Source organism: Phalangium opilio, unplaced genomic scaffold, assembly GCF_054372755.1.
Source record: "Phalangium opilio isolate 3A_F unplaced genomic scaffold, DU_Popi_V2 ptg000390l_1, whole genome shotgun sequence".
In the NCBI taxonomy this organism is placed as follows: Eukaryota; Metazoa; Arthropoda; class Arachnida; order Opiliones; family Phalangiidae; genus Phalangium; species Phalangium opilio.
This window is the reverse complement of record NW_028324234.1, coordinates 5,925,387-6,069,565: the sequence shown is the minus strand read 5'-3', so window position 1 is coordinate 6,069,565 and position 144,179 is coordinate 5,925,387. Positions and strand designations below refer to the sequence as shown.

The 144,179-nt window shown below is 37.8% G+C and overlaps 12 non-coding genes across 12 annotated transcripts; 3 read left to right on the top strand and 9 right to left on the bottom strand.

Annotated features, from left to right (window-relative positions):
• Positions 1-48,297: 48,297 nt before the first annotated feature.
• TRNAT-GGU (transfer RNA threonine (anticodon GGU)) lies at positions 48,298-48,370 on the bottom strand. Its single transcript has one exon. It is a non-coding gene; the product is annotated as a tRNA-Thr (tRNA).
• A 2,867-nt stretch (positions 48,371-51,237) lies between these two features.
• TRNAT-GGU (transfer RNA threonine (anticodon GGU)) lies at positions 51,238-51,310 on the bottom strand. The gene has a single exon. It is a non-coding gene; the product is annotated as a tRNA-Thr (tRNA).
• A 10,063-nt stretch (positions 51,311-61,373) lies between these two features.
• On the bottom strand, positions 61,374-61,446 carry TRNAI-GAU (transfer RNA isoleucine (anticodon GAU)). Its single transcript has one exon. It is a non-coding gene; the product is annotated as a tRNA-Ile (tRNA).
• Positions 61,447-64,459: 3,013 nt separating this feature from the next.
• Positions 64,460-64,532, bottom strand: TRNAD-GUC (transfer RNA aspartic acid (anticodon GUC)). Its single transcript has one exon. It is a non-coding gene; the product is annotated as a tRNA-Asp (tRNA).
• A 2,278-nt stretch (positions 64,533-66,810) lies between these two features.
• TRNAN-AUU (transfer RNA asparagine (anticodon AUU)) lies at positions 66,811-66,883 on the bottom strand. Its single transcript has one exon. It is a non-coding gene; the product is annotated as a tRNA-Asn (tRNA).
• Positions 66,884-66,957: 74 nt separating this feature from the next.
• TRNAI-GAU (transfer RNA isoleucine (anticodon GAU)) lies at positions 66,958-67,030 on the bottom strand. Its single transcript has one exon. It is a non-coding gene; the product is annotated as a tRNA-Ile (tRNA).
• A 2,369-nt stretch (positions 67,031-69,399) lies between these two features.
• TRNAN-AUU (transfer RNA asparagine (anticodon AUU)) lies at positions 69,400-69,472 on the bottom strand. The gene has a single exon. It is a non-coding gene; the product is annotated as a tRNA-Asn (tRNA).
• A 74-nt stretch (positions 69,473-69,546) lies between these two features.
• TRNAI-GAU (transfer RNA isoleucine (anticodon GAU)) lies at positions 69,547-69,619 on the bottom strand. The gene has a single exon. It is a non-coding gene; the product is annotated as a tRNA-Ile (tRNA).
• Positions 69,620-70,761: 1,142 nt separating this feature from the next.
• On the bottom strand, positions 70,762-70,834 carry TRNAH-AUG (transfer RNA histidin (anticodon AUG)). Its single transcript has one exon. It is a non-coding gene; the product is annotated as a tRNA-His (tRNA).
• Positions 70,835-85,832: 14,998 nt separating this feature from the next.
• On the top strand, positions 85,833-85,905 carry TRNAD-GUC (transfer RNA aspartic acid (anticodon GUC)). The gene has a single exon. It is a non-coding gene; the product is annotated as a tRNA-Asp (tRNA).
• A 1,103-nt stretch (positions 85,906-87,008) lies between these two features.
• On the top strand, positions 87,009-87,081 carry TRNAD-GUC (transfer RNA aspartic acid (anticodon GUC)). The gene has a single exon. It is a non-coding gene; the product is annotated as a tRNA-Asp (tRNA).
• A 6,958-nt stretch (positions 87,082-94,039) lies between these two features.
• On the top strand, positions 94,040-94,112 carry TRNAD-GUC (transfer RNA aspartic acid (anticodon GUC)). Its single transcript has one exon. It is a non-coding gene; the product is annotated as a tRNA-Asp (tRNA).
• The last annotated feature ends 50,067 nt before the right edge of the window (positions 94,113-144,179 follow it).

Genomic DNA, 144,179 nt, shown 5'->3' with positions numbered 1-144,179 from the left:
AAGAAACAAACCCCCTCCATAGGAAATGAGTTAGACTATACTTTGCAGGCTCGTAACTCTGTTTCTACTGGAGATACGGGGATGTCCTTTGAGTATTTTATAGTCCAATTTGTCCCCCATCTTACCGTACTAAAAACATTGAGCTACGACAAACAGGGGCCGAGTAATTAAGCTAAACGTAAACAAACAACCCGTCCATAGGAAATGCATTAGACTATACTTTGCAGGCCCATAACTCTGTGTCTACAAGAGATACGGGGATGTCCTTAGGATATGATATAGTCCAAATTGTCCTCCATCTAACCATACTAAAAACATTGAGCTACGACAAACAGGGGCCGAGAAATTAAGCAAAATGTTCGTCAACTTTGGTATCGTCTCACTTATTTTTATTATGTTACTTATGATTTTTGCACTAAACTTTGGAGGCTCATAACTCTTGTTCTACAAGAGATACTGGGATCTCCTTTGGATATGTTATAGTACTCTTTGCTCCCCATACAAGGATACTTTAAACTTGAGGCTACCTCAATATCGTCGTCAACTTACTTTTTGTCTCACTTATTGTTCGAAGGTTACTTTTGATTTTTGAAAATATACTTTGCAGGCTCGTAACTCTGTTTCTACTGGAGATACGGGGATGTCCTTTGAGTATGTTATAGTCCAATTTGTCCCCCATCTAACCATACTAAAAACTTTGGGCTACGACAAACAGTAGTCGAGTAATTAAGCTAATCGTAAACAAACAAACCCCTCCATAGGAAATGCATTAGACTATACTTTGCAGGCCCATAACTCTGTGTCTACTAGAGATACGGGGATGTCCTTAGGATATGTTATAGTCCAAATTGTCCCCCATCTAACCATACTAAAAACTTTGGGCTACGACAAACAGGGGCCGAGTACTTAAGCAAAACGTAACGAAACAAACCCCCTTCATAGGAAATGCATTAGACTATACTTTGGAGGCTCGTAACTCTGTTTCTACTGGAGATACGGGGATGTCCTTTGAGTATGTTATAGTCCAATTTGTCCTCCATCTAACCATACTAAAAACATTGAGCTACGACAAACAAGGGCCGAGATATTAAGCAAAATGTTCGTCAACTTTGGTATCGTCTCACTTATTTTTATTATGTTACTTATGATTTTTGCACTAAACTTTGGAGGCTCATAACTCTTGTTCTACAAGAGATACTGGGATCTCCTTTGGATATGTTATAGTACTCTTTGCTCCCCATACAAGGATACTTTAAACTTGAGGCTACCTCAATATCGTCGTCAACTTATTTTTTGTCTCACTTATTGTTAGAAGGTTACTTTTGATTTTTGAAAATAAACTTTGCAGGCTCGTAACTCTGTTTCTACTGGAGATACCGGGATGTCCTTAGGATATGTTATAGTCCAATTTGTCCTTCATCTAACCATACTAAAAACTTTGGGCTACGACAAACAGGGGCCGAGTACTTAAGCAAAACGTAAAGAAACAAACCCCCTCCATAGGAAATGAGTTAGACTATACTTTGCAGGCTCGTAACTCTGTTTCTACTGTAGATACGGGGATGTCCTTTGAGTATGTTATAGTCCAATTTGTCCCCCATCTAACCATACTAAAAACATTGAGCTACGACAAACAGTAGTCGAGTAATTAAGCTAATCGTAAACAAACAAACCCCTCCATAGGAAATCCATTAGACTAAATTCTGGAGGCTCGTAACTCTGGTTCTACCAGAGATACGGGGATGTAAATAATGTGACCTTGACACAAATGTTCGGATAATTATAAAAAAAACTTCGCGGTTTCGAACCTGTGGCCATCCGGGAGTGAGGCGGATGCGATAACCGCTACACTAAAGATATGTTATTGTTTTTAATCGAAAGAACAGGGTCAAGTAATTAAGCAATACGTGAACAAACAAACCCCTCCATAGAAAATGCATTAGACTATACTTTGCAGGCTCGTAACGCTGTTTCTACTGGAGATACGGGGATGTCCTTTGAGTATGTTATAGTCCAATTTGTCCCCCATCTAACCATACTAAAAACATTGAGCTACGACAAACAAGGGCTGAGATATTAAGCAAAATGTTCGTCAACTTTGGTATCGTCTCACTTATTTTTATTATGTTACTTATGATTTTTGCACTAAACTTTGGAGGCTCATAACTCTTGTTCTACAAGAGATACTGGGATCTCCTTTGGATATGTTATAGTACTCTTTGCTCCCCATACAAGGATACTTTAAACTTGAGGCTACCTCAATATCGTCGTCAACTTATTTTTTGTCTCACTTATTGTTAGAAGGTTACTTTTGATTTTTGAAAATAAACTTTGCAGGCTCGTAACTCTGTTTCTACTGGAGATACCGGGATGTCCTTAGGATATGTTATAGTCCAATTTGTCCTTCATCTAAACATACTAAAAACTTTGGGCTCCGACAAACAGGGGCCGAGTACTTAAGCAAAACGTAAAGAAACAAACCCCCTCCATAGGAAATGAGTTAGACTATACTTTGCAGGCTCGTAACTCTGTTTCTACTGGAGATACGGGGATGTCCTTTGAGTATTTTATAGTCCAATTTGTCCCCCATCTAACCATACTAAAAACATTGAGCTACGACAAACAGTAGTCGAGTAATTAAGCTAATCGTAAACAAACAAACCCCTCCATAGGAAATCCATTAGACTAAATTCTGGAGGCTCGTAACTCTGGTTCTACCAGAGATACGGGGATGTAAATAATGTGACCTTGACACAAATGTTCGGATAATTATAAAAAAAAACTTCGCGGTTTCGAACCTGTGGCCATCCGGGAGTGAGGCGGATGCGATAACCGCTACACTAAAGATATGTTATTGTTTTTAATCGAAAGAACAGGGTCAAGTAATTAAGCAATACGTGAACAAACAAACCCCTCCATAGAAAATGCATTAGACTATACTTTGCAGGCTCGTAACGCTGTTTCTACTGGAGATACGGGGATGTCCTTTGAGTATGTTATAGTCCAATTTGTCCCCCATCTAACCATACTAAAAACATTGAGCTACGACAAACAAGGGCTGAGATATTAAGCAAAATGTTCGTCAACTTTGGTATCGTCTCACTTATTTTTATTATGTTACTTATGATTTTTGCACTAAACTTTGGAGGCTCATAACTCTTGTTCTACAAGAGATACTGGGATCTCCTTTGGATATGTTATAGTACTCTTTGCTCCCCATACAAGGATACTTTAAACTTGAGGCTACCTCAATATCGTCGTCAACTTATTTTTTGTCTCACTTATTGTTAGAAGGTTACTTTTGATTTTTGAAAATAAACTTTGCAGGCTCGTAACTCTGTTTCTACTGGAGATACCGGGATGTCCTTAGGATATGTTATAGTCCAATTTGTCCTTCATCTAAACATACTAAAAACTTTGGGCTCCGACAAACAGGGGCCGAGTACTTAAGCAAAACGTAAAGAAACAAACCCCCTCCATAGGAAATGAGTTAGACTATACTTTGCAGGCTCGTAACTCTGTTTCTACTGGAGATACGGATATGTCCTTTGAGTATTTTATAGTCCAATTTGTCCCCCATCTAACCATACTAAAAACATTGAGCTACGACAAACAGTAGTCGAGTAATTAAGCTAATCGTAAACAAACAAACCCCTCCATAGGAAATCCATTAGACTAAATTCTGGAGGCTCGTAACTCTGGTTCTACCAGAGATACGGGGATGTAAATAATGTGACCTTGACACAAATGTTCGGATAATTATAAAAAAAAACTTCGCGGTTTCGAACCTGTGGCCATCCGGGAGTGAGGCGGATGCGATAACCGCTACACTAAAGATATGTTATTGTTTTTAATCGAAAGAACAGGGTCAAGTAATTAAGCAATACGTGAACAAACAAACCCCTCCATAGAAAATGCATTAGACTATACTTTGCAGGCTCGTAACGCTGTTTCTACTGGAGATACGGGGATGTCCTTTGAGTATGTTATAGTCCAATTTGTCCCCCATCTAACCATACTAAAAACATTGAGCTACGACAAACAAGGGCTGAGATATTAAGCACAATGTTCGTCAACTTTGGTATCGTCTCACTTATTTTTATTATGTTACTTATGATTTTTGCACTAAACTTTGGAGGCTCATAACTCTTGTTCTACAAGAGATACTGGGATCTCCTTTGGATATGTTATAGTACTCTTTGCTCCCCATACAAGGATACTTTAAACTTGAGGCTACCTCAATATCGTCGTCAACTTATTTTTTGTCTCACTTATTGTTAGAAGGTTACTTTTGATTTTTGAAAATAAACTTTGCAGGCTCGTAACTCTGTTTCTACTGGAGATACCGGGATGTCCTTAGGATATGTTATAGTCCAATTTGTCCTTCATCTAAACATACTAAAAACTTTGGGCTCCGACAAACAGGGGCCGAGTACTTAAGCAAAACGTAAAGAAACAAACCCCCTCCATAGGAAATGAGTTAGACTATACTTTGCAGGCTCGTAACTCTGTTTCTACTGGAGATACGGGGATGTCCTTTGAGTATTTTATAGTCCAATTTGTCCCCCATCTAACCATACTAAAAACATTGAGCTACGACAAACAGGGGCCGAGTAATTAAGCTAAACGTAAACAAACAACCCGTCCATAGGAAATGCATTAGACTATACTTTGCAGGCCCATAACTCTGTGTCTACAAGAGATACGGGAATGTCCTTAGGATATGATATAGTCCAAATAGTCCCCCATCTATCCATACTAAAAACATTGAGCTACGACAGACAAGGGCCGAGATATTAAGCAAAATGTTCGTCAACTTTGGTATCGTCTCACTTATTTTTATTATGTTACTTATGATTTTTGCACTAAACTTTGGAGGCTCATAACTCTTGTTCTACAAGAGATACTGGGATCTCCTTTGGATATGTTATAGTACTCTTTGCTCCCCATACAAGGATACTTTAAACTTTGGGCTACCTCAATATCGTCGTCAACTTATTTTTTGTCTCACTTATTGTTAGAAGGTTACTTTTGATTTTTGAAAATAAACTTTGCAGGCTCGTAACTCTGTTTCTACTGGAGATACGGGGATGCCCTTAGGATAAGATATAGTCCAAATTGTCCCCCATCTAACCATACTAAAAACATTGAGCTACGACAAACAGGGGCCGAGAAATTAAGCAAAATGTTCGTCAACTTTGGTATCGTCTCACTTATTTTTATTATGTTACTTATGATTTTTGCACTAAACTTTGGAGGCTCATAACTCTTGTTCTACAAGAGATACTGGGATCTCCTTTGGATATGTTATAGTACTCTTTGCTCCCCATACAAGGATACTTTAAACTTGAGGCTACCTCAATATCGTCGTCAACTTACTTTTTGTCTCACTTATTGTTAGAAGGTTACTTTTGATTTTTGAAAATATACTTTGCAGGCTCGTAACTCTGTTTCTACTGGAGATACGGGGATGTCCTTTGAGTATGTTATAGTCCAATTTGTCCCCCATCTAACCATACTAAAAACTTTGGGCTACGACAAACAGTAGTCGAGTAATTAAGCTAATCGTAAACAAACAAACCCCTCCATAGGAAATGCATTAGACTATACTTTGCAGGCCCATAACTCTGTGTCTACTAGAGATACGGGGATGTCCTTAGGATATGTTATAGTCCAAATTGTCCCCCATCTAACCATACTAAAAACTTTGGGCTACGACAAACAGGGGCCGAGTAATTAAGCTAAACGTAAACAAACAACCCGTCCATAGGAAATGCATTAGACTATACTTTGCAGGCCCATAACTCTGTGTCTACAAGAGATACGGGAATGTCCTTAGGATATGATATAGTCCAAATAGTCCCCCATCTATCCATACTAAAAACATTGAGCTACGACAGACAAGGGCCGAGATATTAAGCAAAATGTTCGTCAACTTTGGTATCGTCTCACTTATTTTTATTATGTTACTTATGATTTTTGCACTAAACTTTGGAGGCTCATAACTCTTGTTCTACAAGAGATACTGGGATCTCCTTTGGATATGTTATAGTACTCTTTGCTCCCCATACAAGGATACTTTAAACTTTGGGCTACCTCAATATCGTCGTCAACTTATTTTTTGTCTCACTTATTGTTAGAAGGTTACTTTTGATTTTTGAAAATAAACTTTGCAGGCTCGTAACTCTGTTTCTACTGGAGATACGGGGATGCCCTTAGGATAAGATATAGTCCAAATTGTCCCCCATCTAACCATACTAAAAACATTGAGCTACGACAAACAGGGGCCGAGAAATTAAGCAAAATGTTCGTCAACTTTGGTATCGTCTCACTTATTTTTATTATGTTACTTATGATTTTTGCACTAAACTTTGGAGGCTCATAACTCTTGTTCTACAAGAGATACTGGGATCTCCTTTGGATATGTTATAGTACTCTTTGCTCCCCATACAAGGATACTTTAAACTTGAGGCTACCTCAATATCGTCGTCAACTTATTTTTTGTCTCACTTATTGTTAGAAGGTTACTTTTGATTTTTGAAAATAAACTTTGCAGGCTCGTAACTCTGTTTCTACTGGAGATACCGCGATGTCCTTAGGATATGTTATAGTCCAATTTGTCCTTCATCTAACCATACTAAAAACTTTGGGCTACGACAAACAGGGGCCGAGTACTTAAGCAAAACGTAAAGAAACAAACCCCCTCCATAGGAAATGAGTTAGACTATACTTTGCAGGCTCGTAACTCTGTTTCTACTGTAGATACGGGGATGTCCTTTGAGTATGTTATAGTCCAATTTGTCCCCCATCTAACCATACTAAAAACATTGAGCTACGACAAACAGTAGTCGAGTAATTAAGCTAATCGTAAACAAACAAACCCCTCCATAGGAAATCCATTAGACTAAATTCTGGAGGCTCGTAACTCTGGTTCTACCAGAGATACGGGGATGTAAATAATGTGACCTTGACACAAATGTTCGGATAATTATAAAAAAAAACTTCGCGGTTTCGAACCTGTGGCCATCCGGGAGTGAGGCGGATGCGATAACCGCTACACTAAAGATATGTTATTGTTTTTAATCGAAAGAACAGGGTCAAGTAATTAAGCAATACGTGAACAAACAAACCCCTCCATAGAAAATGCATTAGACTATACTTTGCAGGCTCGTAACGCTGTTTCTACTGGAGATACGGGGATGTCCTTTGAGTATGTTATAGTCCAATTTGTCCCCCATCTAACCATACTAAAAACATTGAGCTACGACAAACAAGGGCCGAGATATTAAGCAAAATGTTCGTCAACTTTGGTATCGTCTCACTTATTTTTATTATGTTACTTATGATTTTTGCACTAAACTTTGGAGGCTCATAACTCTTGTTCTACAAGAGATACTGGGATCTCCTTTGGATATGTTATAGTACTCTTTGCTCCCCATACAAGGATACTTTAAACTTGAGGCTACCTCAATATCGTCGTCAACTTATTTTTTGTCTCACTTATTGTCAGAAGGTTACTTTTGATTTTTGAAAATAAACTTTGCAGGCTCGTAACTCTGTTTCTACTGGAGATACCGGGATGTCCTTAGGATATGTTATAGTCCAATTTGTCCTTCATCTAACCATACTAAAAACTTTGGGCTCCGACAAGCAGGGGCCGAGTACTTAAGCAAAACGTAAAGAAACAAACCCCCTCCATAGGAAATGAGTTAGACTATACTTTGCAGGCTCGTAACTCTGTTTCTACTGGAGATACGGGGATGTCCTTTGAGTATTTTATAGTCCAATTTGTCCCCCATCTAACCATACTAAAAACATTGAGCTACGACAAACAGGGGCCGAGTAATTAAGCTAAACGTAAACAAACAATCCGTCCATAGGAAATGCATTAGACTATACTTTGCAGGCCCATAACTCTGTGTCTACAAGAGATACGGGGATGTCCTTAGGATATGATATAGTCCAAATAGTCCGCCATCTAACCATACTAAAAACATTGAGCTACGACAGACAAGGGCCGAGATATTAAGCAAAATGTTCGTCAACTTTGGTATCGTCTCACTTATTTTTATTATGTTACTTATGATTTTTGCACTAAACTTTGGAGGCTCATAACTCTTGTTCTACAAGAGATACTGGGATCTCCTTTGGATATGTTATAGTACTCTTTGCTCCCCATACAAGGATACTTTAAACTTTGGGCTACCTCAATATCGTCGTCAACTTATTTTTTGTCTCACTTATTGTTAGAAGGTTACTTTTGATTTTTGAAAATAAACTTTGCAGGCTCGTAACTCTGTTTCTACTGGAGATACCGGGATGTCCTTAGGATATGTTATAGTCCAATTTGTCCTTCATCTAACCATACTAAAAACTTTGGGCTACGACAAACAGGGGCCGAGTACTTAAGCAAAACGTAAAGAAACAAACCCCCTCCATAGGAAATGAGTTAGACTATACTTTGCAGGCTCAGAACTCTGTTTCTACTGTAGATACGGGGATGTCCTTTGAGTATGTTATAGTCCAATTTGTCCCCCATCTAACCATACTAAAAACATTGAGCTACGACAAACAGTAGTCGAGTAATTAAGCTAATCGTAAACAAACAAACCCCTCCATAGGAAATCCATTAGACTAAATTCTGGAGGCTCGTAACTCTGGTTCTACCAGAGATACGGGGATGTAAATAATGTGACCTTGACACAAATGTTCGGATAATTATAAAAAAAAACTTCGCGGTTTCGAACCTGTGGCCTTCCGGGAGTGAGGCGGATGCGATAACCGCTACACTAAAGATATGTTATTGTTTTTAATCGAAAGAACAGGGTCAAGTAATTAAGCAAAACGTAACGAAACAAACCCCCTTCATAGGAAATGCATTAGACTATACTTTGGAGGCTCGTAACTCTGTTTCTACTGGAGATACGGGGATGTCCTTTGAGTATGTTATAGTCCAATTTGTCCCCCATCTAACCATACTAAAAACATTGAGCTACGACAAACAAGGGCCGAGATATTAAGCAAAATGTTCGTCAACTTTGGTATCGTCTCACTTATTTTTATTATGTTACTTATGATTTTTGCACTAAACTTTGGAGGCTCATAACTCTTGTTCTACAAGAGATACTGGGATCTCCTTTGGATATGTTATAGTACTCTTTGCTCCCCATACAAGGATACTTTAAACTTGAGGCTACCTCAATATCGTCGTCAACTTATTTTTTGTCTCACTTATTGTTAGAAGGTTACTTTTGATTTTTGAAAATAAACTTTGCAGGCTCGTAACTCTGTTTCTACTGGAGATACCGCGATGTCCTTAGGATATGTTATAGTCCAATTTGTCCTTCATCTAACCATACTAAAAACTTTGGGCTACGACAAACAGGGACCGAGTACTTAAGCAAAACGTAAAGAAACAAACCCCCTCCATAGGAAATGAGTTAGACTATACTTTGCAGGCTCGTAACTCTGTTTCTACTGTAGATACGGGGATGTCCTTTGAGTATGTTATAGTCCAATTTGTCCCCCATCTAACCATACAAAAAACATTGAGCTACGACAAACAGTAGTCGAGTAATTAAGCTAATCGTAAACAAACAAACCCCTCCATAGGAAATCCATTAGACTAAATTCTGGAGGCTCGTAACTCTGGTTCTACCAGAGATACGGGGATGTAAATAATGTGACCTTGACACAAATGTTCGGATAATTATAAAAAAAAACTTCGCGGTTTCGAACCTGTGGCCATCCGGGAGTGAGGCGGATGCGATAACCGCTACACTAAAGATATGTTATTGTTTTTAATCGAAAGAACAGGGTCAAGTAATTAAGCAATACGTGAACAAACAAACCCCTCCATAGAAAATGCATTAGACTATACTTTGCAGGCTCGTAACGCTGTTTCTACTGGAGATACGGGGATGTCCTTTGAGTATGTTATAGTCCAATTTGTCCCCCATCTAACCATACTAAAAACATTGAGCTACGACAAACAAGGGCCGAGATATTAAGCAAAATGTTCGTCAACTTTGGTATCGTCTCACTTATTTTTATTATGTTACTTATGATTTTTGCACTAAACTTTGGAGGCTCATAACTCTTGTTCTACAAGAGATACTGGGATCTCCTTTGGATATGTTATAGTACTCTTTGCTCCCCATACAAGGATACTTTAAACTTGAGGCTACCTCAATATCGTCGTCAACTTATTTTTTGTCTCACTTATTGTCAGAAGGTTACTTTTGATTTTTGAAAATAAACTTTGCAGGCTCGTAACTCTGTTTCTACTGGAGATACCGGGATGTCCTTAGGATATGCTATAGTCCAATTTGTCCTTCATCTAACCATACTAAAAACTTTGGGCTCCGACAAACAGGGGCCGAGTACTTAAGCAAAACGTAAAGAAACAAACCCCCTCCATAGGAAATGAGTTAGACTATACTTTGCAGGCTCGTAACTCTGTTTCTACTGGAGATACGGGGATGTCCTTTGAGTATTTTATAGTCCAATTTGTCCCCCATCTAACCATACTAAAAACATTGAGCTACGACAAACAGGGGCCGAGTAATTAAGCTAAACGTAAACAAACAACCCGTCCATAGGAAATGCATTAGACTATACTTTGCAGGCCCATAACTCTGTGTCTACAAGAGATACGGGGATGTCCTTAGGATATGATATAGTCCAAATAGTCCGCCATCTAACCATACTAAAAACATTGAGCTACGACAGACAAGGGCCGAGATATTAAGCAAAATGTTCGTCAACTTTGGTATCGTCTCACTTATTTTTATTATGTTACTTATGATTTTTGCACTAAACTTTGGAGGCTCATAACTCTTGTTCTACAAGAGATACTGGGATCTCCTTTGGATATGTTATAGTACTCTTTGCTCCCCATACAAGGATACTTTAAACTTTGGGCTACCTCAATATCGTCGTCAACTTATTTTTTGTCTCACTTATTGTTAGAAGGTTACTTTTGATTTTTGAAAATAAACTTTGCAGGCTCGTAACTCTGTTTCTACTGGAGATACCGGGATGTCCTTAGGATATGTTATAGTCCAATTTGTCCTTCATCTAACCATACTAAAAACTTTGGGCTACGACAAACAGGGGCCGAGTACTTAAGCAAAACGTAAAGAAACAAACCCCCTCCATAGGAAATGAGTTAGACTATACTTTGCAGGCTCAGAACTCTGTTTCTACTGTAGATACGGGGATGTCCTTTGAGTATGTTATAGTCCAATTTGTCCCCCATCTAACCATACTAAAAACATTGAGCTACGACAAACAGTAGTCGAGTAATTAAGCTAATCGTAAACAAACAAACCCCTCCATAGGAAATCCATTAGACTAAATTCTGGAGGCTCGTAACTCTGGTTCTACCAGAGATACGGGGATGTAAATAATGTGACCTTGACACAAATGTTCGGATAATTATAAAAAAAAACTTCGCGGTTTCGAACCTGTGGCCTTCCGGGAGTGAGGCGGATGCGATAACCGCTACACTAAAGATATGTTATTGTTTTTAATCGAAAGAACAGGGTCAAGTAATTAAGCAATAAGTGAACAAACAAACCCCTCCATAGAAAATGCATTAGACTATACTTTGCAGGCTCGTAACTCTGTTTCTACTGGAGATACGGGGATGTCCTTTGAGTATGTTATAGTCCAATTTGTCCCCCATCTAACCATACTAAAAACATTGAGCTACGACAAACAAGGGCCGAGATATTAAGCAAAATGTTCGTCAACTTTGGTATCGTCTCACTTATTTTTATTATGTTACTTATGATTTTTGCACTAAACTTTGGAGGCTCATAACTCTTGTTCTACAAGAGATACTGGGATCTCCTTTGGATATGTTATAGTACTCTTTGCTCCCCATACAAGGATACTTTAAACTTGAGGCTACCTCAATATCGTCGTCAACTTACTTTTTGTCTCACTTATTGTTAGAAGGTTACTTTTGATTTTTGAAAATATACTTTGCAGGCTCGTAACTCTGTTTCTACTGGAGATACGGGGATGTCCTTTGAGTATGTTATAGACCAATTTGTCCCCCATCTAGCCATACTAAGAATTAGGGCTACGACAAACAGTAGTCGAGTAATTAAGCTAATCGTATACAAACAAACCCCTCCATAGGAAATACATTAGACTAAATTCTGGAGGCTCGTAACTCTGGTTCTACCAGAGATACGGGGATGTAAATAATGTGACCTTGACACAAATGTTCGGATAATTATAAAGGTCTTTGCATGTTCCAAGCAAAAAAAAAAACTTCGTGGTTTCGAACCTGTGGCCTTCCGAGAGTGAGGCGGATGCGATAACCGCTACACTAAAGATATGTTATTATTTTTAATAGAAAGAACAGGGTCAAGTAATTAAGCAATACGTGAACAAACAAACCCCTCCATAGAAAATGCATTAGACTATACTTTGCAGGCTTGTAACTCTGTTTCTACTGGAGATACGAGGATGTCCTTTGAGTATGTTATAGTCCAATTTGTCCCCCATCTAACCATACTAAAAACATTGAGCTACGACAAACAAGGGCCGAGATATTAAGCAAAATGTTCGTCAACTTTGGTATCGTCTCACTTATTTTTATTATGTTACTTATGATTTTTGCACTAAACTTTGGAGGCTCATAACTCTTGTTCTACAAGAGATACTGGGATCTCCTACACTAAAGATATGTTATTATTTTTAATCGAAAGAACAGGGTCAAGTAATTAAGCAATACGTGAACAAACAAACCCCTCCATAGAAAATGCATTAGACTATACTTTGCAGGCTCGTAACTCTGTTTCTACTGGAGATACGGGGATGTCCTTTGAGTATGTTATAGTCCAATTTGTCCCCCATCTAACCATACTAAAAACATTGAGCTACGACAAACAAGGGCCGAGATATTAAGCAAAATGTTCGTCAACTTTGGTATCGTCTCACTTATTTTTATTATGTTACTTATGATTTTTGCACTAAACTTTGGAGGCTCATAACTCTTGTTCTACAAGAGATACTGGGATCTCCTACACTAAAGATATGTTATTATTTTTAATCGAAAGAACAGGGTCAAGTAATTAAGCAATACGTGAACAAACAAACCCCTCCATAGAAAATGCATTAGACTATACTTTGCAGGCTCGTAACTCTGTTTCTACTGGAGATACGGGGATGTCCTTTGAGTATGTTATAGTCCAATTTGTCCCCCATCTAACCATACTAAAAACATTGAGCTACGACAAACAAGGGCCGAGATATTAAGCAAAATGTTCGTCAACTTTGGTATCGTCTCACTTATTTTTATTATGTTACTTATGATTTTTGCACTAAACTTTGGAGGCTCATAACTCTTGTTCTACAAGAGATACTGGGATCTCCTTTGGATATGTTATAGTACTCTTTGCTCCCCATACAAGGATACTTTAAACTTGAGGCTACCTCAATATCGTCGTCAACTTACTTTTTGTCTCACTTATTGTTAGAAGGTTACTTTTGATTTTTGAAAATATACTTTGCAGGCTCGTAACTCTGTTTCTACTGGAGATACGGGGATGTCCTTTGAGTATGTTATAGACCAATTTGTCCCCCATCTAGCCATACTAAGAATTAGGGCTACGACAAACAGTAGTCGAGTAATTAAGCTAATCGTATACAAACAAACCCCTCCATAGGAAATACATTAGACTAAATTCTGGAGGCTCGTAACTCTGGTTCTACCAGAGATACGGGGATGTAAATAATGTGACCTTGACACAAATGTTCGGATAATTATAAAGGTCTTTGCATGTTCCAAGCAAAAAAAAAAACTTCGTGGTTTCGAACCTGTGGCCTTCCGAGAGTGAGGCGGATGCGATAACCGCTACACTAAAGATATGTTATTATTTTTAATAGAAAGAACAGGGTCAAGTAATTAAGCAATACGTGAACAAACAAACCCCTCCATAGAAAATGCATTAGACTATACTTTGCAGGCTTGTAACTCTGTTTCTACTGGAGATACGAGGATGTCCTTTGAGTATGTTATAGTCCAATTTGTCCCCCATCTAACCATACTAAAAACATTTAGCTACGACAAACAAGGGCCGAGATATTAAGCAAAATGTTCGTCAACTTTGGTATCGTCTCACTTATTTTTATTATGTTACTTATGATTTTTGCACTAAACTTTGGAGGCTCATAACTCTTGTTCTACAAGAGATACTGGGATCTCCTACACTAAAGATATGTTATTATTTTTAATCGAAAGAACAGGGTCAAGTAATTAAGCAATACGTGAACAAACAAACCCCTCCATAGAAAATGCATTAGACTATACTTTGCAGGCTCGTAACTCTGTTTCTACTGGAGATACGGGGATGTCCTTTGAGTATGTTATAGTCCAATTTGTCCCCCATCTAACCATACTAAAAACATTGAGCTACGACAAACAGTAGTCGAGTAATTAAGCTAATCGTAAACAAACAAACCGCTCCATAGGAAATGCATTAGACTATACTTTGCAGGCCCATAACTCTGTGTCTACTAGAGTTACGAGGATGTCCTTAGGATATGTTATAGTCCAAATTGTCCCCCATCTAACTATACTAAAAACTTTGGGCTACGACAAACAGGGGCCGAGTACTTAAGCAAAACGTAACGAAACAAACCCCCTTCTTAAGAAATGCATTGGACTATACTTTGGAGGCTCATAACTCTGTTTCTACTGGAGATACGGGGATGTCCTTTGAGTATGTTATAGTCCAATTTGTCCCCCATCTAACCATACTAAAAACATTGAGCTACGACAAACAAGGGCCGAGATATTAAGCAAAATGTTCGTCAACTTTGGTATCGTCTCACTTATTTTTATTATGTTACTTATGATTTTTGCACTAAACTTTGGAGGCTCATAACTCTTGTTCTACAAGAGATACTGGGATCTCCTACACTAAAGATATGTTATTATTTTTAATCGAAAGAACAGGGTCAAGTAATTAAGCAATACGTGAACAAACAAACCCCTCCATAGAAAATGCATTAGACTATACTTTGCAGGCTCGTAACTCTGTTTCTACTGGAGATACGGGGATGTCCTTTGAGTATGTTATAGTCCAATTTGTCCCCCATCTAACCATACTAAAAACATTGAGCTACGACAAACAAGGGCCGAGATATTAAGCAAAATGTTCGTCAACTTTGGTATCGTCTCACTTATTTTTATTATGTTACTTATGATTTTTGCACTAAACTTTGGAGGCTCATAACTCTTGTTCTACAAGAGATACTGGGATCTCCTTTGGATATGTTATAGTACTCTTTGCTCCCCATACAAGGATACTTTAAACTTGAGGCTACCTCAATATCGTCGTCAACTTACTTTTTGTCTCACTTATTGTTAGAAGGTTACTTTTGATTTTTGAAAATATACTTTGCAGGCTCGTAACTCTGTTTCTACTGGAGATACGGGGATGTCCTTTGAGTATGTTATAGACCAATTTGTCCCCCATCTAGCCATACTAAGAATTAGGGCTACGACAAACAGTAGTCGAGTAATTAAGCTAATCGTATACAAACAAACCCCTCCATAGGAAATACATTAGACTAAATTCTGGAGGCTCGTAACTCTGGTTCTACCAGAGATACGGGGATGTAAATAATGTGACCTTGACACAAATGTTCGGATAATTATAAAGGTCTTTGCATGTTCCAAGCAAAAAAAAAAACTTCGTGGTTTCGAACCTGTGGCCTTCCGAGAGTGAGGCGGATGCGATAACCGCTACACTAAAGATATGTTATTATTTTTAATAGAAAGAACAGGGTCAAGTAATTAAGCAATACGTGAACAAACAAACCCCTCCATAGAAAATGCATTAGACTATACTTTGCAGGCTTGTAACTCTGTTTCTACTGGAGATACGAGGATGTCCTTTGAGTATGTTATAGTCCAATTTGTCCCCCATCTAACCATACTAAAAACATTGAGCTACGACAAACAAGGGCCGAGATATTAAGCAAAATGTTCGTCAACTTTGGTATCGTCTCACTTATTTTTATTATGTTACTTATGATTTTTGCACTAAACTTTGGAGGCTCATAACTCTTGTTCTACAAGAGATACTGGGATCTCCTACACTAAAGATATGTTATTATTTTTAATCGAAAGAACAGGGTCAAGTAATTAAGCAATACGTGAACAAACAAACCCCTCCATAGAAAATGCATTAGACTATACTTTGCAGGCTCGTAACTCTGTTTCTACTGGAGATACGGGGATGTCCTTTGAGTATGTTATAGTCCAATTTGTCCCCCATCTAACCATACTAAAAACATTGAGCTACGACAAACAAGGGCCGAGATATTAAGCAAAATGTTCGTCAACTTTGGTATCGTCTCACTTATTTTTATTATGTTACTTATGATTTTTGCACTAAACTTTGGAGGCTCATAACTCTTGTTCTACAAGAGATACTGGGATCTCCTTTGGATATGTTATAGTACTCTTTGCTCCCCATACAAGGATACTTTAAACTTGAGGCTACCTCAATATCGTCGTCAACTTACTTTTTGTCTCACTTATTGTTAGAAGGTTACTTTTGATTTTTGAAAATATACTTTGCAGGCTCGTAACTCTGTTTCTACTGGAGATACGGGGATGTCCTTTGAGTATGTTATAGACCAATTTGTCCCCCATCTAGCCATACTAAGAATTAGGGCTACGACAAACAGTAGTCGAGTAATTAAGCTAATCGTATACAAACAAACCCCTCCATAGGAAATACATTAGACTAAATTCTGGAGGCTCGTAACTCTGGTTCTACCAGAGATACGGGGATGTAAATAATGTGACCTTGACACAAATGTTCGGATAATTATAAAGGTCTTTGCATGTTCCAAGCAAAAAAAAAACTTCGTGGTTTCGAACCTGTGGCCTTCCGAGAGTGAGGCGGATGCGATAACCGCTACACTAAAGATATGTTATTATTTTTAATAGAAAGAACAGGGTCAAGTAATTAAGCAATACGTGAACAAACAAACCCCTCCATAGAAAATGCATTAGACAATACTTTGCAGGCTCGTAACTCTGTTTCTACTGGAGATACGGGGATGTCCTTTGAGTATGTTATAGTCCAATTTGTCCCCCATCTAACCATACTAAAAACATTGAGCTACGACAAACAGTAGTCGAGTAATTAAGCTAATCGTAAACAAACAAACCCCTCCATAGGAAATGCATTAGACTATACTTTGCAGGCCCATAACTCTGTGTCTACTAGAGATACGGGGATGTCCTTAGGATATGTTATAGTCCAAATTGTCCCCCATCTAACCATACTAAAAACTTTGGGCTACGACAAACAGGGGCCGAGTACTTAAGCAAAACGTAACGAAACAAACCCCCTTCATAGGAAATGCATTAGACTATACTTTGGAGGCTCGTAACTCTGTTTCTACTGGAGATACGGGGATGTCCTTTGAGTATGTTATAGTCCAATTTGTCCCCCATCTAACCATACTAAAAACATTGAGCTACGACAAACAAGGGCCGAGATATTAAGCAAAATGTTCGTCAACTTTGGTATCGTCTCACTTATTTTTATTATGTTACTTATGATTTTTGCACTAAACTTTGGAGGCTCATAACTCTTGTTCTACAAGAGATACTGGGATCTCCTTTGGATATGTTATAGTACTCTTTGCTCCCCATACAAGGATACTTTAAACTTGAGGCTACCTCAATATCGTCGTCAACTTATTTTTTGTCTCACTTATTGTTAGAAGGTTACTTTTGATTTTTGAAAATAAATTTTGCAGGCTCGTAACTCTGTTTCTACTGGAGATACCGGGATGTCCTTAGGATATGTTATAGTCCAATTTGTCCTTCATCTAACCATACTAAAGACTTTGGGCTACGACAAACAGGGGCCGAGTACTTAAGCAAAACGTAAAGAAACAAACCCCCTCCATAGGAAATGAGTTAGACTATACTTTGCAGGCTCGTAACTCTGTTTCTACTGTAGATACGGGGATGTCCTTTGAGTATGTTATAGTCCAATTTGTCCCCCATCTAACCATACTAAAAACATTGAGCTACGACATACAGTAGTCGAGTAATTAAGCTAATCGTAAACAAACAAACCCCTCCATAGGAAATCCATTAGACTAAATTCTGGAGGCTCGTAACTCTGGTTCTACCAGAGATACGGGGATGTAAATAATGTGACCTTGACACAAATGTTCGGATAATTATAAAAAAAAACTTCGCGGTTTCGAACCTGTGGCCTTCCGGGAGTGAGGCGGATGCGATAACCGCTACACTAAAGATATGTTATTATTTTTAATCGAAAGAACAGGGTCAAGTAATTAAGCAATACGTGAACAAACAAACCCCTCCATAGAAAATGCATTAGACTATACTTTGCAGGCTCGTAACTCTGTTTCTACTGGAGATACGGGGATGTCCTTTGAGTATGTTATAGTCCAATTTGTCCCCCATCTAACCATACTAAAAACATTGAGCTACGACAAACAAGGGCCGAGATATTAAGCAAAATGTTCGTCAACTTTGGTATCGTCTCACTTATTTTTATTATGTTACTTATGATTTTTGCACTAAACTTTGGAGGCTCATAACTCTTGTTCTACAAGAGATACTGGGATCTCCTGTGGATATGTTATAGTACTCTTTGCTCCCCATACAAGGATACTTTAAACTTGAGGCTACCTCAATATCGTCGTCAACTTATTTTTTGTCTCACTTATTGTTAGAAGGTTACTTTTGATTTTTGAAAATAAACTTTGCAGGCTCGTAACTCTGTTTCTACTGGAGATACCGGGATGTCCTTAGGATATGTTATAGTCCAATTTGTCCCCCATCTAACCATACTAAAAACATTGAGCTACGACAAACAGGGGCCGAGTAATTAAGCTAAACGTAAACAAACAACCCGTCCATAGGAAATGCATTAGACTATACTTTGCAGGCCCATAACTATGTGTCTACAAGAGATACGGGGATGTCCTTAGGATATGATATAGTCCCCATCTAACCATACTAAAAACACTGAGCTACGACAAACAGGGGCCGAGATATTAAGCAAAATGTTCGTCAACTTTGGTATCGTCTCACTTATTTTTATTATGTTACTTATGATTTTTGCACTAAACTTTGGAGGCTCATAACTCTTGTTCTACAAGAGATACTGGGATCTCTTTTGGATATGTTATAGTACTCTTTGCTCCCCATACAAGGATACTTTAAACTTGAGGCTACCTCAATATCGTCGTCAACTTACTTTTTGTCTCACTTATTGTTAGAAGGTTACTTTTGATTTTTGAAAATATACTTTGCAGGCTCGTAACTCTGTTTCTACTGGAGATACGGGGATGTCCTTTGAGTATGTTATAGACCAATTTGTCCCCCATCTAGCCATACTAAGAATTAGGGCTACGACAAACAGTAGTCGAGTAATTAAGCTAATCGTATACAAACAAACCCCTCCATAGGAAATGCATTAGACTATATTTTGCAGGCCCATAACTCTGTGTCTACTAGAGATACGGGGATGTCCTTAGGATATTTTATAGTCTAAATTGTCCCCCATCTAACCATACTAAAAACTTTGGGCTACGACAAACAGGGGCCGAGTACTTAAGCAAAACGTAAAGAAACAAACCCCCTCCATAGGAAATGCATTAGACTATACTTTGGAGGCTCTTAACTCTGTTTCTACTGGAGATACGGGGAAGTCCTTTGAGTATGTTATAGTCCAATTTGTCCCCCATCTAACCATACTAAAAATTTTGAGCTACGACAAACATTGGCCGAGTAATTAAGCTAAACGTAAACAAACAACCCGTCCATAGGAAATGCATTAGACTATATTTTGCAGGCCCATAACTCTGTGTCTACTAAAGATACGGGGATGTCCTTAGGATATGCTATAGTCCAAATTGTCCCCCATCTAACCATACTAAAAACATTGAGCTACGACAAACAAGGGCCGAGATATTAAGCAAAATGTTCGTCAACTTTGGTATCGTCTCACTTATTTTTATTATGTTACTTATGATTTTTGCACTAAACTTTGGAGGCTCATAACTCTTGTTCTACAAGAGATACTGGGATCTCCTTTGGATATGTTATAGTACTCTTTGCTCCCCATACAAGGATACTTTAAACTTGAGGCTACCTCAATATCGTCGTCAACTTATTTTTTGTTTCACTTATTGTTAGAAGGTTACTTTTGATTTTTGAAAATAAACTTTGCAGGCTCGTAACTCTGGTTCTACCAGAGATACGGGGATGTAAATAATGTGACCTTGACACAAATGTTCGGATAATTATAAAGGTCTTTGCATGTTCCAAGCAATAAAAAAACTTCGCGGTTTCGAACCTGTGGCCTTCCGGGAGTGAGGCGGATGCGATAACCGCTACACTAAAGATATGTTAATATTTTTAATCGAAAGAACAGGGTCAAGTAATTAAGCAATACGTGAACAAACAAACGCCTCCATAGGAAATGCATTAGACTATGCTTTGCAGGCCCATAACTCTGTGTCTACTAGAGATACCGGGATGTCCTTAGGATATGTTATAGTCCAATTTGTCCTTCATCTAACCATACTAAAAACATTGAGCTAGGACAAAAAGGGGCCGAGATATTAAGCAAAATGTTCGTCAACTTTGGTATCGTCTCACTTATTTTTATTATGTTACTTATGATTTTTGCACTAAACTTTGGAGGCTCATAACTCTTGTTCTACAAGAGATACTGGGATCTCCTTTGCATATGTTATAGTACTCTTTGCTCCCCATACAAGGATACTTTAAACTTGAGGCTACCTCAATATCGTCGTCAACTTACTTTTTGTCTCACTTATTGTTAGAAGGTTACTTTTGATTTTTGAAAATATACTTTGCAGGCTCGTAACTCTGTTTCTACTGGAGATACGGGGATGTCCTTTGAGTATGTTATAGACCAATTTGTCCCCCATCTAGCCATACTAAGAATTAGGGCTACGACAAACAGTAGTCGAGTAATTAAGCTAATCGTATACAAACAAACCCCTCCATAGGAAATACATTAGACTAAATTCTGGAGGCTCGTAACTCTGGTTCTACCAGAGATACGGGGATGTAAATAATGTGACCTTGACACAAATGTTCGGATAATTATAAAGGTCTTTGCATGTTCCAAGCAATAAAAAAACTTCGCGGTTTCGAACCTGTGGCCTTCCGGGAGTGAGGCGGATGCGATAACCGCTACACTAAAGATATGTTATTATTTTTAATCGAAAGAACAGGGTCAAGTAATTAAGCAATACGTGAACAAACAAACGCCTCCATAGTAAATGCATTAGACTATGCTTTGCAGGCCCATAACTCTGTGTCTACTAGAGATACCGGGATGTCCTTAGGATATGTTATAGTCCAATTTGTCCTTCATCTAACCATACTAAAAACATTGAGCTAGGACAAAAAGGGGCCGAGATATTAAGCAAAATGTTCGTCAACTTTGGTATCGTCTCACTTATTTTTATTATGTTACTTATGATTTTTGCACTAAACTTTGGAGGCTCATAACTCTTGTTCTACAAGAGATACTGGGATCTCCTTTGCATATGTTATAGTACTCTTTGTTCCTCATACAAGGATACTTTAAACTTGAGGCTACCTCAATATCGTCGTCAACTTACTTTTTGTCTCACTTATTGTTAGAAGGTTACTTTTGATTTTTGAAAATATACTTTGCAGGCTCGTAACTCTGTTTCTACTGGAGATACGGGGATGTCCTTTGAGTATGTTATAGACCAATTTGTCCCCCATCTAGCCATACTAAGAATTAGGGCTACGACAAACAGTAGTCGAGTAATTAAGCTAATCGTATACAAACAAACCCCTCCATAGGAAATACATTAGACTAAAATCTGGAGGCTCGTAACTCTGGTTCTACCAGAGATACGGGGATGTAAATAATGTGACATTGACACAAATGTTCGGATAATTATAAAGGTCTTTGCATGTTCCAAGCAAAAAAAAAAAAACTTCGCGGTTTCGAACCTGTGGCCTTCCGAGAGTGAGGCGGATGCGATAACCGCTACACTAAAGATATGTTATTATTTTTAATAGAAAGAACAGGGTCAAGTAATTAAGCAATACGTGAACAAACAAACGCCTCCATAGGAAATGCATTAGACTATGCTTTGCAGGCCCATAACTCTGTGTCTACTAGAGATACCGGGATGTCCTTAGGATATGTTATAGTCCAATTTGTCCTTCATCTAACCATACTAAAAACATTGAGCTAGGACAAAAAGGGGCCGAGATATTAAGCAAAATGTTCGTCAACTTTGGTATCGTCTCACTTATTTTTATTATGTTACTTATGATTTTTGCACTAAACTTTGGAGGCTCATAACTCTTGTTCTACAAGAGATACTGGGATCTCCTTTGCATATGTTATAGTACTCTTTGCTCCTCATACAAGGATACTTTAAACTTGAGGCTACCTCAATATCGTCGTCAACTTACTTTTTGTCTCACTTATTGTTAGAAGGTTACTTTTGATTTTTGAAAATATACTTTGCAGGCTCGTAACTCTGTTTCTACTGGAGATACGGGGATGTCCTTTGAGTATGTTATAGTCCAATTTGTCCCCCATCTAACCATACTAAAAACATTGAGCTACGACAAACAGTAGTCGAGTAATTAAGCTAATCGTAAACAAACAAACCCCTCCATAGGAAATGCATTAGACTATACTTTGCAGGCCCATAACTCTGTGTCTACTAGAGATACGGGGATGTCCTTAGGGTATGTTATAGTCCAAATTGTCCCCCATCTAACCATACTAAAAACATTGAGCTACGACAAACAAGGGCCGAGATATTAAGCAAAATGTTCGTCAACTTTGGTATCTTCTCACTTATTTTTATTATGTTACTTATGATTTTTGCACTAAACTTTGGAGGCTCATAACTCTTGTTCTACAAGAGATACTGGGATCTCCTTTGGATATGTTATAGTACTCTTTGCTCCCCATACAAGGATACTTTAAACTTGAGGCTACCTCAATATCGTCGTCAACTTATTTTTTGTCTCACTTATTGTTAGAAGGTTACTTTTGATTTTTGAAAATAAACTTTGCAGGCTCGTAACTCTGTTTCTACTGGAGATACGGGGATGTCCTTTGAGTATGTTTTAGTCCAATTTGTCCCCCATCTAACCATACTAAAAACATTGAGCTACGACAACAGTTATGAGCCGCCAAAGTTTAGTGCAAAAATCATAAGTAACATAATAAAAATAAGTGAGACGATACCAAATTTGACGAACATTTTGCTTAATATCTCGGCCCCTGTTTGTCGTAGCTCAATGTTTTTAGTATGGTTAGACAAATTGGACTAAAACATACTCAAAGGACATCCCCGTATCTCCAGTAGAAACAGAGTTACGAGCCTGCAAAGTATAGTCTAATGCATTTCCTATGGAGGGGTCGTTTGTTTACGTTTAGCTTAATTACTCGGCCCCTGTTTGTCGTAGCCCAAAGTTTTTAGTATGGTTAGATGGGGGACAATTTGGACTATATCATATCCTAAGGACATCCCCGTATCTCTAGTAGACACAGAGTTATGGGCCTGCAAAGTATAGTCTAATGGATTTCCTATGGACGGGTTGTTTGTTTACGTTTAGCTTAATTACTCGGCCCCTGTTTGTCGTAGCTCAATGTTTTTAGTATGGTTAGATGGGGGACAAATTGGACTGTAACATACTCAAAGGACATACCCGTATCTACAGTAGAAACAGAGTTACGAGCCTGCAAAGTATAGAATAATGCATTTTCTATGGAGGGGTTTGTTTGTTCACTTATTGCTTAATTACTTGACCTTGTTCTTTCGATTAAAAATAATAACATATCTTTAGTGTAGCGGTTATCGCATCCGCTTCACTCCCGGAAGGCCACAGGTTCGAAACCGCGAAGTTTTTTTTTATAATTATCCGAACATTTGTGTCAAGGTCACATTATTTACATCCCCGTATCTCTGGTAGAACCAGAGTTACCAGCCTCCAGAATTTAGTCTAATGTATTTCCTATGGAGGGGTTTGTTTGTTTACGATTAGCTTAATTACTCGACTACTGTTTGTCGAAGCCCTAATTTTTAGTATGGCTAGATGGGGGACAAATTGGTCTATAACATACTCAAAGGACATCCTTGAATCTCCAGTAGAAACAGAGTTACGAGCCTGCAAAGTTTATTTTCAAAATCAAAAGTAACCTTCTAACAATAAGTGAGACAAAAAATAAGTTGACGACGATATTGAGGTAGCCTCAAGTTTAAAGTATCCTTGTATGGGGAGCAAAGAGTACTATAACATATCCAAAGGAGATCCCAGTATCTCTTGTAGAACAAGAGTTATGAGCCTCCAAAGTTTAGTGCAAAAATCATAAGTAACATAATAAAAATAAGTGAGACGATACCAAAATTGACGAACATTTTGCTTAATATCTCGGCCCCTGTTTGTCGTAGCTTAATGTTTTTAATATGGTTAGATGGGGGACAATTTGGACTATAACATATCCTAAAGACATCCCCGTATCTCTAGTAGACACAGAGTTATGGGCCTGCAAAATATAGTCTAATGCATTTCCTATGGACGGGTTGTTTGTTTACGTTTAGCTTAAATACTCGGCCCCTGTTTGTCGTAGCTCAATGTTTTTAGTATGGTTAGATGGGGGACAATTTGGACTATAACATATCCTAAGGACATCCCCGTATCTCTAGTAAACACAGAGTTATGGGCCTGCAAAGCATAGTCTAATGCATTTCCTTTGGACGGGTTGTTTGTTTACTTTTAGCTTAATTACTCGGCCCCTGTTTTTCGTAGCTCAATGTTTTTAGTATGGTTAGATGGGGGACAAATTGGACTATAACATACTCAAAGGACATCCCCGTATCTCCAGTAGAAACAGAGTTACGAGCCTGCAAAATATAGTCTAATGCATTTTCTATGGAGGGGTGTGTTTTTTCACGTATTTCTTAATTACTTGACCCTGTTCTTTCGATTACAAATAATAACATATCTTTAGTGTAGCGGTTATCGCATCCGCCTCACTCCCGGAAGTCCACAGGTTCGAAACCACGAAGTTTTTTTTTATAATTATCCGAACATTTGTGTCAAGGTCACATTATTTACATCCCCGTATCTCTGGTAGAACCAGAGTTACGAGCCTCCAGAATTTAGTCTAATGGATTTCCTATGGAGGGGTTTGTTTGTTTACGATTAGCTTAATTACTCGACTACTGTTTGTCGTAGATCAATGTTTTTAGTATGGTTAGATGGGGGACAAATTGGACTATAACATATCCTAAAGACATCCCCGTATCTCTAGTAAACACAGAGTTATGGGCCTGCAAAGCATAGTCTAATGCATTTCCTTTGGACGGGTTGTTTGTTTACGTTTAGCTTAATTACTCGGCCCCTGTTTTTCGTAGCTCAATGTTTTTAGTATGGTTAGATGGGGGACAAATTGGAATATAACATACTCAAAGGACATCGCCGTATCTACAGTAGAAACAGAGTTACGAGCCTGCAAAGTATACACTAATGCATTTTCTATGGAGGGGTTTGTTTGTTCATGTATTGCTTAATTTCTTGACCCTGTTCTTTCGATTGAAAATAATAACATATCTTTAGTGTAGCGGTTATCGCATCCGCCTCACTCCCGGAAGGCCACAGGTTCGAAACCGCGAAGTTTTTTTTTATAATTATCCGAACATTTGTGCCAAGGTCACATTATTTACATCCCCGTATCTCTGGTAGAACCAGAGTTACGAGCCTCCAGAATTTAGTCTAATGGATTTCCTATGGAGGGGTTTGTTTGTTTACGATTAGCTTAATTACTCGACTACTGTTTGTCGTAGCTCAATGTTTTTAGTATGGTTAGATGGGGGACAAATTGGACTATATCATACTCAAAGGACATCCCCGTATCTACAGTAGAAACAGAGTTACGAGCCTGCAAAGTATAGAATAATGCATTTTCTATGGAGGGGTTTGTTTGTTCACGTATTGCTTAATTACTTGACCTTGTTCTTTCGATTAAAAATAATAACATATCTTTAGTGTAGCGGTTATCGCATCCGCTTCACTCCCGGAAGGCCACAGGTTCGAAACCGCGAAGTTTTTTTTATAATTATCCGAACATTTGTGTCAAGGTCACATTATTTACATCCCCGTATCTCTGGTAGAACCAGAGTTACGAGCCTCCAGAATTTAGTCTAATGGATTTCCTATGGAGGGGTTTGTTTGTTTACGATTAGCTTAATTACTCGACTACTGTTTGTCGTAGCTCAATGTTTTTAGTATGGTTAGATGGGGGACAATTTGGACTATAACATATCCTAAAGACATCCCCGTATCTCTAGTAGACACAGAGTTATGGGCCTGCAAAATATAGTCTAATGCATTTCCTATGGACGGGTTGTTTGTTTACGTTTAGCTTAAATACTCGGCCCCTGTTTGTCGTAGCTCAATGTTTTTAGTATAATTAGATGGGGGACAATTTGGACTATAACATATCCTAAGGACATCCCCGTATCTCTAGTAAACACAGAGTTATGGGCCTGCAAAGCATAGTCTAATGCATTTCCTTTGGACGGGTTGTTTGTTTACGTTTAGCTTAATTACTCGGCCCCTGTTTTTCGTAGCTCAATGTTTTTAGTATGGTTAGATGGGGGACAAATTGGAATATAACATACTCAAAGGACATCGCCGTATCTACAGTAGAAACAGAGTTACGAGCCTGCAAAGTATACACTAATGCATTTTCTATGGAGGGGTTTGTTTGTTCATGTATTGCTTAATTTCTTGACCCTGTTCTTTCGATTGAAAATAATAACATATCTTTAGTGTAGCGGTTATCGCATCCGCCTCACTCCCGGAAGGCCACAGGTTCGAAACCGCGAAGTTTTTTTTTATAATTATCCGAACATTTGTGTCAAGGTCACATTATTTACATCCCCGTATCTCTGGTAGAACCAGAGTTACGAGCCTCCAGAATTTAGTCTAATGGATTTCCTATGGAGGGGTTTGTTTGTTTACGATTAGCTTAATTACTCGACTACTGTTTGTCGTAGCTCAATGTTTTTAGTATGGTTAGATGGGGGACAAATTGGACTATATCATACTCAAAGGACATCCCCGTATCTACAGTAGAAACAGAGTTACGAGCCTGCAAAGTATAGAATAATGCATTTTCTATGGAGGGGTTTGTTTGTTCACGTATTGCTTAATTACTTGACCCTGTTCTTTCGATTAAAAATAATAAAATATCTTTAGTGTAGCGGTTATCGCATCCGCCTCACTCTCGTAAGGCCACAGGTTCGAAACCGCGAAGTTTTTTTTTTTGCTTGGAACATGCAAAGACCTTTATAATTATCCGAACATTTGTGTCAAGGTCACATTATTTACATCCCTGTATCTCTGGTAGAACCAGAGTTACGAGCCTGCAAAGTTTATTTTCAAAAATCAAAAGTAACCTTCTAACAATAAGTGAGACAAAAAATAAGTTGACGACGATATTGAGGTAGCCTCAAGTTTAAAGTATCCTTGTATGGGGAGCAAAGAGTACTATAACATATCCAAAGGAGATCCCAGTATCTCTTGTAGAACAAGAGTTATGAGCCTCCAAAGTTTAGTGCAAAAATCATAAGTAACATAATAAAAATAAGTGAGACGATACCAAAGTTGACGAACATTTTGCTTAATATCTCGGCCAATGTTTGTCGTAGCTCAATGTTTTTAGTATGGTTAGATGGGGGACAATTTGGACTATAACATATCCTAAGGACATCCCCGTATCTCTAGTAGACACAGAGTTATGGGCCTGCAAAATATAGTCTACTGCATTTCCTATGGACGGGTTGTTTGTTTACGTTTAGCTTAATTACTCGGCCCCTGTTGGTCGTAGCTCAATATTTTTAGTATGGTTAGATGGGGGACAAATTGGACTATAACATACTCAAAGGACATCCCCGTATCTCCAGTAGAAACAGAGTTAGGAGCCTGCAAAGTATAGTCTAATGCATTTTCTATGGAGGGGTTTGTTTTTTCACGTATTGCTTAATTACTTGACCCTGTTCTTTCGATTAAAAATAATAACATATCTTTAGTGTAGCGGTTATCGCATCTGCCTCACTCCCGGAAGGCCACAGGTTCGAAACCGCGAAGTTTTTTTTTATAATTATCCGAACATTTGTGTCAAGGTCACATTATTTACATCCCCGTATCTCTGGTAGAACCAGAGTTACGAGCCTCCAGAATTTAGTCTAATGTATTTCCTATGGAGGGGGTTTGTTTGTTTACGATTAGCTTAATTACTCGACTACTGTTTGTCGTAGCCCTAATTCTTGGTATGGCTAGATGAAGGACAAATTGGTCTATAACATACTCAAAGGACATCCCCGTATCTCCAGTAGAAACAGTTACGAGCCTGCAAAATTTATTTTCAAAAATCAAAAGTAACCTTCTAACAATAAGTGAGACAAAAAATAAGTTGACGACGATATTGCGGTAGCCTCAAGTTTAAAGTATCCTTGTATGGGGAGCAAAGAGTACTATAACATATCCAAAGGAGATCCCAGTATCTCTTGTAGAACAAGAGTTATAATTATAAAGGTCTTTGCATGTTCCAAGCAAAAAAAAAAACTTCGTGGTTTCGAATCTGTGGCCTTCCGAGAGTGAGGCGGATGCAATAACCGCTACACTAAAGATATGTTATTATTTTTAATCGAAAGAACAGGGTCAAGTAATTAAGCAATACGTGAACAAACAAACCCCTCCATAGAAAATGCATTAGACTATACTTTGCAGGCTCGTAAGTCTGTTTCTACTGGAGATACGGGGATGTCCCTAGGATATGTTATAGTCCAAATTGTCCCCCATCTAACCATAGTTAAAACGTTGGGCTACGACAAACAGGGGCCGAGTAATTAAGTTAAACGTAAAAAAACAACCCCTCCATAGTAAATGCATTAGACTATACTTTGCAGGCTCGTAACTCTGTTTCTACTGGAGATACGGGGATGTCCTTTGAGTATGTTTTAGTCCAATTTGTCTGTCATCTAACCATACTAAAAACATTGAGCTACGACAAACAGGGGCCGAGATATTAAGCAAAATGTTCGTCAACTTTGGTATCGTCTCACTTATTTTTATTATGTTACTTATGATTTTTGCACTAAACTTTGGAGGCTCATAACTCTTGTTCTACAAGAGATACTGGGATCTCCTTTGGATATGTTATAGTACTCTTTGCTCCCCATACAAGGATACTTTAAACTTGAGGCTACCTCAATATCGTCGTCAACTTATTTTTGGTCTCACTTATTGTTAGAAGGTTACTTTTGATTTTTGAAAATAAACTTTGCTGGCTCGTAACTCTGTTTCTACTGGAGATACGGGGATGTCCTTTGAGTATGTTATAGACCAATTTGTCCCCCATCTAGCCATACTAAGAATTAGGGCTACGACAAACAGTAGTCGAGTAATTAAGCTAATCGTAAACAAACAAACCCCTTCATAGGAAATACATTAGACTATACTTTGCAGGCCCATAACTCTGTGTCTACTAGAGATACCGGGATGTCCTTAAGATATGTTATAGTCCAATTTGTCCTTCATCTAACCATTTTAAAAACTTTGGGGTACGACAAACAGGGGCCGAGTACTTAAGCAAAACGTAATGAAACAAACCCCCTCCATAGGAAATGAGTTAGACTATAATTTGCAGGCTCATAACTCTGTTTCTACTAGAGATACGGGGATGTCCTTTGAGTATGTTATAGTCCAATTTGTCTTCCATCGAACCATACTAAAAACATTGAGCTACAACAAACAGGGGCCGAGTAATTAAGCTAAACGTAAACAAACAACCCCTCCATAGGAAATGCATTAGACTATACTTTTCCGGCTCGTAACTCTGTTTCTACTGGAGATACGGGGATGTCCTTTAAGTATGGTATTGTCCAATTTGTCCCCCATCTAACCATACTAAAATATTTGGGTTACGACAAACAGGGGCCGAGTACTTAAGCAAAACGTAAAGAAACAAACCCCCTCCATAGGAAATGAGTTAGACTATACTTTGCAGGCTCGTAACTCTGTTTCTACTGGAGATACGAGGATGTCCTTAGGATATGTTATAGTCCAAATTGTCCCCCATCTAACCATACTAAAAACGTTGGGCTCCGACAAACAGGGGCCGAGTAATTAAGTTAAACGTGAACAAACAAACCCCTCCATAGAAAATGCATTAGACTATACTTTGCAGGCTCGTAACTCTGTTTATACTGGAGATACGGGGATGTCCTTTGAGTATGTTATAGTCCAATTTGTCCCCCATCTAACCATACTAAAAATATTGAGCTACGACAAACAAGGGCCGAGATATTAAGCAAAATGTTCGTCAACTTTGGTATCGTCTCACTTATTTTTATTATGTTACTTATGATTTTTGCACTAAACTTTGGAGGCTCATAACTCTTGTTCTACAAGAGATACTGGGATCTCCTTTGGATATGTTATAGTACTCTTTGCTCCCCATACAAGGATACTTTAAACTTGAGGCTACCTCAATATCGTCGTCAACTTATTTTTTGTCTCACTTATTGTTAGAAGGTTACTTTTGATTTTTGAAAATAAACTTTGCAGGCTCGTAACTCTGGTTCTACCAGAGATACGGGGATGTAAATAATGTGACCTTGACACAAATGTTCGGATAATTATAAAGGTCTTTGCATGTTCCAAGCAAAAAAAAAAAAAAACTTCGCGGTTTCGAACCTGTGGCCTTCCGGGAGTGAGGCGGATGCGATAACCGCTACACTAAAGATATGTTATTATTTTTAATCGAAAGAACAGGGTCAAGTAATTAAGCAATACGTGAACAAACAAACCCCTCCATAGGAAATGCATTAGACTATGCTTTGCAGGCCCATAACTCTGTGTCTACTAAAGATACCAAGATGTCCTTAGGATATGTTATAGTCCAATTTGTCCTTCATCTAACCATACTAAAAACATTGAGCTACGACAAACAGGGGCCGAGATATTAAGCAAAATGTTCGTCAACTTTGGTATCGTCTCACTTATTTTTATTATGTTACTTATGATTTTTGCACTAAACTTTGGCGGCTCATAACTCTTGTTCTACAAGCGATACTGGGATCTCCATTGCATATGTTATAGTACTCTTTGCTCCCCATACAAGGATACTTTAAACTTGAGGCTACCTCAATATCGTCGTCAACTTACTTTTTGTCTCACTTATTGTTAGAAGGTTACTTTTGATTTTTGAAAATAAACTTTGCAGGCTCGTAACTCTGTTTCTACTGGAGATACGGGGATGTCCTTTGAGTATGTTATAGACCAATTTGTCCCCCATCTAGCCATACTAAGAATTAGGGCTACGACAAACAGTAGTCGAGTAATTAAGCTAATCGTAAACAAACAAACCCCTCCATAGGAAATACATTAGACTAAATTCTGGAGGCTCGTAACTCTGGTTCTACCAGAGATACGGGGATGTAAATAATGTGACCTTGACACAAATGTTCGGATAATTATAAAGGTCTTTGCATGTTCCAAGCAAAAAAAAAAAACCTCGCGGTTTCGAACCTGTGGCCTTCCGGGAGTGAGGCGGATGCGATAACCGCTACACTAAAGATATGTTATTATTTTTAATCGAAAGAACAGGGTCAAGTAATTAAGCAATACGTGAACAAACAAACCCCTCCGTAGAAAATGCATTAGACTATATTTTGCAGGCTCGTAAATCTGTTTCTACTGTAGATACGGGGATGTCCTTTGAGTATGTTATAGTCCAATTTGTCCCCCATCTAACCATACTAAAAACATTAAGCTACGAAAAACAGGGGCCGAGATATTAAGCAAAATGTTCGTCAATTTTGGTATCGTCTCACTTATTTTTATTATGTTACTTATGATTTTTGCACTAAACTTTGGAGGCTCATAACTCTTGTTCTACAAGAGATACTGGGATCTCCTTTGGATATGTTATAGTACTCTTTGCTCCCCATACTAGGATACTTTAAACTTGAGGCTACCTCAATATCGTCGTCAACTTACTTTTTGTCTCACTTATTGTTAGAAGGTTACTTTTGATTTTTGAAAATAAACTTTGCAGGCTCGTAACTCTGTTTCTACTGGAGATACGGGGATGTCCTTTGAGAATGTTATAGACCAATTTGTCCCCCATCTAGCCATACTAAGAATTAGGGCTACGACAAACAGTAGTCGAGTAATTAAGCTAATCGTAAACAAACAAACCCCTCCATAGGAAATACATTAGACTAAATTCTGGAGGCTCGTAACTCTGGTTCTACCAGAGATACGGGGATGTAAATAATGTGACCTTGACACTAATGTTCGGATAATTATAAAGGTCTTTGCATGTTCCAAGCAAAAAAAAAAAAAACTTCGCGGTTTCGAACCTGTGGCCTTCCGGGAGTGAGGCGGATGCGATAACCGCTACACTAAAGATATGTTATTATTTTTAATCGAAAGAACAGGGTCAAGTAATTAAGCAATACGTGAACAAACAAACCCCTCCATAGAAAATGCATTAGACTATATTTTGCAGGCTCGTACATCTGTTTCTACTGTAGATACGGGGATGTCCTTTGAGTATGTTATAGTCCAATTTGTCCCCCATCTAACCATACTAAAAACATTGAGCTACGACAAACAGTAGTCGAGTAATTAAGCTAATCGTAAACAAACAAACCCCTCCATAGGAAATCCATTAGACTAAATTTTGGAGGCTCGTAACTCTGGTTCTACCAGAGATACGGGGATGTAAATAATGTGACCTTGACACAAATGTTCGGATAATTATAAAAAAAAATTTCGCGGTTTCGAACCTGTGGCCTTCCGGGAGTGAGGCGGATGCGATAACCGCTACGCTAAATATATGTTATTATTTTTAATCGAAAGAACAGGGTCAAGTAATTAAGCAATACATGAACAAACAAACCCCTCCATAGAAAATGCATTAGACTATACTTTGCAGGCTCGTAACTCTGTTTCTACTGTAGATACGGCGATGTCCTTTGAGTATGTTATATTCCATTTTGTCCCCCATCTAACCATACTAAAATCATTGAGCTACGACAAACAGTAGTCGAGTAATTAAGCTAATCGTAAACAAACAAACCCCTCCATAGGAAATGCATTAGACTATACTTTGCAGGCCCATAACTCTGTGTCTACTAGAGATACGGGGATGTCCTTAGGATATGTTATAGTCCAAATTGTCCCCCTTCTCACCATACTAAAAACTTTGGGCTACGACAAACAGGGGCCGAGTACTTAAGCAAAACGTAACGAAACAAACCACCTCCATAGGAAATGCATTAGACTATACTTTGCAGGCTCGTAACTCTGTTTCTACTGGAGATACGGGGATGTCCTTTGAATATGTTATAGTCCAATTTGTCCCCCATCTAACCATACTAAAAACACTGAGCTACGACAAACTGGGGCCGAGTAATTAAGCTAAACGTAAACAAACAACCCGTCCATAGGAAATGCATTAGACTATAATTTGCAGGCCCATAACTCTGTGTCTACTAGAGATACCGGGATGTCCTTAGGTTATGTTATAGTCCAATTTGTCCTTCATCTAACCATACTAAAAACTTTGGGCTACGACAAACAGGGGCCGAGTAATTAAGCTAAACGTAAACAAACAACCCCTCCATAGGAAATGCATTAGACTATACTTTGCAGGCTCGTAACTCTGTTTCTACTGGAGATACGGGGATGTCCTTTGAATATGTTTTAGTCCAATTTGTCCCCCATCTAACCATACGAAAAACATTGAGCTACGACAAGAGTTATGAGCCGCCAAAGTTTAGTGCAAAAATCATAAGTTACATAATAAAAATAAGTGAGACGTTACCAAAAATGACGAACATTTTGCTTAATATCTCGGCCCCTGTTTGTCGTAGCTCAATGTTTTTGTATGGTTAGATGGGGGACAAATTGGACTAAAACATACTCAAAGGACATACCCGTATTTCCAGTAGAAACAGAGTTACGAGCCTGCAAAGTTTATTTTCAAAAATCAAAAGTAACCTTCTAACAATAAGTGAGACAAAAAATAAGTTGACGACGATATTGAGGTAGCCTCAAGTTTAAAGTATCCTTGTATGGGGAGCAAAGAGTACTATAACATATCCAAAGGAGATCCCAGTATCTCTTGTAGAACAAGAGTTATGAGCCTCCAAAGTTTAGTGCAAAAATCATAAGTAACATAATAAAAATAAGTGAGACGATACCAAAAATGACGAACATTTTGCTTAATATCTCGGCCCTTGTTTGTCGTACCTCAATGTTTTTAGTATGGTTAGATGGGGGACAATTTGGACTATAACATATCCTAAGTACATCCCCGTATCTCTAGTAGACACAGAGTTATGGGCCTGCAAAGTATAGTCTAATGCATTTCCTAAGGACGAGTTGTTTGTTTACGTTTGGCTTAATTACTCGGCCCCTGTTTCTCGTGGCTCAATGTTTTTAGTATGGTTAGATGGGGGACAAATTGGACTATAACATACTCAAAGGACATCCCCGTATCTCCAGTGGAAACAGAGTTACGAGCCTGCAAAGTATAGTCTAACTCATTTCCTATGGAGGGGGTTTGTTTCTTTACGTTTTGCTTAAGTACTCGGCCCCTGTTTGTCGTAGCCCAAAGTTTTTAGTATGGTTAGATGAAGGACAAATTGGACCATAACATATCCAAAGGACATCCCGGTATCTCTAGTAGACACAGAGTTATGGGCCTTGCAATGTATAGTCTAATGCATTTCCTATGGAGGCGTTTGTTTGTTCACGTATTGCTTAATTACTTGACCCTGTTCTTTCGATTAAAAATAATAACATATCTTTAGTGTAGCGGTTATCGCATCCGCCTCACTCCCGGAAGGCCACAGGTTCGAAACCGCGAAGTTTTTTTTTTTGCTTGGAACATGCAAAGACCTTTATAATTATCCGAACATTTGTGTCAAGGTCACATTATTTACATCCCCGTATCTCTGGTAGAACCAGAGTTACGAGCCTGCAAAGTTTATTTTCAAAAATCAAAAGTAACCTTCTAACAATAAGTGAGACAAAAAATAAGTTGACGACGATATTGAGGTAGCCTCAAGTTTAAAGTATCCTTGTATGGGGAGCAAAGAGTACTATAACATATTCTAGGAGAGCGGTCGCTCTCTTAGATAAGACTTGATACTGCCTCTAATGCTAAAGGAGGGTTCTTTGATTGGCCGTAACTTTTTTCGTATTGTGTTTGCTGCTTTAAAATTTTGCCAGTGAACTAAAATTTGGGCCCTAATTATGTGGTTAAAATTTCAAAGAGATCCAACTAATAGTTAATTCTATAATGAAAAAAGTTGTTAAGGGTGGTTTTAGAATCCATATAATTAATCAGACATTTGGTGAAAAATACTATATTGTTCCATAGAGATAACATGGGATTTTTTTGAAAAATTACCTTAATTGGGATCGTGTATAAAGAAAACTAATCATTCGTTACGTTTGAGAACCATCTTAAATGAAAGATAGCAGTCCATAGATGTGCCTTTTCTTAGTTTCATTAAGATCAATTAAGTTTAAGTATTGATTTTTATCATTATTAACACATACTCTGACTTACGTTATTTTGGGTATAGAAATTACGGCGTTTTACCACTGTTAGAGACACGCATTTTAGCCCTAATTTTTTATATTGGACTTACGGCGTTTTTGTCGTGATTCACTCCGTTAGAGGGATATTAAGCAAGAAAAACATGGCGTTTGAGCTCTTGTAGGTGCTTTGCCCGGGTGCTTGTGCGTGCTTGTGGATACTTGTAGGTGCTTGTAGGTGCTTGCGGGTACTTGTGGGCTCTTTTAGGTGCTTGTGGGTACTTGTAGGTGATTGTAGGTACTTGTGGGTACTGGTGGGTGCTTGTAGGTACTTGTGGGTGCTTGTAGGTACTTGTGGGTGCTTGTAGGTACTTGTGGGTTCTTGTGGGTGCTTGTCGGTACTTGTGGGTACTGGTGGGTGCTTGTAGGTACTTGTGGGTGCTTGTAGGTACTTGTGGGTGCTTGTAGGTACTTGTGGGTTCTTGTGGGTACTTGTGGGTTTTTGTGGGTACTTGTGGGTGCTTGTGGGTACTTGTGGGTTTTTGTGGGTACTTGTGGGTGCTTGTGGGTACTTGTGGGTGCTTGTGGGTACTTGTGGGTGCTTGAAGGTACTTGTGGGTACTTGTGGGTGCTTGAAGGTACTTGTGGGTGCTTGTAGGTACTTGTGGTTGCTTGTAGGTACTTGTGGGTGATTGTAGGTACTTGTGGGTGCTTGTAGGTAGTTGTAGGTGCTTGAAGGTACTTGTGGGTGCTTGAAGGTACTTGTGGGTGCTTGTAGGTACTTGTGGGTGCTTGTAGGTACTTGTGGGTGATTGTAGGTACTTGTGGGTGCTTGTAGGTACTTGTGGGTGCTTGTAGGTACTTGTGGGTACTTGAAGGTACTTGTGGGTGCTTGTAGGTACTTGTGGGTGCTTGTAGGTACTTGTGGGTGCTTGTAGGTACTTGTGGGTGCTTGTAGGTACTTGTGGGTGCTTGTAGGTACTTGTGGGTGCTTGTAGGTGCTTGTGGGTGCTTGTAGGTGCTTGTGGGTGCTTGTAGGTGCTTGTGGGTGCTTGTGGGTGCTTGTGGGTTCTTGTGGGTACTTGTGGGTGCTTGTGGGTGCTTGTGGGTGCTTGTGGGTTCTTGTGGGTACTTGTGGGTGCTTGTGGGTACTTGTGGGTGCTTGTGGGTACTTGTGGGTACTTGTGGGTGCTTGTGGGTACTTGTGGGTGATTGTAGGTACTTGTGGGTGATTGTAGGTACTTGTGGGTGATTGTAGGTACTTGTGGGTGATTGTAGGTACTTGTGGGTACTTGTACGTACTTGTGGGTGCTTGTGGGTAATTGTGGGTGCTTGTAGGTACTTGTGGGTACTTGTGGGTGATTGTAGGTACTTGTGGGTGCTTGTAGGTACTTGTGGGTACTTGTGGGTAATTGTGGGTACTTGTGGGTGCTTGTGGGTACTTGTAGGTACTTGTAGGTACTTGTAGGTACTTGTAGGTACTTGTAGGTGCTTGTGGGTACTTGTAGGTACTTGTAGGTACTTGTGGGTGCTTGTGGGTACTTGTAGGTACTTGTGGGTACTTGTGGATACTTGTGGGTACTTGTAGGTACCTGTGGGTACTTGTAGGCAATTGTGGGTACTTGTAGGTACTTGTGCCTGCATGTGGGTAATTGTGCGTGCTTGTGGGTACTTGTGGGTGCTTGTGGGTACTTGTGGGTGCTTGTGCCTGCTTGTGGGTACTTGTGCGTGCTTGTGGGTACTTGTGGGTGCTTGTGGGTACTTGTGGGTGCTTGTAGGTACTTGTTGCCTCCTCCATAGGATTAACATTATATTAAATTTTGGAAGCTCGTCACACTGGTTTTATTAGAGATACGGGGATATCTTTGATTGTGTAATAGTCCTATTTGCCCCTTCCCTCCTTTGTTAACATTTGCTCCATGGGATACTCCATATACGGGAAAAACCTGGAAAACTCAGGGAAGTATATGGGGAAAAGCCTGGAAATCTCAGGGAAATTTGTTTTCCAAAAGTTGTATGAAGCTTGTTATGGAACATATGTTATAAACTCATGGTTTTATTTATATAAAGTTTTACCAAGAAGCGATATCTAGTTTACTAGGGAGAAGGTATTAGATGCCTAAGTATTCGCGCGCCATAGTCCCAGTCCCACTTTCAAAATACAAGGGGGGGACGTAAAAGGAGGCCGGGCTATTTCGCCTCTCGGCAGTCGGAAAATACGTAGTTTTCGTCATTCGCGTCGCATTTACGTGAGTTTTCTGGTCCGTGACCAAATAAGCATTTTTTAAACTGGACTTTAGGCCAGTGACTTTCCTGACTTGGAATAAATAAACTGGTCCGTTACCATTGACCAGAGCACGTCGTCTGCTAAACTAAAGAAGTGGATAATTAAAATATTAGAATTTTAATGTGTGGAGTCTGATTACCCTTGAACTTTCTTAGTAGTCTCGTGGACTACAATTTTTGAACTGGACCAGTGAATTTTTAAACTGGTCATTTGCCCTGTGTCACCGCCTTATTTCCCACGCTGGCGCGAGTTGCTTTGCGTTGTCGAGTGCGTGATGGAGTTGGCTATGCCTGGAGTCCCAACCTTGAAGGAGAGAGGAATGGAGTAGAAACCCTCATATCCATAGCGTTGCCTCTGTACCCCCACCTACGGCAACACAGTCCTCTCAGCATCCTCAGCGGTTAGGTAGGGTCGTACTGGACGAAATTGTAAAGGGTGCTCCCTCTATCTTCAAAATAGAAGCTAGTTCTCATACAAATAAAATGGCGCTCCGCGGCAGCACTTAGCAATCGCCTACCGAAGGGTAGGGGCGTGCGCGAGGTACATAGGGAGAGATACGGTGCCGCAGGTCGCCCATCATCCTTTCCAATCCATCTCAACTCCCTTATCACTGTCCCAACCTACGGGACTTCCAACCACTAGCATAGCCCACTCGATCACGCTCTCTTTTCCCCGGCTACATATTTTGAAGATGGCACTTTTTACGCGTATTAACAATCTTGGATCATCTTTGTGAACTTTTAGGGTAGCCCTGACTATATTTTGTTTAAGGTTTTAAGCTTAATATCAAACAGACGTTAGTTTATGCTACAAAAAAAAGTGTGAAATTGAAAATCTCGGATCGTCTTTATGAAGTTTTAAGCATATCGGAATTTCATATTGGGCGTATGACAATTTTGAGCTAAATGATAAACGGACATAAATCAGCATTTTTAAAAATTTTGTAAAATTGTCAATTTGGTCCTATTTCTGGAATTTTTAGGGGGGCGCCTCGCGTTTCAATAAATGATTGTAAAAAATTGTATTATGTTAATTACAATAAGAATACAAACTTTTATTGATTTACGTTTTTTTGAAGTATCATTATAAATAAATGTCTGATTGAGCTAAAGTTATGGTCCCCTTTATCTATGTTTCTGCTTAGTGCAGATTTTGAAAATGTAAAACAGTTTCTTAACATTCTTAATTAAAATGAAGACTGAAGGAACAGATATTAATCAAAAATGTCTTGATTAGAATCAAGACCTAAAAAGTATCGATAAGACTGAGGTTATCACTTGTCTGAAGGATCAGATATTAATTTTTCTTTTTAATTGAAACTTAAATGTATGCTTAAGAAAAAACAACGTTCCATTACCGTTTTCCGTTGAAATAAATTATTTTACTGGTAATCAATTTCAAAAATTTACTTATGTCGGCTTTTCGACCACAATTCCATTCCCCGAAAACATTTTCTCATTACAGTAATTACTTTTGGGAGATAACGTGTCAAAATAACCTATAAAACAATAAAAAACTGTAATAGCGGTCTGTTAAGCCATGACAACAACCTTTTAAAAGTTACAAGGACTATATAACCCATTCGAGACTAACAGGACCTGAGCAAACTATAGCTTAACCTGCTACTAGTACGAAGAGGGAGAATTGATGTAAACTGGAGTTGAAATTTCATCATGTGCGACCTGCGGCCCAGAAACTCTCCCACAGTCCCAGTGTGTGTAGAACCTAATGTTTTTCGCTGTTATCTGTCAAAATCAATCTTTCTAGGTAGTGCCGCCTCCTCAATTGAATATTTCATGATATATTAAGGTTTGAACGAACAAAATTCTAGATTACTATTTTCACTACCATGTCCCTCTGCTACCTTGAAGCAAAATTTCCTCTCTTTTTGCTGCTCATTACCGGTGCCATTCCCTTGACTTTCTGTTCGTTATAACTACTATCATGAGTTATTTATTTCAAACCAAAATATAAAAAAATGGATTCTTTTTCCTTTTGTGCTACTTAGAATATAACGTTGTGCCGCGCCTTATCAAATAGTCTCTAACCATTGTTAGAAACTAGAGAGAGAAATCTGGCAGTAACACTGATCATGCCCTGAACTATGAGAAAGAACAATACGACGGTTCACTAAAGTACACTAGATATTACATCATTTTGCAAAACCGCGAGTAAAAATGTTACTGTCCCTATTGAATTTGGCGCCATTGGTTTTAGAATAATTAAAATGTTCCACTGCGAAGCGTGCTGGTCACGAATGGGGATGTAACGTCTTTAGGAACCTTTTAAAACGCAAAAACCATACACGTACTCTCCCAAAAGTAATTAATGTAATGATAAAATGTTTTCGGGGAATGGAATTGTGGTCGAAAAGCCGAGATAAGTAAATTTTTGAAATTGATTACCAGAAAAATAATTTATTTCAACGGAAAACGGTAATGGAACGTTGTTTTTTCTTAAGCATACATTTAAGTTTCAATTAAAAAGAAAAATTAATATCTGATCCTTCAGACAAGTGATAACCTCAGTCTTATCGATACTTTTTAGGTCTTGATTCTAATCAAGACATTTTTGATTAATCCAAAGGAGATCCCAGTATCTCTTGTAGAACAAGAGTTATGAGCCTCCAAAGTTTAGTGCAAAAATTATAAGTAACATAATAAAAATAAGTGAGACGATACCAAAGTTGACGAACATTTTGCTTAATATCTCGGCCCCTGTTTGTCGTAGCTCAATGTTTTTAGTATGGTTAGATGGGGGACAATTTGGACTATAACATATCCTAAGGACATCCCCGTATCTCTAGTAGACACAGAGTTATGGGCCTGCAAAATATAGTCTAATGCATTTCCTATGGACGGGTTGTTTGTTTACGTTTAGCTTAATTACTCGGCCCTTGTTTGTCGTAGCTCATTATTTGTAGTATGGTTAGATGGGGGACAAATTGGACTATAACATACTCAAAGGACATCCCCGTATCTCTAGTAGAAACAGATTTACGAGCCTGCAAAGTATAGTCTAATACATTTCCTATGGAGGGGGTTTGTTTCGTTACGTTTTGCTTAAGTACTCGGCCCCTGTTTGTCGTAGCCAAAAGTGTTTAGTATGGTTAGATGGGGGAAAATTTGGACTATAACATATCCTAAGGACATCCCCGTATCTCTAGTAGACACAGAGTTATGGGCCTGCAAAGTATAGTCTAATGCATTTCCTATGGAGGGGTTTGTTTGTTTACGATTAGCTTAATTACTCGACTGCTGTTTGTCGTAGCTCAATGTTTTTAGTATGGTTAGATGGGGGACAAATTGGACTATAACATACTCAAAGGACATCCCCGTATCTCCAGTAGAAACAGAGTTACGAGCCTGCAAAGTATAGTCTAATGCATTTTCTATGGAGGGGTTTGTTTGTTCACGTATTGCTTAATTACTTGACCCTGTTCTTTCGATTAATAATAATAACATATCTTTAGTGTAGCGGTTATCGCATCCGCCTCACTCTCGGAAGGCCACAGGTTCGAAACCGCGAAGTTTTTTTTTGCTTGGAACATGCAAAGACCTTTATAATTATCCGAACATTTGTGTCAAGGTCACATTATTTACATCCCCGTATCTCTGGTAGAACCAGAGTTACGAACCTGCAAAGTTTATTTTCAAAAATCAAAAGTAACCTTCTAACAATAAGTGAGACAAAAAATAAGTTGACGACGATATTGAGGTAGCCTCAAGTTTAAAGTATCCTTGTATGGGGAGCAAAGAGTACTATAACATATCCAAAAGAGATCCCAGTATCTCTTGTAGAACAAGAGTTAAGAGCCTCCAAAGTTTAGTGCAAAAATCATAAGTAACATAATAAAAATAAGTGAGACGATACCAAAGTTGACGAACATTTTGCTTAATATCTCGGCCAATGTTTGTCGTAGCTCAATGTTTTTAGTATGGTTATATGGGGGACAATTTGGACTATAACATATCCTAAGGACATCCCCGTATCTCTAGTAGACACAGAGTTATGGGCCTGCAAAATATAGTCTACTGCATTTCCTATGGACGGGTTGTTTGTTTACGTTTAGCTTAATTACTCGGCCCCTGTTGGTCGTAGCTCAATATTTTTAGTATGGTTAGAAGGGGGACAAATTGGACTATAACATACTCAAAGGACATCCCCGTATCTCCAGTAGAAACAGAGTTAGGAGCCTGCAAAGTATAGTCTAATGCATTTTCTATGGAGGGGTTTGTTTTTTCACGTATTGCTTAATTACTTGACCCTGTTCTTTCGATTAAAAATAATAACATATCTTTAGTGTAGCGGTTATCGCAGCCGCCTCACTCCCGGAAGGCCACAGGTTCGAAACCGCGAAGTTTTTTTTTATAATTATCCGAACATTTGTGTCAAGGTCACATTATTTACATCCCCGTATCTCTGGTAGAACCAGAGTTACGAGCCTCCAGAATTTAGTCTAATGTATTTCCTATGGAGGGGGTTTGTTTGTTTACGATTAGCTTAATTACTCGACTACTGTTTGTCGTAGCCCTAATTCTTGGTATGGCTAGATGAAGGACAAATTGGTCTATAACATACTCAAAAGACATCCCCGTATCTCCAGTAGAAACAGAGTTACGAGCCTGCAAAATTTATTTTCAAAAATCAAAAGTAACCTTCTAACAATAAGTGAGACAAAAAATAAGTTGACGACGATATTGCGGTAGCCTCAAGTTTAAAGTATCCTTGTATGGGGAGCAAAGAGTACTATAACATATCCAAAGGAGATCCCAGTATCTCTTGTAGAACAAGAGTTATGAGCCTCCAAAGTTTAGTGCAAAAATCATAAGTAACATAATAAAAATAAGTGAGACGATACAAAAGTTGACGAACATTTTGCTTAATATCTCGGACCCTGTTTGTCCTAGCTCAATGTTTTTAGTATGGTTAGATGGGGGCAATTTGGACTATAACATATCCTAAGGACATCCCCGTATCTCTAGTAGACACAGAGTTATGGGCCTGCAAAGTATAGTCTAATGCATTTGCTATGGACGGGTTGTTTGTTTATTTTTAGCTTAATTACTCGGCCCCTGTTTGTCGTAGCTCAATGTTTTTAGTATGGTTAGATGGGGGACAAATTGGACTATAACATACTCAAAGGACATCCCCGTATCTCCAGTAGAAACAGAGTTACGAGCCTGCAAAGTATAGTCTAATGCATTTTCTATGGAGGGGTTTGTTTTTTCACGTATTGCTTAATTACTTGACCCTGTTCTTTCGATTATAAATGATACCATATCTTTAGTGTAGCGGTTATCGCATCCGCCTCACTCTCGGAAGGCCACAGGTTCGAAACCACGAAGTTTTTTTTTTTGTTTGGAACAAAGACCTTTATAATTATCCGAACATTTGTGTCAAGGTCACATTATTTACATCCCCGTATCTCTGGTAGAACCAGAGTTACGAGCCTCCAGAATTTAGTCTAATGTATTTCCTATGGAGGGGTTTGTTTGTATACGATTAGCTTAATTACTCGACTACTGTTTGTCGTAGCCCTAATTCTTAGTATGGCTAGATGGGGGACAAATTGGTCTATAACATACTCAAAGGACATCCCCGTATCTCCAGTAGAAACAGAGTTACGAGCCTGCAAAGTATATTTTCAAAAAACAAAAGTAACCTTCTAACAATAAGTGAGACAAAAAGTAAGTTGACGACGATATTGAGGTAGCCTCAAGTTTAAAGTATCCTTGTATGGGGAGCAAAGAGTACTATAACATATCCAAAGGAGATCCCAGTATCTCTTGTAGAACAAGAGTTATGAGCCTCCAAAGTTTAGTGCAAAAATCATAAGTAACATAATAAAAATAAGTGAGACGATACCAAAGTTGACGAACATTTTGCTTAATATCTCGGCTCTACGACAAACAGGGGCCGAACCACCAACCTATTGGTTAACAGCCGAACGCGCTAACCATTGCGCCACGGAAGCCCAAAAATTAAATGCTCGTCAGGTATTGTGTAAAAACCTTGACTTTTTACGTCACATCTGAGACCTCACAACACCGTTCCCGGATGGGCTCGAACCACTAACCTATTGGTTAACAGCCGAACGCGCTAACCATTGAGCCACGGAAGCTCAGAAATTAAATGGTTGTCACGTATTGTGGAAAAGTTATGACCTTTTACGCTACATCTGAGACCCCACAACACCTCTCCCGGGTGGGCTCGTACCACCAACCTTTCGATTAACAGCTGATCGCGCTAACCATTGCGCCACGGAAGCCCAAAAATTCAATGTTCGACAGGTATTGTGGAAAAACTCTGACATTTTATGTTACATTTGAGACGTCATAACACCGCTCCCGGGAGGGCTCAAACCACCAGTCTTTTGAATAGCAGCTGAACGCGCTAACCATTGCGCCACGGAAGCCCAAAAATTAAACGGTCGTCAGGTATTTTGGAAAAACCTTGACTTTTAACGTCACATCTGAGACGTCACAATACCGCTCCCGGATGGGCTCGAACCACCAACCTATTGGTTAACAGCCGAACGCGCTAACCATTGAGCCACGGAAGCTCAGAAATTAAACGGTTGTCACGTATTGTGGAAAAGTTTTGACTTTTTACGCTACATCTGAGACCCCACAACACCTCTCCCGGGTGGGCTCGAACCTTCAACCTTTCGATTAACAGCTGAACGCGCTAATCATTGCGTCACGGAAACCCAAAAATTAAATGTTCGTCAGGTATTGTGGAAAAACTCTGACATTTTACGTTACATCTGAGACCTCACAACACCGCTCCCGGATGGGCTCGAACCACCAACCTATTGGTTAACAGCCGAACGCGCTAACCATTGAGCCACGGAAGCCCAAAGTTAAATGCTCGTCAGGTATTGTGTAAAAACCTTGACTTTTTACGTCACATCTGAGACCTCACAACACCGCTCCCGGATGGGCTCGAACCACCAACCTATTGGTTAACAGCCGAACGCGCTAACCATTGAGCCACGGAAGCTCAGAAATTAAATGGTTGTCACGTATTGTGGAAAAGTTTTGACTTTTTACGCTACATCTGAGACCCCACAACACCTCTCCCGGGTGGGCTCGAACCTTCAACCTTTCGATTAACAGCTGAACGCGCTAATCATTGCGCCACGGAAGCCCAAAAATAAAATGTTCGTCAGGTATTGTGGAAAAACTCTGACATTTTACGTTACATCTGAGACCTCACAACACCGCTCCCGGATGGGCTCGAACCACCAACCTTTCGGTTAACAGCCGAACGCGCTAACCATTCGCCACGGACGCCCAAAAATTAAATGGTCGTCAGGTATTGTGGAAAAACTTTGGCTATTTACGTTACAATTGAGATCCAAAAACACCGCTCCCGGGTGGGCATGAACCACCAACCTATTGGTTAACAGCCGAACGCGCTAACCATTGAGCCAAGGAAGATCAGAAATTAAATGGTTGTCACGTATTGTGGAAAAGTTTTGACTTTTAACGCAACATCTGAGACCCCACAACACCTCTTCCGGGTGGGCTCGAACCACCAACCTTTCGATTAAGAGCTGGACGCGCTAATTACTGCGCCACGGAAGCCCAAAAATTAAATGTTCGTCAGGTATTGTGGAAAAGTTACGACTTTTCTCGCTACATCTGAGACCCCACAAATCCTCTCTCGTTTGGGCTCGAACCACCAGGCTTTTGAATAGCAGCTGAACGCGCTAACCATTGCGCCACGGAAGCCCAAAAATTAAATGGTCGTCCGGTATTGTGGAAAAACTTTGACTTTTTACGTAACATCTGAGACCTCATAGCACCGCTCCCGGGTGTGCTCGAACCACCAACCTTTCTGTTAACAGCCGAACGCGCTAACGATTGCGCCACGGAAGCCCAAAATTTAAATGGTCGTCCGGTATTGTGGAAAAACCTTGACTTTTTACGTCACATCTGAGACGTCACAACACCGCTCACGGATGGGCTCGAACCACCAACCTATTGGTTAACAGCCGAACGCGCTAACCATTGAGCCACGGAAGCTCTGAAATTAAATGGTTGTCACGTATTGTGGAAAAGTTTTGACTTTTTACGCTACATCTGAGACCCCACAACACCTTACCCGGGTGGGCTCGAACCTTCAACCTTTCGATTAACAGCTGAACGCGCTAGTCATTGCGGCACGGAAGCCCAAAAATTAAATGTTCGTCAGGTATTGTGGAAAAACTCTGACATTTTACGTTACATCTGAGACCTCACTACACCGCTCCCGGATGGGCTCGAACCACCAACCTATTGGTTAAAAGCCGAACGCGCTAACCATTGCGCCACGGAAGCCCAAAAATTAAATGGTCGTCAGGTGTTGTGGAAAAAACCTTGGCTTTTTACGTCACATCTGAGACGTCACAACACCTATTGCGGTTGGGCTCGAACCACCAACCTTTCGGTTAACAGCCGAACGCGCTAACCATTGCGCCAAGGAAGCCCAAAAATTTAATGGTCGTCAGGTATTGTGGCAAAACTTTGGCTTTCTACGTTACATTTGAGATCCCACACCATCGCTCCCGGGTGGGCTCGAACCACCAACCTATTGGTTAACAGCCGAACGCGCTAACCATTCAGCCACGGAAGCTCAGAAATTAAATGGTTGTCACGTATTGTGGATAAGTTATGACTCATAACTTTACATCTGAGACCCTACAACACCTCTCTCGGTTGGGCTCGAACCACCAACCTTTCGGTTAACAGCCGAACGCGCTAACCATTGCGCCAAGGAAGCCCAAAAAATAAATGGTCGTCAGGTATTGTGGAAAAACTTTGGCTTTCTACGTTACATTTGAGATCCCACAACACCGCTCCCGGGTGGGCTCGAACCACCAACCTATTGGCTAACAGCCGAACGCGCTAAGCATTGAGCCACGGAAGCTCAGAAATTAAATGGTTGTTACGTATTGTGGAAAAGTTTTGACATTTTACGCTACATCTGAGACCCCACAAAACCTCTCCCGGGTGGGCTCGAACCACCAACCTTTCGATTAACAGCTGAACGCGCTAATTATTGCGCCACGGAAGCCCAAAAATTAAATGTTCGTCAGGTATTGTGGAAAAACTCTGACATTTTACGTTACATTCGAGACGTCACAACACCGCTCCCGGGAGGGCTCAAACCACCAGTCTTTTGAATAGCAGCTGAACGCGCTAACCATTGCGCCACGGAAGCCTAAATATTAAATGGTCGTCATGTATTGTGGAAAAACTCTGACTTTTTACGTTACATCTGAGACCTCACAAAACGCTCCCGGATGGGCTCGAAAAACCAAAATTTCGGTTAAAAGCCGAAAGCGCTAGCCATTGAGCCACGGAAGCTCTGAAATTAAATGGTCGTCCGGTATTGTGGAAAAACTTTGACTTTTTACGTAACATCTGAGACCTCATAGCACCGCTCCCGGGTGTGCTCGAACCACCAACCTTTCTGTTAACAGCCAAACGCGCTAACCATTGCGCCAAGGAAGCCCAAATATTAAATATTCGTCAGGTATTGTGGAAAAACTCTGACATTTTACGTCACATCTGAGAACTCACAACACCGCTCCCGGGTGGGCCCGAACCACCAACCTATTGGGTAACAGCCGAACACGCTAAACATTGAGCCACGGAAGCTCAGAAATTAAATCGTTGTCACGTATTGTGGAAAAGTTTTGACTTTTTACGCTACATCTGAGACCCCACAACACCTCTCCCGGGTGGGCTCGAACCACCAACCTTTCGATTAACAGAAGAACGCGCTAACCATTGCGCCACGGAAGCTCAAAAATTAAATGGTCGTCAGGTATTGTGGAAAAACCTTGACTTTTTACGTCACATCTGAGACCTCACAACACCGCTCCCGGATGGGCTCGAACTACCAAACTATTGGTTAACAGCCGAACGCGCTAACCATTGAGCCACGGAAGCTCAGAAATTAAATGGTCGTCAGGTATTGTGGAAAAACTTTGGCTTTCTACGTTACAATTGAGATCCCACAACACCGCTCCCGGGTTTGCTCGAACCACCAACCTTTTGGCTAACAGCCGAACGCGCTAAACATTGAGCCACGGAAGCTCAGAAATTAAATCGTTGTCACGTATTGTGGAAAAGTTTTGACTTTTTACGCTACATCTGAGACCCCACAACACCTCTCTCGGGTGGGCTCGAACCACCAACCTTTCGATTAACAGCTGAATGCGCTAATTATTGCGCCACGGAAGCCCAAAAATTAAATGGTCGTCAGGTATTCTGGAAAAACTTTGGCTTTCTACGTTACATTCGTGATCCCACAACACCGCTCCCGGGTGGGCTTGAACCACCAACCTTTCGGTTACCAGCCGAACGCGCTAACCATTGCGCCACGGAAGCCCAAAAATTAAATGGTCGTCAGGTATTGTGGAAAAACTTTGGCTTTCTACGTTACGTTTGAGATCCCACAACGCCGCTCCCGGGTGGGCTCGAACCACTAAATTATTTGTTAACTGCTGAACGCGCTAACCATTGCGCCACGGAAGCTCAGAAATTAAATGGTTGTCACGTATTGTGGAAAAGTTTTGACTTTTTACGCTACATCTGAGACCCCTCAACACCTCTCCCGGGTGGGCTCGAACCTTCAACCTTTCGATTAACAGCTGAACGCGCTAATCATTGCGCCACGTAAGCCCAAAAATTAAATGGTCGTCAGGTATTGTGGAAAAACTTTGGCTTTTTACGTTACGTTTGAGATCCCACAACACCGCGCCCGGGTGGGCTCGAACCACCAACCTATTGGTTAACAGCCGAACGCGCTAACCATTGCGCCACGGAAGCCCAAAAATTAAATGGTCGTCAGGTATTGTGGAAAAATTTTGGCTTTCTACGTTACATTTGAGATCACACAACACCGCTCCCGGGTGGGCTCGAACCACCAACCTATTGGTTAACAGCCGAACGCGCTAACCATTGCGCCAAGGAAGCCCAAAATTTAAATGCTCGTCAGGTATTGTGTAAAAACCTTGACTTTTTACGTCACATCTGAGACCTCACAACACCGCTCCCGGATGGGGTCGAACCACCAACCTATTGCTTAACAGCCGAACGCGCTAACCATTGCGCCACGGAAGCCCAAAACCTAAATGCTCGTCAGGTATTGTGCAAAAAACTTGACTTTTTACGTCACATCTGAGACCTCACAACACCGCTCCCGGATGGGCTCGAACCACCAACCTATTGGTTAAAAGCCGAACGCGCTAACCATTGCGCCACGGAAGCCCAAAAATTAAATGGTCGTCAGGTGTTGTGGAAAAAACCTTGGCTTTTTACGTCACATCTGAGACGTCACAACACCTATTGCGGTTGGGCTCGAACCACCAACCTTTCGGTTAACAGCCGAACGCGCTAACCATTGCGCCAAGGAAGCCCAAAAATTTAATGGTCGTCAGGTATTGTGGCAAAACTTTGGCTTTCTACGTTACATTTGAGATCCCACACCATCGCTCCCGGGTGGGCTCGAACCACCAACCTATTGGTTAACAGCCGAACGCGCTAACCACTCAGCCACGGAAGCTCAGAAATTAAATGGTTGTCACGTATTGTGGATAAGTTATGACTCATAACTTTACATCTGAGACCCTACAACACCTCTCTCGGTTGGGCTCGAACCACCAACCTTTCGGTTAACAGCCGAACGCGCTAACCATTGCGCCAAGGAAGCCCAAAAAATAAATGGTCGTCAGGTATTGTGGAAAAACTTTGGCTTTCTACGTTACATTTGAGATCCCACAACACCGCTCCCGGGTGGGCTCGAACCACCAACCTATTGGCTAACAGCCGAACGCGCTAAGCATTGAGCCACGGAAGCTCAGAAATTAAATGGTTGTTACGTATTGTGGAAAAGTTTTGACATTTTACGCTACATCTGAGACCCCACAAAACCTCTCCCGGGTGGGCTCGAACCACCAACCTTTCGATTAACAGCTGAACGCGCTAATTATTGCGCCACGGAAGCCCAAAAATTAAATGTTCGTCAGGTATTGTGGAAAAACTCTGACATTTTACGTTACATTCGAGACGTCACAACACCGCTCCCGGGAGGGCTCAAACCACCAGTCTTTTGAATAGCAGCTGAACGCGCTAACCATTGCGCCACGGAAGCCTAAATATTAAATGGTCGTCATGTATTGTGGAAAAACTCTGACTTTTTACGTTACATCTGAGACCTCACAAAACGCTCCCGGATGGGCTCGAAAAACCAAAATTTCGGTTAAAAGCCGAAAGCGCTAGCCATTGAGCCACGGAAGCTCTGAAATTAAATGGTCGTCCGGTATTGTGGAAAAACTTTGACTTTTTACGTAACATCTGAGACCTCATAGCACCGCTCCCGGGTGTGCTCGAACCACCAACCTTTCTGTTAACAGCCAAACGCGCTAACCATTGCGCCAAGGAAGCCCAAATATTAAATATTCGTCAGGTATTGTGGAAAAACTCTGACATTTTACGTCACATCTGAGAACTCACAACACCGCTCCCGGGTGGGCCCGAACCACCAACCTATTGGGTAACAGCCGAACACGCTAAACATTGAGCCACGGAAGCTCAGAAATTAAATCGTTGTCACGTATTGTGGAAAAGTTTTGACTTTTTACGCTACATCTGAGACCCCACAACACCTCTCCCGGGTGGGCTCGAACCACCAACCTTTCGATTAACAGAAGAACGCGCTAACCATTGCGCCACGGAAGCTCAAAAATTAAATGGTCGTCAGGTATTGTGGAAAAACCTTGACTTTTTACGTCACATCTGAGACCTCACAACACCGCTCCCGGATGGGCTCGAACTACCAAACTATTGGTTAACAGCCGAACGCGCTAACCATTGAGCCACGGAAGCTCAGAAATTAAATGGTCGTCAGGTATTGTGGAAAAACTTTGGCTTTCTACGTTACAATTGAGATCCCACAACACCGCTCCCGGGTTTGCTCGAACCACCAACCTTTTGGCTAACAGCCGAACGCGCTAAACATTGAGCCACGGAAGCTCAGAAATTAAATCGTTTTCACGTATTGTGGAAAAGTTTTGACTTTTTACGCTACATCTGAGACCCCACAACACCTCTCTCGGGTGGGCTCGAACCACCAACCTTTCGATTAACAGCTGAATGCGCTAATTATTGCGCCACGGAAGCCCAAAAATTAAATGGTCGTCAGGTATTCTGGAAAAACTTTGGCTTTCTACGTTACATTCGTGATCCCACAACACCGCTCCCGGGTGGGCTTGAACCACCAACCTTTCGGTTACCAGCCGAACGCGCTAACCATTGCGCCACGGAAGCCCAAAAATTAAATGGTCGTCAGGTATTGTGGAAAAACTTTGGCTTTCTACGTTACGTTTGAGATCCCACAACGCCGCTCCCGGGTGGGCTCGAACCACTAAATTATTTGTTAACTGCTGAACGCGCTAACCATTGCGCCACGGAAGCTCAGAAATTAAATGGTTGTCACGTATTGTGGAAAAGTTTTGACTTTTTACGCTACATCTGAGACCCCTCAACACCTCTCCCGGGTGGGCTCGAACCTTCAACCTTTCGATTAACAGCTGAACGCGCTAATCATTGCGCCACGTAAGCCCAAAAATTAAATGGTCGTCAGGTATTGTGGAAAAACTTTGGCTTTTTACGTTACGTTTGAGATCCCACAACACCGCGCCCGGGTGGGCTCGAACCACCAACCTATTGGTTAACAGCCGAACGCGCTAACCATTGCGCCACGGAAGCCCAAAAATTAAATGGTCGTCAGGTATTGTGGAAAAATTTTGGCTTTCTACGTTACATTTGAGATCACACAACACCGCTCCCGGGTGGGCTCGAACCACCAACCTATTGGTTAACAGCCGAACGCGCTAACCATTGCGCCAAGGAAGCCCAAAATTTAAATGCTCGTCAGGTATTGTGTAAAAACCTTGACTTTTTACGTCACATCTGAGACCTCACAACACCGCTCCCGGATGGGGTCGAACCACCAACCTATTGCTTAACAGCCGAACGCGCTAACCATTGCGCCACGGAAGCCCAAAACCTAAATGCTCGTCAGGTATTGTGCAAAAAACTTGACTTTTTACGTCACATCTGAGACCTCACAACACCGCTCCCGGATGGGCTCGAACCACCAACCTATTGGTTAACAGCCGAACGCGCTAACCATTGCGCCACGGAAGCCCAAAAGTTCAATATTCGTCAGGTATTGTGGAAAAACTCTGACATTTTATGTTACATCTGAGACGTCACAACACCGCTCCCGGAAGGGCTCAAACCACCAGTCTTTTGAATAGCAGCTGAACGCGCTAACCATTGCGCCACGGAAGCCCAAAAATTAAATGGTCGTCCGGTATTGTGGAAAAACCTGGACTTTTTACGTAACATTTGAGACCTCATAGCACCGCTCCCGGGTGTGCTCGAACCACCAACCTTTCTGTTAACAGCCGAACGCGCTAACGATTGCGCCACGGAAGCCCCAAAATTAAATGGTCGTCCGGTATTGTGGAAAAACCTGGACTTTTTACGTCACATCTGAGACGTCACAACACCGCTCCCGGATGGGCTCGAACCACCAACCTATTGGTTAACAGCCGAACGCGCTAACCATTGAGCCACGGAAGCTCAGAAATTAAATGGTTTTCACGTATTGCGGAAACGTTTTGACTTTTTACGCTACATCTGAGACCCCACAACACCTCTCTCGGGTGGGCTCGAACCTTCAACCTTTCGATTAACAGCTGAACGCGTTAATCATTGCGCCACGGAAGCCCAAAAATTAAATGGTCGTCAGGTATTGTGGAAAAACATTGGCTTTCTACGTTACGTTTGAGATCCCACAACACCGCGCCCGGGTGGGCTCGAACCACCAACCTATTGGTTAACAGCCGAACGCCCTAACCATTGCGCCACGGAAGCCCAAAAATTAAATGATCGTCAGGTATTGTGGAAAAACTTTGGCTTTCTACGTTACATTTGAGATCCCACAACGCCGCTCCCGGGTGGGCTCGAACCACTAACCTATTGGTTAACAGCCGAACGCGCTAACCATTGAGCCACGGAGGCTCAGAAATTAAATGGTTTTCACGTATTGTGGAAACGTTTTGACTTTTAACGCTACATCTGAGACCCCACAACACCTCTCCCGGGTGGGCTCGAACCACCAACCTTTCGGTTAACAGCCGAACGCGCTAACCATTGCGCCATGGAAGCCCAAAAATTAAATGTTCGTCAGGTATTGTGGAAAAACCTTGACTTTTTACGTCACATCTGAGACCTCACAACACCGCTCCTGGATGGGCTCGAACCACCAACCTATTGGTTAACAGCCGAACGCGCTAACCATTGAGCCACGGAAGCTCAGAAATTAAATGGTCGTCACGTATTGTGGAAAAACTTTGGCTTTCTACGTTACATTTGAGATCCCACAACACCGCTCCCGGGTGGGCTCGAACCACCAACCTATTGGTTAACAGCCGAACGCGTTAACCATTGCGCCACGGAAGCCCAAAAATTAAATGGTCGTCAGGTATTTTGGAAAAACTTTGGCTTTCTACGTTACGTTTGAGATCCCACAACGCCGCTCCCGGGTGGGCTCGAACCACTAACCAATTTGTTAATAGCCGAACGCGCTAACCATTGAGCCACGGAAGCCCAAAAATTAAATGGTCGTCAGGTATTTTGGAAAAACTTTGGCTTTCTACGTCACATCTGAGACCTCACAACACCGCTCCCGGATGAGCTCGAACCACCAACCTATTGGTTAACAGCCGAACGCGCTAACCATTGAGCCACGGAAGCTCAGAAATTAAATGATTGTCACGTATTGTGGATAAGTTTTGACTTTTTACGCTACATATGAGACCCCACAACACCTCTCCCGGGTGGGCTCGTACCACCAACCTCTCGATTAACAGCTGAACGAGCTAACCATTGCGCCACGGAAGCCCAAAAATTCAATGTTCGACAGGTATTGTGGAAAAACTTTGGCTTTCTACGTTACATTTCAGATCCCACAACACCTCTCCCGGGTGGGCTCGAACCTTCAACCTTTCGATTAACAGCTGAACGCGCTAATCATTGCGCCACGGAAGCCCAAAAATTAAATGTTCGTCAGGTATTGTAAAAAACTCTGACATTTTACGTTACATCTGAGACCTCACAACACCGCATCCCGGATGGGCTCGAACCACCAACCTATTGGTTAACAGCCGAACGCGCTAACCATTGAGCCACGGAAGCTCAGAAATTAAATGGTTTTCACGTATTGCGGAAACGTTTTGACTTTTTACGCTACATCTGAGACCCCACAACACCTCTCTCGGGTGGGCTCGAACCTTCAACCTTTCGATTAACAGCTGAACGCGCTAATCATTGCGCCACGGAAGCCCAAAAATTAAATGGTCGTCAGGTATTGTGGAAAAACATTGGCTTTCTACGTTACGTTTGAGATCCCACAACACCGCTTCCGGGTGGGCTCGAACCACCAACCTATTGGTTAACAGCCGAACGCCCTAACCATTGCGCCACGGAAGCCCAAAAATTAAATGATCGTCAGGTATTGTGGAAAAACTTTGGCTTTCTACGTTACATTTGAGATCCCACAACGCCGCTCCCGGGTGGGCTCGAACCACTAACCTATTGGTTAACAGCCGAACGCGCTAACCATTGAGCCACGGAGGCTCAGAAATTAAATGGTTTTCACGTATTGTGGAAACGTTTTGACTTTTAACGCTACATCTGAGACCCCACAACACCTCTCCCGGGTGGGCTCGAACCACCAACCTTTCGGTTAACAGCCGAACGCGCTAACCATTGCGCCATGGAAGCCCAAAAATTAAATGTTCGTCAGGTATTGTGGAAAAACCTTGACTTTTTACGTCACATCTGAGACCTCACAACACCGCTCCTGGATGGGCTCGAACCACCAACCTATTGGTTAACAGCCGAACGCGCTAACCATTGAGCCACGGAAGCTCAGAAATTAAATGGTCGTCACGTATTGTGGAAAAACTTTGGCTTTCTACGTTACATTTGAGATCCCACAACACCGCTCCCGGGTGGGCTCGAACCACCAACCTATTGGTTAACAGCCGAACGCGTTAACCATTGCGCCACGGAAGCCCAAAAATTAAATGGTCGTCAGGTATTTTGGAAAAACTTTGGCTTTCTACGTTACGTTTGAGATCCCACAACGCCGCTCCCGGGTGTGCTCGAACCACTAACCAATTTGTTAATAGCCGAACGCGCTAACCATTGAGCCACGGAAGCCCAAAAATTAAATGGTCGTCAGGTATTTTGGAAAAACTTTGGCTTTCTACGTCACATCTGAGACCTCACAACACCGCTCCCGGATGAGCTCGAACCACCAACCTATTGGTTAACAGCCGAACGCGCTAACCATTGAGCCACGGAAGCTCAGAAATTAAATGATTGTCACGTATTGTGGATAAGTTTTGACTTTTTACGCTACATATGAGACCCCACAACACCTCTCCCGGGTGGGCTCGTACCACCAACCTCTCGATTAACAGCTGAACGAGCTAACCATTGCGCCACGGAAGCCCAAAAATTCAATGTTCGACAGGTATTGTGGAAAAACTTTGGCTTTCTACGTTACATTTCAGATCCCACAACACCTCTCCCGGGTGGGCTCGAACCTTCAACCTTTCGATTAACAGCTGAACGCGCTAATCATTGCGCCACGGAAGCCCAAAAATTAAATGTTCGTCAGGTATTGTAAAAAACTCTGACATTTTACGTTACATCTGAGACCTCACAACACCGCATCCCGGATGGGCTCGAACCACAAACCTATTGGTTAACAGCCGAACGCGCTAATCATTGAGCCACGGAAGCCCAGAAATTAAATGGTTGTCACGTATTGTGGAAAAGTTTTGACTTTTTACGCTACATCTGAGACCCCACAACACCTCTCCCGGGTGGGCTCGTACCACCAACCTCTCGATTAACAGCTGAACGAGCTAACCATTGCGCCACGGAAGCCCAAAAATTCAATGTTCGACAGGTATTGTGGAAAAACTTTGGCTTTCTACGTTACATTTCAGATCCCACAACACCGCTCCCGGGTGGGCTCGAACCACCAACCTATTGGTTAACAGCCGAACGCGCTAACCATTGAGCCACGGAAGCTCAGAAATTAAATGGTTGTCAGGTATTGTGGAAAACCTTGACTCTTTACGTCACATCTGAGACCTCACAACACCGCTCCCGGATGGGGTCGAACCACCAACCTATTGGTTAACAGCCGAACGCGCTAACCATTGCGCCACGGAAGCCCAAAAATTAAATGGTCGTCATTTATTGTGCAAAAACTTTGGCTTTCTACGTTACATTTCAGATCCCACAACACCGCTCCCGGGTGGGCTCGAACCACCAACCTATTGGTTAACAGCCGAACGCGCTAACCATTGAGCCACGGAAGCCCAGAAATTAAATGGTTGTCACGTATTGTGGAAAACCTTGACTCTTTACGTCACATCTGAGACCTCACAACACCGCTCCCGGATGGGCTCGAACCACCAACCTATTGGTTAACAGCCGAACGCGCTAAACATTGCGCCACGGAAGCCCAAAAGTTAAATGCTCGTCAGGTATTGTGTAAAAACCTTGACTTTTTACGTCACATCTGAGACCTCACAACACCGCTCCCGGATGGGCTCGAACCACCAACCTATTGGTTAACAGCCGAACGCGCTAAACATTGCGCCACGGAAGCCCAAATGTTAAATGCTCGTCAGGTATTGTGTAAAAACCTTGACTTTTTACGTCACATCTGAGACCTCACAACACCGCTCCCGGATGGGCTCGAACCACCAACCTATTGGTTAACACCCGAACGCGCTAACCATTGAGCCACGGAAGCTCAGAAATTAAACGGTTGTCAGGTATTGTCGAAAACCTTGACTTTTTACGTCACATCTGAGACCTCACAACACCGCTCCCGGATGGGCTCGAACCACCAACTTATTGCTTAACAGCCGAACGCGCTAACCATTGCGCCACGGAAGCCCAAAACCTAAATGCTCGTCAGGTATTGTGCAAAAAACTTGACTTTTTACGTCACATCTGAGACCTCACAACACCGCTCCCGGATGGGCTCGAACCACCAACCTATTGGTTAACACCCGAACGCGCTAACCATTGAGCCACGGAAGCTCAGAAATTAAACGGTTGTCAGGTATTGTCGAAAACCTTGACTTTTTACGTCACATCTGAGACCTCACAACACCGCTCCCGGATGGGCTCGAACCACCAACCTATTGGTTAACAGCCGAACGTGCTAACCATTGCGCCACGGAAGCCCAAAAATTAAATGGTCGTCAGGTATTGTGGAAAAATTTTGGCTTTCTACGTTACATTTGAGATCACACAACACCGCTCCCGGGTGGGCTCGAACCACCAACCTATTGGTTAACAGCCGAACGCGCTAACCATTGCGCCAAGGAAGCCCAAAATTTAAATGCTCGTCAGGTATTGTGTAAAAACCTTGACTTTTTACGTCACATCTGAGACCTCACAACACCGCTCCCGGATGGGCTCGAACCACCAACTTATTGCTTAACAGCCGAACGCGCTAACCATTGCGCCACGGAAGCCCAAAACCTAAATGCTCGTCAGGTATTGTGCAAAAAACTTGACTTTTTACGTCACATCTGAGACCTCACAACACCGCTCCCGGATGGGCTCGAACCACCAACCTATTGGTTAACAGCCGAACGCGCTAACCATTGCGCCACGGAAGCCCAAAAGTTAAATGCTCGTCAGGTATTGTGTAAAAACCTTGACTTTTTACGTCACATCTGAGACCTCACAACACCGCTCCCGGATGGGCTCGAACCACCAACCTATTGGTTAACAGCCGAACGCGCTAACCATTGAGCCACGGAAGCTCAGAAATTAAATGGTTGTCAGGTGTTGTGGAAAAACTTTGGCTTTCTACGTTACATTTGAGACCCCACAACACCTCTCCCGGGTGGGCTCGAACCACCAACCTTTCGATTAACAGCTGAACGCGCTAACCATTGCGCCACGGAATCCCAAAAATTAAATGCTCGTCAGGTATTGTGTAAAAACCTTGACTTTTTACGTCACATCTGAGACCTCACAACACCGCTCCCGGATGGGCTCGAACCACCAACCTATTGGTTAACAGCCGAACGCGCTAAACATTGCGCCACGGAAGCCCAAAAGTTAAATGCTCGTCAGGTATTGTGTAAAAACCTTGACTTTTTACGTCACATCTGAGACCTCACAACACCGCTCCCGGATGGGCTCGAACCACCAACCTATTGGTTAACAGCCGAACGCGCTAAACATTGCGCCACGGAAGCCCAAATGTTAAATGCTCGTCAGGTATTGTGTAAAAACCTTGACTTTTTACGTCACATCTGAGACCTCACAACACCGCTCCCGGATGGGCTCGAACCACCAACCTATTGGTTAACAGCCGAACGCGCTAACCATTGCGCCACGGAAGCCCAAAAGTTTAATGCTCGTCAGGTATTGTGTAAAAAACTTGACTTTTTACGTCACATCTGAGACCTCACAACACCGCTCCCGGATGGGCTCGAACCACCAACCTATTGGTTAACAGCCGAACGCGCTAACCATTGCGCCACGGAAGCCCAAAAGTTAAATGCTCGACAGGTATTGTGTAAAAACCTTGACTTTTTACGTCACATCTGAGACCTCACAACACCGCTCCCGGATGGGCTCGAACCACCAACCTATTGCTTAACAGCCGAACGCGCTAACCATTGAGCCACGGAAGCTCAGAAATTAAATGGTTGTCAGGTATTGTGGAAAACCTTGACTTTTTACGTCACATCTGAGACCTCACAACACCGCTCCCGGATGGGCTCGAACCACCAACCTATTGGTTAACAGCCGAACGTGCTAACCATTGCGCCACGGAAGCCCAAAAATTAAATGGTCGTCAGGTATTGTGGAAAAATTTTGGCTTTCTACGTTACATTTGAGATCACACAACACCGCTCCCGGGTGGGCTCGAACCACCAACCTATTGGTTAACAGCCGAACGCGCTAACCATTGCGCCAAGGAAGCCCAAAATTTAAATGCTCGTCAGGTATTGTGTAAAAACCTTGACTTTTTACGTCACATCTGAGACCTCACAACACCGCTCCCGGATGGGCTCGAACCACCAACCTATTGGTTAACAGCCGAACGCGCTAATCATTGAGCCACGGAAGCTCAGAAATTAAATGGTTGTCAGGTGTTGTGGAAAAACTTTGGCTTTCTACGTTACATTTGAGACCCCACAACACCTCTCCCGGGTGGGCTCGAACCACCAACCTTTCGATTAACAGCTGAACGCGCTAACCATTGCGCCACGGAATCCCAAAAATTAAATGCTCGTCAGGTATTGTGTAAAAACCTTGACTTTTTACGTCACATCTGAGACCTCACAACACCGCTCCCGGATGGGCTCGAACCACCAACCTATTGGTTAACAGCCGAACGCGCTAAACATTGCGCCACGGAAGCCCAAAAGTTAAATGCTCGTCAGGTATTGTGTAAAAACCTTGACTTTTTACGTCACATCTGAGACCTCACAACACCGCTCCCGGATGGGCTCGAACCACCAACCTATTGGTTAACAGCCGAACGCGCTAAACATTGCGCCACGGAAGCCCAAATGTTAAATGCTCGTCAGGTATTGTGTAAAAACCTTGACTTTTTACGTCACATCTGAGACCTCACAACACCGCTCCCGGATGGGCTCGAACCACCAACCTATTGGTTAACAGCCGAACGCGCTAACCATTGCGCCACGGAAGCCCAAAAGTTTAATGCTCGTCAGGTATTGTGTAAAAAACTTGACTTTTTACGTCACATCTGAGACCTCACAACACCGCTCCCGGATGGGCTCGAACCACCAACCTATTGGTTAACAGCCGAACGCGCTAACCATTGCGCCACGGAAGCCCAAAAGTTAAATGCTCGACAGGTATTGTGTAAAAACCTTGACTTTTTACGTCACATCTGAGACCTCACAACACCGCTCCCGGATGGGCTCGAACCACCAACCTATTGCTTAACAGCCGAACGCGCTAACCATTGAGCCACGGAAGCTCAGAAATTAAATGGTTGTCAGGTATTGTGGAAAACCTTGACTTTTTACGTCACATCTGAGACCTCACAACACCGCTCCCGGATGGGCTCGAACCACCAACCTATTGGTTAACAGCCGAACGTGCTAACCATTGCGCCACGGAAGCCCAAAAATTAAATGGTCGTCAGGTATTGTGGAAAAATTTTGGCTTTCTACGTTACATTTGAGATCACACAACACCGCTCCCGGGTGGGCTCGAACCACCAACCTATTGGTTAACAGCCGAACGCGCTAACCATTGCGCCAAGGAAGCCCAAAATTTAAATGCTCGTCAGGTATTGTGTAAAAACCTTGACTTTTTACGTCACATCTGAGACCTCACAACACCGCTCCCGGATGGGCTCGAACCACCAACCTATTGGTTAACAGCCGAACGCGCTAACCATTGCGCCACGGAAGCCCGAAAGTTAAATGCTCGTCAGGTATTGTGTAAAAACCTTGACTTTTTACGTCACATCTGAGACCTCACAACACCGCTCCCGGATGGGCTCGAAACACCAACCTATTGGTTTACAGCCGAACGCGCTAACCATTGAGCCACGGAAGCTCAGAAATTAAATGGTTGTCAGGTGTTGTGGAAAAACTTTGGCTTTCTACGTTACATTTGAGACCCCACAACACCTCTCCCGGGTGGGCTCGAACCACCAACCTTTCGATTAACAGCTGAACGCGCTAACCATTCGCCACGGACGCCCAAAAATTAAATGGTCGTCAGGTATTGTGGAAAAACTTTGGCTATTTACGTTACATTTGAGATCCAAAAACAAGGCTCCCGGGTGGGCTCGAACCACCAACCTATTGGTTAACAGCCGAACGCGCTAACCATTGAGCCACGGAAGATCAGAAATTAAATGGTTGTCACGTATTGTGGAAAAGTTTTGACTTTTAACGCTACATCTGAGACCCCACAACACCTCTTCCGGGTGGGCTCAAACCACCAACCTTTCGATTAAGAGCTGGACGCGCTAATTACTGCGCCACGGAAGCCCAAAAATTAAATGTTCGTCAGGTATTGTGGAAAAACTCTGACATTTTACGTAACATCTGAGACGTCACAACACCGCTCCCGGATGGGCTCGAACCACCAACCTTTCGGTTAACAGCCGAACGCGCTAGCCATTGCGCCACGGACGCCCAAAAATTAAATGGTTGTCAGGTATTGTTGAAAAGTTACGACTTTTCACGCTAAATCTGAGACCTCACAACACCTCTCCCGGGTGGGCTCGAACCACCAACCTTTCGATTATCAGCTGAACGCGCTAACCATTGCGCCACGGAAGCCCAAAAATTAAATGCCCGTCAGGTATTGTGGAAAAACTCTGACATTTTACGTTATATCTGAGACGTCACAACACCGCTCCCGGGAGGGCTCGAACCACCAACCTTTCGGTTAACAGCTGAACGCGCTGACCATTGCGCCACTGAAGCCCAAAAATTAAATTTTCGTCAGGTATTGAGGTAAAACTTTGACTTTTTACTTCACATCCTAGACCTCACAACACCGCTCCCGGATGGGCTCCAACCACCAACCTTTCGATTGACAGCCGAGCGCGCTAACCATTGAGCCACGGAAGCTCAGAAATAAAATGGTTGTCACGTATTGTGGAAAAGTTTTGACTTTTTACGCTACATCTGAGACCCTACAACACCTCTTCCGGGTGGGCTCGAACCACCAACCTTTCGATTAACAGCTGAACGCGCTAACCATTGCGCCACGGAAGCCCAAAAATTAAATGTTCGACAGGTATTGTGGAAAAACTCTGACATTTTACGTTACATCTGAGACATCACAACACCGCTCCCGGATGGGCTAGAACCACCAACCTATTGGTTAACAACCGAACGCGCTAACCATTGAGCCACGGAATCTCAGAAATTAAATGGTTGTCAGGTATTGTTGAAAAGTTACGACTTTTCACGCTACATCTCAGACCCCACAAAACCTCTCTCGTTTGGGCTCGAACCACCAACCTTTCGGTTAACAGCTGAACGCGCTGACCATTGCGCCACTGAAGCCCAAAAATTAAATGTTCGTCAGGTATTGTGGAAAAATTCTGACATTTTACGTTACATCTGAGACGTCACAACACTTCTCCCGGATGGGCTCGAACCACCAACCTATTGGTTAATAGCCGAACGCGCTAACCATTGCGCCACTGAAGCCCAAAAATTAAATTTTCGTCAGGTATTGAGGTAAAACTTTGACTTTTTACTTCACATCTGAGGCCTCACAACACCGCTCCCGGATGGGCTCGAACCACCAACCTTTCGGTTAACAGCCGAATGCGCTAACCATTCGCCACGGACGCCCAAAAATTAAATGGTCGTCAGGTATTGTGGAAAAACTTTGGCTATTTACGTTACATTTGAGATCCAAAAACACCGCTCCCGGGTGGGCTCGAACCACCAACCTATTGGTTAACAGCCGAACGCGCTAACCATTGAGCCACGAAAGCTCAGAAAATAAATGGTTGTCACGTATTGTGGAAAGGTTTTGACTTTTTACGCTACATATGAGACCCAACAACACCTCTCCCGGGGGGGCTCGAACCACCAACCTTTCGATTAACAGCTGAACGCGCTAACCATTGCGCCACGCAAGCCCAAAAATTAAATGTTCGTCAGGTATTGTGGAAAAACTCTGACATTTTACGTTACATCTGAGACGTCACAACACTTCTCCCGGATAGGCTCGAACCACCAACCAATTGGTTAACAGCCGAACGCGCTAACCATTGAGCCACAGAAGCTCAGAAATTAAATGGTTGTTAGGTTTTGTGGATAAGTTATGACTTTTTACGTTACATCTGAGACCCTACAACACCTCTCCCAGGTGGGCTCGAACCACCATCCTTTCGGTTAACAGCCGAACGCGCTAACCATTGCGCCAAGGAAGCCCAAAAATTAAATGGTTGTCACGTATTGTGGAAAAGTTTTGTTTTTTAACGCTACATCTGAGACCCCACAACACCTCTTCCGGGTGGGCTCGAACCACCAACCTTTCGATTAAGAGCTGGACGCGCTAATTACTGCGCCACGGAAGCCCAAAAATTAAATGTTCGTCAGGTATTGTGGAAAAACTCTGACATTTTACGTAACATCTGAGACGTCACAACACCGCTCCCGGATGGGCTCGAACCACCAACCTTTCGGTTAACAGCCGAACGCGCTAGCCATTGTGCCACGGACGCCCAAAAATTAAATGGTTGTCAGGTATTGTTGAAAAGTTACGACTTTTCACGCTACATCTGAGACCCCACAAATCCTCTCTCGTTTGGGCTCGAACCACCAATCTTTCGGTTAACAGCTGAACGCTCTAACCATTGCGCCACGGAAGCCCAAAAATTAAATGGTCGTCAGGTATTGTAGAAAAACTTTGGCTATTTACGTTACATTTGAGATCCAAAAACACCGCTCCCGGGTGGGCTCGAACCACCAACCTATTGGTTAACAGCCGAACGCGCTAACCATTGAGCCAAGAAAGCTCAGAAAATAAATGGTTGTCACGTATTGTGGAAAAGTTTTGACTTTTTACGCTACATATGAGACCCAACAACACCTCTCCCGGGTGGGCTCGAACCACCAACCTTTCGATTAACAGCTGAACGCGCTAACCATTGCGCCACGCAAGCCCAAAAATTAAATGTTCGTCAGGTATTGTGGAAAAACTCTGACATTTTACGTTACATCTGAGACGTCACAACACTTCTCCCGGATAGGCTCGAACCACCAACCAATTGGTTAACAGCCGAACGCGCTAACCATTGAGCCACAGAAGCTCAGAAATTAAATGGTTGTTAGGTTTTGTGGATAAGTTATGACTTTTTACGTTACATCTGAGACCCTACAACACCTCTCCCAGGTGGGCTCGAACCACCATCCTTTCGGTTAACAGCCGAACGCGCTAACCATTGCGCCAAGGAAGCCCAAAAATTAAATGGTTGTCACGTATTGTGGAAAAATTTTGACTTTTAACGCTACATCTGAGACTCCACAACACCTCTTCCGGGTGGGCTCGAACCACCAACCTTTCGATTAACAGCTGAACGCGCTAACCATTGCGCCACGGAAGCCCAAAAATTAAATGTTCGTCAGGTATTGTGGAAAAACTCTCACATTTTACGTTACATCTGAGACGTCACAACACCGCTCCCGGGAGGGCTCGAACAACCAACCTTTCGGTTAACAGCTGAACGCGCTGACCATTGCGCCACTGAAGCCCAAAAATTAAATTTTCGTCAGGTATTGAGGTAAAACTTTGACTTTTTACTTCACATCCGAGACCTCACAACACCGCTCCCGGATGGGATCGAACCACCAACCTTTCGATTGACAGCCGAACGCGCTAACCATTGAGCCACGGAAGCTCAGTAATTAAATGGTTGTCACGTATTGTGGAAAAGTTTTGACTTTTTACGCTACATCTGAGACCCCACAACACCTCTTCCGGGTGGGCTCGAACCACCAACCTTTCGATTAACAGCTGAACGCGCTAACCATTGCGCCACGGAAGCCCAAAAATTAAATGTTCGTCAGGTATTGTGGAAAAACTCTGACATTTTACGTTACATCTGAGACATCACAACACCGCTCCCGGATGGGCTAGAACCTCCAACCTATAGGTTAACAGCCGAACGCGCTAACCATTGAGCCACGGAAGCTCAGAAATTAAATGGTTGTCAGGTATTGTTGAAAAGTTACGACTTTTCAAGCTACATCTGAGACCCCACAAAACCTCTCTCGTTTGGGCTCGAACCACCAACCTTTCGGTTAACAGCTGAACGCGCTGACCATTGCGCCACTGAAGCCCAAAAATTAAATGGTCGTCAGGTATTGTAGAAAAACTTTGGCTATTTACGTTACATTTGAGATCCAAAAACACCGCTCCCGGATGGGCTCGAACCACCAAGCTATTGGTTAACAGCCTAACGCGCTAACCATTGCGCCACTGAAGCCCAAAAATTAAATTTTCGTCAGGTATTGAGGTAAAACCTTGACATTTTACTTCTCATCTGAGACCTCACAACACCGCTCCCGGATGGGCTCGAACCACCAACCTTTCGGTTAACAGCTGAACGCGCTGACCATTGCGCCACTGAAGCCCAAAAATTAAATTTTCGTCAGGTATTGAGGTAAAACCTTGACATTTTACTTCTCATCTGAGACCTCACAACACCGCTCCCGGATGGGCTCGAACCACCAACCTTTCGGTTAACAGCCGAACGCGCTAACCATTCGCCACGGACGCCCAAAAATTAAATGGTCGTCAGGTATTGTGGAAAAACTTTGGCTATTTACGTTACATTTGAGATCCAAAAACACCGCTCCCGGGTGGGCTCGAACCACCAACCTATTGGTTAACAGCCGAACGCGCTAACCATTGAGCCACGGAAGATCAGAAATTAAATGGTTGTCACGTATTGTGGAAAAGTTTTGACTTTTAACGCTACATCTGAGATCCCACAACACCTCTTCCGGGTGGGCTCAAACCACCAACCTTTCGATTAAGAGCTGGACGCGCTAATTACTGCGCCACGGAAGCCCAAAAATTAAATGTTCGTCAGGTATTGTGGAAAAACTCTGACATTTTACGTAACATCTGAGACGTCACAACACCGCTCCCGGATGGGCTCGAACCACCAACCTTTCGGTTAACAGCCGAACGCGGTAGCCATTGCGCCACGGACGCCCAAAAATTAAATGGTTGTCAGGTATTGTTGAAAAGATACGACTTTTCACGCTACATCTGAGACCCCACAAATCCTCTCTCGTTTGGGCTCGAACCACCAACCTTTCGGTTAACAGCTGAACGCACTAACCATTGCGCCACGGAAGCCCAAAAATTAAATGGTCGTCAGGTATTGTAGAAAAACTTTGGCTATTTACGTTACATTTGAGATCCAAAAACACCGCTCCCGGGTGGGCTCGAACCACCAAGCTATTGGTTAACAGCCGAACGCGCTAACCATTGAGCCACGAAAGATCAGAAAATAAATGGTTATCACGTATTATGGAAAAAGTTTGACTTTTCACGCTACATCTGAGACCTCACAGCACCTCTCCCGGGTGGGCTCGAACCACCAACCTTTCGATTAACAGCTGAACGCGCTAACCATTGCGCCACGGAAGCCCAAAAATTAAATGCTCGTCAGGTATTGTGGAAAAACTCTCACATTTTACGTTACATCTGAGACGTCACAACACCGCTCCCGGGAGGGCTCGAACCACCAACCTTTCGGTTAACAGCTGAACGCGCTGACCATTGCGCCACTGAAGCCCAAAAATTAAATTTTCGTCAGGTATTGAGGTAAAACTTTGACTTTTTACTTCACATCCGAGACATCACAACACCGCTCCCGGATGGGCTAGAACCTCCAACCTATAGGTTAACAGCCGAACGCGCTAACCATTGAGCCACGGAAGCTCAGAAATTAAATGGTTGTCAGGTATTGTTGAAAAGTTACGACTTTTCAAGCTACATCTGAGACCCCACAAAACCTCTCTCGTTTGGGCTCGAACCACCAACCTTTCGGTTAACAGCTGAACGCGCTGACCATTGCGCCACTGAAGCCCAAAAATTAAATGTTCGTCAGGTATTGTGGAAAAACTCCGACATTTTACGTTACATCTGAGACGTCACAACACTTCTCCCGGATGGGCTCGAACCACCAACCTATTGGTTAATAGCCGAACGCGCTAACCATTGCGCCACGGAAGCCCAAAATTTAAATGGTCGTCAGGTGCTGTGGAAAAACTATGACATTTTACGTTACATCTGAGACCTCACAACACCGCTCCCGGATGGGCTCGAACCACCAACCTATTGGTTATCAGCCGAACGCGCTAACCATTGAGCCACGGAAGCTCAGTAATTAATTGGTTGTCAGGTATTGTGGAGAAACTCAGACTTTTTACATTATATCTGAGACCCCACAAAACGCTCCCGGAGGGGCTCGAACCACCAACCTTTTGAATAACAGCTGAGCGCACTAACCATTGCGCCACGGAAGCCCAAAAATTAAATGTTCGTCAGGTATTGTGGAAAAACTCTGACTTTTCACGTTACATCTGAGACACCACAAAACGCTCCCGGATGGGCTCGAACCACCAAACTTTCGGTTCGTCAGTTATTGTGGAAAACGTTTGACTTTTTACGTTACATCTGAGACCTCACAACACCGCTCCCAGATGGGCTCGAACCACCAACCTATTGGTTATCAGCCGAACGCGCTAACCATTGAGCCACGGAAGCTCAGTAATTAATTGGTTGTCAGGTATTGTGGAGAAACTCTGACTTTTTACATTATATCTGAGACCCCACAAAACGCTCCCGGAGGGGCTCGAACCACCAACCTTTTGAATAACAGCTGAGCGCACTAACCATTGCGCCAAGGAAGCCCAAAAATTAAATGTTCGTCAGGTATTGTGGAAAAACTCTGACTTTTCACGTTACATCTGAGACACCACAAAACGCTCCCGGATGGGCTCGAACCACCAAGCTATTGGTTAACAGCCTAACGCGCTAACCATTGCGCCACTGAAGCCCAAAAATTAAATTTTCGTCAGGTATTGAGGTAAAACCTTGACATTTTACTTCTCATCTGAGACCTCACAACACCGCTCCCGGATGGGCTCGAACCACCAACCTTTCGGTTAACAGCTGAACGCGCTGACCATTGCGCCACTGAAGCCCAAAAATTAAATTTTCGTCAGGTATTGAGGTAAAACCTTGACATTTTACTTCTCATCTGAGACCTCACAACACCGCTCCCGGATGGGCTCGAACCACCAACCTTTCGGTTAACAGCCGAACGCGCTAACCATTCGCCACGGACGCCCAAAAATTAAATGGTCGTCAGGTATTGTGGAAAAACTTTGGCTATTTACGTTACATTTGAGATCCAAAAACACCGCTCCCGGGTGGGCTCGAACCACCAACCTATTGGTTAACAGCCGAACGCGCTAACCATTGAGCCACGGAAGATCAGAAATTAAATGGTTGTCACGTATTGTGGAAAAGTTTTGACTTTTAACGCTACATCTGAGATCCCACAACACCTCTTCCGGGTGGGCTCAAACCACCAACCTTTCGATTAAGAGCTGGACGCGCTAATTACTGCGCCACGGAAGCCCAAAAATTAAATGTTCGTCAGGTATTGTGGAAAAACTCTGACATTTTACGTAACATCTGAGACGTCACAACACCGCTCCCGGATGGGCTCGAACCACCAACCTTTCGGTTAACAGCCGAACGCGCTAGCCATTGCGCCACGGACGCCCAAAAATTAAATGGTTGTCAGGTATTGTTGAAAAGATACGACTTTTCACGCTACATCTGAGACCCCACAAATCCTCTCTCGTTTGGGCTCGAACCACCAACCTTTCGGTTAACAGCTGAACGCACTAACCATTGCGCCACGGAAGCCCAAAAATTAAATGGTCGTCAGGTATTGTAGAAAAACTTTGGCTATTTACGTTACATTTGAGATCCAAAAACACCGCTCCCGGGTGGGCTCGAACCACCAAGCTATTGGTTAACAGCCGAACGCGCTAACCATTGAGCCACGAAAGATCAGAAAATAAATGGTTATCACGTATTATGGAAAAAGTTTGACTTTTCACGCTACATCTGAGACCTCACAGCACCTCTCCCGGGTGGGCTCGAACCACCAACCTTTCGATTAACAGCTGAACGCGCTAACCATTGCGCCACGGAAGCCCAAAAATTAAATGCTCGTCAGGTATTGTGGAAAAACTCTCACATTTTACGTTACATCTGAGACGTCACAACACCGCTCCCGGGAGGGCTCGAACCACCAACCTTTCGGTTAACAGCTGAACGCGCTGACCATTGCGCCACTGAAGCCCAAAAATTAAATTTTCGTCAGGTATTGAGGTAAAACTTTGACTTTTTACTTCACATCCGAGACATCACAACACCGCTCCCGGATGGGCTAGAACCTCCAACCTATAGGTTAACAGCCGAACGCGCTAACCATTGAGCCACGGAAGCTCAGAAATTAAATGGTTGTCAGGTATTGTTGAAAAGTTACGACTTTTCAAGCTACATCTGAGACCCCACAAAACCTCTCTCGTTTTGGCTCGAACCACCAACCTTTCGGTTAACAGCTGAACGCGCTGACCATTGCGCCACTGAAGCCCAAAAATTAAATGTTCGTCAGGTATTGTGGAAAAACTCCGACATTTTACGTTACATCTGAGACGTCACAACACTTCTCCCGGATGGGCTCGAACCACCAACCTATTGGTTAATAGCCGAACGCGCTAACCATTGCGCCACGGAAGCCCAAAATTTAAATGGTCGTCAGGTGCTGTGGAAAAACTATGACATTTTACGTTACATCTGAGACCTCACAACACCGCTCCCGGATGGGCTCGAACCACCAACCTATTGGTTATCAGCCGAACGCGCTAACCATTGAGCCACGGAAGCTCAGTAATTAATTGGTTGTCAGGTATTGTGGAGAAACTCAGACTTTTTACATTATATCTGAGACCCCACAAAACGCTCCCGGAGGGGCTCGAACCACCAACCTTTTGAATAACAGCTGAGCGCACTAACCATTGCGCCACGGAAGCCCAAAAATTAAATGTTCGTCAGGTATTGTGGAAAAACTCTGACTTTTCACGTTACATCTGAGACACCACAAAACGCTCCCGGATGGGCTCGAACCACCAAACTTTCGGTTCGTCAGTTATTGTGGAAAACGTTTGACTTTTTACGTTACATCTGAGACCTCACAACACCGCTCCCAGATGGGCTCGAACCACCAACCTATTGGTTATCAGCCGAACGCGCTAACCATTGAGCCACGGAAGCTCAGTAATTAATTGGTTGTCAGGTATTGTGGAGAAACTCTGACTTTTTACATTATATCTGAGACCCCACAAAACGCTCCCGGAGGGGCTCGAACCACCAACCTTTTGAATAACAGCTGAGCGCACTAACCATTGCGCCAAGGAAGCCCAAAAATTAAATGTTCGTCAGGTATTGTGGAAAAACTCTGACTTTTCACGTTACATCTGAGACACCACAAAACGCTCCCGGATGGGCTCGAACCACCAAACTTTCGGTTCGTCAGTTATTGTGGAAAACGTTTGACTTTTAACGTTACAACTGAGACCTCACAACACCGCTCCCAGATGGGCTCGAACCACCAACCTATTGGTTAACAGCCGAACGCGCTAACCATTGAGCCACGGAAGTTCAGAAATTAAATGTTTTTCCCGTATTGTGAAAAAGTTTTGACTTTTTACGCTACATCTGAGACCCCAAAACACCTCTCCTGGTTGGGCTCGAAACACCAACCTTTCGGTTAACTGCTGAACGCGCTAACCATTGCGCCACGGAAGCCCAAATATTAAATGGTCGTCAGGTATTGTGGAAAACCCTCGACTTTTTACGTCACATCTGAGACATCACAACACCGCTCCCGGGTACGCTCGAACCACCAACCTTTTGAATAACAGTTGAGCACGCTAACCATTGCGCCACGGAAGCCCAAAAATTAAATGTTCGTCAGGTATTGTGGAAAAACTCTGACTTTTTACGTCACATCTGAGACCTCACAACACCGCTCCCGGATGGGCACGAACCACCAACCTTTCGGTTCATAGCCGAACGCGCTAACCAATGCGCCACGGAAACCCAAAAATTCAATCGTCGTCAGGTATTGTGGAAAAACTTTGGTTTTTACGTTACATTACAGATCCCACAACACCGCTCCCGGGTGGGCTCGAACCACCAACCTTTCGATTAACAGCTGGACGCGCTAATTATTGCGCCACGGAAGCCCAAAAATGAAATGTTCGTCAGGTATTGTGGAAAAACTCTGACATTTTACGTAACATCTGAGACGTCACAACACCGCTCCCGGATGGGCTCGAACCACCAACCTCTCGGTTAACAGCCGAACGCGCTAACCATTGCGCCACGGACGCCCAAAAATGAAATGTTCGTCAGGTATTGAGGTAAAACTTAGGCTATTTACGTTACATTTGAGATCCCAAAACACCGCTCCCGGGTGGGCTCGAACCACCAACCTATTGGTTAAAAGCCGAACGCGCTAACAATTGAGCCACGGAAGCTCAGAAAATAAATGGTTATCACGTATTATGGAAAAAGTTTGACTTTTCACGCTACATCTGAGACCTCACAACACCGCTCCCGGATGGGCTCGAACCACCAACCTTTCGATTAACAGCCGAACGCGCTAACCATTCGCCACGGACGCCCAAAAATTAAATGGTCGTCAGGTATTGTGGAAAAACTCTGACATTTTACGTTACATCTGAGACGTCACAACACCTCTCCCGGATGAGCTCGAACCACCAACCTATTGGTTAACAGCCGAACGCGCTAACCATTTTGCCACTGAAGCCCAAAAATTAAATTTTCGTCAGGTATTGAGGTAAAACTTTGACTTTTTACTTCACATCTGAGACCTCACAACACCGCTCCCGGATGGGCTCGAACCACCAACCTTTCGATTAACAGCTGAACGCGCTAACCATTGCGCCACTGAAGCCCAAAAATTAAATGCTCGTCAAGTATTGTGGAAAAACTCTGACATTTTACGTTACATCTGAGACGTCACAACACCGCTCCCGGGAGGGCTCGAACCAGTGATGGGCGCTCTCATCTCCTATTCATAATTTTGAGTAATTTATGAGTATAGGAGAGGGCTTTTTTGAGCTTGTGATATTAGCAGGAGAGGAGAGGTACTAAAATTTGAAATTGGAAGTGAGTTTGAGATGAGAGGTGGTTTTTCAACCTCCACGAGTAACTTTTGTGGTGAGATATTTTATTTTCAAAACTCGAAGAGATAACCTAGTGTTGAGAGCAATTTTTTTGGATCATGAGGAGAGTAGTTGGATGTGAGATATGATTTTTCGGTAGTCCATGAGTGGAGTGATAGGTGAGAGGCTGTTAAAAGGGCAATTTTTTTCTTGAAGTGAGTGTATGATATAAGTTTTTGGTTTTCCATGGAATGAGTGGTTGATATGAAATAGGTTTTTTAATGTGCTATGAAATGAGTGGTTGATGAGAAGTTCTTATACTCGATGAAAGGAGTGGTTGACGAGATGTCGTTATACTTGATGATAGAAGTGCTTGGTGAGATACTGGATGAAAGTAGTGGTTGATGGGAGACTTATTTTGGGCAGTAGGTAAAAAATACTACAACTGATAAATAGAAAAGAGAAACTTTGCACCGCCTGAAATTTAAATGAGTTACTTTCAAAGGCAAAACCCTACTATCTCAACCATAATAAAGATTTATTTAATTATGTTGTGGCTGTCAGTTTTTCAGCTAAACGGAAATTACGCGATAACGTGTTTTGAGTTTGTACTTTTGATAAATTTTGACATTATCTTTGAAGCGACTTATGTTATTTATAGGGGTTCAAAGAATTTAAAACACGCGTTAATAAGATAAGCCTTAGTATTCTAAGAGAGCGGTAGATTACCGACTACTGGTATTGAAGCTAGATTACCGTTGGACGCGCAACGCCCTAATACGTTTTCTTTCCAATGATTCTAAACAATTTTAAATAATATTAAGACTGAATTAGAAGATATTAATAAAAACTGCCTTTGTAGACAAAAAAGGGAAAGTGTAAAAGATAAGTATAGAAAATTAATTGCCTGAAGTACAGATATTCAAATTTTCCTTTTCGAGGAAATGATTATAAATCATCAATTATCTGAAAAAATTCTTATTATAGTTTTTTCACCTAAAATTTCATTTGCCCAAAAAATTTAAGCACAGTATTTTTCTAGTAGTTCTAGAAAATAAGTCACCTTCAAGAATTGTTTAAGGGATGCAATGTTATACATTATACTTTGCTTATAGAAGATTCAAATACTCAGATATCTGAAAAAAATGTAGCTTGATCAGATTAAAGTTTTATATTATAAAATTGGAAATATTGATACGGTATATATATCAGTTTAAATTTTAAAATTGGAAATATTACTAAGCGGAAAATAACATAGGCATTTTCATTGTGATTTCACTATTAGTGTCTAAAAAATCTGTAGATTGATCGTGATATCTTGAGAGCTACACAACACGTAAATTTTTAAAACTTCGAAAACTTTACAATAAACGAAAAGTTTTTCTGTCCATTTTATTCTCCTTATAGGGCCGAATTCTCAACCTAATTGTAAATGTTTGAGAGAAAATAAAATGCAAATTATGCATATCTTCCATGTTAAATTATATTTACCGAAGTAAATTTGGTGAACTAAATTAAGATAAGAATTTTATCAAATAATTGATGTTTTATAATCATGTTTTCAAAATGGAAAATTTGAATATCTGTTACTTCAGGCAATTAATTTTCTACACTTATCTTTTACACTTTCCCGTCTTTGACAAAAATGACATTTTTTATTAGTAATGTTTGACTTCACCTCTTTTAATTCTGCCTTTCATTATTTTTTTATCTGATTAGCTTTGATTAAACTCTATTAGAGGCTCAGTGAGAACAAGCACTTTGTGCCTTATTTTATAGCATAAGTGCATAAACGAAAAACAAAAAGTATACTTCATTGAAGCTTGCTCGAGCCATGTAATATAATAAAACACCCTTTTACAATAAGATAAGTGCTAATTTAAAAATGAGATGAGCGCTAAAAATAAAATGAAGTGAGAATAAAGAAATAGTTTTGAGTTCAAAACTAAGACTTCATGAGTGTTTAAATGAGATGAGTGAAAAATACCAGATGACATTGCAGGTGCTTAAAATGAGATGATAGGCAAAACGCAGGATAAACTCACCGAGAGATATATCTACTAGAAAGAAAACTGAAAGGAGAGGAGGAGAGGAGAGCCGAACTAAGGCTCTGATTTGAGGGCTGCCATGAAATGAGAGAAAATGTATATTACGGAAAGGAGAGGACCCAAAAATGAGTTTCAATAACACTGACGAACAGTAGTGCGCTTGATATTTGGTTCCAATTTATAAAATAAAAGAGGTGAGCCATAGAGGAGAGGTTTCTATAGAAAAGCGCCATTTTGATCACGTGAGATGAGATGGAATTGTATTTGAATTTGATAAAATAAGGAGAGGAGAGGTTTAAAAATATTTCACCATCTTATGAGATGGGAGAGGAGAGCGGCGCTTTGGTCAATATTTGAAAAAAGGTGTGAGTGGGAGAGGGAAGAAAAATATTAAAAATGCCCATCACTGGCTCGAACCACCAACCTATTGGTTAACAGCCGAACGCTCTAACCATTGAGCCACGGAAGCCCAAAAATTAAATGTTCGTCAGGTATTGTGGAAAAACTCTGACGTTTTACGTTACACTTCTCCCGGATGGGCTCGAACCACCAACCTATTGCGAACATTTAATTTTTGGGCTTGCGTGGCGCAATGGTTAGCGCGTTCAGCTGTTAATCGAAAGGTTGGTGGTTCGAGCCCACCCGGGAGAGGTGTTGTTGGGTCTCATATGTAGCGTAAAAAGTCAAAACTTTTCCACAATACGTGATAACCATTTATTTTCTGATCTTTCGTGGCTCAATGGTTAGCGCGTTCGGCTGTTAACCAATAGCTTGGTGGTTCGAGCCCACCCGGGAGCGGTGTTTTTGGATCTCAAATGTAACGTAAATAGCCAATGTTTTTCCACAATACCTGACGACCATTTAATTTTTGGGCGTCCGTGGCGCAATGGTTAGCGCGTTCAGCTGTTAACCGAAAGGTTGGTGGTTCGAGCCCAAAAGAGAGGTTTTGTGGGGTCTCAGATGTAGCGTGAAAAGTCGTAACTTTTCAACAAAACCTGACAACCATTTAATTTTTGGGCGTCCGTGGCGCAATGGCTAGCGCGTTCGGCTGTTAACCGAAAGGTTGGTGGTTCGAGCCCATCCGGGAGCGGTGTTGTGACGTCTCAGATGTTACGTAAAATGTCAGAGTTTTTCCACAATACCTGACGAACATTTAATTTTTGGCCTTCCGTGGCGCAATAATTAGCGCGTCGAGCACTTAATCGAAAGGTTGGTGGTTCGAGCCCACCCGGAAGAGGTGTTGTGGGGTCTCAGATGTAGCGTTAAAAGTCAAACCTTTTCCACAATACGTGACAACCATTTAATTTCTGATCTTCCGTGGCTCAATGGTTAGCGCGTTCGGCTGTTAACCAATAGCTTGGTGGTTCGAGCCCACCCGGGAGCGGTGTTTTTGGATCTCAAATGTAACGTAAATAGCCAAAGTTTTTCCACAATACCTGACGACCATTTAATTTTTGGGCGTCCGTGGCGCAATGGTTAGCGCGTTCAGCTGTTAACCGAAAGGTTGGTGGTTCGAGCCCAAAAGAGAGGTTTTGTGGGGTCTCAGATGTAGCGTGAAAAGTCGTAACTTTTCAACAAAACCTGACAACCATTTAATTTTTGGGCGTCCGTGGCGCAATGGCTAGCGCGTTCGGCTGTTAACCGAAAGGTTGGTGGTTCGAGCCCATCCGGGAGCGGTGTTGTGACGTCTCAGATGTTACGTAAAATGTCAGAGTTTTTCCACAATACCTGACGAACATTTAATTTTTGGCCTTCCGTGGCGCAATAATTAGCGCGTCGAGCACTTAATCGAAAGGTTGGTGGTTCGAGCCCACCCGGAAGAGGTGTTGTGGGGTCTCAGATGTAGCGTTAAAAGTCAAAACTTTTCCACAATACGTGACAACCATTTAATTTCTGATCTTCCGTGGCTCAATGGTTAGCGCGTTCGGCTGTTAACCAATAGGTTGGTGGTTCGAGCCCACCCGGGAGCGGTGTTTTTGGATCTCAAATGTAACGTAAATAGCCAAAGTTTTTCCACAATACCTGACGACCATTTAATTTTTGGGCGTCCGTGGCGAATGGTTAGCGCGTTCGGCTGTTAACCGAAAGGTTGGTGGTTCGAGCCCATCCGGGAGCGGTGTTGTGAGGTCTCAGATGTGAAGTAAAAAGACAAGGTTTTACCTCAATACCTGACGAAAATTTAATTTTTGGGCTTCAGTGGCGCAATGGTCAGCGCGTTCAGCTGTTAACCGAAAGGTTGGTGGTTCGAGCCCTCCCGGGAGCGGTGTTGTGACGTCTCAGATGTAACGTAAAATGTCAGAGTTTTTCCACAATACCTGACGAGCATTTAATTTTTGGGCTTCCGTGGCGCAATGGTTAGCGCGTTCAGCTGTTAATCGAAAGGTTGGTATTCGAGCCCACCCGGGAGAGGTGTTGTGAGGTCTCAGATGAAGCGTGAAAAGTCAAACTTTTTCCATAATACGTGATAACCATTTATTTTCTGATCTTTCGTGGCTCAATGGTTAGCGCGTTCGGCTGTTAACCAATAGCTTGGTGGTTCGAGCCCACCCGGGAGCGGTGTTTTTGGATCTCAAATGTAACGTAAATAGCCAAAGTTTTTCCGCAATACCTGACTACCATTTTTTTGGGCGTCCGTGGCGCAATGGTTAGCGCGTCTGCTGTTAACCGAAAGGTTGGTGGTTCGAGCCCATCCGGGAGCGGTGTTGTGAGGCCTCAGATGTGAAGTAAAAAGTCAAAGTTTTACCTCAATACCTGACGAAAGTTTAATTTTTGGGCTTCAGTGGCGCAATGGTTAGCGCGTTCGGCTATAAACCAATAGGTTGGTGGTTCGAGCCCATCCGGGAGAAGTGTTGTGACGTCTCAGATGTAACGTAAAATGTCGGAGTTTTTCCACAATACCTGACGAACATTTAATTTTTGGGCTTCAGTGGCGCAATGGTCAGCGCGTTCAGCTGTTAACCGAAAGGTTGGTGGTTCGAGCCCAAACGAGAGAGGTTTTGTGGGGTCTCAGATGTAGCGTGAAAAGTCGTAAATTTTCAACAATACCTGACAACCATTTAATTTTTGGGCGTCCGTGGCGCAATGGCTAGCGCGTTCGGCTGTTAACCGAAAGGTTGGTGGTTCGAGCCCATCCGGGAGCGGTGTTGTGACGTCTCAGATGTTACGTAAAATGTCAGAGTTTTTCCACAATACCTGACGAACATTTAATTTTTGGGCTTCCGTGGCGCAGTAATTAGCGCGTCCAGCTCTTAATCGAAAGGTTGGTGGTTTGAGCCCACCCAGAAGAGGTGTTGTGGGGTCTCAGATGTAGCGTTAAAAGTCAAAACTTTTCCACAATACGTGACAACCATTTAATTTCTGATCTTCCGTGGCTCAATGGTTAGCGCGTTCGGCTGTTAACCAATAGGTTGGTGGTTCGAGCCCACCCGGGAGCGGTGTTTTTGGATCTCAAATGTAACGTAAATAGCCAAAGTTTTTCCACAATACCTGACGACCATTTAATTTTTGGGCGTCCGTGGCGCAATGGTTAGCGCGTTCAGCTGTTAACCGAAAGGTTGGTGGTTCGAGCCCAAAAGAGAGGTTTTGTGGGGTCTCAGATGTAGCGTGAAAAGTCGTAACTTTTCAACAAAACCTGACAACCATTTAATTTTCGGGCGTCCGTGGCGCAATGGCTAGCGCGTTCGGCTGTTAACCGAAAGGTTGGTGGTTCGAGCCCATCCGGGAGCGGTGTTGTGACGTCTCAGATGTTACGTAAAATGTCAGAGTTTTTCCACAATACCTGACGAACATTTAATTTTTGGCCTTCCGTGGCGCAATAATTAGCGCGTCGAGCACTTAATCGAAAGGTTGGTGGTTCGAGCCCACCCGGAAGAGGTGTTGTGGGGTCTCAGATGTAGCGTTAAAAGTCAAAACTTTTCCACAATACGTGACAACCATTTAATTTCTGATCTTCCGTGGCTCAATGGTTAGCGCGTTCGGCTGTTAACCAATAGGTTGGTGGTTCGAGCCCACCCGGGAGCGGTGTTTTTGGATCTCAAATGTAACGTAAATAGCCAAAGTTTTTCCACAATACCTGACGACCATTTAATTTTTGGGCGTCCGTGGCGAATGGTTAGCGCGTTCGGCTGTTAACCGAAAGGTTGGTGGTTCGAGCCCATCCGGGAGCGGTGTTGTGAGGTCTCAGATGTGAAGTAAAAAGACAAGGTTTTACCTCAATACCTGACGAAAATTTAATTTTTGGGCTTCAGTGGCGCAATGGTCAGCGCGTTCAGCTGTTAACCGAAAGGTTGGTGGTTCGAGCCCTCCCGGGAGCGGTGTTGTGACGTCTCAGATGTAACGTAAAATGTCAGAGTTTTTCCACAATACCTGACGAGCATTTAATTTTTGGGCTTCCGTGGCGCAATGGTTAGCGCGTTCAGCTGTTAATCGAAAGGTTGGTATTCGAGCCCACCCGGGAGAGGTGTTGTGAGGTCTCAGATGAAGCGTGAAAAGTCAAACTTTTTCCATAATACGTGATAACCATTTATTTTCTGATCTTTCGTGGCTCAATGGTTAGCGCGTTCGGCTGTTAACCAATAGCTTGGTGGTTCGAGCCCACCCGGGAGCGGTGTTTTTGGATCTCAAATGTAACGTAAATAGCCAAAGTTTTTCCGCAATACCTGACTACCATTTTTTTGGGCGTCCGTGGCGCAATGGTTAGCGCGTCTGCTGTTAACCGAAAGGTTGGTGGTTCGAGCCCATCCGGGAGCGGTGTTGTGAGGCCTCAGATGTGAAGTAAAAAGTCAAAGTTTTACCTCAATACCTGACGAAAGTTTAATTTTTGGGCTTCAGTGGCGCAATGGTTAGCGCGTTCGGCTATAAACCAATAGGTTGGTGGTTCGAGCCCATCCGGGAGAAGTGTTGTGACGTCTCAGATGTAACGTAAAATGTCGGAGTTTTTCCACAATACCTGACGAACATTTAATTTTTGGGCTTCAGTGGCGCAATGGTCAGCGCGTTCAGCTGTTAACCGAAAGGTTGGTGGTTCGAGCCCAAACGAGAGAGGTTTTGTGGGGTCTCAGATGTAGCGTGAAAAGTCGTAAATTTTCAACAATACCTGACAACCATTTAATTTTTGGGCGTCCGTGGCGCAATGGCTAGCGCGTTCGGCTGTTAACCGAAAGGTTGATGGTTCGAGCCCATCCGGGAGCGGTGTTGTGACGTCTCAGATGTTACGTAAAATGTCAGAGTTTTTCCACAATACCTGACGAACATTTAATTTTTGGGCTTCCGTGGCGCAGTAATTAGCGCGTCCAGCTCTTAATCGAAAGGTTGGTGGTTTGAGCCCACCCAGAAGAGGTGTTGTGGGGTCTCAGATGTAGCGTTAAAAGTCAAAACTTTTCCACAATACGTGACAACCATTTAATTTCTGATCTTCCGTGGCTCAATGGTTAGCGCGTTCGGCTGTTAACCAATAGGTTGGTGGTTCGAGCCCACCCGGGAGCGGTGTTTTTGGATCTCAAAAGTAACGTAAATAGCCAAAGTTTTTCCACAATACCTGACGACCATTTAATTTTTGGGCGTCCGTGGCGAATGGTTAGCGCGTTCGGCTGTTAACCGAAAGGTTGGTGGTTCGAGCCCATCCGGGAGCGGTGTTGTGAGGCCTCAGATGTGAAGTAAAAAGTCAAAGTTTATCCATAATACGTGATAACCATTTATTTTCTGATCTTTCGTGGCTCAATGGTTAGCGCGTTCGGCTGTTAACCAATAGCTTGGTGGTTCGAGCCCACCCGGGAGCGGTGTTGTGACGTCTCAGATGTAACGTAAAATGTGAGAGTTTTTCCACAATACCTGACGAGCATTTAATTTTTGGGCTTCCGTGGCGCAATGGTTAGCGCGTTCAGCTGTTAATCGAAAGGTTGGTGTTTCGTGCCCAACCAGCAGAGGTGTTTTGGGGTCTCATATGTAGCGTAAAAAGTAAAAACTTTTCCACAATACGTGATAACCATTTATTTTCTGATCTTTCGTGGCTCAATGGTTAGCGCGTTCGGCTGTTAACCAATAGCTTGGTGGTTCGAGCCCACCCGGGAGCGGTGTTTTTGGATCTCAAATGTAACGTAAATAGCCAAAGTTTTTCCACAATACCTGACGACCATTTAATTTTTGGGCGTCCGTGGCGCAATGGTTAGCGCGTTCAGCTGTTAACCGAAAGGTTGGTGGTTCGAGCCCAAAAGAGAGGTTTTGTGGGGTCTCAGATGTAGCGTGAAAAGTCGTAACTTTTAAACAAAACCTGACAACCAATTAATTTTTGGGCGTCCGTGGCGCAATGGCTAGCGCGTTCGGCTGTTAACCGAAAGGTTGGTGGTTCGAGCCCATCCGGGAGCGGTGTTGTGACGTCTCAGATGTTACGTAAAATGTCAGAGTTTTTCCACAATACCTGACGAACATTTAATTTTTGGCCTTCCGTGGCGCAATAATTAGCGCGTCGAGCACTTAATCGAAAGGTTGGTGGTTCGAGCCCACCCGGAAGAGGTGTTGTGGGGTCTCAGATGTAGCGTTAAAAGTCAAAACTTTTCCACAATACGTGACAACCATTTAATTTCTGATCTTCCGTGGCTCAATGGTTAGCGCGTTCGGCTGTTAACCAATAGGTTGGTGGTTCGAGCCCACCCGGGAGCGGTGTTTTTGGATCTCAAATGTAACGTAAATAGCCAAAGTTTTTCCACAATACCTGACGACCATTTAATTTTTGGGCGTCCGTGGCGAATAGTTAGCGCGTTCGGCTGTTAACCGAAAGGTTGGTGGTTCGAGCCCATCCGGGAGCGGTGTTGTGAGGTCTCAGATGTGAAGTAAAAAGACAAGGTTTTACCTCAATACCTGACGAAAATTTAATTTTTGGGCTTTAGTGGCGCAATGGTCAGCGCGTTCAGCTGTTAACCGAAAGGTTGGTGGTTCGAGCCCTCCCGGGAGCGGTGTTGTGACATCTCAGATGTAACGTAAAATGTCAGAGTTTTTCCACAATACCTGACGAGCATTTAATTTTTGGGCTTCCGTGGCGCAATGGTTAGCGCGTTCAGCTGTTAATCGAAAGGTTGGTATTCGAGCCCACCCGGGAGAGGTGTTGTGAGGTCTCAGATGAAGCGTGAAAAGTCAAACTTTTTCCATAATACGTGATAACCATTTATTTTCTGATCTTTCGTGGCTCAATGGTTAGCGCGTTCGGCTGTTAACCAATAGCTTGGTGGTTCGAGCCCACCCGGGAGCGGTGTTTTTGGATCTCAAATGTAACGTAAATAGCCAAAGTTTTTCCGCAATACCTGACTACCATTTTTTTTGGGCGTCCATGGCGCAATGGTTAGCGCGTTCGGCTGTTAACCGAAAGGTTGGTGGTTCGAGCCCATCCGGGAGCGGTGTTGTGAGGCCTCAGATGTGAAGTAAAAAGTCAAAGTTTATCCATAATACGTGATAACCATTTATTTTCTGATCTTTCGTGGCTCAATGGTTAGCGCGTTCGGCTGTTAACCAATAGCTTGGTGGTTCGAGCCCACCCGGGAGCGGTGTTGTGACGTCTCAGATGTAACGTAAAATGTGAGAGTTTTTCCACAATACCTGACGAGCATTTAATTTTTGGGCTTCCGTGGCGCAATGGTTAGCGCGTTCAGCTGTTAATCGAAAGGTTGGTGTTTCGAGCCCAACCAGGAGAGGTGTTTTGGGGTCTCATATGTAGCGTAAAAAGTAAAAACTTTTCCACAATACGTGATAACCATTTATTTTCTGATCTTTCGTGGCTCAATGGTTAGCGCGTTCGGCTGTTAACCAATAGCTTGGTGGTTCGAGCCCACCCGGGAGCGGTGTTTTTGGATCTCAAATGTAACGTAAATAGCCAAAGTTTTTCCACAATACCTGACGACCATTTAATTTTTGGGCGTCCGTGGCGCAATGGTTAGCGCGTTCAGCTGTTAACCGAAAGGTTGGTGGTTCGAGCCCAAAAGAGAGGTTTTGTGGGGTCTCAGATGTAGCGTGAAAAGTCGTAACTTTTCAACAAAACCTGACAACCATTTAATTTTTGGGCGTCCGTGGCGCAATGGCTAGCGCGTTCGGCTGTTAACCGAAAGGTTGGTGGTTCGAGCCCATCCGGGAGCGGTGTTGTGACGTCTCAGATGTTACGTAAAATGTCAGAGTTTTTCCACAATACCTGACGAACATTTAATTTTTGGCCTTCCGTGGCGCAATAATTAGCGCGTCGAGCACTTAATCGAAAGGTTGGTGGTTCGAGCCCACCCGGAAGAGGTGTTGTGGGGTCTCAGATGTAGCGTTAAAAGTCAAAACTTTTCCACAATACGTGACAACCATTTAATTTCTGATCTTCCGTGGCTCAATGGTTAGCGCGTTCGGCTGTTAACCAATAGGTTGGTGGTTCGAGCCCACCCGGGAGCGGTGTTTTTGGATCTCAAATGTAACGTAAATAGCCAAAGTTTTTCCACAATACCTGACGACCATTTAATTTTTGGGCGTCCGTGGCGAATAGTTAGCGCGTTCGGCTGTTAACCGAAGGGTTGGTGGTTCGAGCCCATCCGGGAGCGGTGTTGTGAGGTCTCAGATGTGAAGTAAAAAGACAAGGTTTTACCTCAATACCTGACGAAAATTTAATTTTTGGGCTTTAGTGGCGCAATGGTCAGCGCGTTCAGCTGTTAACCGAAAGGTTGGTGGTTCGAGCCCTCCCGGGAGCGGTGTTGTGACATCTCAGATGTAACGTAAAATGTCAGAGTTTTTCCACAATACCTGACGAGCATTTAATTTTTGGGCTTCCGTGGCGCAATGGTTAGCGCGTTCAGCTGTTAATCGAAAGGTTGGTATTCGAGCCCACCCGGGAGAGGTGTTGTGAGGTCTCAGATGAAGCGTGAAAAGTCAAACTTTTTCCATAATACGTGATAACCATTTATTTTCTGATCTTTCGTGGCTCAATGGTTAGCGCGTTCGGCTGTTAACCAATAGCTTGGTGGTTCGAGCCCACCCGGTAGCGGTGTTTTTGGATCTCAAATGTAACGTAAATAGCCAAAGTTTTTCCGCAATACCTGACTACCATTTTTTTTGGGCGTCCATGGCGCAATGGTTAGCGCGTTCGGCTGTTAACCGAAAGGTTGGTGGTTCGAGCCCATCCGGGAGCGGTGTTGTGAGGCCTCAGATGTGAAGTAAAAAGTCAAAGTTTATCCATAATACGTGATAACCATTTATTTTCTGATCTTTCGTGGCTCAATGGTTAGCGCGTTCGGCTGTTAACCAATAGCTTGGTGGTTCGAGCCCACCCGGGAGCGGTGTTGTGACGTCTCAGATGTAACGTAAAATGTGAGAGTTTTTCCACAATACCTGACGAGCATTTAATTTTTGGGCTTCCGTGGCGCAATGGTTAGCGCGTTCAGCTGTTAATCGAAAGGTTAGTGTTTCGAGCCCAACCAGGAGAGGTGTTTTGGGGTCTCATATGTAGCGTAAAAAGTAAAAACTTTTCCACAATACGTGATAACCATTTATTTTCTGATCTTTCGTGGCTCAATGGTTAGCGCGTTCGGCTGTTAACCAATAGCTTGGTGGTTCGAGCCCACCCGGGAGCGGTGTTTTTGGATCTCAAATGTAACGTAAATAGCCAAAGTTTTTCCACAATACCTGACGACCATTTAATTTTTGGGCGTCCGTGGCGCAATGGTTAGCGCGTTCAGCTGTTAACCGAAAGGTTGGTGGTTCGAGCCCAAAAGAGGTTTTGTGGGGTCTCAGATGTAGCGTGAAAAGTCGTAACTTTTCAACAAAACCTGACAACCATTTAATTTTTGGGCGTCCGTGGCGCAATGGCTAGCGCGTTCGGCTGTTAACCGAAAGGTTGGTGGTTCGAGCCCATCCGGGAGCGGTGTTGTGACGTCTCAGATGTTACGTAAAATGTCAGAGTTTTTCCACAATACCTGACGAACATTTAATTTTTGGCCTTCCGTGGCGCAATAATTAGCGCGTCGAGCACTTAATCGAAAGGTTGGTGGTTCGAGCCCACCCGGAAGAGGTGTTGTGGGGTCTCAGATGTAGCGTTAAAAGTCAAAACTTTTCCATAATACGTGATAACCATTTATTTTCTGATCTTTCGTGGCTCAATGGTTAGCGCGTTCGGCTGTTAACCAATAGCTTGGTGGTTCGAGCCCACCCGGGAGCGGTGTTTTTGGATCTCAAATGTAACGTAAATAGCCAAAGTTTTTCCGCAATACCTGACTACCATTTTTTTTGGGCGTCCATGGCGCAATGGTTAGCGCGTTCGGCTGTTAACCGAAAGGTTGGTGGTTCGAGCCCATCCGGGAGCGGTGTTGTGAGGCCTCAGATGTGAAGTAAAAAGTCAAAGTTTTACCTCAATACCTGACGAAAATTTAATTTTTGGGCTTCAGTGGCGCAATGGTTAGCGCGTTCGGCTATAAACCAATAGGTTGGTGGTTCGAGCCCATCCGGGAGAAGTGTTGTGACGTCTCAGATGTAACGTAAAATGTCGGAGTTTTTCCACAATACCTGACGAACATTTAATTTTTGGGCTTCAGTGGCGCAATGGTCAGCGCGTTCAGCTGTTAACCGAAAGGTTGGTGGTTCGAGCCCAAACGAGAGAGGTTTTGTGGGGTCTCAGATGTAGCGTGAAAAGTCGTAAATTTTCAACAATACCTGACAACCATTTAATTTTTGGGCGTCCGTGGCGCAATGGCTAGCGCGTTCGGCTGTTAACCGAAAGGTTGGTGGTTCGAGCCCATCCGGGAGCGGTGTTGTGACGTCTCAGATGTTACGTAAAATGTCAGAGTTTTTCCACAATACCTGACGAACATTTAATTTTTGGGCTTCCGTGGCGCAGTAATTAGCGCGTCCAGCTCTTAATCGAAAGGTTGGTGGTTTGAGCCCACCCAGAAGAGGTGTTGTGGGGTCTCAGATGTAGCGTTAAAAGTCAAAACTTTTCCACAATACGTGACAACCATTTAATTTCTGATCTTCCGTGGGTCAATGGTTAGCGCGTTCGGCTGTTAACCAATAGGTTGGTGGTTCGAGCCCACCCGGGAGCGGTGTTTTTGGATCTCAAATGTAACGTAAATAGCCAAAGTTTTTCCACAATACCTGACGACCATTTAATTTTTGGGCGTCCGTGGCGAATGGTTAGCGCGTTCGGCTGTTAACCGAAAGGTTGGTGGTTCGAGCCCATCCGGGAGCGGTGTTGTGAGGCCTCAGATGTGAAGTAAAAAGTCAAAGTTTTACCTCAATACCTGACGAAAATTTAATTTTTGGGCTTCAGTGGCGCAATGGTTAGCGCGTTCGGCTATAAACCAATAGGTTGGTGGTTCGAGCCCATCCGGGAGAAGTGTTGTGACGTCTCAGATGTAACGTAAAATGTCGGAGTTTTTCCACAATACCTGACGAACATTTAATTTTTGGGCTTCAGTGGCGCAATGGTCAGCGCGTTCAGCTGTTAACCGAAAGGTTGGTGGTTCGAGCCCAAACGAGAGAGGTTTTGTGGGGTCTCAGATGTAGCTTGAAAAGTCGTAACTTTTCATCAATACCTGACAACCATTTAATTTCTGAGCTTCCGTGGCTCAATGGTTAGCGCGTTCGGCTGTTAACCTATAGGTTGGAGGTTCTAGCCCATCCGGGAGCGGTGTTGTGATGTCTCAGATGTAACGTAAAATGTCAGAGTTTTTCCACAATACCTGACGAACATTTAATTTTTGGGCTTCCGTGGCGCAATGGTTAGCGCGTTCAGCTGTTAATCGAAAGGTTGGTGGTTCGTGCCCACCCGGAAGAGGTGTTGTGGGGTCTCAGATGTAGCGTAAAAAGTCAAAACTTTTCCACAATACGTGACAACCATTTAATTTCTGAGCTTCCGTGGCTCAATGGTTAGCGCGTTCGGCTGTCAATCGAAAGGTTGGTGGTTCGATCCCATCCTGGAGCGGTGTTGTGAGGTCTCGGATGTGAAGTAAAAAGTCATAGTTTTACCTCAATACCTGACGAAAATTTAATTTTTGGGCTTCAGTGGCGCAATGGTCAGCGCGTTCAGCTGTTAACCGAAAGGTTGGTGGTTCGAGCCCTCCCGGGAGCGGTGTTGTGACGTCTCAGATGTAACGTAAAATGTGAGAGTTTTTCCACAATACCTGACGAGCATTTAATTTTTGGGCTTCCGTGGCGCAATTTTTAGCGCGTTCATCTGTTAATCGAAAGGTTGGTGGTTCGAGCCCACCCGGGAGAGGTGTTGTGAGGTCTCAGATGTAGCGTGAAAAGTCAAACTTTTTCCATAATACGTGATAACCATTTATTTTCTGATCTTTCGTGGCTCAATGGTTAGCGCGTTCGGCTGTTAACCAATAGCTTGGTGGTTCGAGCCCACCCGGGAGCGGTGTTTTTGGATCTCAAATGTAACGTAAATAGCCAAAGTTTTTCTACAATACCTGACGACCATTTAATTTTTGGGCTTCCGTGGCGCAATGGTTAGTGCGTTCAGCTGTTAACCGAAAGGTTGGTGGTTCGAGCCCAAACGAGAGAGGATTTGTGGGGTCTCAGATGTAGCGTGAAAAGTCGTAACTTTTCAACAATACCTGACAACCATTTAATTTTTGGGCGTCCGTGGCGCAATGGCTAGCGCGTTCGGCTGTTAACCGAAAGGTTGGTGGTTCGAGCCCATCCGGGAGCGGTGTTGTGACGTCTCAGATGTTACGTAAAATGTCAGAGTTTTTCCACAATACCTGACGAACATTTAATTTTTGGGCTTCCGTGGCGCAGTAATTAGCGCGTCCAGCTCTTAATCGAAAGGTTGGTGGTTTGAGCCCACCCAAAAGAGGTGTTGTGGGGTCTGAGATGTAGCGTTAAAAGTCAAAACTTTTCCACAATACGTGACAACCATTTAATTTCTGATCTTCCGTGGCTCAATGGTTAGCGCGTTCGGCTGTTAACCAATAGGTTGGTGGTTCGAGCCCGCCCGGAAGAGGTGTTGTGGGGTCTCAGATGTAGCGTAAAAAGTCAAAACTTTTCCACAATACGTGACAACCATTTAATTTCTGAGCTTCCGTGGCTCAATGGTTAGCGCGTTCGGCTGTCAATCGAAAGGTTGGTGGTTCGAGCCCATCCGGGAGCGGTGTTGTGAGGTCTCGGATGTGAAGTAAAAAGTCAAAGTTTTACCTCAATACCTGACGAAAATTTAATTTTTGGGCTTCAGTGGCGCAATGGTTAGCGCGTTCAGCTGTTAACCGAAAGGTTGGTGGTTCGAGCCCATCCGGGAGAAGTGTTGTGACGTCTCAGATGTAACGTAAAATGTCAGAGTTTTTCCACAATACCTGACGACCATTTAATTTTTGGGCGTCCGTGGCGAATGGTTAGCGCATTCGGCTGTTAACCGAAAGGTTGGTGGTTCGAGCCCATCCGGGAGCGGTGTTGTGAGGCCTCAGATGTGAAGGAAAAAGTCAAAGTTTTACCTCAATACCTGACGAAAATTTAATTTTTGGGCTTCAGTGGCGCAATGGTTAGCGCGTTCGGCTATTAACCAATAGGTTGGTGGTTCGAGCCCATCCGGGAGAAGTGTTGTGACGTCTCAGATGTAACGTAAAATGTCAGAGTTTTTCCACAATACCTGACGAACATTTAATTTTTGGGCTTCAGTGGCGCAATGGTCAGCGCGTTCAGCTGTTAATCGAAAGGTTGGTGGTTCGAGCCCACCCGGAAGAGGTGTTGTGGGGTCTCAGATGTAGCGTAAAAAGTCAAAACTTTTCCACAATACGTGACAACCATTTAATTTCTGAGCTTCCGTGGCTCAATGGTTAGCGCGTTCGGCTGTCAATCGAAAGGTTGGTGGTTCGAGCCCAAACGAGAGAGGTTTTGTGGGGTCTCAGATGTAGCGTGAAAAGTCGTAACTTTTCAACAATACCTGACAACCATTTAATTTCTGAGATTCCGTGGCTCAATGGTTAGCGCGTTCGGCTGTTAACCAATAGGTTGGTGGTTCTAGCCCATCCGGGAGCGGTGTTGTGATGTCTCAGATGTAACGTAAAATGTCAGAGTTTTTCCACAATACCTGACGAACATTTAATTTTTGGGCTTCCGTGGCGCAATGGTTAGCGCGTTCAGCTGTTGATCGAAAGGTTGGTGCTTCGAGCCCACCCGGAAGAGGTGATGTGGGGTCTCAGATGTAGCGTAAAAAGTCAAAACTTTTCCACAATACGTGACAACCATTTAATTTCTGAGCTTCCGTGGCTCAATGGTTAGCGCGTTCGGCTGTTAATCGAAAGGTTGGTGGTTCGAGCCCATCCGGGAGCGGTGTTGTGAGGTCTCGGATGTGAAGTAAAAAGTCAAAGTTTTACCTCAATACCTGACGAGCATTTCTTTTTGGGCTTCCGTGGCGCAATGGTTAGCGCGTTCATCTGTTAATCGAAAGGTTGGTGGTTCGAGCCCACCCGGGAGAGGTGTTGTGAGGTCTCAGATGTAGCGTGAAAAGTCAAACTTATTCCATAATACGTGATAACCATTTATTTTCTGATCTTTCGTGGCTCAATGGTTAGCGCGTTCGGCTGTTAACCATTAGCTTGGTGGTTCGAGCCCACCTGGGAGCGGTGTTTTTGGATCTCAAATGTAACGTAAATAGCCAAAGTTTTTCCACAATACCTGACGACCATTTAATTTTTGGGCTTCCGTGGCGCAATGGTTAGCGCGTTCAGCTGTTAACCGAAAGGTTGGTGGTTCGAGCCCAAAAGAGAGGTTTTGTGGGGTCTCAGATGTAGCGTGAAAAGTCGTAACTTTTCAACAAAACCTGACAACCATTTAATTTTTGGGCGTCCGTGGCGCAATGGCTAGCGCGTTCGGCTGTTAACCGAAAGGTTGGTGGTTCGAGCCCATCCGGGAGCGGTGCTGTGACGTCTCAGATGTTACGTAAAATGTCAGAGTTTTTCCACAGTACCTGACGAACATTTAATTTTTGGCCTTCCGTGGCGCAATAATTAGCGCGTCGAGCACTTAATCGAAAGGTTGGTGGTTCGAGCCCACCGGAAGAGGTGTTGTGGGTTCTCAGATGTAGCGTTAAAAGTCAAAACTTTTCCACAATACGTGACAACCATTTAATTTCTGATCTTCCGTGGCTCAATGGTTAGCGCGTTCGGCTGTTAACCAATAGGTTGGTGGTTCGAGCCCACCCGGGAGCGGTGTTTTTGGATCTCAAATGTAACGTAAAAAGCCAAAGTTTTTCCACAATACCTGACGACCATTTAATTTTTGGGCGTCCGTGGCGAATGGTTAGCGCGTTCGGCTGTTAACCGAAAGGTTGGTGGTTCGAGCCCATCCGGGAGCGGTGTTGTGAGGTCTCAGATGTGAAGTAAAAAGACAAGGTTTTACCTCAATACCTGACGAAAATTTAATTTTTGGGCTTCAGTGGCGCAATGGTCAGCGCGTTCAGCTGTTAACCGAAAGGTTGGTGGTTCGAGCCCTCCCGGGAGCGGTGTTGTGACGTCTCAGATGTAACGTAAAATGTCAGAGTTTTCCACAATACCTGACGAGCATTTAATTTTTGGGCTTCCGTGGCGCAATGGTTAGCGCGTTCAGCTGTTAATCGAAAGGTTGGTATTCGAGCCCACCCGGGAGAGGTGTTGTGAGGTCTCAGATGAAGCGTGAAAAGTCAAACTTTTTCCATAATACGTGATAACCATTTATTTTCTGATCTTTCGTGGCTCAATGGTTAGCGCGTTCGGCTGTTAACCAATAGCTTGGTGGTTCGAGCCCACCCGGGAGCGGTGTTTTTGGATCTCAAATGTAACGTAAATAGCCAAAGTTTTTCCGCAATACCTGACGACCATTTAATTTTTGGGCTTCCGTGGCGCAATGGTTAGCGCGTTCAGCTGTTAACCGAAAGGTTGGTGGTTCGAGCCCAAAAGAGAGGTTTTGTGGGGTCTCAGATGTAGCGTGAAAAGTCGTAACTTTTCAACAAAACCTGACAACCATTTAATTTTTGGGCGTCCGTGGCGCAATGGCTAGCGCGTTCGGCTGTTAACCGAAAGGTTGGTGGTTCGAGCCCATCCGGGAGCGGTGTTGTGACGTCTCAGTTGTTACGTAAAATGTCAGAGTTTTTCCACAATACCTGACGAACATTTAATTTTTGGCCTTCCGTGGCGCAATAATTAGCGCGTCGAGCACTTAATCGAAAGGTTGGTGGTTCGAGCCCACCGGAAGAGGTGTTGTGGGGTCTCAGATGTAGCGTTAAAAGTCAAAACTTTTCCACAATACGTGACAACCATTTAATTTCTGATCTTCCGTGGCTCAATGGTTAGCGCGTTCGGCTGTTAACCAATAGGTTGTTGGTTCGAGCCCACCCGGGAGCGGTGTTTTTGGATCTCAAATGTAACGTAAATAGCCAAAGTTTTTCCACAATACCTGACGACCATTTAATTTTTGGGCGTCCGTGGCGAATGGTTAGCGCGTTCGGCTGTTAACCGAAAGGTTGGTGGTTCGAGCCCATCCGGGAGCGGTGTTGTGAGGTCTCAGATGTGAAGTAAAAAGACAAGGTTTTACCTCAATACCTGACGAAAATTTAATTTTTGGGCTTCAGTGGCGCAATGGTCAGCGCGTTCAGCTGTTAACCGAAAGGTTGGTGGTTCGAGCCCTCCCGGGAGCGGTGTTGTGACGTCTCAGATGTAACGTAAAATGTCAGAGTTTTTCCACAATACCTGACGAGCATTTAATTTTTGGGCTTCCGTGGCGCAATGGTTAGCGCGTTCAGCTGTTAATCGAAAGGTTGGTATTCGAGCCCACCCGGGAGAGGTGTTGTGAGGTCTCAGATGAAGCGTGAAAAGTCAAACTTTTTCCATAATACGTGATAACCATTTATTTTCTGATCTTTCGTGGCTCAATGGTTAGCGCGTTCGGCTGTTAACCAATAGCTTGGTGGTTCGAGCCCACCCGGGAGCGGTGTTTTTGGATCTCAAATGTAACGTAAATAGCCAAAGTTTTTCCGCAATACCTGACGACCATTTTTTTTGGGCGTCCGTGGCGCAATGGTTAGCGCGTTCGGCTGTTAACCGAAAGGTTGGTGGTTGGAGCCCATCCGGGAGCGGTGTTGTGAGGTCTAGGATGTGAAGTAAAAAGTCAAAGTTTTACCTCAATACCTGACGAAAATTTAATTTTTGGGCTTCAGTGGCGCAATGGTCAGCGCGTTCAGCTGTTAACCGAAAGGTTGGTGGTTCGAGCCCTCCCGGGAGCGGTGTTGTGACGTCTCAGATGTAACGTAAAATGTCAGAGTTTTTCCACAATACCTGACGAGCATTTAATTTTTGGGCTTCCGTGGCGCAATGGTTAGCGCGTTCAGCTGTTAATCGAAAGGTTGGTATTCGAGCCCACCCGGGAGAGGTGTTGTGAGGTCTCAGATGAAGCGTGAAAAGTCAAACTTTTTCCATAATACGTGATAACCATTTATTTTCTGATCTTTCGTGGCTCAATGGTTAGCGCGTTCGGCTGTTAACCAATAGCTTGGTGGTTCGAGTCCACCCGGGAGCGGTGTTTTTGGATCTCAAATGTAACGTAAATAGCCAAAGTTTTTCCGCAATACCTGACGACCATTTTTTTGGGCGTCCGTGGCGCAATGGTTAGCGCGTTCGGCTGTTAACCGAAAGGTTGGTGGTTGGAGCCCATCCGGGAGCGGTGTTGTGAGGTCTAGGATGTGAAGTAAAAAGTCAAAGTTTTACCTCAATACCTGACGAAAATTTAATTTTTGGGCTTCAGTGGCGCAATGGTCAGCGCGTTCAGCTGTTAACCGAAAGGTTGGTGGTTCGAGCCCTCCCGGGAGCGGTGTTGTGACGTCTCAGATGTAACGTAAAATGTCGGAGTTTTTCCACAATACCTGACGAACATTTAATTTTTGGCCTTCCGTGGCGCAATAATTAGCGCGTCGAGCACTTAATCGAAAGGTTGGTGGTTCGAGCCCACCGGAAGAGGTGTTGTGGGGTCTCAGATGTAGCGTTAAAAGTCAAAACTTTTCCACAATACGTGACAACCATTTAATTTCTGATCTTCCGTGGCTCAATGGTTAGCGAGTTCGGCTGTTAACCAATAGGTTGGTGGTTCGAGCCCACCCGGGAGCGGTGTTTTTGGATCTCAAATGTAACGTAAATAGCCAAAGTTTTTCCACAATACCTGACGACCATTTAATTTTTGGGCGTCCGTGGCGAATGGTTAGCGCGTTCGGCTGTTAACCGAAAGGTTGGTGGTTCGAGCCCATCCGGGAGCGGTGTTGTGAGGTCTCAGATGTGAAGTAAAAAGACAAGGTTTTACCTCAATACCTGACGAAAATTTAATTTTTGGGCTTCAGTGGCGCAATGGTCAGCGCGTTCAGCTGTTAACCGAAAGGTTGGTGGTTCGAGCCCTCCCGGGAGCGGTGTTGTGACGTCTCAGATGTAACGTAAAATGTCGGAGTTTTTCCACAATACCTGACGAACATTTAATTTTTGGCCTTCCGTGGCGCAATAATTAGCGCGTCGAGCACTTAATCGAAAGGTTGGTGGTTCGAGCCCACCGGAAGAGGTGTTGTGGGGTCTCAGATGTAGCGTTAAAAGTCAAAACTTTTCCACAATACGTGACAACCATTTAATTTCTGATCTTCCGTGGCTCAATGGTTAGCGCGTTCGGCTGTTAACCAATAGGTTGGTGGTTCGAGCCCACCCGGGAGCGGTGTTTTTGGATCTCAAATGTAACGTAAATAGCCAAAGTTTTTCCACAATACCTGACGACCATTTAATTTTTGGGCGTCCGTGGCGAATGGTTAGCGCGTTCGGCTGTAAACCGAAAGGTTGGTGGTTCGAGACCATCCGGGAGCGGTGTTGTGAGGTCTCAGATGTGAAGTAAAAAGACAAGGTTTTACCTCAATACCTGACGAAAATTTAATTTTTGGGCTTCAGTGGCGCAATGGTCAGCGCGTTCAGCTGTTAACCGAAAGGTTGGTGGTTCGAGCCCTCCCGGGAGCGGTGTTGTGACGTCTCAGATGTAACGTAAAATGTCAGAGTTTTTCCACAATACCTGACGAGCATTTAATTTTTGGGCTTCCGTGGCGCAATGGTTAGCGCGTTCAGCTGTTAATCGAAAGGTTGGTATTCGAGCCCACCCGGGAGAGGTGTTGTGAGGTCTCAGATGAAGCGTGAAAAGTCAAACTTTTTCCATAATACGTGATAACCATTTATTTTCTGATCTTTCGTGGCTCAATGGTTAGCGCGTTCGGCTGTTAACCAATAGCTTGGTGGTTCGAGCCCACCCAGGAGCGGTGTTTTTGGATCTCAAATGTAACGTAAATAGCCAAAGTTTTTCCGCAATACCTGACGACCATTTTTTTTTGGGCGTCCGTGGCGCAATGGCTAGCGCGTTCGGCTGTTAACCGAAAGGTTGGTGGTTCGAGCCCATCCGGGAGCGGTGTTGTGAGGCCTCAGATGTGAAGTAAAAAGTCAAAGTTTTACCTCAATACCTGACGAAAATTTAATTTTTGGGCTTCAGTGGCGCAATGGTTAGCGCGTTCGGCTATTAACCAATAGGTTGGTGGTTCGAGCCCATCCGGGAGAAGTGTTCTGACGTCTCAGATGTAACGTAAAATGTCGGAGTTTTTCCACAATACCTGACGAACATTTAATTTTTGGGCTTCAGTGGCGCAATGGTCAGCGCGTTCAGCTGTTAACCGAAAGGTTGGTGGTTCGAGCCCAAACGAGAGAGGTTTTGTGGGGTCTCAGATGTAGCTTGAAAAGTCGAAACTTTTCAACAATACCTGACAACCATTTAATTTCTGAGCTTCAGTGGCTCAATGGTTAGCGCGTTCGGCTGTTAACCAATAGGTTGGAGGTTCTAGCCCATCCGGGAGAAGTGTTGTGACGTCTCAGATGTAACGTAAAATGTCGGAGTTTTTCCACAATACCTGACGAACATTTAATTTTTGGGCTTCCGTGGCGCAATGGTTAGCGCGTTCAGCTGTTAATCGAAAGGTTGGTGGTTCGAGCCCACCCGGAAGAGGTGTTGTGGGGTCTCAGATGTAGCGTAAAAAGTCAAAACTTTTCCACAATACGTGACAACCATTTAATTTCTGAGCTTCCGTGGCTCAATGGTTAGCGCGTTCGGCTGTCAATCGAAAGGTTGGTGGTTGGAGCCCATCCGGGAGCGGTGTTTTGAGGTCTAGGATGTGAAGTAAAAAGTCAAAGTTTTACCTCAATACCTGACGAAAATTTAATTTTTGGGCTTCAGTGGCGCAATGGTCAGCGCGTTCAGCTGTTAACTGAAAGGTTGGTGGTTCGAGCCCTCCCGGGAGCGGTGTTGTGACGTCTCAGATGTAACGTAAAATGTCAGAGTTTTTCCACAATACCTGACGAGCATTTAATTTTTGGGCTTCCGTGGAGCAATGGTTAGCGCGTTTAGCTGTTAATCGAAAGGTTGGTGGTTCGAGCCCACCCGGAAGAGGTGTTGTGAGGTCTCAGATGTAGCGTGAAAAGTCAAACTTTTTCCATAATACGTGATAACCATTTATTTTCTGATCTTTCGTGGCTCAATGGTTAGCGCGTTCGGCTGCTAACCAATAGCTTGGTGGTTCGAGCCCACCCGGGAGCGGTGTTTTTGGATCTCAAACGTAACGTAAATAGCCAAAGTTTTTCTACAATACCTGACGACCATTTAATTTTTGGGCTTCCGTGGCGCAATGGTTAGTGCGTTCAGCTGTTAACCGAAAGGTTGGTGGTTCGAGCCCAAACGAGAGAGGATTTGTGGGGTCTCAGATGTAGCGTGAAAAGTCGTAACTTTTCAACAATACCTGACAACCATTTAATTTTTGGGTGTCCGTGGCGCAATGGCTAGCGCGTTCGGCTGTTAACCGAAAGGTTGGTGGTTCGAGCCCATCCGGGAGCGGTGTTGTGAGGTCTCAGATGTGACGTAAAATGTCAGAGTTTTTCCACAATACCTGACGAACATTTAATTTTTGGGCTTCCGTGGCGCAGTAATTAGCGCGTCCAGCTCTTAATCGAAAGGTTGGTGGTTTGAGCCCACCCGGAAGAGGTGTTGTGGGGTCTCAGATGTAGCGTTAAAAGTCAAAACTTTTCCACAATACGTGACAACCATTTAATTTCTGATCTTCCGTGGCTCAATGGTTAGCGCGTTCGGCTGTTAACCAATAGGTTGGTGGTTCGAACCCACCCGGGAGCGGTGTTTTTGGATCTCAAATGTAACGTAAAAAGCCAAAGTTTTTCCACAATACCTGACGACCATTTAATTTTTGGGCTTCCGTGGCGCAATGGTTAGCGCGTTCGGCTGTTAACCAATAGGTTGGTGGTTCGAGCCCATCCGGGAGCGGTGTTGTGAGGTCTAAGATGTGACGTAAAAAGTCAAGGTTTTTACACAATCACTTTTATTGAGTGTTTTATAGGGAATTAAGCTGAATTCGGTCAAAAATTTCTCCAGAAAAAAATGCATTCAAAAAAGTACCGAAAAAATCGCATGTTTTTCTTCTTCAAGATACAAAATCCGTGACAACGATTTCTTATTGAAAAATTTAATTTTAACAGTTTTTTGATTGAATATCGTTACATTTGCTTGAATTAAAGCAAAAAGTATAAAAATAATGGTTTCAGTGAACATATTTGAAAAAAGTGAAGAAATACTCAAAGTATGCTTCTTTGGCCGTGAAACGTCGATTTTGAAAATGTTATTAAAAATCGAGGTAAATTTTTAATTATTGTTAAATCGAGATGAAATCACTTTCAATGAGTGTTTTATAGGGAATTAAGCTGAATTCGGTCAAAAATTTCTCCAGAAAAAAATGCATTCAAAAGTGTACCGAAAAAATCGCATGTTTTTCTTCTTCAAGATACAAAATCCGTGACAACGATTTCTTATTGAAAAATTGAATTTTAACAGTTTTTTGAATGAATATCGTTACATTTGCTTGAATTAAAGCAAAAAGTATAAAAATAATGCTTTCAGTGAACATATTTGAAAATAGTGAAGAAATACTCAAAGTATGGTTCTTTGGCCGTGAAACGTCGATTTTGAAAATGTTATTAAAATTCGAGGTAAATTTTTAATTATTGTTAAATCGAGATGAAATCACTTTCAATGAGTGTTTTATAGGGAATTAAGCTGAATTCGGTCAAAAATTTCTCCAGAAAAAAATTCATTCAAAAAAGTACCGAAAAAATCGCAGGTTTATCTTCTTCAAGACACAAAATCCGTGAATACGATTTCTTATTGAAAATTGAATTTTAACAGTTTTGTGAATGAATATCGTTACATTGCTTGAATTAAAGCAAAAAGTATAAAAATAATGGTTTCAATGAATATATTTGAAAATAGTGAAGAAATACTCAAAGTATGCTTCTTTGGCCGTGAAACGTCGATTTTGAAAATGTTATTAAAAATCGAGGTAAATTTTTAATTATTGGTCAATCGAGATGAAATCACTTTCAATGAGTGTTTTATAGGGAATTAAGCTGAATTCGGTCAAAAATTTCTCCAGAAAAAAATGCATTCAAAAAAGTACCGAAAAAAATCGCATGTTTTTCTTCTTCAAGATACAAAATCCGTGACAACGATTTCTTATTGAAAAATTGAATTTTAATAGTTTTTTGAATGAATATCGTTACATTTGCTTGAATTAAAGCAAAAAGTATAAAAATAATGGTTTCAGTGGTTATTTTTGAAAATAGTGAAGAAATACTCAAAATATGCTTCTTTGGCCGTGAAACGTCGATTTTGAAAATGTTATTAAAAATCGAGGTAAATTTTTAATTATTGTTAAATCGAGATGAAATCACTTTCAAAGAGTGTTTTATAGGGAATTAAGCTGAATTCGGTCAAACATTTCTCCAAAAAAAAATGCATTCAAAAGTGTACCGAAAAAATCGCATGTTTTTTTTCTTCAAGATACAATATCCGTGACAACGATTTCTTATTTAAAATTGAATTTTAACAGTTTGTTGAATGAATATCGTTACATTTGCTTGAATTAACGCAAAAATTACAAAAATAATGGTTTCAGTGGTTATATTTGAAAACAGTGAACAAATACTCAAAATGTTTTTCTTAGGCCGAGTTACGTCGATTTTGAAAATGTTATTAAAAATCGAGGTACATTTTCATTTATTGTTCAATCGAGATGAAATCACTTTTAATGAGTGTTTTATAGGGAATTAAGCTGAATTCGGTCAAAAATTTCTCCTGAAAAAAATGCATTCAAAAAAGTACCGAAAAAATCGCATGTTTTTCTTCTTCAAGATACATAATCCGTGACAACGATTTCTTATTGAAAAATTTAATTTTAACAGTTTTTTGATTGAATATCGTTACATTTGCTTGAATTAAAGCAAAAAGTATAAAAATAATGGTTTCAGTGAACATATTTGAAAATAGTGAAGAAATACTCAAAGTAAGCTTCTTTGGCCGTGAAACGTCGATTTTGAAAATGTTATTAAAATTCGAGGTAAATTTTTAATTATTGTTAAATCGAGATGAAATCACTTTCAATGAGTGTTTTATAGGGACTTAAGCTGAATTCGGTCAAAAATTTCTCCTGAAAAAAATTCGTTCAAAAAAGTACCGAAAAAATCGCAGGTTTATCTTCTTCAAGACACAAAATCCGTGAATACGATTTCTTATTGAAAATTGAATTTTAACAGTTTTTTGAATGAATATCGTTACATTGCTTGAATTAAAGCAAAAAGTATAAAAATAATGGTTTCAATGAATATATTTGAAAATAGTGAAGAAATACTCAAAGTATGCTTCTTTGGCCGTGAAACGTCGATTTTGAAAATGTTATTAAAAATCGAGGTAAATTTTTAATTATTGGTCAATCGAGATGAAATCACTTTCAATGAGTGTTTTATAGGGAATTAAGCTGAATTCGGTCAAAAATTTCTCCAGAAAAAAATGCATTCAAAAAAGTACCGAAAAAAATCGCATGTTTTTCTTCTTCAAGATACAAAATCCGTGACAACGATTTCTTATTGAAAAATTGAATTTTAATAGTTTTTTGAATGAATATCGTTACATTTGCTTGAATTAAAGCAAAAAGTATAAAAATAATGGTTTCAGTGGTTATTTTTGAAAATAGTGAAGAAATACTCAAAATATGCTTCTTTGGCCGTGAAACGTCGATTTTGAAAATGTTATTAAAAATCGAGGTAAATTTTTAATTATTGTTAAATCGAGATGAAATCACTTTCAAAGAGTGTTTTATAGGGAATTAAGCTGAATTCGGTCAAACATTTCTCCAAAAAAAAATGCATTCAAAAGTGTACCGAAAAAATCGCATGTTTTTTTTCTTCAAGATACAATATCCGTGACAACGATTTCTTATTTAAAATTGAATTTTAACAGTTTGTTGAATGAATATCGTTACATTTGCTTGAATTAACGCAAAAATTACAAAAATAATGGTTTCAGTGGTTATATTTGAAAACAGTGAACAAATACTCAAAATGTTTTTCTTAGGCCGAGTTACGTCGATTTTGAAAATGTTATTAAAAATCGAGGTACATTTTCATTTATTGTTCAATCGAGATGAAATCACTTTTAATGAGTGTTTTATAGGGAATTAAGCTGAATTCGGTCAAAAATTTCTCCTGAAAAAATGCATTCAAAAAAGTACCGAAAAAATCGCATGTTTTTCTTCTTCAAGATACAAAATCCGTGACAACGATTTCTTATTGAAAAATTTAATTTTAACAGTTTTTTGATTGAATATCGTTACATTTGCTTGAATTAAAGCAAAAAGTATAAAAATAATGCTTTCAGTGAACATATTTGAAAATAGTGAAGAAATACTCAAAGTATGCTTCTTTGGCCGTGAAACGTCGATTTTGAAAATGTTATTAAAAATCGAGGTACATTTTTATTTATTGTTCAATCGAGATGAAATCACTTTTAATGAGTGTTTTATAGGGAATTAAGCTGAATTCGGTCAAAAATTTCTCCTGAAAAAAATGCATTCAAAAAAGTACCGAAAAAATCGCATGTTTTTCTTCTTCAAGATACATAATCCGTGACAACGTTTTCTTATTGAAAAATTTAATTTTAACAGTTTTTTGATTGAATATCGTTACATTTGCTTGAATTAAAGCAAAAAGTATAAAAATAATGGTTTCAGTGAACATATTTGAAAATAGTGAAGAAATACTCAAAGTAAGCTTCTTTGGCCGTGAAACGTCGATTTTGAAAATGTTATTAAAAATCGAGGTATATTTTTATTTATTGTTCAATCGAGATGAAATCACTTTTAATGAGTGTTTTATAGGGAATTAAGCTGAATTCGGTCAAAAATTTCTCCTGAAAAAAATGCATTCAAAAGTGTACCGAAAAAATCGCATGTTTTTTTTCTTCAAGATACAAAATCCGTGACAACGATTTCTTATTTAAAATTGAATTTTAACAGTTTGTTGAATGAATATCGTTACATTTGCTTGAATTAACGCAAAAATTACAAAAATAATGGTTTCAGTGGTTATATTTGAAAACAGTGAACAAATACTCAAAATGTTTTTCTTAGGCCGAGTTACGTCGATTTTGAAAATGTTATTAAAAATCGAGGTACATTTTTATTTATTGTTCAATCGAGATGAAATCACTTTCAATGAGTGTTTTATAGAGAATTAAGCTGAATTCGGTCAAAAATTTCTCCAGAAAAAAATGCATTCAAAAAAGTACCGAAAAAATCGCATGTTTTTCTTCTTCAAGATACAAAATCCGTGACAACGATTTCTTATTGAAAAATTGAATTTTAATAGTTTTTTGAATGAATATCGTTACATTTGCTTGAATTAAAGCAAAAAGTATAAAAATAATGGTTTCAGTGGTTATTTTTGAAAATAGTGAAGAAATACTCAAAATATGCTTCTTAGGCCGAGTTACGTCGATTTTGAAAATGTTATTAAAAATCGAGGTACATTTTCATTTATTGTTCAATCGAGATGAAATCACTTTTAATGAGTGTTTTATAGGGAATTAAGCTGAATTCGGTCAAAAATTTCTCCTGAAAAAATGCATTCAAAAAAGTACCGAAAAAATCGCATGTTTTTCTTCTTCAAGATACAAAATCCGTGACAACGATTTCTTATTGAAAAATTTAATTTTAACAGTTTTTTGATTGAATATCGTTACATTTGCTTGAATTAAAGCAAAAAGTATAAAAATAATGCTTTCAGTGAACATATTTGAAAATAGTGAAGAAATACTCAAAGTATGCTTCTTTGGCCGTGAAACGTCGATTTTGAAAATGTTATTAAAAATCGAGGTACATTTTTATTTATTGTTCAATCGAGATGAAATCACTTTTAATGAGTGTTTTATAGGGAATTAAGCTGAATTCGGTCAAGAATTTCTCCTGAAAAAAATGCATTCAAAAAAGTACCGAAAAAATCGCATGTTTTTCTTCTTCAAGATACATAATCCGTGACAACGATTTCTTATTGAAAAATTTAATTTTAACAGTTTTTTGATTGAATATCGTTACATTTGCTTGAATTAAAGCAAAAAGTATAAAAATAATGGTTTCAGTGAACATATTTGAAAATAGTGAAGAAATACTGAAAGTAAGCTTCTTTGGCCGTGAAACGTCGATTTTGAAAATGTTATTAAAAATCGAGGTATATTTTTATTTATTGTTCAATCGAGATGAAATCACTTTTAATGAGTGTTTTATAGGGAATTAAGCTGAATTCGGTCAAAAATTTCTCCTGAAAAAAATGCATTCAAAAGTGTACCGAAAAAATCGCATGTTTTTTTCTTCAAGATACAAAATCCGTGACAACGATTTCTTATTTAAAATTGAATTTTAACAGTTTGTTGAATGAATATCGTTACATTTGCTTGAATTAACGCAAAAATTACAAAAATAATGGTTTCAGTGGTTATATTTGAAAACAGTGAACAAATACTCAAAATGTTTTTCTTAGGCCGAGTTACGTCGATTTTGAAAATGTTATTAAAAATCGAGGTACATTTTTATTTATTGTTCAATCGAGATGAAATCACTTTCAATGAGTGTTTTATAGAGAATTAAGCTGAATTCGGTCAAAAATTTCTCCAGAAAAAAATGCATTCAAAAAAATACCGAAAAAATCGCATGTTTTTCTTCTTCAAGATACAAAATCCGTGACAACGATTTCTTATTGAAAAATTGAATTTTAATAGTTTTTTGAATGAATATCGTTACATTTGCTTGAATTAAAGCAAAAAGTATAAAAATAATGGTTTCAGTGGTTATTTTTGAAAATAGTGAAGAAATACTCAAAATATGCTTCTTTGGCCGTGAAACGTCGATTTTGAAAATGTTATTAAAAATCGAGGTACATTTTTATTTATTGTTCAATCGAGATGAAATCACTTTCAATGAGTGTTTTATAGGGAATTAAGCTGAATTCGGTCAAAAATTTCTCCAGAAAAAAATGCATTCAAAAAGGTACCGAAAAAATCGCATGTTTTTCTTCTTCAAGATACAAAATCCGTGACAACGATTTCTTATTAAAAAATTTAATTTTAACAGTTTTTTGATTGAATATCGTTACATTTGCTTGAATTAAAGCAAAAAGTATAAAAATAATGGTTTCAGTGAACATATTTGAAAATAGTGAAGAAATACTCAAAGTAAGCTTCTTTGGCCGTGAAACGTCGATTTTGAAAATGTTATTAAAAATCGAGGTAAATTTTTAATTATTGTTCAATCGAGATGAAATCACTTTCAATGAGTGTTTTATAGGGAATTAAGCTGAATTCGGTCAAACATTTCTCCAGAAAAAAATGCATTCAAAAGTGTACCGAAAAAATCGCATGTTTTTTTCTTCAAGATACAAAATCCGTGACAACGATTTCTTATTTAAAATTGAATTTTAACAGTTTGTTGAATGAATATCGTTACATTTGCTTGAATTAACGCAAAAATTACAAAAATAATGGTTTCAGTGGTTATATTTGAAAACAGTGAACAAATACTCAAAATGTTTTCCTTAGGTTGAGTTACGTCGATTTTGAAAATGTTATTAAAAATCGAGGTACATTTTTATTTATTGTTCAATCGAGATGAAATCACTTTCAATGAGTGTTTTATAGGGAATTAAGCTGAATTCGGTCAAAAATTTCTCCAGAAAAAAATGCATTCAAAAAAGTACCGAAAAAATCGCATGTTTTTTTTCTTCAAGATACAAAATCCGTGACAACGATTTCTTATTTAAAATTGAAATTTAACAGTTTGTTGAATGAATATCGTTACATTTGCTTGAATTAAAGCAAAAAGTATAAAAATAATGGTTTCAGTGGTTATTTTGAAAATAGTGAAGAAATACTCAAAGTATGCTTCTTTGGCCGTGAAACGTCGATTTTGAAAATGTTATTAAAAATCGAGGTAAATTTTTAATTATTGTTCAATCGAGATGAAATCACTTTCAATGAGTCTTTTATAGGGAATTAAGCTGAATTCGGTCAAAAATTTCTCCAGAAAAAAATTCATTCAAAAAAGTACCGAAAAAATCGCAGGTTTTTCTTCTTCAAGACACAAAATCCGTGAATACGATTTCTTACTGAAAATTGAATTTTAACAGTTTTTTGAATGAATATCGTTACATTGCTTGAATAAAAGCAAAAAGTATAAAAATAATGGTTTCAGTGAACATATTTGAAAATAGTGAAGAAATACTCAAAGTATGCTTCTTTGGCCGTGAAACGTCGATTTTGAAAATGTTATTAAAAATCGAGGTAAATTTTTAATTATTGTTCAATCAAGATGAAATCACTTTCAAAGAGTGTTTTATAGGGAATTAAGCTGAATTCGGTCAAACATTTCTCCAAAAAAAATGCATTCAAAAGTGTACCGAAAAAATCGCATGTTTTTTTTCTTCAAGATACCATATCCGTGACAACGATTTCTTATTGAAAATTGAATTTTAACAGTTTTTTGAATGAATATCGTTACATTGCTTGAATTAAAGCAAAAGGTATAAAAATAATGGTTTCAGTGGTTATATTTGAAAATAGTGAAGAAATACTCAAAATATGCTTCTTTGGCCGTGAAACGTCGATTTTGAAAATGTTATTAAAAATCGAGGTACATTTTTATTTATTGTTCAATCGAGATGAAATCACTTTCAATGAGTGTTTTATAGGGAATTAAGCTGAATTCGGTCAAACATTTCTCCAGAAAAAAATGCATTCAAAAAAGTACCGAAAAAATCGCATGTTTTTCTTCTTCAAGATACAAAATCCGTGACAACGATTTCTTATTAAAAAATTTAATTTTAACAGTTTTTTGATTGAATATCGTTACATTTGCTTGAATTAAAGCAAAAAGTATAAAAATAATGGTTTCAATGAATATATTTGAAAATAGTGAAGAAATACTCAAAGTAAGCTTCTTTGGCCGTGAAACGTCGATTTTGAAAATGTTATTAAAAATCGAGGTAAATTTTTAATTATTGTTCAATCGAGATGAAATCACTTTCAATGAGTCTTTTATAGGGAATTAAGCTGAATTCGGTCAAAAATTTCTCCAGAAAAAAATTCATTCAAAAAAGTACCGAAAAAATCGCAGGTTTTTCTTCTTCAAGACACAAAATCCGTGAATACGATTTCTTACTGAAAATTGAATTTTAACAGTTTTTTGAATGAATATCGTTACATTGCTTGAATAAAAGCAAAAAGTATAAAAATAATGGTTTCAGTGAACATATTTGAAAATAGTGAAGAAATACTCAAAGTATGCTTCTTTGGCCGTGAAACGTCGATTTTGAAAATGTTATTAAAAATCGAGGTAAATTTTTAATTATTGTTCAATCAAGATGAAATCACTTTCAAAGAGTGTTTTATAGGGAATTAAGCTGAATTCGGTCAAACATTTCTCCAAAAAAAATGCATTCAAAAGTGTACCGAAAAAATCGCATGTTTTTTTTCTTCAAGATACCATATCCGTGACAACGATTTCTTATTGAAAATTGAATTTTAACAGTTTTTTGAATGAATATCGTTACATTGCTTGAATTAAAGCAAAAGGTATAAAAATAATGGTTTCAGTGGTTATATTTGAAAATAGTGAAGAAATACTCAAAATATGCTTCTTTGGCCGTGAAACGTCGATTTTGAAAATGTTATTAAAAATCGAGGTATATTTTTATTTATTGTTCAATCGAGATGAAATCACTTTTAATGAGTGTTTTATAGGGAATTAAGCTGAATTCGGTCAAAAATTTCTCCTGAAAAAAATGCATTCAAAAAAGTACCGAAAAAATCGCAGGTTTTTCTTCTTCAAGACACAAAATCCGTGAATACGATTTCTTACTGAAAATTGAATTTTAACAGTTTTTTGAATGAATATCGTTACATTGCTTGAATAAAAGCAAAAAGTATAAAAATAATGGTTTCAGTGAACATATTTGAAAATAGTGAAGAAATACTCAAAATATGCTTCGTTGGCGGTGAAACGTCGATTTTTAAAATGTTATTAAAAATCGAGGTACATTTTTAATTATTGTTCAATCGAGATGAAATCACTTTTAATGAGTGTTTTATAGGGAATTAAGCTGAATTCGGTCAAACATTTCTCCAGAAAAAAATGCATTTAAAAGTGTACCGAAAAAATCGCATGTTTTTCTTCTTCAAGATACCATATCCGTGACAACGATTTCTTATTGAAAATTGAATTTTAACAGTTTTTTGAATGAAAATCGTTACATTTGCTTGAATTAACGCAAAAATTACAAAAATAAAGGTTTCAGTGGTTATATTTGAAAACAGTGAACAAATACTCAAAATGTTTTTCTTAGGCCGAGTTACGTCGATTTTGAAAATGTTATTAAAAATCGAGGTACATTTTTATTTATTGTTCAATCGAGATGAAATCACTTTCAATGAGTGTTTTATAGGGAATTAAGCTGAATTCGGTCAAAAATTTCTCCAGAAAAAAATGCATTCAAAAAAGTACCGAAAAAATCGCATGTTTTTCTTCTTCAAGATACAAAATCCGTGACAACGATTTCTTATTGAAAAATAGAATTTTAACAGTTTTTTGAATGAATATCGTTACATTTGCTTGAATTAAAGCAAAAAGTATAAAAATAATGCTTTCAGTGAACATATTTGAAAATAGTGAAGAAATACTCAAAGTAAGCTTCTTTGGCCGTGAAACGTCGATTTTGAAAATGTTATTAAAAATCGAGGTAAATTTTTAATTATTGTTCAATCGAGATGAAATCACTTTCAATGAGTGTTTTATAGGGAATTAAGCTGAATTCGGTCAAACATTTCTCCAGAAAAAAATGCATTCAAAAGTGTACCGAAAAAATCGCATGTTTTTTTTCTTCAAGATACAAAATCCGTGACAACGATTTCTTATTTAAAATTGAATTTTAACAGTTTGTTGAATGAATATCGTTACATTTGCTTGAATTAACGCAAAAATTACAAAAATAATGGTTTCAGTGGTTATATTTGAAAACAGTGAACAAATACTCAAAATGTTTTCCTTAGGTTGAGTTACGTCGATTTTGAAAATGTTATTAAAAATCGAGGTACATTTTTATTTATTGTTCAATCGAGATGAAATCACTTTCAATGAGTGTTTTATAGGGAATTAAGCTGAATTCGGTCAAAAATTTCTCCAGAAAAAAATTCATTCAAAAAAGTACCGAAAAAATCGCAGGTTTTTCTTCTTCAAGACACAAAATCCGTGAATACGATTTCTTACTGAAAATTGAATTTTAACAGTTTTTTGAATGAATATCGTTACATTTGCTTGAATTAAAGCAAAAAGTATAAAAATAATGGTTTCAATGAATATATTTGAAAATAGTGAAGAAATACTCAAAGTAAGCTTCTTTGGCCGTGAAACGTCGATTTTGAAAATGTTATTAAAAATCGAGGTAAATTTTTAATTATTGTTCAATCGAGATGAAATCACTTTTAATGAGTGTTTTATAGGGAATTAAGCTGAATTCGGTCAAACATTTCTCCAGAAAAAAATGCATTCAAAAGTGTACCGAAAAAATCGCATGTTTTTTTTCTTCAAGATACAAAATCCATGACAACGATTTCTTATTTAAAATTGAATTTTAACAGTTTGTTGAATGAATATCGTTACATTTGCTTGAATTAACGCAAAAATTACAAAAATAATGGTTTCAGTGGTTATATTTGAAAACAGTGAACAAATACTCAAAATGTTTTTCTTAGGCCGAGTTACGTCAATTTTGAAAATGTTATTAAAAATCGAGGTACATTTTTATTTATTGTTCAATCGAGATGAAATCACTTTCAATGAGTGTTTTATAGGGAATTAAGCTGAATTCGGTCAAAAATTTCTCCAGAAAAAAATGCATTCAAAAAAGTACCGAAAAAATCGCATGTTTTTCTTCTTCAAGATACAAAATCCGTGACAACGATTTCTTATTGAAAAATTGAACTTTAATAGTTTTTTGAATGAATATCGTTACATTTGCTTGAATTAAAGCAAAAAGTATAAAAATAATGGTTTCAGTGGTTATTTTTGAAAATAGTGAAGAAATACTCAAAATATGCTTCTTTGGCCGTGAAACGTCGATTTTGAAAATGTTATTAAAAATCGAGGTACATTTTTATTTATTGTTCAATCGAGATGAAATCACTTTCAATGAGTGTTTTATAGGGAATTAAGCTGAATTCGGTCAAAAATTTCTCCAGAAAAAAATGCATTCAAAAAAGTACCGAAAAAATCGCATGTTTTTCTTCTTCAAGATACAAAATCCGTGACAACGATTTCTTATTGAAAAATTGAACTTTAATAGTTTTTTGAATGAATATCGTTACATTTGCTTGAATTAAAGCAAAAAGTATAAAAATAATGGTTTCAGTGGTTATTTTTGAAAATAGTGAAGAAATACTCAAAATATGCTTCTTTGGCCGTGAAACGTCGATTTTGAAAATGTTATTAAAAATCGAGGTACATTTTTATTTATTGTTCAATCGAGATGAAATCACTTTCAATGAGTGTTTTATAGGGAATTAAGCTGAATTCGGTCAAACATTTCTCCAGAAAAAAATGCATTCAAAAAAGTACCGAAAAAATCGCATGTTTTTCTTCTTCAAGATACAAAATCCGTGACAACGATTTCTTATTAAAAAATTTAATTTTAACAGTTTTTTGATTGAATATCGTTACATTTGCTTGAATTAAAGCAAAAAGTATAAAAATAATGGTTTCAATGAATATATTTGAAAATAGTGAAGAAATACTCAAAGTAAGCTTCTTTGGCCGTGAAACGTCGATTTTGAAAATGTTATTAAAAATCGAGGTAAATTTTTAATTATTGTTCAATCGAGATGAAATCACTTTCAATGAGTCTTTTATAGGGAATTAAGCTGAATTCGGTCAAAAATTTCTCCAGAAAAAAATTCATTCAAAAAAGTACCGAAAAAATCGCAGGTTTTTCTTCTTCAAGACACAAAATCCGTGAATACGATTTCTTACTGAAAATTGAATTTTAACAGTTTTTTGAATGAATATCGTTACATTGCTTGAATAAAAGCAAAAAGTATAAAAATAATGGTTTCAGTGAACATATTTGAAAATAGTGAAGAAATACTCAAAGTATGCTTCTTTGGCCGTGAAACGTCGATTTTGAAAATGTTATTAAAAATCGAGGTAAATTTTTAATTATTGTTCAATCAAGATGAAATCACTTTCAAAGAGTGTTTTATAGGGAATTAAGCTGAATTCGGTCAAACATTTCTCCAAAAAAAATGCATTCAAAAGTGTACCGAAAAAATCGCATGTTTTTTTTCTTCAAGATACCATATCCGTGACAACGATTTCTTATTGAAAATTGAATTTTAACAGTTTTTTGAATGAATATCGTTACATTGCTTGAATTAAAGCAAAAGGTATAAAAATAATGGTTTCAGTGGTTATATTTGAAAATAGTGAAGAAATACTCAAAATATGCTTCTTTGGCCGTGAAACGTCGATTTTGAAAATGTTATTAAAAATCGAGGTATATTTTTATTTATTGTTCAATCGAGATGAAATCACTTTTAATGAGTGTTTTATAGGGAATTAAGCTGAATTCGGTCAAAAATTTCTCCTGAAAAAAATGCATTCAAAAAGTACCGAAAAAATCGCATGTTTTTGTTCTTCAAGATACCATATCCGTGACAACGATTTCTTATTGAAAATTGAATTTTAACAGTTTTTTGAATGAAAATCGTTACATTTGCTTGAATTAACGCAAAAATTACAAAAATAAAGGTTTCAGTGGTTATATTTGAAAACAGTGAACAAATACTCAAAATGTTTTTCTTAGGCCGAGTTACGTCGATTTTGAAAATGTTATTAAAAATCGAGGTACATTTTTATTTATTGTTCAATCGAGATGAAATCACTTTCAATGAGTGTTTTATAGGGAATTAAGCTGAATTCGGTCAAAAATTTCTCCAGAAAAAAATGCATTCAAAAAAGTACCGAAAAAATCGCATGTTTTTCTTCTTCAAGATACAAAATCCGTGACAACGATTTCTTATTGAAAAATAGAATTTTAACAGTTTTTTGAATGAATATCGTTACATTTGCTTGAATTAAAGCAAAAAGTATAAAAATAATGCTTTCAGTGAACATATTTGAAAATAGTGAAGAAATACTCAAAGTAAGCTTCTTTGGCCGTGAAACGTCGATTTTGAAAATGTTATTAAAAATCGAGGTAAATTTTTAATTATTTTTCAATCGAGATGAAATCACTTTCAATGAGTGTTTTATAGGGAATTAAGCTGAATTCGGTCAAACATTTCTCCAGAAAAAAATGCATTCAAAAGTGTACCGAAAAAATCGCATGTTTTTTTTCTTCAAGATACAAAATCCGTGACAACGATTTCTTATTTAAAATTGAATTTTAACAGTTTGTTGAATGAATATCGTTACATTTGCTTGAATTAACGCAAAAATTACAAAAATAATGGTTTCAGTGGTTATATTTGAAAACAGTGAACAAATACTCAAAATGTTTTCCTTAGGTTGAGTTACGTCGATTTTGAAAATGTTATTAAAAATCGAGGTACATTTTTATTTATTGTTCAATCGAGATGAAATCACTTTCAATGAGTGTTTTATAGGGAATTAAGCTGAATTCGGTCAAAAATTTCTCCAGAAAAAAATTCATTCAAAAAAGGTCCGAAAAAATCGCAGGTTTTTCTTCTTCAAGACACAAAATCCGTGAATACGATTTCTTACTGAAAATTGAATTTTAACAGTTTTTTGAATGAATATCGCTACATTTGCTTGAATTAAAGCAAAAAGTATAAAAATAATGGTTTCAATGAATATATTTGAAAATAGTGAAGAAATACTCAAAGTAAGCTTCTTTGGCCGTGAAACGTCGATTTTGAAAATGTTATTAAAAATCGAGGTAAATTTTTAATTATTGTTCAATCGAGATGAAATCACTTTCAATGAGTGTTTTATAGGGAATTAAGCTGAATTCGGTCAAACATTTCTCCAGAAAAAAATGCATTCAAAAAAGTACCGAAAAAATCGCATGTTTTTCTTCTTCAAGATACAAAATCCGTGACAACGATTTCTTATTAAAAAATTTAATTTTAACAGTTTTTTGATTGAATATCGTTACATTTGCTTGAATTAAAGCAAAAAGTATAAAAATAATGGTTTCAATGAATATATTTGAAAATAGTGAAGAAATACTCAAAGTAAGCTTCTTTGGCCGTGAAACGTCGATTTTGAAAATGTTATTAAAAATCGAGGTAAATTTTTAATTATTGTTCAATCGAGATGAAATCACTTTCAATGAGTCTTTTATAGGGAATTAAGCTGAATTCGGTCAAAAATTTCTCCAGAAAAAAATTCATTCAAAAAAGTACCGAAAAAATCGCAGGTTTTTCTTCTTCAAGACACAAAATCCGTGAATACGATTTCTTACTGAAAATTGAATTTTAACAGTTTTTTGAATGAATATCGTTACATTGCTTGAATAAAAGCAAAAAGTATAAAAATAATGGTTTCAGTGAACATATTTGAAAATAGTGAAGAAATACTCAAAGTATGCTTCTTTGGCCGTGAAACGTCGATTTTGAAAATGTTATTAAAAATCGAGGTAAATTTTTAATTATTGTTCAATCAAGATGAAATCACTTTCAAAGAGTGTTTTATAGAAATTAAGCTGAATTCGGTCAAACATTTCTCCAAAAAAAATGCATTCAAAAGTGTACCGAAAAAATCGCATGTTTTTTTTCTTCAAGATACCATATCCGTGACAACGATTTCTTATTGAAAATTGAATTTTAACAGTTTTTTGAATGAATATCGTTACATTGCTTGAATTAAAGCAAAAGGTATAAAAATAATGGTTTCAGTGGTTATATTTGAAAATAGTGAAGAAATACTCAAAATATGCTTCTTTGGCCGTGAAACGTCGATTTTGAAAATGTTATTAAAAATCGAGGTATATTTTTATTTATTGTTCAATCGAGATGAAATCACTTTTAATGAGTGTTTTATAGGGAATTAAGCTGAATTCGGTCAAAAATTTCTCCTGAAAAAAATGCATTCAAAAAAGTACCGAAAAAATCGCATGTTTTTCTTCTTCAAGATACCATATCCGTGACAACGATTTCTTATTGAAAATTGAATTTTAACAGTTTTTTGAATGAAAATCGTTACATTTGCTTGAATTAACGCAAAAATTACAAAAATAAAGGTTTCAGTGGTTATATTTGAAAACAGTGAACAAATACAAAAAATGTTTTTCTTAGGCCGAGTTACGTCGATTTTGAAAATGTTATTAAAAATCGAGGTACATTTTTATTTATTGTTCAATCGAGATGAAATCACTTTCAATGAGTGTTTTATAGGGAATTAAGCTGAATTCGGTCAAAAATTTCTCCAGAAAAAAATGCATTCAAAAAAGTACCGAAAAAATCGCATGTTTTTCTTCTTCAAGATACAAAATCCGTGACAACGATTTCTTATTGAAAAATAGAATTTTAACAGTTTTTTGAATGAATATCGTTACATTTGCTTGAATTAAAGCAAAAAGTATAAAAATAATGCTTTCAGTGAACATATTTGAAAATAGTGAAGAAATACTCAAAGTAAGCTTCTTTGGCCGTGAAACGTCGATTTTGAAAATGTTATTAAAAATCGAGGTAAATTTTTAATTATTTTTCAATCGAGATGAAATCACTTTCAATGAGTGTTTTATAGGGAATTAAGCTGAATTCGGTCAAACATTTCTCCAGAAAAAAATGCATTCAAAAGTGTACCGAAAAAATCGCATGTTTTTTTTCTTCAAGATACAAAATCCGTGACAACGATTTCTTATTTAAAATTGAATTTTAACAGTTTGTTGAATGAATATCGTTACATTTGCTTGAATTAACGCAAAAATTACAAAAATAATGGTTTCAGTGGTTATATTTGAAAACAGTGAACAAATACTCAAAATGTTTTCCTTAGGTTGAGTTACGTCGATTTTGAAAATGTTATTAAAAATCGAGGTACATTTTTATTTATTGTTCAATCGAGATGAAATCACTTTCAATGAGTGTTTTATAGGGAATTAAGCTGAATTCGGTCAAAAATTTCTCCAGAAAAAAATTCATTCAAAAAAGTACCGAAAAAATCGCAGGTTTTTCTTCTTCAAGACACAAAATCCGTGAATACGATTTCTTACTGAAAATTGAATTTTAACAGTTTTTTGAATGAATATCGTTACATTTGCTTGAATTAAAGCAAAAAGTATAAAAATAATGGTTTCAATGAATATATTTGAAAATAGTGAAGAAATACTCAAAGTAAGCTTCTTTGGCCGTGAAACGTCGATTTTGAAAATGTTATTAAAAATCGAGGTAAATTTTTAATTATTGTTCAATCGAGATGAAATCACTTTTAATGAGTGTTTTATAGGGAATTAAGCTGAATTCGGTCAAACATTTCTCCAGAAAAAAATGCATTCAAAAGTGTACCGAAAAAATCGCATGTTTTTTTTCTTCAAGATACAAAATCCGTGACAACGATTTCTTATTTAAAATTGAATTTTAACAGTTTGTTGAATGAATATCGTTACATTTGCTTGAATTAACGCAAAAATTACAAAAATAATGGTTTCAGTGGTTATATTTGAAAACAGTGAACAAATACTCAAAATGTTTTTCTTAGGCCGAGTTACGTCGATTTTGAAAATGTTATTAAAAATCGAGGTACATTTTTATTTATTGTTCAATCGAGATAAAATCACTTTCAATGAGTGTTTTATAGCGAATTAAGCTGAATTCGGTCAAAAATTTCTCCAGAAAAAAATGCATTCAAAAAAGTACCGAAAAAATCGCATGTTTTTCTTCTTCAAGATACAAAATCCGTGACAACGATTTCTTATTGAAAAATTGAATTGTAACAGTTTTTTGAATGAATATCGTTACATTTGCTTGAATTAAAGCAAAAAGTATAAAAATAATGGTTTCAGTGAATATATTTGTAAATAGTGAACAAATACTCAAAATGTTTTTCTTAGGCCGAGTTACGTCGATTTTGAAAATGTTATTAAAAATCGAGGTACATTTTTATTTATTGTTCAATCGAGATGAAATCTCTTTTATTGAGTGTTTTATAGGGAATTAAGCTGAGTTCGGTCAAAAATTTCTCCAGAAAAAAAAGCATTCAAAAAAGTACCGAAAAAATCGCATGTTTTTTTTCTTCAAGATACAAAATCCGTGACAACGATTTCTTATTTAAAATTGAATTTTAACAGTTTGTTGAATGAATATCGTTACATTTGCTTGAATTAAAGCAAAAAGTATAAAAATAATGGTTTCAGTGGTTATTTTAGAAAATAGTGAAGAAATACTCAAAGTATGCTTCTTTGGCCGTGAAACGTCGATTTTGAAAATGTTATTAAAAATCGAGGTAAATTTTTAATTATTGTTCAATCGAGATGAAATCACTTTCAATGAGTGTTTTATAGGGAATTAAGCTGAATTCGGTCAAAAATTTCTCCAGAAAAAAATGCATTCAAAAAAGTACCGAAAAAATCGCAGGTTTTTCTTCTTCAAGACACAAAATCCGTGAATACGATTTCTTACTGAAAATTGAGTTTTAACAGTTTTTTGAATGAATATCGTTACATTGCTTGAATAGAAGCAAAAAGTATAAAAATAATGGTTTCAGTGAACATATTTGAAAATAGTGAAGAAATACTCAAAGTATGCTTCTTTGGCCGTGAAACGTCGATTTTGAAAATGTTATTAAAAATCGAGGTAAATTTTTAATTATTGTTCAATCAAGATGAAATCACTTTCAAAGAGTGTTTTATAGGGAATTAAGCTGAATTCGGTCAAACATTTCTCCAAAAAAAAATGCATTCAAAAGTGTACCGAAAAAATCGCATGTTTTTTTTCTTCAAGATACCATATCCGTGACAACGATTTCTTATTGAAAATTGAATTTTAACAGTTTTTTGAATGAATATCGTTACATTGCTTGAATTAAAGCAAAAGGTATAAAAATAATGGTTTCAGTGGTTATATTTGAAAATAGTGAAGAAATACTCAAAATATGCTTCTTTGGCCGTGAAACGTCGATTTTGAAAATGTTATTAAAAATCGAGGTATATTTTTATTTATTGTTCAATCGAGATGAAATCACTTTTAATGAGTGTTTTATAGGGAATTAAGCTGAATTCGGTCAAAAATTTCTCCTGAAAAAAATGCATTCAAAAAAGTACCGAAAAAATCGCATGTTTTTCTTCTTCAAGATACCATATCCGTGACAACGATTTCTTATTGAAAATTGAATTTTAACAGTTTTTTGAATGAAAATCGTTACATTTGCTTGAATTAACGCAAAAATTACAAAAATAAAGGTTTCAGTGGTTATATTTGAAAACAGTGAACAAATACAAAAAATGTTTTTCTTAGGCCGAGTTACGTCGATTTTGAAAATGTTATTAAAAATCGAGGTACATTTTTATTTATTGTTCAATCGAGATGAAATCACTTTCAATGAGTGTTTTATAGGGAATTAAGCTGAATTCGGTCCAAAATTTCTCCAGAAAAAAATGCATTCAAAAAAGTACCGAAAAAATCGCATGTTTTTCTTCTTCAAGATACAAAATCCGTGACAACGATTTCTTATTGAAAAATAGAATTTTAACAGTTTTTTGAATGAATATCGTTACATTTGCTTGAATTAAAGCAAAAAGTATAAAAATAATGCTTTCAGTGAACATATTTGAAAATAGTGAAGAAATACTCAAAGTAAGCTTCTTTGGCCGTGAAACGTCGATTTTGAAAATGTTATTAAAAATCGAGGTAAATTTTTAATTATTTTTCAATCGAGATGAAATCACTTTCAATGAGTGTTTTATAGGGAATTAAGCTGAATTCGGTCAAACATTTCTCCAGAAAAAAATGCATTCAAAAGTGTACCGAAAAAATCGCATGTTTTTTTTCTTCAAGATACAAAATCCGTGACAACGATTTCTTATTTAAAATTGAATTTTAACAGTTTGTTGAATGAATATCGTTACATTTGCTTGAATTAACGCAAAAATTACAAAAATAATGGTTTCAGTGGTTATATTTGAAAACAGTGAACAAATACTCAAAATGTTTTCCTTAGGTTGAGTTACGTCGATTTTGAAAATGTTATTAAAAATCGAGGTACATTTTTATTTATTGTTCAATCGAGATGAAATCACTTTCAATGAGTGTTTTATAGGGAATTAAGCTGAATTCGGTCAAAAATTTCTCCAGAAAAAAATTCATTCAAAAAAGTACCGAAAAAATCGCAGGTTTTTCTTCTTCAAGACACAAAATCCGTGAATACGATTTCTTACTGAAAATTGAATTTTAACAGTTTTTTGAATGAATATCGTTACATTTGCTTGAATTAAAGCAAAAAGTATAAAAATAATGGTTTCAATGAATATATTTGAAAATAGTGAAGAAATACTCAAAGTAAGCTTCTTTGGCCATGAAACGTCGATTTTGAAAATGTTATTAAAAATCGAGGTAAATTTTTAATTATTGTTCAATCGAGATGAAATCACTTTTAATGAGTGTTTTATAGGGAATTAAGCTGAATTCGGTCAAACATTTCTCCAGAAAAAAATGCATTCAAAAGTGTACCGAAAAAATCGCATGTTTTTTTTCTTCAAGATACAAAATCCGTGACAACGATTTCTTATTTAAAATTGAATTTTAACAGTTTGTTGAATGAATATCGTTACATTTGCTTGAATTAACGCAAAAATTACAAAAATAATGGTTTCAGTGGTTATATTTGAAAACAGTGAACAAATACTCAAAATGTTTTTCTTAGGCCGAGTTACGTCGATTTTGAAAATGTTATTAAAAATCGAGGTACATTTTTATTTATTGTTCAATCGAGATAAAATCACTTTCAATGAGTGTTTTATAGCGAATTAAGCTGAATTCGGTCAAAAATTTCTCCAGAAAAAAATGCATTCAAAAAAGTACCGAAAAAATCGCATGTTTTTCTTCTTCAAGATACAAAATCCGTGACAACGATTTCTTATTGAAAAATTGAATTGTAACAGTTTTTTGAATGAATATCGTTACATTTGCTTGAATTAAAGCAAAAAGTATAAAAATAATGGTTTCAGTGAATATATTTGTAAATAGTGAACAAATACTCAAAATGTTTTTCTTGGGCCGAGTTACGTCGATTTTGAAAATGTTATTAAAAATCGAGGTACATTTTTATTTATTGTTCAATCGAGATGAAATCACTTTTAATGAGTGTTTTATAGGGAATTAAGCTGAATTCGGTCAAAAATTTCTCCAGAAAAAAATTCATTCAAAAAAGTACCGAAAAAATCGCAGGTTTTTCTTCTTCAAGACACAAAATCCGTGAATACGATTTCTTACTGAAAATTGAATTTTAACAGTTTTTTGAATGAATATCGTTACATTGCTTGAATTAAAGCAAAAAGTATAAAAATAATGGTTTTCAGTGAACATATTTGAAAATAGTGAAGAAATACTCAAAGTATGCTTCTTTGGCCGTGAAACGTCGATTTTGAAAATGTTATTAAAAATCGAGGTAAATTTTTAATTATTGTTCAATCAAGATGAAATCACTTTCAAAGAGTGTTTTATAGGGAATTAAGCTGAATTCGGTCAAACATTTCTCCAAAAAAAAAATGCATTCAAAAGTGTACCGAAAAAATCGCATGTTTTTTTTCTTCAAGATACAATATCCGTGACAACGATTTCTTATTGAAAAATTGAATTTTAACAGTTTTTTGAATGAATATCGTTACATTTGCTTGAATTAAAGCAAAAAGTATAAAAATAATGGTTTCAGTGGTTATATTTGTAAATAGTGAAGAAATACTCAAAATATGCTTCGTTGGCGGTGAAACGTCGATTTTTAAAATGTTATTAAAAATCGAGGTAAATTTTTAATTATTGTTCAATCGAGATGAAATCACTTTTAATGAGTGTTTTATAGGGAATTAAGCTGAATTCGGTCAAACATTTCTCCAGAAAAAAATGCATTCAAAAGTGTACCGAAAAAATCGCATGTTTTTTTTCTTCAAGATACAAAATCCGTGACAACGATTTCTTATTTAAAATTGAATTTTAACAGTTTGTTGAATGAATATCGTTACATTTGCTTGAATTAACGCAAAAAGTATAAAAATAATGGTTTTCAGTGAACATATTTGAAAATAGTGAAGAAATACTCAAAGTATGCTTCTTTGGCCGTGAAACGTCGATTTTGAAAATGTTATTAAAAATCGAGGTAAATTTTTAATTATTGTTCAATCAAGATGAAATCACTTTCAAAGAGTGTTTTATAGGGAATTAAGCTGAATTCGGTCAAACATTTCTCCAAAAAAAAAATGCATTCAAAAGTGTACCGAAAAAATCGCATGTTTTTTTTCTTCAAGATACAATATCCGTGACAACGATTTCTTATTGAAAAATTGAATTTTAACAGTTTTTTGAATGAATATCGTTACATTTGCTTGAATTAAAGCAAAAAGTATAAAAATAATGGTTTCAGTGGTTATATTTGTAAATAGTGAAGAAATACTCAAAATATGCTTCGTTGGCGGTGAAACGTCGATTTTTAAAATGTTATTAAAAATCGAGGTAAATTTTTAATTATTGTTCAATCGAGATGAAATCACTTTTAATGAGTGTTTTATAGGGAATTAAGCTGAATTCGGTCAAACATTTCTCCAGAAAAAAATGCATTCAAAAGTGTACCGAAAAAATCGCATGTTTTTTTTCTTCAAGATACAAAATCCGTGACAACGATTTCTTATTTAAAATTGAATTTTAACAGTTTGTTGAATGAATATCGTTACATTTGCTTGAATTAACGCAAAAATTACAAAAATAATGGTTTCAGTGGTTATATTTGAAAACAGTGAACAAATACTCAAAATGTTTTTCTTAGGCCGAGTTACGTCAATTTTGAAAATGTTATTAAAAATCGAGGTACATTTTTATTTATTGTTCAATCGAGATGAAATCACTTTCAATGAGTGTTTTATAGGGAATTAAGCTGAATTCGGTCAAAAATTTCTCCAGAAAAAAATGCATTCAAAAAAGTACCGAAAAAATCGCATGTTTTTCTTCTTCAAGATACAAAATCCGTGACAACGATTTCTTATTGAAAAATTGAACTTTAATAGTTTTTTGAATGAATATCGTTACATTTGCTTGAATTAAAGCAAAAAGTATAAAAATAATGGTTTCAGTGGTTATTTTTGAAAATAGTGAAGAAATACTCAAAATATGCTTCTTTGGCCGTGAAACGTCGATTTTGAAAATGTTATTAAAAATCGAGGTACATTTTTATTTATTGTTCAATCGAGATGAAATCACTTTCAATGAGTGTTTTATAGGGAATTAAGCTGAATTCGGTCAAACATTTCTCCAGAAAAAAATGCATTCAAAAAAGTACCGAAAAAATCGCATGTTTTTCTTCTTCAAGATACAAAATCCGTGACAACGATTTCTTATTTAAAATTGAATTTTAACAGTTTGTTGAATGAATATCGTTACATTTGCTTGAATTAACGCAAAAATTACAAAAATAATGGTTTCAGTGGTTATATTTGAAAACAGTGAACAAATACTCAAAATGTTTTTCTTAGGCCGAGTTACGTCAATTTTGAAAATGTTATTAAAAATCGAGGTACATTTTTATTTATTGTTCAATCGAGATGAAATCACTTTCAATGAGTGTTTTATAGGGAATTAAGCTGAATTCGGTCAAAAATTTCTCCAGAAAAAAATGCATTCAAAAAAGTACCGAAAAAATCGCATGTTTTTCTTCTTCAAGATACAAAATCCGTGACAACGATTTCTTATTGAAAAATTGAACTTTAATAGTTTTTTGAATGAATATCGTTACATTTGCTTGAATTAAAGCAAAAAGTATAAAAATAATGGTTTCAGTGGTTATTTTTGAAAATAGTGAAGAAATACTCAAAATATGCTTCTTTGGCCGTGAAACGTCGATTTTGAAAATGTTATTAAAAATCGAGGTACATTTTTATTTATTGTTCAATCGAGATGAAATCACTTTCAATGAGTGTTTTATAGGGAATTAAGCTGAATTCGGTCAAACATTTCTCCAGAAAAAAATGCATTCAAAAAAGTACCGAAAAAATCGCATGTTTTTCTTCTTCAAGATACAAAATCCGTGACAACGATTTCTTATTTAAAATTGAATTTTAACAGTTTGTTGAATGAATATCGTTACATTTGCTTGAATTAACGCAAAAATTACAAAAATAATGGTTTCAGTGGTTATATTTGAAAACAGTGAACAAATACTCAAAATGTTTTTCTTAGGCCGAGTTACGTCGATTTTGAAAATGTTATTAAAAATCGAGGTACATTTTTATTTATTGTTCAATCGAGATGAAATCACTTTCAATGAGTGTTTTATAGGGAATTAAGCTGAATTCGGTCAAAAATTTCTCCAGAAAAAAATGCATTCAAAAAAGTACCGAAAAAATCGCATGTTTTTCTTCTTCAAGATACAAAATCCGTGACAACGATTTCTTATTAAAAAATTTAATTTTAACAGTTTTTTGATTGAATATCGTTACATTTGCTTGAATTAAAGCAAAAAGTATAAAAATAATGGTTTCAATGAATATATTTGAAAATAGTGAAGAAATACTCAAAGTAAGCTTCTTTGGCCGTGAAACGTCGATTTTGAAAATGTTATTAAAAATCGAGGTAAATTTTTAATTATTGTTCAATCGAGATGAAATCACTTTCAATGAGTCTTTTATAGGGAATTAAGCTGAATTCGGTCAAAAATTTCTCCAGAAAAAAATTCATTCAAAAAAGTACCGAAAAAATCGCTGGTTTTTCTTCTTCAAGACACAAAATCCGTGAATACGATTTCTTACTGAAAATTGAATTTTAACAGTTTTTTGAATGAATATCGTTACATTGCTTGAATAAAAGCAAAAAGTATAAAAATAATGGTTTCAGTGAACATATTTGAAAATAGTGAAGAAATACTCAAAGTATGCTTCTTTGGCCGTGAAACGTCGATTTTGAAAATGTTATTAAAAATCGAGGTAAATTTTTAATTATTGTTCAATCAAGATGAAATCACTTTCAAAGAGTGTTTTATAGGGAATTAAGCTGAATTCGGTCAAACATTTCTCCAAAAAAAATGCATTCAAAAGTGTACCGAAAAAATCGCATGTTTTTTTTCTTCAAGATACCATATCCGTGACAACGATTTCTTATTGAAAATTGAATTTTAACAGTTTTTTGAATGAATATCGTTACATTGCTTGAATTAAAGCAAAAGGTATAAAAATAATGGTTTCAGTGGTTATATTTGAAAATAGTGAAGAAATACTCAAAATATGCTTCTTTGGCCGTGAAACGTCGATTTTGAAAATGTTATTAAAAATCGAGGTATATTTTTATTTATTGTTCAATCGAGATGAAATCACTTTTAATGAGTGTTTTATAGAGAATTAAGCTGAATTCGGTCAAAAATTTCTCCTGAAAAAAATGCATTCAAAAAAGTACCGAAAAAATCGCATGTTTTTCTTCTTCAAGATACCATATCCGTGACAACGATTTCTTATTGAAAATTGAATTTTAACAGTTTTTTGAATGAAAATCGTTACATTTGCTTGAATTAACGCAAAAATTACAAAAATAAAGGTTTCAGTGGTTATATTTGAAAACAGTGAACAAATACTCAAAATGTTTTTCTTAGGCCGAGTTACGTCGATTTTGAAAATGTTATTAAAAATCGAGGTACATTTTTATTTATTGTTCAATCGAGATGAAATCACTTTCAATGAGTGTTTTATAGGGAATTAAGCTGAATTCGGTCAAAAATTTCTCCAGAAAAAAATGCATTCAAAAAAGTACCGAAAAAATCGCATGTTTTTCTTCTTCAAGATACAAAATCCGTGACAACGATTTCTTATTGAAAAATAGAATTTTAACAGTTTTTTGAATGAATATCGTTACATTTGCTTGAATTAAAGCAAAAAGTATAAAAATAATGCTTTCAGTGAACATATTTGAAAATAGTGAAGAAATACTCAAAGTAAGCTTCTTTGGCCGTGAAACGTCGATTTTGAAAATGTTATTAAAAATCGAGGTAAATTTTTAATTATTTTTCAATCGAGATGAAATCACTTTCAATGAGTGTTTTATAGGGAATTAAGCTGAATTCGGTCAAACATTTCTCCAGAAAAAAATGCATTCAAAAGTGTACCGAAAAAATCGCATGTTTTTTTTCTTCAAGATACAAAATCCGTGACAACGATTTCTTATTTAAAATTGAATTTTAACAGTTTGTTGAATGAATATCGTTACATTTGCTTGAATTAACGCAAAAATTACAAAAATAATGGTTTCAGTGGTTATATTTGAAAACAGTGAACAAATACTCAAAATGTTTTCCTTAGGTTGAGTTACGTCGATTTTGAAAATGTTATTAAAAATCGAGGTACATTTTTATTTATTGTTCAATCGAGATGAAATCACTTTCAATGAGTGTTTTATAGGGAATTAAGCTGAATTCGGTCAAAAATTTCTCCAGAAAAAAATTCATTCAAAAAAGTACCGAAAAAATCGCAGGTTTTTCTTCTTCAAGACACAAAATCCGTGAATACGATTTCTTACTGAAAATTGAATTTTAACAGTTTTTTGAATGAATATCGTTACATTTGCTTGAATTAAAGCAAAAAGTATAAAAATAATGGTTTCAATGAATATATTTGAAAATAGTGAAGAAATACTCAAAGTAAGCTTCTTTGGCCGTGAAACGTCGATTTTGAAAATGTTATTAAAAATCGAGGTAAATTTTTTATTATTGTTCAATCGAGATGAAATCACTTTTAATGAGTGTTTTATAGGGAATTAAGCTGAATTCGGTCAAACATTTCTCCAGAAAAAAATGCATTCAAAAGTGTACCGAAAAAATCGCATGTTTTTTTTCTTCAAGATACAAAATCCGTGACAACGATTTCTTATTTAAAATTGAATTTTAACAGTTTGTTGAATGAATATCGTTACATTTGCTTGAATTAACGCAAAAATTACAAAAATAATGGTTTCAGTGGTTATATTTGAAAACAGTGAACAAATACTCAAAATGTTTTTCTTAGGCCGAGTTACGTCGATTTTGAAAATGTTATTAAAAATCGAGGTACATTTTTATTTATTGTTCAATCGAGATAAAATCACTTTCAATGAGTGTTTTATAGCGAATTAAGCTGAATTCGGTCAAAAATTTCTCCAGAAAAAAATGCATTCAAAAAAGTACCGAAAAAATCGCATGTTTTTCTTCTTCAAGATACAAAATCCGTGACAACGATTTCTTATTGAAAAATTGAATTGTAACAGTTTTTTGAATGAATATCGTTACATTTGCTTGAATTAAAGCAAAAAGTATAAAAATAATGGTTTCAGTGAATATATTTGTAAATAGTGAACAAATACTCAAAATGTTTTTCTTAGGCCGAGTTACGTCGATTTTGAAAATGTTATTAAAAATCGAGGTACATTTTTATTTATTGTTCAATCGAGATGAAATCACTTTCAATGAGTGTTTTATAGGGAATTAAGCTGAATTCGGTCAAAAATTTCTCCAGAAAAAAATGCATTCAAAAAAGTACCGAAAAAATCGCAGGTTTTTCTTCTTCAAGACACAAAATCCGTGAATACGATTTCTTACTGAAAATTGAATTTTAACAGTTTTTTGAATGAATATCGTTACATTGCTTGAATAAAAGCAAAAAGTATAAAAATAATGGTTTCAGTGAACATATTTGAAAATAGTGAAGAAATACTCAAAGTATGCTTCTTTGGCCGTGAAACGTCGATTTTGAAAATGTTATTAAAAATCGAGGTAAATTTTTAATTATTGTTCATTCAAGATGAAATCACTTTCAAAGAGTGTTTTATAGGGAATTAAGCTGAATTCGGTCAAACATTTCTCCAAAAAAAAATGCATTCAAAAGTGTACCGAAAAAATCGCATGTTTTTTTTCTTCAAGATACCATATCCGTGACAACGATTTCTTATTGAAAATTGAATTTTAACAGTTTTTTGAATGAATATCGTTACATTGCTTGAATTAAAGCAAAAGGTATAAAAATAATGGATTCAGTGGTTATATTTGAAAATAGTGAAGAAATACTCAAAATATGCTTCTTTGGCCGTGAAACGTCGATTTTGAAAATGTTATTAAAAATCGAGGTATATTTTTATTTATTGTTCAATCGAGATGAAATCACTTTTAATGAGTGTTTTATAGGGAATTAAGCTGAATTCGGTCAAAAATTTCTCCTGAAAAAAATGCATTCAAAAAAGTACCGAAAAAATCGCATGTTTTTCTTCTTCAAGATACCATATCCGTGACAACGATTTCTTATTGAAAATTGAATTTTAACAGTTTTTTGAATGAATATCGTTACATTTGCTTGAATTAACGCAAAAATTACAAAAATAAAGGTTTCAGTGGTTATATTTGAAAACAGTGAACAAATACTCAAAATGTTTTTCTTAGGCCGAGCTACGTCGATTTTGAAAATGTTATTAAAAATCGAGGTACATTTTTATTTATTGTTCAATCGAGATGAAATCACTTTCAATGAGTGTTTTATAGGGAATTAAGCTGAATTCGGTCAAAAATTTCTCCAGAAAAAAATGCATTCAAAAAAGTACCGAAAAAATCGCATGTTTTTCTTCTTCAAGATACAAAATCCGTGACAACGATTTCTTATTGAAAAATAGAATTTTAACAGTTTTTTGAATGAATATCGTTACATTTGCTTGAATTAAAGCAAAAAGTATAAAAATAATGGTTTCAGTGAATATATTTGTAAATAGTGAAGAAATACTCAAAATATGCTTCGTTGGCGGTGAAACGTCGATTTTTAAAATGTTATTAAAAATCGAGGTACATTTTTAATTATTGTTCAATCGAGATGAAATCACTTTTAATGAGTGTTTTATAGGGAATTAAGCTGAATTCGGTCAAACATTTCTCCAGAAAAAAATGCATTTAAAAGTGTACCGAAAAAATCGCATGTTTTTTTTCTTCAAGATACAAAATCCGTGACAACGATTTCTTATTTAAAATTGAATTTTAACAGTTTGTTGATTGAATATCGTTACATTTGCTTGAATTAACGCAAAAATTACAAAAATAATGGTTTCAGTGGTTATATTTGAAAACAATGAACAAATACTCAAAATGTTTTTCTTAGGCCGAGTTACGTCGATTTTGAAAATGTTATTAAAAATCGAGGTACATTTTTATTTATTGTTCAATCGAGATGAAATCACTTTTATTGAGTGTTTTATAGGGAATTAAGCTGAATTCGGTCAAAAATTTCTCCAGAAAAAAATGCATTCAAAAGTGTACCGAAAAAATCGCATGTTTTTTTTCTTCAAGATACAAAATCCGTGACAACGATTTCTTATTTAAAATTGAATTTTAACAGTTTGTTGAATGAATATCGTTACATTTGCTTGAATTAAAGCAAAAAGTATAAAAATAATGGTTTCAGTGGTTATTTTTGAAAATAGTGAAGAAATACTCAAAATATGCTTCTTTGGCCGTGAAACGTCGATTTTGAAAATGTTATTAAAAATCGAGGTACATTTTTATTTATTGTTCAATCGAGATGAAATCACTTTTAATGAGTGTTTTATAGGGAATTAAGCTGAATTCGGTCAAAAATTTCTCCAGAAAAAAATTCATTCAAAAAAGTACCGAAAAAATCGCAGGTTTTTCTTCTTCAAGACACAAAATCCGTGAATACGATTTCTTACTGAAAATTGAATTTTAGCAGTTTTTTGAATGAATATCGTTACATTGCTTGAATTAAAGCAAAAAGTATAAAAATAATGGTTTTCAGTGAACATATTTGAAAATAGTGAAGAAATACTCAAAGTATGCTTCTTTGGCCGTGAAACGTCGATTTTGAAAATGTTATTAAAAATCGAGGTAAATTTTTAATTATTGTTCAATCAAGATGAAATCACTTTCAAAGAGTGTTTTATAGGGAATTAAGCTGAATTCGGTCAAACATTTCTCCAAAAAAAAAATGCATTCAAAAGTGTACCGAAAAAATCGCATGTTTTTTTTCTTCAAGATACAATATCCGTGACAACGATTTCTTATTGAAAAATTGAATTTTAACAGTTTTTTGAATGAATATCGTTACATTTGCTTGAATTAAAGCAAAAAGTATAAAAATAATGGTTTCAGTGGTTATATTTGTAAATAGTGAAGAAATACTCAAAATATGCTTCGTTGGCGGTGAAACGTCGATTTTTAAAATGTTATTAAAAATCGAGGTACATTTTTATTTATTGTTCAATCGAGATAAAATCACTTTCAATGAGTGTTTTATAGCGAATTAAGCTGAATTCGGTCAAAAATTTCTCCAGAAAAAAATGCATTCAAAAAAGTACCGAAAAAATCGCATGTTTTTCTTCTTCAAGATACAAAATCCGTGACAACGATTTCTTATTGAAAAATTGAATTGTAACAGTTTTTTGAATGAATATCGTTACATTTGCTTGAATTAAAGCAAAAAGTATAAAAATAATGGTTTCAGTGAATATATTTGTAAATAGTGAACAAATACTCAAAATGTTTTTCTTAGGCCGAGTTACGTCGATTTTGAAAATGTTATTAAAAATCGAGGTACATTTTTATTTATTGTTCAATCGAGATGAAATCTCTTTTATTGAGTGTTTTATAGGGAATTAAGCTGAGTTCGGTCAAAAATTTCTCCAGAAAAAAAAGCATTCAAAAAAGTACCGAAAAAATCGCATGTTTTTTTTCTTCAAGATACAAAATCCGTGACAACGATTTCTTATTTAAAATTGAATTTTAACAGTTTGTTGAATGAATATCGTTACATTTGCTTGAATTAAAGCAAAAAGTATAAAAATAATGGTTTCAGTGGTTATTTTAGAAAATAGTGAAGAAATACTCAAAGTATGCTTCTTTGGCCGTGAAACGTCGATTTTGAAAATGTTATTAAAAATCGAGGTACATTTTTAATTATTGTTCAATCGAGATGAAATCACTTTCAATGAGTGTTTTATAGGGAATTAAGCTGAATTCGGTCAAAAATTTCTCCAGAAAAAAATGCATTCAAAAAAGTACCGAAAAAATCGCAGGTTTTTCTTCATCAAGACACAAAATCCGTGAATACGATTTCTTACTGAAAATTGAATTTTAACAGTTTTTTGAATGAATATCGTTACATTGCTTGAATAAAAGCAAAAAGTATAAAAATAATGGTTTCAGTGAACATATTTGAAAATAGTGAAGAAATACTCAAAGTATGCTTCTTTGGCCGTGAAACGTCGATTTTGAAAATGTTATTAAAAATCGAGGTAAATTTTTAATTATTGTTCATTCAAGATGAAATCACTTTCAAAGAGTGTTTTATAGGGAATTAAGCTGAATTCGGTCAAACATTTCTCCAAAAAAAAAATGCATTCAAAAGTGTACCGAAAAAATCGCATGTTTTTTTTCTTCAAGATACCATATCCGTGACAACGATTTCTTATTGAAAATTGAATTTTAACAGTTTTTTGAATGAATATCGTTACATTGCTTGAATTAAAGCAAAAGGTATAAAAATAATGGATTCAGTGGTTATATTTGAAAATAGTGAAGAAATACTCAAAATATGCTTCTTTGGCCGTGAAACGTCGATTTTGAAAATGTTATTAAAAATCGAGGTATATTTTTATTTATTGTTCAATCGAGATGAAATCACTTTTAATGAGTGTTTTATAGGGAATTAAGCTGAATTCGGTCAAAAATTTCTCCTGAAAAAAATGCATTCAAAAAAGTACCGAAAAAATCGCATGTTTTTCTTCTTCAAGATACCATATCCGTGACAACGATTTCTTATTGAAAATTGAATTTTAACAGTTTTTTGAATGAATATCGTTACATTTGCTTGAATTAACGCAAAAATTACAAAAATAAAGGTTTCAGTGGTTATATTTGAAAACAGTGAACAAATACTCAAAATGTTTTTCTTAGGCCGAGCTACGTCGATTTTGAAAATGTTATTAAAAATCGAGGTACATTTTTATTTATTGTTCAATCGAGATGAAATCACTTTCAATGAGTGTTTTATAGGGAATTAAGCTGAATTCGGTCAAAAATTTCTCCAGAAAAAAATGCATTCAAAAAAGTACCGAAAAAATCGCATGTTTTTCTTCTTCAAGATACAAAATCCGTGACAACGATTTCTTATTGAAAAATAGAATTTTAACAGTTTTTTGAATGAATATCGTTACATTTGCTTGAATTAAAGCAAAAAGTATAAAAATAATGGTTTCAGTGAATATATTTGTAAATAGTGAAGAAATTCTCAAAATATGCTTCGTTGGCGGTGAAACGTCGATTTTTAAAATGTTATTAAAAATCGAGGTACATTTTTAATTATTGTTCAATCGAGATGAAATCACTTTTAATGAGTGTTTTATAGGGAATTAAGCTGAATTCGGTCAAACATTTCTCCAGAAAAAAATGCATTTAAAAGTGTACCGAAAAAATCGCATGTTTTTTTTCTTCAAGATACAAAATCCGTGACAACGATTTCTTATTTAAAATTGAATTTTAACAGTTTGTTGATTGAATATCGTTACATTTGCTTGAATTAACGCAAAAATTACAAAAATAATGGTTTCAGTGGTTATATTTGAAAACAATGAACAAATACTCAAAATGTTTTTCTTAGGCCGAGTTACGTCGATTTTGAAAATGTTATTAAAAATCGAGGTACATTTTTATTTATTGTTCAATCGAGATGAAATCACTTTTATTGAGTGTTTTATAGGGAATTAAGCTGAATTCGGTCAAAAATTTCTCCAGAAAAAAATGCATTCAAAAGTGTACCGAAAAAATCGCATGTTTTTTTCTTCAAGATACAAAATCCGTGACAACGATTTCTTATTTAAAATTGAATTTTAACAGTTTGTTGAATGAATATCGTTACATTTGCTTGAATTAAAGCAAAAAGTATAAAAATAATGGTTTCAGTGGTTATTTTTGAAAATAGTGAAGAAATACTCAAAATATGCTTCTTTGGCCGTGAAACGTCGATTTTGAAAATGTTATTAAAAATCGAGGTACATTTTTATTTATTGTTCAATCGAGATGAAATCACTTTTAATGAGTGTTTTATAGGGAATTAAGCTGAATTCGGTCAAAAATTTCTCCAGAAAAAAATTCATTCAAAAAAGTACCGAAAAAATCGCAGGTTTTTCTTCTTCAAGACACAAAATCCGTGAATACGATTTCTTACTGAAAATTGAATTTTAGCAGTTTTTTGAATGAATATCGTTACATTGCTTGAATTAAAGCAAAAAGTATAAAAATAATGGTTTTCAGTGAACATATTTGAAAATAGTGAAGAAATACTCAAAGTATGCTTCTTTGGCCGTGAAACGTCGATTTTGAAAATGTTATTAAAAATCGAGGTAAATTTTTAATTATTGTTCAATCAAGATGAAATCACTTTCAAAGAGTGTTTTATAGGGAATTAAGCTGAATTCGGTCAAACATTTCTCCAAAAAAAAAATGCATTCAAAAGTGTACCGAAAAAATCGCATGTTTTTTTTCTTCAAGATACAATATCCGTGACAACGATTTCTTATTGAAAAATTGAATTTTAACAGTTTTTTGAATGAATATCGTTACATTTGCTTGAATTAAAGCAAAAAGTATAAAAATAATGGTTTCAGTGGTTATATTTGTAAATAGTGAAGAAATACTCAAAATATGCTTCGTTGGCGGTGAAACGTCGATTTTTAAAATGTTATTAAAAATCGAGGTACATTTTTATTTATTGTTCAATCGAGATAAAATCACTTTCAATGAGTGTTTTATAGCGAATTAAGCTGAATTCGGTCAAAAATTTCTCCAGAAAAAAATGCATTCAAAAAAGTACCGAAAAAATCGCATGTTTTTCTTCTTCAAGATACAAAATCCGTGACAACGATTTCTTATTGAAAAATTGAATTGTAACAGTTTTTTGAATGAATATCGTTACATTTGCTTGAATTAAAGCAAAAAGTATAAAAATAATGGTTTCAGTGAATATATTTGTAAATAGTGAACAAATACTCAAAATGTTTTTCTTAGGCCGAGTTACGTCGATTTTGAAAATGTTATTAAAAATCGAGGTACATTTTTATTTATTGTTCAATCGAGATGAAATCTCTTTTATTGAGTGTTTTATAGGGAATTAAGCTGAGTTCGGTCAAAAATTTCTCCAGAAAAAAAAGCATTCAAAAAAGTACCGAAAAAATCGCATGTTTTTTTTCTTCAAGATACAAAATCCGTGACAACGATTTCTTATTTAAAATTGAATTTTAACAGTTTGTTGAATGAATATCGTTACATTTGCTTGAATTAAAGCAAAAAGTATAAAAATAATGGTTTCAGTGGTTATTTTAGAAAATAGTGAAGAAATACTCAAAGTATGCTTCTTTGGCCGTGAAACGTCGATTTTGAAAATGTTATTAAAAATCGAGGTAAATTTTTAATTATTGTTCAATCGAGATGAAATCACTTTCAATGAGTGTTTTATAGGGAATTAAGCTGAATTCGGTCAAAAATTTCTCCAGAAAAAAATGCATTCAAAAAAGTACCGAAAAAATCGCAGGTTTTTCTTCATCAAGACACAAAATCCGTGAATACGATTTCTTACTGAAAATTGAATTTTAACAGTTTTTTGAATGAATATCGTTACATTGCTTGAATAAAAGCAAAAAGTATAAAAATAATGGTTTCAGTGAACATATTTGAAAATAGTGAAGAAATACTCAAAGTATGCTTCTTTGGCCGTGAAACGTCGATTTTGAAAATGTTATTAAAAATCGAGGTAAATTTTTAATTATTGTTCATTCAAGATGAAATCACTTTCAAAGAGTGTTTTATAGGGAATTAAGCTGAATTCGGTCAAACATTTCTCCAAAAAAAAAATGCATTCAAAAGTGTACCGAAAAAATCGCATGTTTTTTTTCTTCAAGATACCATATCCGTGACAACGATTTCTTATTGAAAATTGAATTTTAACAGTTTTTTGAATGAATATCGTTACATTGCTTGAATTAAAGCAAAAGGTATAAAAATAATGGATTCAGTGGTTATATTTGAAAATAGTGAAGAAATACTCAAAATATGCTTCTTTGGCCGTGAAACGTCGATTTTGAAAATGTTATTAAAAATCGAGGTATATTTTTATTTATTGTTCAATCGAGATGAAATCACTTTTAATGAGTGTTTTATAGGGAATTAAGCTGAATTCGGTCAAAAATTTCTCCTGAAAAAAATGCATTCAAAAAAGTACCGAAAAAATCGCATGTTTTTCTTCTTCAAGATACCATATCCGTGACAACGATTTCTTATTGAAAATTGAATTTTAACAGTTTTTTGAATGAATATCGTTACATTTGCTTGAATTAACGCAAAAATTACAAAAATAAAGGTTTCAGTGGTTATATTTGAAAACAGTGAACAAATACTCAAAATGTTTTTCTTAGGCCGAGCTACGTCGATTTTGAAAATGTTATTAAAAATCGAGGTACATTTTTATTTATTGTTCAATCGAGATGAAATCACTTTCAATGAGTGTTTTATAGGGAATTAAGCTGAATTCGGTCAAAAATTTCTCCAGAAAAAAATGCATTCAAAAAAGTACCGAAAAAATCGCATGTTTTTCTTCTTCAAGATACAAAATCCGTGACAACGATTTCTTATTGAAAAATAGAATTTTAACAGTTTTTTGAATGAATATCGTTACATTTGCTTGAATTAAAGCAAAAAGTATAAAAATAATGCTTTCAGTGAACATATTTGAAAATAGTGAAGAAATACTCAAAGTAAGCTTCTTTGGCCGTGAAACGTCGATTTTGAAAATGTTATTAAAAATCGAGGTAAATTTTTAATTATTTTTCAATCGAGATGAAATCACTTTCAATGAGTGTTTTATAGGGAATTAAGCTGAATTCGGTCAAACATTTCTCCAGAAAAAAATGCATTCAAAAGTGTACCGAAAAAATCGCATGTTTTTTTTCTTCAAGATACAAAATCCGTGACAACGATTTCTTATTTAAAATTGAATTTTAACAGTTTGTTGAATGAATATCGTTACATTTGCTTGAATTAACGCAAAAATTACAAAAATAATGGTTTCAGTGGTTATATTTGAAAACAGTGAACAAATACTCAAAATGTTTTCCTTAGGTTGAGTTACGTCGATTTTGAAAATGTTATTAAAAATCGAGGTACATTTTTATTTATTGTTCAATCGAGATGAAATCACTTTCAATGAGTGTTTTATAGGGAATTAAGCTGAATTCGGTCAAAAATTTCTCCAGAAAAAAATTCATTCAAAAAAGTACCGAAAAAATCGCAGGTTTTTCTTCTTCAAGACACAAAATCCGTGAATACGATTTCTTACTGAAAATTGAATTTTAACAGTTTTTTGAATGAATATCGTTACATTTGCTTGAATTAAAGCAAAAAGTATAAAAATAATGGTTTCAATGAATATATTTGAAAATAGTGAAGAAATACTCAAAGTAAGCTTCTTTGGCCGTGAAACGTCGATTTTGAAAATGTTATTAAAAATCGAGGTAAATTTTTTATTATTGTTCAATCGAGATGAAATCACTTTTAATGAGTGTTTTATAGGGAATTAAGCTGAATTCGGTCAAACATTTCTCCAGAAAAAAATGCATTCAAAAGTGTACCGAAAAAATCGCATGTTTTTTTTCTTCAAGATACAAAATCCGTGACAACGATTTCTTATTTAAAATTGAATTTTAACAGTTTGTTGAATGAATATCGTTACATTTGCTTGAATTAACGCAAAAATTACAAAAATAATGGTTTCAGTGGTTATATTTGAAAACAGTGAACAAATACTCAAAATGTTTTTCTTAGGCCGAGTTACGTCGATTTTGAAAATGTTATTAAAAATCGAGGTACATTTTTATTTATTGTTCAATCGAGATAAAATCACTTTCAATGAGTGTTTTATAGCGAATTAAGCTGAATTCGGTCAAAAATTTCTCCAGAAAAAAATGCATTCAAAAGTGTACCGAAAAAATCGCATGTTTTTTTTCTTCAAGATACAAAATCCGTGACAACGATTTCTTATTTAAAATTGAATTTTAACAGTTTGTTGAATGAATATCGTTACATTTGCTTGAATTAAAGCAAAAAGTATAAAAATAATGGTTTCAGTGGTTATTTTTGAAAATAGTGAAGAAATACTCAAAATATGCTTCTTTGGCCGTGAAACGTCGATTTTGAAAATGTTATTAAAAATCGAGGTAAATTTTTAATTATTGTTCAATCGAGATGAAATCACTTTCAATGAGTGTTTTATAGGGAATTAAGCTGAATTCGGTCAAAAATTTCTCCAGAAAAAAATGCATTCAAAAAAGTACCGAAAAAATCGCAGGTTTTTCTTCATCAAGACACAAAATCCGTGAATACGATTTCTTACTGAAAATTGAATTTTAACAGTTTTTTGAATGAATATCGTTACATTGCTTGAATAAAAGCAAAAAGTATAAAAATAATGGTTTCAGTGAACATATTTGAAAATAGTGAAGAAATACTCAAAGTATGCTTCTTTGGCCGTGAAACGTCGATTTTGAAAATGTTATTAAAAATCGAGGTAAATTTTTAATTATTGTTCATTCAAGATGAAATCACTTTCAAAGAGTGTTTTATAGGGAATTAAGCTGAATTCGGTCAAACATTTCTCCAAAAAAAAAATGCATTCAAAAGTGTACCGAAAAAATCGCATGTTTTTTTTCTTCAAGATACCATATCCGTGACAACGATTTCTTATTGAAAATTGAATTTTAACAGTTTTTTGAATGAATATCGTTACATTGCTTGAATTAAAGCAAAAGGTATAAAAATAATGGATTCAGTGGTTATATTTGAAAATAGTGAAGAAATACTCAAAATATGCTTCTTTGGCCGTGAAACGTCGATTTTGAAAATGTTATTAAAAATCGAGGTATATTTTTATTTATTGTTCAATCGAGATGAAATCACTTTTAATGAGTGTTTTATAGGGAATTAAGCTGAATTCGGTCAAAAATTTCTCCTGAAAAAAATGCATTCAAAAAAGTACCGAAAAAATCGCATGTTTTTCTTCTTCAAGATACCATATTCGTGACAACGATTTCTTATTGAAAATTGAATTTTAACAGTTTTTTGAATGAATATCGTTACATTTGCTTGAATTAACGCAAAAATTACAAAAATAAAGGTTTCAGTGGTTATATTTGAAAACAGTGAACAAATACTCAAAATGTTTTTCTTAGGCCGAGCTACGTCGATTTTGAAAATGTTATTAAAAATCGAGGTACATTTTTATTTATTGTTCAATCGAGATGAAATCACTTTCAATGAGTGTTTTATAGGGAATTAAGCTGAATTCGGTCAAAAATTTCTCCAGAAAAAAATGCATTCAAAAAAGTACCGAAAAAATCGCATGTTTTTCTTCTTCAAGATACAAAATCCGTGACAACGATTTCTTATTGAAAAATAGAATTTTAACAGTTTTTTGAATGAATATCGTTACATTTGCTTGAATTAAAGCAAAAAGTATAAAAATAATGGTTTCAGTGAATATATTTGTAAATAGTGAAGAAATACTCAAAATATGCTTCGTTGGCGGTGAAACGTCGATTTTTAAAATGTTATTAAAAATCGAGGTACATTTTTAATTATTGTTCAATCGAGATGAAATCACTTTTAATGAGTGTTTTATAGGGAATTAAGCTGAATTCGGTCAAACATTTCTCCAGAAAAAAATGCATTTAAAAGTGTACCGAAAAAATCGCATGTTTTTTTTCTTCAAGATACAAAATCCGTGACAACGATTTCTTATTTAAAATTGAATTTTAACAGTTTGTTGATTGAATATCGTTACATTTGCTTGAATTAACGCAAAAATTACAAAAATAATGGTTTCAGTGGTTATATTTGAAAACAATGAACAAATACTCAAAATGTTTTTCTTAGGCCGAGTTACGTCGATTTTGAAAATGTTATTAAAAATCGAGGTACATTTTTATTTATTGTTCAATCGAGATGAAATCACTTTTATTGAGTGTTTTATAGGGAATTAAGCTGAATTCGGTCAAAAATTTCTTCAGAAAAAAATGCATTCAAAAGTGTACCGAAAAAATCGCATGTTTTTTTTCTTCAAGATACAAAATCCGTGACAACGATTTCTTATTTAAAATTGAATTTTAACAGTTTGTTGAATGAATATCGTTACATTTGCTTGAATTAAAGCAAAAAGTATAAAAATAATGGTTTCAGTGGTTATTTTTGAAAATAGTGAAGAAATACTCAAAATATGCTTCTTTGGCCGTGAAACGTCGATTTTGAAAATGTTATTAAAAATCGAGGTATATTTTTATTTATTGTTCAATCGAGATGAAATCACTTTTAATGAGTGTTTTATAGGGAATTAAGCTGAATTCGGTCAAAAATTTCTCCTGAAAAAAATGCATTCAAAAAAGTACCGAAAAAATCGCATGTTTTTCTTCTTCAAGATACCATATCCGTGACAACGATTTCTTATTGAAAATTGAATTTTAACAGTTTTTTGAATGAAAATCGTTACATTTGCTTGAATTAACGCAAAAATTACAAAAATAAAGGTTTCAGTGGTTATATTTGAAAACAGTGAACAAATACTCAAAATGTTTTTCTTAGGCCGAGTTACGTCGATTTTGAAAATGTTATTAAAAATCGAGGTACATTTTTATTTATTGTTCAATCGAGATGAAATCACTTTCAATGAGTGTTTTATAGGGAATTAAGCTGAATTCGGTCAAAAATTTCTCCAGAAAAAAATGCATTCAAAAAAGTACCGAAAAAATCGCATGTTTTTCTTCTTCAAGATACAAAATCCGTGACAACGATTTCTTATTGAAAAATAGAATTTTAACAGTTTTTTGAATGAATATCGTTACATTTGCTTGAATTAAAGCAAAAAGTATAAAAATAATGCTTTCAGTGAACATATTTGAAAATAGTGAAGAAATACTCAAAGTAAGCTTCTTTGGCCGTGAAACGTCGATTTTGAAAATGTTATTAAAAATCGAGGTAAATTTTTAATTATTTTTCAATCGAGATGAAATCACTTTCAATGAGTGTTTTATAGGGAATTAAGCTGAATTCGGTCAAACATTTCTCCAGAAAAAAATGCATTCAAAAGTGTACCGAAAAAATCGCATGTTTTTTTTCTTCAAGATACAAAATCCGTGACAACGATTTCTTATTTAAAATTGAATTTTAACAGTTTGTTGAATGAATATCGTTACATTTGCTTGAATTAACGCAAAAATTACAAAAATAATGGTTTCAGTGGTTATATTTGAAAACAGTGAACAAATACTCAAAATGTTTTCCTTAGGTTGAGTTACGTCGATTTTGAAAATGTTATTAAAAATCGAGGTACATTTTTATTTATTGTTCAATCGAGATGAAATCACTTTCAATGAGTGTTTTATAGGGAATTAAGCTGAATTCGGTCAAAAATTTCTCCAGAAAAAAATTCATTCAAAAAAGTACCGAAAAAATCGCAGGTTTTTCTTCTTCAAGACACAAAATCCGTGAATACGATTTCTTACTGAAAATTGAATTTTAACAGTTTTTTGAATGAATATCGTTACATTTGCTTGAATTAAAGCAAAAAGTATAAAAATAATGGTTTCAATGAATATATTTGAAAATAGTGAAGAAATACTCAAAGTAAGCTTCTTTGGCCGTGAAACGTCGATTTTGAAAATGTTATTAAAAATCGAGGTAAATTTTTTATTATTGTTCAATCGAGATGAAATCACTTTTAATGAGTGTTTTATAGGGAATTAAGCTGAATTCGGTCAAACATTTCTCCAGAAAAAAATGCATTCAAAAGTGTACCGAAAAAATCGCATGTTTTTTTTCTTCAAGATACAAAATCCGTGACAACGATTTCTTATTTAAAATTGAATTTTAACAGTTTGTTGAATGAATATCGTTACATTTGCTTGAATTAACGCAAAAATTACAAAAATAATGGTTTCAGTGGTTATATTTCAAAACAGTGAACAAATACTCAAAATGTTTTTCTTAGGCCGAGTTACGTCGATTTTGAAAATGTTATTAAAAATCGAGGTACATTTTTATTTATTGTTCAATCGAGATAAAATCACTTTCAATGAGTGTTTTATAGCGAATTAAGCTGAATTCGGTCAAAAATTTCTCCAGAAAAAAATGCATTCAAAAAAGTACCGAAAAAATCGCATGTTTTTCTTCTTCAAGATACAAAATCCGTGACAACGATTTCTTATTGAAAAATTGAATTGTAACAGTTTTTTGAATGAATATCGTTACATTTGCTTGAATTAAAGCAAAAAGTATAAAAATAATGGTTTCAGTGAATATATTTGTAAATAGTGAACAAATACTCAAAATGTTTTTCTTAGGCCGAGTTACGTCGATTTTGAAAATGTTATTAAAAATCGAGGTACATTTTTATTTATTGTTCAATCGAGATGAAATCACTTTCAATGAGTGTTTTATAGGGAATTAAGCTGAATTCGGTCAAAAATTTCTCCAGAAAAAAATGCATTCAAAAAAGTACCGAAAAAATCGCAGGTTTTTCTTCTTCAAGACACAAAATCCGTGAATACGATTTCTTACTGAAAATTGAATTTTAACAGTTTTTTGAATGAATATCGTTACATTGCTTGAATAAAAGCAAAAAGTATAAAAATAATGGTTTCAGTGAACATATTTGAAAATAGTGAAGAAATACTCAAAGTATGCTTCTTTGGCCGTGAAACGTCGATTTTGAAAATGTTATTAAAAATCGAGGTAAATTTTTAATTATTGTTCATTCAAGATGAAATCACTTTCAAAGAGTGTTTTATAGGGAATTAAGCTGAATTCGGTCAAACATTTCTCCAAAAAAAAATGCATTCAAAAGTGTACCGAAAAAATCGCATGTTTTTTTTCTTCAAGATACCATATCCGTGACAACGATTTCTTATTGAAAATTGAATTTTAACAGTTTTTTGAATGAATATCGTTACATTGCTTGAATTAAAGCAAAAGGTATAAAAATAATGGATTCAGTGGTTATATTTGAAAATAGTGAAGAAATACTCAAAATATGCTTCTTTGGCCGTGAAACGTCGATTTTGAAAATGTTATTAAAAATCGAGGTATATTTTTATTTATTGTTCAATCGAGATGAAATCACTTTTAATGAGTGTTTTATAGGGAATTAAGCTGAATTCGGTCAAAAATTTCTCCTGAAAAAAATGCATTCAAAAAAGTACCGAAAAAATCGCAGGTTTTTCTTCTTCAAGACACAAAATCCGTGAATACGATTTCTTACTGAAAATTGAATTTTAACAGTTTTTTGAATGAATATCGTTACATTTGCTTGAATTAACGCAAAAATTACAAAAATAAAGGTTTCAGTGAACATATTTGAAAATAGTGAAGAAATACTCAAAGTATGCTTCTTTGGCCGTGAAACGTCGATTTTGAAAATGTTATTAAAAATCGAGGTAAATTTTTATTTATTGTTCATTCAAGATGAAATCACTTTCAATGAGTGTTTTATAGGGAATTAAGCTGAATTCGGTCAAAAATTTCTCCAGAAAAAAATGCATTCAAAAAAGTACCGAAAAAATCGCATGTTTTTCTTCTTCAAGATACAAAATCCGTGACAACGATTTCTTATTGAAAATTGAATTTTAACAGTTTTTTGAATGAATATCGTTACATTTGCTTGAATTAAAGCAAAAAGTATAAAAATAATGGTTTCAGTGAATATATTTGTAAATAGTGAAGAAATACTCAAAATATGCTTCTTTGGCCGTGAAACGTCGATTTTGAAAATGTTATTAAAAATCGAGGTATATTTTTAATTATTGTTCAATCGAGATGAAATCACTTTTAATGAGTGTTTTATAGGGAATTAAGCTGAATTCGGTCAAACATTTCTCCTGAAAAAAATGCATTCAAAAAAGTACCGAAAAAATCGCATGTTTTTTTTCTTCAAGATACAAAATCCGTGACAACGATTTCTTATTTAAAATTGAATTTTAACAGTTTGTTGATTGAATATCGTTACATTTGCTTGAATTAACGCAAAAATTACAAAAATAATGGTTTCAGTGGTTATATTTGAAAACAATGAACAAATACTCAAAATGTTTTTCTTAGGCCGAGTTACGTCGATTTTGAAAATGTTATTAAAAATCGAGGTACATTTTTATTTATTGTTCAATCGAGATGAAATCACTTTTATTGAGTGTTTTATAGGGAATTAAGCTGAATTCGGTCAAAAATTTCTCCAGAAAAAAATGCATTCAAAAGTGTACCGAAAAAATCGCATGTTTTTTTTCTTCAAGATACAAAATCCGTGACAACGATTTCTTATTTAAAATTGAATTTTAACAGTTTGTTGAATGAATATCGTTACATTTGCTTGAATTAAAGCAAAAAGTATAAAAATAATGGTTTCAGTGGTTATTTTTGAAAATAGTGAAGAAATACTCAAAATATGCTTCTTTGGCCATGAAACGTCGATTTTGAAAATGTTATTAAAAATCGAGGTACATTTTTATTTATTGTTCAATCGAGATGAAATCACTTTTAATGAGTGTTTTATAGGGAATTAAGCTGAATTCGGTCAAAAATTTCTCCAGAAAAAAATTCATTCAAAAAAGTACCGAAAAAATCGCAGGTTTTTCTTCTTCAAGACACAAAATCCGTGAATACGATTTCTTACTGAAAATTGAATTTTAACAGTTTTTTGAATGAATATCGTTACATTGCTTGAATTAAAGCAAAAAGTATAAAAATAATGGTTTTCAGTGAACATATTTGAAAATAGTGAAGAAATACTCAAAGTATGCTTCTTTGGCCGTGAAACGTCGATTTTGAAAATGTTATTAAAAATCGAGGTAAATTTTTAATTATTGTTCAATCAAGATGAAATCACTTTCAAAGAGTGTTTTATAGGGAATTAAGCTGAATTCGGTCAAACATTTCTCCAAAAAAAAAATGCATTCAAAAGTGTACCGAAAAAATCGCATGTTTTTTTTCTTCAAGATACAATATCCGTGACAACGATTTCTTATTGAAAAATTGAATTTTAACAGTTTTTTGAATGAATATCGTTACATTTGCTTGAATTAAAGCAAAAAGTATAAAAATAATGGTTTCAGTGGTTATATTTGTAAATAGTGAAGAAATACTCAAAATATGCTTCGTTGGCGGTGAAACGTCGATTTTTAAAATGTTATTAAAAATCGAGGTACATTTTTATTTATTGTTCAATCGAGATAAAATCACTTTCAATGAGTGTTTTATAGCGAATTAAGCTGAATTCGGTCAAAAATTTCTCCAGAAAAAAATGCATTCAAAAAAGTACCGAAAAAATCGCATGTTTTTCTTCTTCAAGATACAAAATCCGTGACAACGATTTCTTATTGAAAAATTGAATTGTAACAGTTTTTTGAATGAATATCGTTACATTTGCTTGAATTAAAGCAAAAAGTATAAAAATAATGGTTTCAGTGAATATATTTGTAAATAGTGAACAAATACTCAAAATGTTTTTCTTAGGCCGAGTTACGTCGATTTTGAAAATGTTATTAAAAATCGAGGTACATTTTTATTTATTGTTCAATCGAGATGAAATCTCTTTTATTGAGTGTTTTATAGGGAATTAAGCTGAGTTCGGTCAAAAATTTCTCCAGAAAAAAAAGCATTCAAAAAAGTACCGAAAAAATCGCATGTTTTTTTTCTTCAAGATACAAAATCCGTGACAACGATTTCTTATTTAAAATTGAATTTTAACAGTTTGTTGAATGAATATCGTTACATTTGCTTGAATTAAAGCAAAAAGTATAAAAATAATGGTTTCAGTGGTTATTTTAGAAAATAGTGAAGAAATACTCAAAGTATGCTTCTTTGGCCGTGAAACGTCGATTTTGAAAATGTTATTAAAAATCGAGGTAAATTTTTAATTATTGTTCAATCGAGATGAAATCACTTTCAATGAGTGTTTTATAGGGAATTAAGCTGAATTCGGTCAAAAATTTCTCCAGAAAAAAATGCATTCAAAAAAGTACCGAAAAAATCGCAGGTTTTTCTTCTTCAAGACACAAAATCCGTGAATACGATTTCTTACTGAAAATTGAATTTTAACAGTTTTTTGAATGAATATCGTTACATTGCTTGAATAAAAGCAAAAAGTATAAAAATAATGGTTTCAGTGAACATATTTGAAAATAGTGAAGAAATACTCAAAGTATGCTTCTTTGGCCGTGAAACGTCGATTTTGAAAATGTTATTAAAAATCGAGGTAAATTTTTAATTATTGTTCATTCAAGATGAAATCACTTTCAAAGAGTGTTTTATAGGGAATTAAGCTGAATTCGGTCAAACATTTCTCCAAAAAAAAAATGCATTCAAAAGTGTACCGAAAAAATCGCATGTTTTTTTTCTTCAAGATACCATATCCGTGACAACGATTTCTTATTGAAAATTGAATTTTAACAGTTTTTTGAATGAATATCGTTACATTGCTTGAATTAAAGCAAAAGGTATAAAAATAATGGATTCAGTGGTTATATTTGAAAATAGTGAAGAAATACTCAAAATATGCTTCTTTGGCCGTGAAACGTCGATTTTGAAAATGTTATTAAAAATCGAGGTATATTTTTATTTATTGTTCAATCGAGATGAAATCACTTTTAATGAGTGTTTTATAGGGAATTAAGCTGAATTCGGTCAAAAATTTCTCCTGAAAAAAATGCATTCAAAAAAGTACCGAAAAAATCGCATGTTTTTCTTCTTCAAGATACCATATCCGTGACAACGATTTCTTATTGAAAATTGAATTTTAACAGTTTTTTGAATGAATATCGTTACATTTGCTTGAATTAACGCAAAAATTACAAAAATAAAGGTTTCAGTGGTTATATTTGAAAACAGTGAACAAATACTCAAAATGTTTTTCTTAGGCCGAGCTACGTCGATTTTGAAAATGTTATTAAAAATCGAGGTACATTTTTATTTATTGTTCAATCGAGATGAAATCACTTTCAATGAGTGTTTTATAGGGAATTAAGCTGAATTCGGTCAAAAATTTCTCCAGAAAAAAATGCATTCAAAAAAGTACCGAAAAAATCGCATGTTTTTCTTCTTCAAGATACAAAATCCGTGACAACGATTTCTTATTGAAAAATAGAATTTTAACAGTTTTTTGAATGAATATCGTTACATTTGCTTGAATTAAAGCAAAAAGTATAAAAATAATGGTTTCAGTGAATATATTTGTAAATAGTGAAGAAATACTCAAAATATGCTTCGTTGGCGGTGAAACGTCGATTTTTAAAATGTTATTAAAAATCGAGGTACATTTTTAATTATTGTTCAATCGAGATGAAATCACTTTTAATGAGTGTTTTATAGGGAATTAAGCTGAATTCGGTCAAACATTTCTCCAGAAAAAAATGCATTTAAAAGTGTACCGAAAAAATCGCATGTTTTTTTTCTTCAAGATACAAAATCCGTGACAACGATTTCTTATTTAAAATTGAATTTTAACAGTTTGTTGATTGAATATCGTTACATTTGCTTGAATTAACGCAAAAATTACAAAAATAATGGTTTCAGTGGTTATATTTGAAAACAATGAACAAATACTCAAAATGTTTTTCTTAGGCCGAGTTACGTCGATTTTGAAAATGTTATTAAAAATCGAGGTACATTTTTATTTATTGTTCAATCGAGATGAAATCACTTTTATTGAGTGTTTTATAGGGAATTAAGCTGAATTCGGTCAAAAATTTCTCCAGAAAAAAATGCATTCAAAAGTGTACCGAAAAAATCGCATGTTTTTTTTCTTCAAGATACAAAATCCGTGACAACGATTTCTTATTTAAAATTGAATTTTAACAGTTTGTTGAATGAATATCGTTACATTTGCTTGAATTAAAGCAAAAAGTATAAAAATAATGGTTTCAGTGGTTATTTTTGAAAATAGTGAAGAAATACTCAAAATATGCTTCTTTGGCCGTGAAACGTCGATTTTGAAAATGTTATTAAAAATCGAGGTACATTTTTATTTATTGTTCAATCGAGATGAAATCACTTTTAATGAGTGTTTTATAGGGAATTAAGCTGAATTCGGTCAAAAATTTCTCCAGAAAAAAATTCATTCAAAAAAGTACCGAAAAAATCGCAGGTTTTTCTTCTTCAAGACACAAAATCCGTGAATACGATTTCTTACTGAAAATTGAATTTTAACAGTTTTTTGAATGAATATCGTTACATTGCTTGAATTAAAGCAAAAAGTATAAAAATAATGGTTTTCAGTGAACATATTTGAAAATAGTGAAGAAATACTCAAAGTATGCTTCTTTGGCCGTGAAACGTCGATTTTGAAAATGTTATTAAAAATCGAGGTAAATTTTTAATTATTGTTCAATCAAGATGAAATCACTTTCAAAGAGTGTTTTATAGGGAATTAAGCTGAATTCGGTCAAACATTTCTCCAAAAAAAAAAATGCATTCAAAAGTGTACCGAAAAAATCGCATGTTTTTTTTCTTCAAGATACAATATCCGTGACAACGATTTCTTATTGAAAAATTGAATTTTAACAGTTTTTTGAATGAATATCGTTACATTTGCTTGAATTAAAGCAAAAAGTATAAAAATAATGGTTTCAGTGGTTATATTTGTAAATAGTGAAGAAATACTCAAAATATGCTTCGTTGGCGGTGAAACGTCGATTTTTAAAATGTTATTAAAAATCGAGGTACATTTTTAATTATTGTTCAATCGAGATGAAATCACTTTTAATGAGTGTTTTATAGGGAATTAAGCTGAATTCGGTCAAACATTTCTCCAGAAAAAAATGCATTTAAAAGTGTACCGAAAAAATCGCATGTTTTTTTTCTTCAAGATACAAAATCCGTGACAACGATTTCTTATTTAAAATTGAATTTAACAGTTTGTTGAATGAATATCGTTACATTTGCTTGAATTAACGCAAAAATTACAAAAATAATGGTTTCAGTGGTTATATTTGAAAACAGTGAACAAATACTCAAAATGTTTTTCTTAGGCCGAGTTACGTCGATTTTGAAAATGTTATTAAAAATCGAGGTACATTTTTATTTATTGTTCAATCGAGATGAAATCACTTTTATTGAGTGTTTTATAGGGAATTAAGCTGAATTCGGTCAAAAATTTCTCCAGAAAAAAATGCATTCAAAAGTGTACCGAAAAAATCGCATGTTTTTTTTCTTCAAGATACAAAATCCGTGAATACGATTTCTTACTGAAAATTGAATTTTAACAGTTTTTTGAATGAATATCGTTACATTGCTTGAATAAAAGCAAAAAGTATAAAAATAATGGTTTCAGTGAACATATTTGAAAATAGTGAAGAAATACTCAAAGTATGCTTCTTTGGCCGTGAAACGTCGATTTTGAAAATGTTATTAAAAATCGAGGTACATTTTTATTTATTGTTCAATCGAGATGAAATCACTTTTATTGAGTGTTTTATAGGGAATTAAGCTGAATTCGGTCAAAAATTTCTCCAGAAAAAAATGCATTCAAAAGTGTACCGAAAAAATCGCATGTTTTTTTCTTCAAGATACAAAATCCGTGACAACGATTTCTTATTTAAAATTGAATTTTAACAGTTTGTTGAATGAATATCGTTACATTTGCTTGAATTAAAGCAAAAAGTATAAAAATAATGGTTTCAGTGGTTATTTTTGAAAATAGTGAAGAAATACTCAAAATATGCTTCTTTGGCCGTGAAACGTCGATTTTGAAAATGTTATTAAAAATCGAGGTACATTTTTATTTATTGTTCAATCGAGATGAAATCACTTTTAATGAGTGTTTTATAGGGAATTAAGCTGAATTCGGTCAAAAATTTCTCCAGAAAAAAATTCATTCAAAAAAGTACCGAAAAAATCGCAGGTTTTTCTTCTTCAAGACACAAAATCCGTGAATACGATTTCTTACTGAAAATTGAATTTTAACAGTTTTTTGAATGAATATCGTTACATTGCTTGAATTAAAGCAAAAAGTATAAAAATAATGGTTTCAGTGAACATATTTGAAAATAGTGAAGAAATACTCAAAGTATGCTTCTTTGGCCGTGAAACGTCGATTTTGAAAATGTTATTAAAAATCGAGGTAAATTTTTAATTATTGTTCAATCAAGATGAAATCACTTTCAAAGAGTGTTTTATAGGGAATTAAGCTGAATTCGGTCAAACATTTCTCCAAAAAAAAAATGCATTCAAAAGTGTACCGAAAAAATCGCATGTTTTTTTTCTTCAAGATACAATATCCGTGACAACGATTTCTTATTGAAAAATTTAATTTTAACAGTTTTTTGATTGAATATCGTTACATTTGCTTGAATTAAAGCAAAAAGTATAAAAATAATGGTTTCAGTGAACATATTTGAAAATAGTGAAGAAATACTCAAAGTTAGCTTTTTTGGCCGTGAAACGTCGATTTTGAAAATGTTATTAAAAATCGAGGTAAATTTTTAATTATTGTTCAATCGAGATGAAATCACTTTCAATGAGTGTTTTATAGGGAATTAAGCTGA